At 46.3% G+C, this 142921-nt stretch overlaps 5 protein-coding genes across 5 annotated transcripts; all 5 read left to right on the top strand.

The window, feature by feature from the left end:
* The first annotated feature begins 17932 nt into the window (after window positions 1-17932).
* Window positions 17933-23744, top strand: LOC130482010 (zinc finger protein OZF-like). The gene is made up of 3 exons (XM_056854849.1): window positions 17933-19254; window positions 19675-19946; window positions 23629-23744. Exons 1-3 carry the CDS (start codon window positions 17933-17935, stop codon window positions 23742-23744), a joined length of 1710 nt encoding a protein of 569 aa, XP_056710827.1.
* Window positions 23745-31148: 7404 nt separating this feature from the next.
* On the top strand, window positions 31149-66776 carry LOC130482103 (zinc finger protein 431-like). Its single transcript, XM_056854953.1, has 8 exons — window positions 31149-31195; window positions 31421-31490; window positions 31756-31882; window positions 34358-34444; window positions 51610-52292; window positions 52530-53392; window positions 66308-66377; window positions 66624-66776. Exons 1-8 carry the CDS (start codon window positions 31149-31151, stop codon window positions 66774-66776), a joined length of 2100 nt encoding a protein of 699 aa, XP_056710931.1.
* LOC130490911 (zinc finger protein 624-like) lies at window positions 39605-50372 on the top strand. The gene is made up of 6 exons (XM_056864717.1): window positions 39605-40118; window positions 40371-41096; window positions 46789-46933; window positions 48218-48287; window positions 48554-48680; window positions 50368-50372. Exons 1-6 carry the CDS (start codon window positions 39605-39607, stop codon window positions 50370-50372), a joined length of 1587 nt encoding a protein of 528 aa, XP_056720695.1.
* A 4655-nt stretch (window positions 66777-71431) lies between the features above and the next one.
* LOC130482219 (zinc finger protein 883-like) lies at window positions 71432-84737 on the top strand. The gene is made up of 2 exons (XM_056855005.1): window positions 71432-72847; window positions 84243-84737. Exons 1-2 carry the CDS (start codon window positions 71432-71434, stop codon window positions 84726-84728), a joined length of 1902 nt encoding a protein of 633 aa, XP_056710983.1. The 3' UTR covers window positions 84729-84737.
* A 9898-nt stretch (window positions 84738-94635) lies between these two features.
* LOC130482349 (zinc finger protein 665-like) lies at window positions 94636-104906 on the top strand (the record flags this gene model as incomplete). Its single annotated transcript, XM_056855090.1, has 5 exons — window positions 94636-94650; window positions 95144-95270; window positions 103318-103585; window positions 103670-104745; window positions 104827-104906. Coding segments are annotated over exons 1-5 (1566 nt in total), but the record flags the coding sequence as incomplete, so codon positions are not given.
* Window positions 104907-142921: the final 38015 nt, after the last annotated feature.

The raw sequence follows: 142921 nt of genomic DNA on the forward strand, positions 1-142921 counted from the left end.
TTCTCAAAAGTCCCTGGTGATGGCAGATGCTTTCAAAATAAAGTTTCTAGGGTCACAAAAGTATATTTAAAAAAATGATTCCTGAAATCCCAGAAGCCTGGAGGAATGCGGGACAGGAACAAATTTCTAAAAGGGGACAATGTTCCTGAGGAGCTTAACCTCTTAAGCAAAAGGCTTTTCCATGCAAAGATTTGGTGGTTTTCAACCTTTGCTTTTTATTTTGCTCTTAAGGATTGTTTATTTTATAAAGTGATGTTTGGCATTAGAACTCTTGAGGACCATTTGAATGGAAAAGCAAAAGCAAAGTTCAAACTGGAGAGAAAAAATCTCATGTAGAGCAGAGGGGAATCAAAACTGGCTCTCCGGAGTCGAGTCGCCGCTCTTAACCAGGACGCCACACTGGCTCTCAGGCAAAATGCTAAGGGAACCTCCCAGGAAAAGGCAGATAAATCTTGGGTGCCATTTATCTGCCTCTCCTTGGGAGTATCCTTTTGCATTCGGAGAGCCAGCGTGTTCTTGTGGTTAAGAGCGGCGGACTCTACTCTGGTGAACCGGGTTCGATTCCACACGCAGCCTGCTGGACACCTTGGGCTAGTCACAGTTCTCTCCGAACTCTCTCCGCCTCACCTGCTTCACAATGTCCCCATTGGGGGGAAAGGAAGGCGACTGTAAGCTGCGATTCAATGTTGCCTCCCAGAAGCAGCCTCTGAATTGCCCAGGCTGCTGCTTGAAGGGCTGGGAGGGAATCAGGTGAGTTCAAAGGAGTTGGTTGGTTGGTTGGTTAGTTGGTTAGTTGGTTAGTTAGTTGGTTGGTTAGTTCGTTGGTTAGTTGGGTGGGTGGGTGGGTGGGAAAGCTGTGACCCAAGTCCCACAGCGGAGAGAAAGGAGGGAGGTTGGGAGGAAGGAGGAAAAGGAAATCCCCCCCTCCCCGCAGTCCTCTGTTTTGCATCAGAAAGAACCACGACATCCCTGCAAGGGGTTGAGGAGGTGGCAAAAGCCAAACCCCTAGAGGCACATGGGGGTGGGGGGGCAGGGGGGAAAGCCGCTTCCCACCTCTGCATCTCCCAGGCTGCTGCTGGGTTGGCTGGGACGGAATCTGGTGGGTTCAAAAGGGGCTTTGGGGGGGGGATACGTGGGAGGGGCTGCAAGGCAAAGCCCAATGCTGAGAGAGAGGAGGGGGGGAGAGAGAGAGCCCCCTCCCCCTGTCCATCCCTTCCCCCCCCCGGGGGGGCTCCTTCTCCTGCATCAGAGGCAGCCTTTGTGCGCGGATCCACGCGGTGGAGGCGGCTGAAGTTGGCCCCTTATGCCCAGTTGGTGCAGGAGGCGACCTCGGCGCCTTCGCAGGAGGGACGGGATGCAAGTCGCTCCAGGTTCTTGTGCAGAGGCGCTTTTAGGAACAGGAGTGGGAAGGGCGTGGGGGGCTGGGGGGGTTGAAGGGGGGCGAAGGAGGGAGCAGATGCAGGAGGGGGAAATGAGTGGGGGGGGGCTGAGTCTCCCCGGTTGCCGCTTGGTTGGCTGGGACGGAATCTGGTGCGTCCAAAGGGGCTTCGGAGGGAGGGGGGAGGAGATGTTTGGGAGGGGCTGCAAGGCAAAACCCAAAGCAGAGGATGAGAGAGAGCTCCTTCTTCATACGCACCCCCGTCCTTCGCCTGCATCAGAGGCAGCCTCTGGGTCCCTGTGTACAGATCCACGCGGTCCCTCCCGGTGGCAGAACTGATGGCGGGATCTGAACTCAGCGCCTTAGAAGAATGGAGAGGGATCTGAACTCAGCGCCTTAGAAGAATGGACAGGGATCTGAACTCAGCGCCTTAGAAGAATGGACAGGGATCTGAACTCAGCGCCTTAGAAGAATGGACAGGGATCTGAACTCGGCGCCTTAGAAGAATGGACAGGGATCTGAACTCGGCGCCTTAGAAGAATGGAGAGGGATCTGAACTCGGCGCCTTAGAAGAATGGACAGGGATCTGAACTCAGCGCCTTAGAAGAATGGACAGGGATCTGAACTCAGCGCCTTAGAAGAATGGACAGGGATCTGAACTCAGCGCCTTAGAAGAATGGACAGGGATCTGAACTCAGGGCCTTAGAAGAATGGACAGGGATCTGAACTCACTGCCTTAGAAGAATGGACAGGGATCTGAACTCAGGGCCTTAGAAGAATGGACAGGGATCTGAACTCAGGGCCTTAGAAGAATGGACAGGGATCTGAACTCAGGGCCTTAGAAGAATGGACAGGGATCTGAACTCAGCGCCTTAGAAGAATGGACAGGGATCTGAACTCAGCGCCTTAGAAGAATGGACAGGGATCTGAACTCGGCGCCTTAGAAGAATGGACAGGGATCTGAACTCAGCGCCTTAGAAGAATGGACAGGGATCTGAACTCAGCGCCTTAGAAGAATGGACAGGGATCTGAACTCGGCGCCTTAGAAGAATGGACAGGGATCTGAACTCGGCGCCTTAGAAGAATGGAGAGGGATCTGAACTCGGCGCCTTAGAAGAATGGACAGGGATCTGAACTCAGCGCCTTAGAAGAATGGACAGGGATCTGAACTCAGCGCCTTAGAAGAATGGACAGGGATCTGAACTCAGCGCCTTAGAAGAATGGACAGGGATCTGAACTCAGGGCCTTAGAAGAATGGACAGGGATCTGAACTCACTGCCTTAGAAGAATGGACAGGGATCTGAACTCAGGGCCTTAGAAGAATGGACAGGGATCTGAACTCAGGGCCTTAGAAGAATGGACAGGGATCTGAACTCAGGGCCTTAGAAGAATGGACAGGGATCTGAACTCAGCGCCTTAGAAGAATGGACAGGGATCTGAACTCAGCGCCTTAGAAGAATGGACAGGGATCTGAACTCAGCGCCTTAGAAGAATGGACAGGGGTCTGAACTCAGCGCCTTAGAAGAATGGACAGGGATCTGAATTCAGCGCCTTAGAAGAATGGACAGGGATCTGAACTCAGCGCCTTAGAAGAATGGACAGGGATCTGAACTCAGGGCCTTAGAAGAATGGACAGGGATCTGAACTCAGCGCCTTAGAAGAATGGACAGGGATCAGAACTCAGGGCCTTAGAAGAATGGACAGGGATCTGAACTCAGGGCCTTAGAAGAATGGACAGGGATCTGAACTCAGCGCCTTAGAAGAATGGACAGGGATCTGAACTCAGCGCCTTAGAAGAATGGACAGGGATCTGAACTCAGCGCCTTAGAAGAATGGACAGGGGTCTGAACTCAGCGCCTTAGAAGAATGGACAGGGATCTGAACTCAGCGCCTTAGAAGAATGGACAGGGATCTGAACTCAGCGCCTTAGAAGAATGGACAGGGATCTGAACTCGGCGCCTTAGAAGAATGGACAGGGATCTGAACTCAGCGCCTTAGAAGAATGGACAGGGGTCTGAACTCAGCGCCTTAGAAGAATGGACAGGGATCTGAACTCAGCGCCTTAGAAGAATGGACAGGGGTCTGAACTCGGCGCCTTAGAAGAATGGACAGGGGTCTGAACTCAGCGCCTTAGAAGAATGGACAGGGATCTGAACTCAGCGCTTTAGAAGAATGGACAGGGGTCTGAACTCAGCGCCTTAGAAGAATGGACAGGGATCTGAACTCGGCGCCTTAGAAGAATGGACAGGGATCTGAACTCAGGGCCTTAGAAGAATGGACAGGGATCTGAACTCAGGGCCTTAGAAGAATGGACAGGGATCTGAACTCAGGGCCTTAGAAGAATGGACAGGGATCTGAACTCAGGGCCTTAGAAGAATGGACAGGGATCTGAACTCAGGGCCTTAGAAGAATGGACAGGGATCTGAACTCAGGGCCTTAGAAGAATGGACAGGGATCTGAACTCAGGGCCTTAGAAGAATGGACAGGGGTCTGAACTCAGCGCCTTAGAAGAATGGACAGGGATCTGAACTCAGCGCCTTAGAAGAATGGACAGGGATCTGAACTCAGCGCCTTAGAAGAATGGACAGGGGTCTGAACTCAGCGCCTTAGAAGAATGGACAGGGGTCTGAACTCAGCGCCTTAGAAGAATGGACAGGGATCTGAACTCAGCGCTTTAGAAGAATGGACAGGGGTCTGAACTCAGCGCCTTAGAAGAATGGACAGGGGTTTGAACTCAGCGCCTTAGAAGAATGGACAGGGATCTGAACTCAGCGCCTTAGAAGAATGGACAGGGGTCTGAACTCAGCGCCTTAGAAGAATGGACAGGGATCTGAACTCAGCGCCTTAGAAGAATGGACAGGGATCTGAACTCAGCGCCTTAGAAGAATGGACAGGGATCTGAACTCGGCGCCTTAGAAGAATGGACAGGGATCTGAACTCGGTGCCTTAGAAGAATGGACAGGGATCTGAACTCAGCGCCTTAGAAGAATGGACAGGGATCTGAACTCGGCGCCTTAGAAGAATGGACAGGGATCTGAACTCAGCGCTTTAGAAGAATGGACAGGGGTCTGAACTCAGCGCCTTAGAAGAATGGACAGGGATCTGAACTCAGCGCCTTAGAAGAATGGACAGGGATCTGAACTCAGCGCCTTAGAAGAATGGACAGGGGTCTGAACTCAGCGCCTTAGAAGAATGGACAGGGGTCTGAACTCGGCGCCTTAGAAGAATGGACAGGGGTCTGAACTCAGCGCCTTAGAAGAATGGACAGGGATCTGAACTCAGCGCCTTAGAAGAATGGACAGGGATCTGAACTCAGCGCCTTAGAAGAATGGACAGGGGTCTGAACTCGGCGCCTTAGAAGAATGGACAGGGGTCTGAACTCAGCGCCTTAGAAGAATGGACAGGGATCTGAACTCAGCGCCTTAGAAGAATGGACAGGGGTCTGAACTCAGCGCCTTAGAAGAATGGACAGGGATCTGAACTCGGCGCCTTAGAAGAATGGACAGGGATCTGAACTCAGCGCCTTAGAAGAATGGACAGGGGTCTGAACTCGGCGCCTTAGAAGAATGGACAGGGATCTGAACTCGGCGCCTTAGAAGAATGGACAGGGATCTGAACTCGGCGCCTTAGAAGAATGGACAGGGATCTGAACTCAGCGCCTTAGAAGAATGGACAGGGATCTGAACTCAGGGCCTTAGAAGAATGGACAGGGATCTGAACTCGGCGCCTTAGAAGAATGGACAGGGATCTGAACTCGGTGCCTTAGAAGAATGGACAGGGATCTGAACTCGGCGCCTTAGAAGAATGGACAGGGATCTGAACTCGGCGCCTTAGAAGAATGGACAGGGATCTGAACTCGGCGCCTTAGAAGAATGGACAGGGATCTGAACTCGGCGCCTTAGAAGAATGGACAGGGATCTGAACTCAGGGCCTTAGAAGAATGGACAGGGATCTGAACTCGGCGCCTTAGAAGAATGGACAGGGATCTGAACTCAGCGCCTTAGAAGAATGGACAGGGATCTGAACTCGGTGCCTTAGAAGAATGGACAGGGATCTGAACTCGGCGCCTTAGAAGAATGGACAGGGATCTGAACTCGGCGCCTTAGAAGAATGGACAGGGATCTGAACTCAGCGCCTTAGAAGAATGGACAGGGATCTGAACTCAGCGCCTTAGAAGGATGGACAGAATTCGAGTCGCTTTAGGTTCTTCCGTAGAGGCACTTTTAGGAAGGGAAAATGGCAAAGAAAGGAGTGGGGGGGCTGGGGCAGTTGGGGGGGAGACGAGAGCAGTTGTGGGAAATAAGTGGGGGCTGAGAGGGAGGCGTGGGGTGGTGCCGCAGTGTAAGGGGGTACAGAGGGAAGAGCCAAGGGAGCTGAGGGGTGGGTAGGTGTGGGGCCCGGTCAGCGTGCTTGACCTTTGCAACACCCACACAAAATAGTCAGGAGTTTCTGAGGAGACCTTCCTCCTCAATAAGAAGGCTTTGCCCTTTTTCCTCTTGAAAGCGAATGCAGGCGCTTTAAGCCTTTCCCACACAAGTTATTATCCTGGATTCCATTGTTTTGGGAATCAGGTTTTTTCTTCTTCTCCCCAACACCACAGTAATGCACTGGGGCGCCTCCAGCACTTCTCTGCCTTTTTCCAGTTCCTTCCAAAACTTGTTTTGGGCAATACTGCAGTAAGACCTGGATAGCTGCCCTGTGGGTGGGAAAGCCCACACGACCCACCACCATGACCCTTGCAAGCAGCAACTTCATCACCCTGCATCAGAGGCCACCTCTTTGTTCCAGTGTACAGATCCACATGTACAAATCCGTGCGGTCCCTCCCCGGTAGGATCCGAAGTCATCGCTTTAGAACAGTCATGTCCAAAGTCCGGCCCTGGGGCCAATTGCGGCCCCTGGGCCGGTTTAATACGGCCTGTTTTGCCTGTTTTGCAGAGAGAGAAAAGGGGGCGCGTGGGGGCTGCGCCTGCGCTTTGCATCCCCGACCGAGGGGGCGACGCTTGGGCGGAGGGTCGCCTTTGTTGTTCTGACACATGGAAAAGCAGCAGCAGCTCCTCCCGAGTGGGTCAAGGGGGATCCTGAGGATGGGTTTTGGGGGACTCGAGGGTGGGAAAGGTGGCGGGGGGAAGGGAAATGCAAGGGAGGTCAGAGGCTGGCCCCAATCCGGGAGAGGAAAGACACCCCCCCACAAACACACACACACACCGAAAAGCCTGGGAATGGGGGGGGGGGCTGCTCCGTCTGGCTCTCCTCTTTCTTTTTCTTCCTCTCTGCAGAAGGGTGGGGTGGGGGGGAGATGCAGCCCCTTCCCTGCATTGTGGAGGCCTCCCGAGGGATCCAGATTTGCAGGGTGGGTGGAAGGGAGGAGGGGAGAGACTGGATGGGTCTTGAGTGGGGGGGATTGTGAGTCAAGGAAAGGCAGGGGGGAGAGGGGGCTGGATTTGGGGGCGGGGAGTGTTTGGAGTCAGACCCCCCAGCAGGTTCTCTCCAAGGCAAGTGGCTGCTTCGAAAGAAGGGATGGGGTGGGGGAAATAAATGACTCCTGGCATGTATCGTGTTTGGAAACGAGGCGCGTTCAGACGGGGCCGAGTCTGCAGAGGAGACCCGTGTTCATTCCGGAGGTCAAAGCCCCGAGCAGAGAGCAAAGAGGTCAGAAGGAAAGAAGAAGAGAAGAGTTGGTTTTTATATGCCCACTTTCTCTACCACTTAAGGGTGGCTTACAATTGCCCTTCCCCTCCCCACAACAGATACCCTGTGAGGTAGGTAAGGCTGAGAGAGCTGTGACTAGCCCAAGGTCACCCAGCTGGTGACCTTCGTGTGTAGGAGCGGGAGAAACAAATCCAGCTCACCAGATTAGCCTCCACCGCTCATGTGGAGGAGTGGGGAAATCAGACCCGGTTCTCCAGATCAGACTCCACTGCTCCAAACCACCGCTCTTAACCACTACACCACGCTGGCTCTCATGGGGAGAAAAACTGCACATTCCTCCCTGCACGGAAGATGTCAGAGTGTATGAATCTTGGACTGCATGAGAATGAAAACCAGTTTATTTCCTGGCTCAGATGAGGGAAGGACAGAATACCCCCCCGGCCAGAGAGGCACATGAGCAGGGGGGGAGGAAGAGTTCCTGCTCCCTCCCTACAGAACGAAGGTTGGAGATTTAGAAACTGGGGAGCGTCCGGTGAGCTGAAAGGGGCTTTGGGGAAAGGAAGGAATGTAGCCATGTTTTTTGTTGTGCAGTCTGTGGTTATGGGCATAATAAGTATGCAGTTTGCAATAAACTTTGCATAAAATAGTTAATTTGCATTTAATTAATTTAATTAAGAATGTCAGGCAAAATGGTCGGCCCTCACACATGTTCACTTCATCAAATCTGGCTCTCTTTGAAAAAAGTTTGGACACCCCTGCTTTAGAAGAACTGGCGGGATTCGAGATGCTTCAAAGCCTTCTGTAGAGGCACTTTTAGGAAGAGAAGGGGCAAAGAAAGGTGTGTGTGGGGGGGAGTTGAGAGCAGTTGCAGGAAATGAGTGGGGGCTAAGGGGGAGGTGTGCGGTGGTGCAGCAGTGCAAGAGGGGTGCAGAAGGAAGAGCCAAGAGAGCTGAGAAGGGAGGGTATGTGTGGGTCACAGTGTTGTTGACCCTTGGAACACCCACACAAAATAGTCGGGATTTTCTGATGAGACCTTCCTCCTCGATAAGAAGGCTTTGCCCTTTTTCCTTTTGAAAGCTAATGCAGGTGTGTTATGCCTTTTCCACACGGGTTATTTCCCCCGGATTTCATGCTTTTTCCTCTGCTTCCCCACATCATAGTGGTCCATTTAGGCATCTCCCAGCATTTCCGTGACTTTTCCCTATTCTTTCAAAAACTTGTTTCACTGCAAAGTTTAGGTAATATTGCAGTAATGCCTGGATAGCTGTCCTGTGGGTGGGAAAGCCCACGCAACTGACCGCCATTACCCCTGCCCCACCCCACAGCAGCATCTTCATCAAGCTGCCATGGGGGTTATATATCAGCAAACCTTATAACAGTGAGTGTACCAGCTTCTCTGAATTCTCAGCTTTCATTAAAAAAAACTCTAGCCCCTTTTGTTGCAGAGATAGAAGATGAAAGGCATGCGTTATAATGCTATAACAATATTCTGCTGCAGATCACACCTCCTCTTGGATTTGTCTTCCTGCATCAGGGAGAGCCTCTTGGCTCCTTTGTGCAGAGCCAGGAGGTCCTTGCACAGGCTTCAGTGCAGAATCTCAAACGGGCACCTTGGGAGGTTGGACAGGGACCAAGTAGCTTCAAGTTCCCTAGAGGCATGTGTAGGAAGGAAATGCAGAGAGCGATGGGAAAAAGGAATCTGGGCTTGCCCAGGGAAAGGGGTTGGTGGTGGGTAGGGAAGGCAGGAGGAAAGAGAGAAAGTTGCATGCTCTAAAAGGGTATCCCACCTTTCTTTCCCTCCCAGACAGCAGCGGAAAAACACCTTTGATGCCTTCTCCGCCATCTCCTCCATGCGGTGAAAGGAAAAGAGCCACCATGCAGCCCGCTCAGGTACGTGTGTGTGTGTGTGTGTGTGTGTCATTAGTAAGATGTGCCGTGGAGGGCAGGGATGCTTCCTTCTTTGTTGCAAGGCTGAGAGGATCGGGCTCCTTTCCTTTGGTTCTGGTCCCACCCACTGGGGAGGCAGGGAAATGGTCCCCCCCCCCAACCCACATCTTAGATGGTTTGTGCAGGGAAGCCTATGCAGGGTCTATAAAACAATGGCTCTATTAGGATGGACTCTAAATGAGCACAGGGAGAGTAGGGTTACCAAACTCCAGGTGAGGCCTGGAGTTCTCCTACTCTGTACCACAGAGATCAGGACACGCGCTATGACGGATTATCTCTCTGCTGAGTTCCCTTCCTTTCCCAAACTCCTGCCTTCCTCAAGCAACCCCTCCGGCAAATCTCCAGGAGTTTCCCAAGCTGGAATTGGCAGCTCTTGTGGAGAGCTAGATTTTGAGTCACACATGTTTCTTGGCCTTGCTGAAAAAACAAAACAAGTGGGGTGGCTGATATTGTTAGGTGGCCCAGCAGAAGTCCAGTTTGCACTTCCTGACAGTCTGAAGGTGGTACTTGAGGATACTTGTCCGTACTGAAAACGATCTTGGTTTGTATCAAGGTGTGCTGGGAGAAAGACACAATGGCCATTCTCAAGAGCCCCGTTGTAAGAAACAGAGAACTAGATACAAACATGCTGGTCTCCTGGTTTTGTGATTTTTTCATTTGACATCAAATTTTTGTGTGTGTGTTTGTTAAGTTCTTTTTTTTAAAATAGGTTTTTTTTTAATTGGACCAAACTTGTATGCAAGCTGTATACTTTGTAACATTAGCTTATCTTTCAAACTGGTTCACAGCCAGTTTAAGAACTGTTCACAGAATGGTTAAAACCTGAAGGATTGGATACATCTGAAAATGTTTCCCCAAACCATTAATGTGTGTCCAGGGCCAAAAGCTTTTTGAGAGGAAATGGTGTATGTAAATCTAGCAGCAATAAAGCCTACAAATTTGTCCCTTTCTGTATCCTTGAGCCATATAAAAAATACCCAGCTAGTTTTGAGGGTATTATTAAAATCGGATATCCCCCAGAAGAAAGGCCTAGGGTCAATGATACACAGAATGACCATGGAAGGCAGGGCAGGAAGGAGACGTAGAAATGCCCATGACGGAAACAAAAGGGGGGACATGTTTCTTGATGGGACCAGGGAGATGAAGAAGAAGAAGAGTAGGTTTTTATACCCCTCTTTTCTCTACTTTCAGAAGTCTCAAAGCAGCTTATGATCCCCATCTCTCTCCCCTCCCCTAACAGGTACTTTATGTGGTAGGTGGGTCTGAGAGAGTTCCGAGAGAACTGTGACTGGCCCAAAGTTACCCAGAAGGCTTCATGTGGAGCAGCGGGGAATCGAACCCGGTACTCCAGATTAGAGCCTGCATCTCTTAACCATGACACCACGCTGGCTCACTGTCATATCAAAATCCGTCCAAGACAGTTTGTAATTCCCTGCAGAACTCCGAGCCCCTTTGATTGGAGGGGACCTCAAAGGGACTCAAATGTTCTTCGAGATGAACCACGTGACACCTCTGTCATTACCTCAAAGGCCAATTAGAGAAAGGGCGAGTGATCAGAAATTTAGGCTCTGTGGGAATTTTGGGATGCAACACGGCAGTATGATTTTTGTTGATGATCTTTCCCTAAGAACTGGGAAGAATGTGACGCTGAGCCCTTTGCCTCAACTGATCTGCTACTGTCGCCGCTAGGAAGCCGCTCCTCAGGCCTCTTCTGCTCTCAATGGGAGACAATTGCTTGGTCTTGCTCCCCGTTTGCCAGTTCAAAGTTGGGAGAGCGTTAAAAACCTCCTTGTTTTTCCCCCAGAGAGCAAGTTCTGGCGCTCCTCTCAGCCAGAAGTCAGCATATTTTTGTGTGCTCAGCACGCCTGTCTCTGTATACCACCAGCGTGGTGTAGTAGTTTGGAGCGGTGGACTCTGATCTGGAGAACCGGGTTTTATTCCCTACTCCTACACATGAAGCCAGCTGGGTGATCTTGGGATAGTCACAGCTCTCTTAGATGACTCCCACATGAGCGATGGACGCTAATCTGGTGAACTGGATTTATTTCCCCGCTCCTACACATGAAGCCAGCTGGGTGATCTTGGGATAGTCACAGCTCTCTTAGAGCTCTCTCAGCCCCACCTACCTCACAGGGTATCTGTTGTGGGGAGGGGGAGGGAAGGTGATTGTAAGGTTTGATTCTCCCGTAAGTCGTAGAGAAAGTTGGCATATAAAAACCAACTCTTCTTTTTCTTCTTCTGCTGCTGCTGTTGTTTCTGGGTTCCAAAATAGAGTCCAGAAGAATGAGGAGGAGTTCAAACCATTTCGCTCTAAGGAGCGACTCCCAACAGGTTCATACAACCAAACTGCCTATGAGGGGTCGTGGCTCAGTGGTAGAGCATCTGCTTGGCATGCAGAAGGTCCCAGGTTCAATCCCTGGCATCTCCAGTTAAAGGGACCAGGCAAGTAGGTGATGGGAAAGACCTGTGCCTGAGACCCTGGAGAGCCGCTGCCAGTCTGAGTGGACAATACTGACTTTGATGGACCAAGGGTCTGATTCAGTATCAGGCAGCTTCATGTGCGTTCATGTGAGCATATTAAATGGAAGACCTTAGGGCAGGTCTTCCAGTTAACAACCCTAGACTAACATAAGGGAATATCTTGAAAGTTCTGTCATCACACTCTCCAGAAGGGCTTTCTGCTCAGAGGTGGAACGCACATCTGTGATGGGGGAAGGAGGAGCCCAGTAAGGAAGAAAGGTAGCAGGTACCCCCCTGGGAGTGATGGCCACCCCTCTGGCCCTGAGATGCCCCAAAAGAGAGCTGAGAAGAAAACCTCAGGGCTCTGATCTCCCCCCAGCCCCTTTGTGGCGCTCTTCAAGAACTGTTTTACTGTTTGGATTTTTTATCAGGGACCACTTTCCCACTGATACAAAGAAATGCTTCCTCCTTGCAGGGTGGAGTGTCCTTTGAGGAGGTGGCTGTGTATTTCACCCAGGGGGAGTGGACCCTGCTGCGCCCAGCCCAAAGAGCTCTGTACAAGGAAGTCATGCTGGAGAATTTTGGGAACGTGGCCTCCCTGGGTATGGATCCTTTCCCCTTGGCTCATCCCTTGAAACTGTGAGGACTGACTATGTCTGAGTTCATCTAGACCTGGCAAGGCCTCAGGTTTCTCCATGTGGAGAACGGAGGCCCTGCCTAGCCTGCAGCATCTAAGAGGACATGAGAAGAGGCCGGTGCCAAGGGAGCCTTTATTGGAGAGGGTGGGACAGTGTTTCCCTCCCACCCAGTGAAGTCTGGGGCTTCCTTAACCCATGCTGGGAAGGGGGTTGGAGTGAGGAACGGAAGGTGGAAGGAAGGATTTATGTTGACTGAATGGAGCGGGTGCCGAGAAGAGGATGACCAGGGGCCTGGAGGCCAAGCCCTACGAGGAAAGGCTGAGGGACTTAGGAATTTTCTGTTTGGAGGAGAGGTGGTTGAGGGGGGGACATGATTGCTCTCTTCAAGTATTTTAAAGGCTGTCACTGAGAAGAGGGCAGGGAGCTGTTCCTTTTGGCAGCAGAGGATAGGACTCGCAATAACGGGTGTAAATCACAGGCAGAAAGGTACCTGCTGGACATCAGGGAAATTTTTTTTTAAGGTGGGAGTAGCTCAGCAGAGGAATTGGCTGCCTGGGGAGGTGGTGACTTGAGCTCCTACTCTGGCAGTCTTCAAGCAGTGGTTGGAAAAACACTTGCCAGGGGTGCTTTAGGCTGATCCTACATTGAGCAGAGGGTTGGACTAGATGGTCTAAATGGTCCCTTCCAACTTTTGTTTGTTTCCTCCTGCAAAAGGACCTGTGATTACCAAACCTGACCTCATATCCTGGCTGGAGGAAGAGGAAAAACTGTTTGTCCTTGGCTGTGATGAAGAGAAGGGATTGGCAGGTAGGTCTGTGGAGGGATTCCCCTATATCTTCGGCGCTCTGGGGCCCCTTCCATGGTCTGGTGGATCCCCCTGGCCGAGTCTTAGTAGCTTCAGATTCTGCTCCAGACACTTGCGTTGTCCTTGTGTGGAAATGGTCTCGCAAGCTCCATTTTCAGCCCACAGGGGAATGAGAAAGCTACTCAGACTTCCTGGATCTCTGACCCAGCCAGGCTCTTTCTTCCCTCCTCCTGTACTATTCTGCTCTCTCCCCTTGCTACTGCCACCGTCACTGACTGTGGGTGACAAATGATCTAATCTGAACCCATGCTAAGGATCTGCACCAAACTCTGCTCTGGGAGAGTTGAAGTCTCATTAGCTGAACACATCTGCAGAATCCTCCCTTAGGTCTCTTTAATATAGAGCGGGGACATATAAAAACATCTAATCAAGCAAGATAAGGCCAAGCTAAACCCTTATAAACGGAGATTAATGTAACATGTCTGCAACTGTTTTGATTAATTGTCAAAGATTAATGTAACTTTAAGCATAGAGAGTTCACTGACAGTTCAAAGAACTCATGAACTCTCAGTTAACATGCAAAATCAGCAAGAAGAGAGAGCCTTATACTATTCCACAGGATAACCATCTGGCTTGGAAGCCTGACCACTTTTTATATTTTGTTATTGTTTTTTGCAATCTCAGTATTAGTTAGAGGAGCTAGCAGAAATTCCTGTTGTATCTTGGCAGCTGTATCTTGTTCAGAAACTTTGAAACAGTCTCTGCAGAAACTACAGTCTGTAGAAAAGAACAAAATAAAAATTTCTGAATTGGTCATTGATTGATTTGGGGGTGACATTAACCTGTCCTTGTTTATCTTTTAACTGCTTCAATATAGTTGTGGAGACATATTTGTTTCATTCTAAAAACCAATAATTTGCCAGCCTTTTCTCCTAGCTCCACATGATTTTTTTTTAAACAGGCCAACATAAATTCAGCTTGCACTGAAACCAATTTGTTAATTTAATACCTGAGTTCCCTCATGTTTTTGTAGTTTTCAGAAGTAGGAGCAGAATTAAAATTGATTGTGGCATCCTGTAGTTTAGTTTCGAGTTTATTCAGCTCTTCAACATGTTGATGTCTTTTGTGAAAAGCATGATGAAGTCCCTTGGTGGTGGAAAGTGGCGTCAAGTCACAGTTGACTTATGGCGATCCCATAAGGTTTTCAACGCAAGAGATGTTGAGAGTTGGTTTGACACTGCCTGCCTCCGTGTGGGCTGAGAGAGTTCGGAGAGAAATGTGACTGGCCCAAGGTCATCCAACAGGCTTCAGGTGGAGGAATGAGGAATCGAACCTGGTTCTCCAGATTAGAGTTAGCCACTATCCTGAGCCCACCACCGCAGTCTCGGGACTACCCCAGGCTCAAACAACCCCTTTGGAGGGAAACAAGCGCACCCCAGACAGCAGAGGACAACACCCACCTGGTGAATCCACAGGACTGGGGAGACGGGTGGCTGGGGCAGCCCAAGCAAGCCCCAGAGATGAGACGCCAGCCGGGCCAGCACGGCTGTGACAAGGGCAGTGTGGAGCTGTCCCATGGCCGAAGAAGCCAGCTAGGATGGCGAGGCCGCAATGTGGGCGGCATGGGGCTCACCCACGATCAGAGAAGCCGATCAGGATGGCGTGGCACTGCCAAGGGCAGTGTGGGGCTCTCCTGCGGCCAGAGAAGCAGGCCAGGACAGTGTGGCCATAATGAGGGTGGCGAGGGGCTCCCCCGTGGCTGAAGAAGTAGGCCAGGATGCCGCGGCAAAGGTGGCGCGGGGCTTACCCGCAGATAGAGAGGCTGACTACGGCAACGCAGCCGCAACAAGGGTGGTGCGAAACTCACCCACTGCCACAGGACGCAGCCAGAGGGCCGAGGGAAATGTGCCAGCCATCAAGCATGGCGGTCCAGGCATCAACAAGAGAGGCCTGCCTGTCCAGAGCCCCACCCTGACAGGTCTGCAGGAACGAATAAAGGCTTGGGGGTATTGGCGGGCCAGATGGGGAGGGCGCGGCCACAAGAGAGCGGAGCTTTGCCCTCTGGGGCCTGAATGCCATCTGTAGAGGTGGAGCTGGGGAAGGGGGGTAGAGCAAAGGGTGGAGCTACCCCTATAAATACAGTTCAGGGAGCTGTAGCTGGGGAGGAAGTCAAGCCAAGGGTGACCTGAGCTCTGGCTATAACACCCAAGGCTGCAAGGGGCAGGAGTAAGAACGCCTTGCACCCATATCTCTGTGACTGAGGCCCGGGAAACAGACTCCTGCCAGGGTATCAGGACGGCATGGACCCATCGACACCAGGGGCGCCATGATGACTCCTCACAGCCACTCTTAACCACTAATACCACCCTTTAGGTAGGCCTTAAGAGTCTCCCACAGAATGGGCCAGGTGGCCTCATGTATAACATTGGTAGATACAAAGTCTTTAATATGAAGCTCTGTTCCCTTTTTAAAGGTCTCGTCAAAGAGCAGGGATGTGCTTCACCTCTGAAAGGGAGATTTATTTTCAGCATCTCCCAGGCTAGCAATGAAACAGGAGAGTGGTCAGAAATAACATGGTCCCTATGACCCATTCCAGTCAACAAACTGGCCCCATCGTTCTGTAGCAACTGTAGTCTCCAAACAGTCTTCAAGGGCAGCCCCATGTAGAGACCATTGCAGCAATTGAATCTAGATGTTAGCAGGGCATGCACCACAGTGGCAAGTTCTCTCCCCACCCCAGAAAGGGCCAGCACTGGTGACAGCTGTTTATCCAACGGGAGACTCAGGTCCAGGAGTACCCCCAAGCTATGAAACTGCTCATTTAGATGCAACCCCTTCCAAAACAGGAGGTAACCCATTTTGTGGGTCAAACCTCTTTCCCTCCCCCTGCCAATAGCACCTCGATTTTGCCAGGATTAAGTTTCTGTTAGCCCTCTTACACTATCCCCGGCATCTCCAGTTAAAGGGACTAGGCGAGTAGGTGATGGAAAAGACCTCTGCCTGAGACCCTGGAGAGCCGCTGCCAGTCTGAGTAGACAATACTGACTTTGATGGACCGAGGATCTGATTCAGTATAAGGCAGCTTCATGTGTTCACTAACCACTGCAAAACAGTGGCTCCCAGTCCCAACCCAGAATGGCAGCCCAGGAGGGTACTGTTATCAATGGTATAAAATGCTACTGACTGGTTCCAGAGTATTAACAGAGTCTCACTTCCCCTGTCCATCTCCCAGTTTAGGACATCCACCTAGGTGACCAAGCCATTTCAGTTGTATGACCAGGTATGAAACCAGATTGGAATGGATCCAAACAATCTGCTTCATTCAGGAATCCCTGAAGTTACCTGACCACCAGTCTGTCAATCACCTTGGTCCAGAATGGTACATTTGAGACTGGATGGTAGTTATTCAGCTGTCCTGGGACAGAGTAATTTTTTTAGGAATGGACACACCACTGCCTGCTTCAAGGCAAGGATAATAACTACCCCTCTCTCATGAAGGCATTTATTGTTTCCCGGACTTCCACTCCTCTCCTTTGTCAGCCAGGGGGGCAAGGATGATACAAGCAGGTGGTGGGTCCCAAATGTCCATGTCTACCTCAGACTGGACAACCTAAAAGGTATCCCACAAGATTGGACAAATTGACACCCTGAGACTGTCCCTTCCATTACTGCTAATGTAGAGTCCAGTTTAGAGTGAATGTGAGAAATTTTGTCTGCAGATTGATCACAGCATGCTGCAGACTAGTCCACCTTCTCCTGTAAGCCAGAGAGCAATAGACCCCTGATCACCTAGAAGAGTTCCTCAGGTCCCCACTCCTCCACAAAAGAGGCGGACTCTAATCTGGAGAACTGGGTTTGATTCCCCACTCCTCCACATGAAGCCTGCTAGGTGACCTTGAGCTAGTCACAATTCTCGCCAAACTCGACCCCATCTACCTCACAAAGCGTCTGTTGTGGAGAGAGGAAGGGAAGGCTGGTTTGAGACTCTTTAAAGGGAGAGAAAATCAGGGTATAAATTTCTGTGATACCAGATCCATGTGTGCCCTTGGCCAAGACACTAATCCAATCATCTTCTCCCTCCAGTGACTATGAGATTGGCCTAATCCTGATTTCTCTGTAGGACCCCCCCTCCCGCCTTAATCTGAGGAAAATGGAAGTTACCTCTCTCTTTTTGATCCCTCTGACCCCCCCCCCCCGCTTCCCTGCGTGAGGGTTTCCAGTCTCTAAGACTTGAGGTGCACGAGATGATATTTGATACCCTGAAGAAGCTTGTGTAAAATACGTAGGGATTGGAATAGTCATATTTTTCTTTTTAGCTACAATTGTGTAAAGAATGTTGTCTTCCTTGGATCATTGAATTTTTGCCCATGTTTGTTTGGGGATTTCTGGGCTGAACCTTTCAGGAGACCTTTGATCTTAACGGAAAGGAGGAGAGAGGCTGTAGATTAGGTGGCCAAAGTTCCCAGCTCAATCAGCTGATCTGGGTAGAGACTTACTTTCTCTTCCACATTGTAACAGCTCTTCCAACTTCCACTTCACTTCAGAGAGAAAAAATCTATCCCAATAATGGTCAAAGGGACATGTGACTCCCCTGTTATTTCTATTAACTAAGAATCAGTAGACTGCAGTATGTCACAGGACCGACCAGACTTTTCTAAGGGCTTTGCAGAAACTAAGCCTTTGAATGCTTGCATTCTCTATGGCAGTTAATTTAGTCCATTCTATAATTTCAGGCTTTGTTTTTTCTCTGTGTATTCATGCCAGGTTTTTGTTTCTTTCAGCAGGAGGTATGTGGGAGTCAGTGGATGAAATGAAAGAGCATGTCGTTATCACGGAAGAAGAAATATATTCTGATGTACAAGAGAATGTTGACTATTGTGATCTACTGAGGAAGGAGGGCAGGAAACACACACTTAAAGGGATAAATAATTCCAGTCTTTTACAGGGTAATCATTCTTATGCAATGCCACTATTTCAAAAACTATGCAAAGAAGACAATCGAAATGAGGGAAATGTAAGTGGGGAAAGATTTCCAGAAAAATCAGACATTATGATGCATGAGGAAGAACAAACACATCTTTGTGTTCATCAAAAGTTTCACACAGGGGAAAAACCATACAAATGCCTGGAATGTGGTAAAAGCTTCAATCGAAATTACGTTCTTAAGGTGCATCAAAGAATTCACACAGGGGAAAAACCATATAAATGCCTGGAGTGTGGGAAAAGCTTCAGTAACAGTGGAAGCCTTACTTCCCATCAAAGAACTCACACAGGGGAGAAACCATTTAAATGCCTGGAGTGTGGAAAAGCCTTCAGTTACAGTACAAACCTTACTTCCCATCAAAGAATTCACACAGGGGAGAAACTATATGAATGCCTGGAGTGTGGAAAAAGGTGCAGTCAGCGTGCAAGCCTTACTTCCCATCCAAGAATTCATACAGGGGAGAAACTATATAAATGCCTGGAATGTGATAAAAGCTTCAGTCATAATCACTCTCTTACTTCCCATCGAAGAATTCACACAGGGGAAAAACCATATAAATGCCTCGAGTGTGGAAAAAGCTTCACTCAGCATTCACATCTTCATGTTCATCAAAAGCGTCACACAGGAGAAAAACCATACAAATGCCTGGAATGTGATAAAAGCTTCAGTGGGAGTGGAGGCCTTACTTCCCATCGAAGAATTCACACAGGGGAAAAACCATATAAATGCCTGGAGTGTGGGAAAAGCTTCAGTGACCGTAGTAGCCTTAATTCCCATCGAAGAACTCACACAGGGGAGAAACCATTTAAATGCCTGGAGTGTGGAAAAGCCTTCAGTTACGGTGCAAACCTTACTTCCCATCAAAAAATTCACACAGGGGAGAAACCATATGAATGCCTGGAGTGTGGAAAAAGGTGCAGTCAGCGTGCAAGCCTTACTTCCCATCAAAGAATTCATACAGGGGAGAAACTGTATAAATGCTTGGAATGTGGTAAAAGCTTCAGTCATAATCACTCTCTTACTTCCCATCGAAGAATTCACACAGGGGAAAAACCATATAAATGCCTTGAGTGTGGAAAAAGCTTCACTCAGCATTCACATCTTCGTGTTCATCAAAAGCGTCACACAGGAGAAAAACCATACAAATGCCTGGAATGTGATAAAAGCTTCAGTGGGAGTGGAGGCCTTACTTTCCATCGAAGAATTCACACAGGGGAAAAACCATATAAATGCGTGGAGTGTGGAAAAAGCTTCCATCGAAATTACATTCTTACGGTGCATCAAAGAAGTCACACAGATGAGAAACCATATAAATGCCTGGAGTGTGGGAAAAGCTTCAGTGAGAGAGGAAAACTTACTTCCCATCGAAGAACTCACACAGGGGAGAAACCATTTAAATGCCTGGAGTGTGGGAAAAGCTTCAGTGGAAGTGGAAGCCTTACTTCCCATCAAAGAATTCACAAAGGGGAGAAGCCGTATGAATGCCTGGAGTGTGGAAAAAGGTGCCGTCAGCGTGCACACCTTACTTCCCACCAAAGGACACACACAGGGGAGAAGAAATATAAATGCCTGGAGTGTGGGAAAAGCTTCAAATGGAGTAATCAGCTTACTTACCACCAAAAAATTCACACAGGGGAGAAACCATTTAAATGCCTGGAGTGTGGAAAAGCTTTCCGCGAGATTAGAAGCCTTACTGCCCATCAAAGAACTCATGCAGGGAACAAACCACACAAATGCCTAGAATGTAAAAAAAGCTTCAGTTCGAGTTTTAAGCTTACTTCCCACCAAAGAATTCACACAGGGGAAAAAACATATAACTGCCTGGCATGTGGAAAAAACTTCAGTCGGAGTAACTCTCTTACTTGCCATCAAAGAATTCACACAGGGGAAAAACCTTATAAATGCCTCGAGTGTGGTAAAAGATTTGCTCGGAGTTCACAGCTTACTTCCCACCGAACAACACACACAGGGGAGAAACCATTTAAATGCCTAGAGTGTGGAAAAAGCTTCAGTCACAGAGGAAGCCTTATTTCCCACCAAAGAATTCACACAGGGGAAAAACCTTATAAATGCCTCGAGTGTGGTACAAGATTCGCTCGGAATTCACTGCTTACTTTCCACCAAAGAATTCACACAGGGGAGAAACCATATAAATGCCTGAAGTGTGGAAAAAGCTTCAGGAAAAATGGACACCTTACTGTCCATCAAAGAATTCATACGAGAGAAGCTATATAAATGCCTGTAGTGTGGAAGAAATTTCCATGAGAAAAGAAGACTTACTTCCCATCAAAGATTTCACACTGAGCAGCAATCATATAAAAGCTTGGAGTAAGGAAAAAGTTTCAGTCAGGGTTCACAGCTTAACTGCCAGTCAAAGAATTCACACAAGGGAGAAAATGTATTGTTGCCTGAAGTGTGGAGAAAAAATGAGTAATCTCTCATCAAAGAATTCACACAGGGAATAACTCAAATAAATGCCTGTAGTATGGAAAAACCATCAGTCACAGAAGAAACTTTACTCCCCATCAAAGAATTCACAAAGGGGATAAAACATATAAATGCCTGGAGTGTGGGAAAAGGTTCGGCCAGAGTGCACACCTTACTTCTCACACATGGGGGAAGCCATGTAAATGCCTGGAGAGTAGAAAAACCTTCAGTCACAGTGGAAGTTTTAATTCCCATCAAATAATTCACACAGGGTAGAAACCATATAAACATCTACATTGGGGAGGGGGGATTTTGCCAGGGAACTCACCTTATTGTTCATGGAAGAATTCACACAGGGAATAAACTATATAAATGCCTTGTGTGAAAGAAGAGTAGAAATTCAGTTAGAGTAGAAATTTTACTTCACATCGAAGAACTCATGAAGGGGAAAGAAACAAATAGTTTCGGGAGTGTGAATAGTAATTGCATCAAAGCAAATTGAATTATAATGCATACAATACATAATGCAGCAAAAGGCTCTGTAAAAATATTCAGAGATTTTGTAAAACTGTGTAAAAGGTTCTGAAGCCCTATTCCCTTTGCAAAACTGCCCTCTTGCACCATTCCATTTTACACATTATGTGGAATGATAAAATTGTGGGAAGCTTCCTGACATCATCAAGCAGGCCATTCCACCAACTAGGAGCCATAAGAGAGAATGCTTCCATTTTGGCAGCTGTTGATCTCCTTGGCTTTGCCAATACAAGCAAAATTGTTGCAGTGGAACAGATCGAGTGAGGCTGTCCTGTAAGCCTTGGGAGCTGTTATTATATCCACTTTTTTTCTGCTCAAAATGATTCTGCCATTTTTTCATTTTAACCTGAGCCATCATGGCTCTTTTATTAACTGTATTCAAAGGAGAACCAAGTGTTACACTTCAATAAACTATAGTTTCAGTAGAAGTATGGAGTCTGAATTCATAATTGTTTCAGTGTTGGCCAGTAGAGCAAAATGGGACCTAGATTTACAGACATCAGCCCCTGATCCCTCAAATCTTCCCTGAGTGGCCATGGCTCTTCAGGGAAAGAATTTTCTCAGGCTAAGGCTTTCCTGGTGCCTCATACCACAGGATGCTGCAACTAGGTCTGGGATGTTTTGCATACAAAGACTGCTCAACCACTGAGCAACTCTCCCCCCCCCCATTTTTTTCTGGCCCAAGTTTTTTCAGTGCCCTGAGTAAAATTCCCCTTCCCATCTCATTCTGTTCAGAGAAAAATAAGAATTCAAGAATAAACTACTTTTACTTAGCATTCAGAATGAACAGTGTAAAAAGGAGATTTTTTTATTTATCTATCATAGAATCATAGAATAGAATCATAGAGTTGGAAGGGACCACCAGGGTCATCAAGTCCAACCCCCTGCACAATGCAGGAAATTCACAACTACCTCCCCCCCACACCTAGTGACCAGAAGATGGCCAAGATGCCCTCCCTCTTATCATCTGCCTAAGGTCACAGAATCAGCATTGCTGACAGATGGCCAGCTAACCTCTTCTTAAAAACCTCTAGAGAAGGAGAGCTTACCACCTCCTGAGGAAGCCTGTCCCACTGAGGAACCGCTCTAACGGTTAGAAAATTCTTCCTAATGTCTAGACGGAAACTCTTTTGATTTAATTTCAACCTGTTGGTTCTAGTCCGACCTTCTTGGGCAACAGAAAACAACTCGGCACCATCCTCAATATGACAGCCCCTCAAGTACTTGAACATGGTTATCATATCCCTGACAATAATAGAGGATTTTACCTCAAGCGTGTCTATACCCATGATATAGCAGAAGCGCACACAAAGTAAGGTGCAAACCAGTGCTTCTTTATTTTAATATCAAAACAATAAACCGACAGAGTTCTTAGCCTTGTGAGCATCAACCCTACTGAGTTAAACTTATCATATACACACTTCTTATATACATATATACATCCAATCACAATACAGACTCAGTTAATGCTTGCATCAGCTCAGTACAGCTGCTCTTAATTGAATAATTGGCAGCTGCCCTTAATCAACACTCTACAGCATTTGTCAGCTGTCAGACTAGATCACTAAGATCTGAACATATGATCCTGAGCACAAACATTCTCTACATGACACTCCTAATGTTGGTGAAGGATCATTTTTGTCAAAACATTTGGTAAATAAATCTTCTGCATTTTCAGTTGAAGTACACTTTACAATTGTTATCAGTTTTCTTTGAATTGCATCCATCACATTATTGTACCTAATTGCTTTGTGTTTACTTTTACTACTAAAACAGTTTTCATTACTACAATGTGTAGCAGCTGCATTGTCACATTTCACAGTTACAGGTTCAGTTACAGGCATATACAGTTCTTCTAGTAGAAAACAGAACCATTCAATCTGAGTAGAGACATTGCTGATAGCAGCATATTCAGCTTCACATGTTGACAATGACACAAATTTCTGTTTTACAGCTTTCCGATGTATTGGTGCATTTCCATAGTAAACTACATATCCCGTGGTGGATCTTGCAAATTCTCTATCCCCACAACTGGCATCTGCGTAAGTTTACCATCGTCTGCATCTAGCCTTAGCTCAAAATTTACTGCACCTTTAAGATACCTGAACACGTGTTTGGCAGCCCTCCAATCTCTTTCTTTTGGTTCCACATTTTGTTTACTCAACATATGGACTGCCAAGGTTATATCGGGCCTAGTCCATTTTGAGATATACAGTAAACTTCCAACTAAAGATTGGTATAATTGTTTATGTTGAAACTCTGACCCCTCAGGTTCTTTTGCATATTGTGGTGTCATAGGACTGCTAACTACATTTGCTTCAGTCATTTTAAACTTTTGTAACAGTTGTGTTATTTTTGCCTTTTGCGTTAAAGAATATACACCATTTTCAGACCTTGTTACTTCTAAACCCAAGTAACCTTTGACAGGACCTAATTGTTTTAGTTTGAATCTGTTGCCCAGCTTTTGCTGAAACCATGCAACCTCTGATTCATCCTGTACCATGAGACACAGATCATCAACAAAAACTACAAGTACAGACAGTTTGTTGCCATCGTGTTTCACCTACAAACAAGTATCTGCTTTGGTTTGAACAAAACCTATTTCTTTTATTGCCTTATCAAGACATTCATTCCAATTATGGGCACTTTGATGGAGACCATAAAGAGCACGTTGTAGTTTGAGTACTTTACTTGGATCTTTTAAAGGAAACCCTGGTATTTGGTTCATAAACAGATTTTCTTTGAGAGGTGCATTTGGGTAAGCTGTTTCTACATCATAGTGATATGCTTTCAATTTTTTCAAGCTAGCAATGGCAAATGCAAGTTTTACAGTTTCATCTTTGACTGTTGGTGCAAAGATTTCATTGTAATTGATATCTTTCTTCTGATCAAAACCTCTACATACCAGGACTTCCGGTGATGAGCTAACTCCAAGCAGACGTCCCTTGAGAGGGCTCTCTCAAGGGAATCCAAGTTACGCTGAAATCCTACAACAGCCGTGCTCTGCAGCTGTTCTAGATATGGCCCTGTAAATCCCTGAGCAACTCTGCCATCAGAAGCCTCAGTGCCTCTGAGTTTGGGTGCCATCCTGAACAAAATGGAGCCCAGTTATTGAAAGATCATGCCCCTTGTATAGCTTTTTTCTGTCAGAAACTTCTGAAAAGACGGTGGAGAAAATGAGCCATGGTAGTCATTCTTTGCAGCCAGGAACCTCTCCCCAAAATATTCTGAACAGGATGGAAGAATCAGCAACTTGTAAATCATTGAGAAGAGTTTTTGCTCAGAGGTGGGTATTTTCAAAATGCAGTTTTAGAACAAACAACGCCCTCCAAACTTTCTCAGACATATTTAATCCCACAAGGTACTGTGCATAAAGAAGCAGACATTACTGGATGTCCATTCTAAGTGCTTTTGGAAATGATTTGTAGGAAGTGAAGAGATCCTGTAGATCCCAAAATACGATTGCTGGGCTGAGTCTGGCAGTTGGTGGGAGTGTTGGGGGCAGGGGCGTGGGTAGGTGGGTGGGTTCGATGACGTGAATATGATGATGTCACTTCCAAGGAAAACCCAGAAGTGATGGCAGGTCGGACTAGAGCCAACAGGATGAAATCAAATCAAATGCATTTTCTGCAAAACTTTAGGAAGAACTTCCTGTCAGTGGTTCCTTGGCGGAACAGCCTTCCTCAGATTTATTTATTTAGAAAGTGTTTGTGCTACTTTCCCGAGACCTGCTGAAGGTGACTTGGGGGGGTCCTCACCCTTGCTGAACTTGTGACAATTTTGAGAACGTTGAATGGGAGTCACCCCAAAATGACTACCATGGCAGGTGACAGGCATCATAGACCCCAGTACAGGGAGGAGGCAGACAGGAAACAGAGATGGAAGGGACCTCCAGTGTCATTTAATCCAGCCCCCTGCACAATGCAAGAAATTTACAAATACCTTTACCCCACTCCCACAGTGACACCTGCTCTATGCCCAGAGGAAGGCAAGAAAAAAAAAAACCCAACCCTCCAGGACCCCTGGGCATTCTGTCCTGGAGAAAAATCCCTCCCTGACCTCAAAGTGGTGAGCTACATTAACCCGGCCATGTAATAAAGGGCCAGGAGAGCCGAGCCCTGATTCATCTCTTCCTGCCCTCCCTCTCACAATCTGCCTAAATTCAAAGAATCAGCATTGCTCTTGGATGGCCATCTAGCCTCTGCTTATAACCCCCAAGGAAGGTCAGCCCACCACCTCCCGAAGAAGCCTGTTCCCCTGAGGAACAAGTTACAGTTTTCCCAAGCCAAAGCACTCCAAAATCTTGCTAACCCCGTCAATTCATGGTGTCCACTCTGTATTTCCCAGAAATTTTTTTCATGACCTTTTATTTCCCCTCCCCATTGGTTAAAATCTATCTTGCTTCAAGATGGGAGTCCATGTCAGCCTAGACATTTCCAGTCTCTTGAGACAGAATTACCATGTTGCCTGGGCAACATTAGCAGGCTCCAGATTAAAAATTTCGGGAGGGAGGGAAAATCTTTCCATCCTCCTGTCTGTGCTGCCCTTCTCCCACTGCGGACCAGAGTAGCTCACAATGTTCTCCTGGACCCCTATTTTACCCTCACAACAACAACCCTGTGGGCTAGGCTAGGCTGAGAGTGAGTGACTATCCCAAGACCTCCCAGCTAGAAATGCTCTAACCACCACACACAGACAATAAATCCTAGGAGGTGGACCGATATCCTCCAACATGGTCTTCATGGGTACCATAGTGATAAGCCTGTCTTATTGTATCAATATTCAATCACAATAAAACAGTAGGAAGTTGAAGATTCAAAGCAGTTTGTTTTATTGGCCTGAGGCAGCAGACCTGTAAGAGTTAAAAATTGAGAAATATTATTAAAAAGCTCCAAAATCATAGGGCCTCTGGAGGAATATATTTAGAAGTAAAAAACAGACAGTAAAAGGAGCCAAAAAGAGATTACTGTTGAAACCAGACAGTGTTGTTTGTTGGGCTCAAGGTTGACTAGGGTTAGAATGAACAAGAAGGGCGCCTTTCTGTCGGGAATGTCAAGGGAGTAAAAGATTAATTGTAACTAGATAAAAATACCAGGTGCACTAACAATAGCTTTAAACAAGTATTATTTAAACCAATGGAATTATTCTTATATTTCTGAAAACCAATGATTTTCCTTATTTTTGTAACCAATGAAAGTTATTCTGATTTGTATTATAAGCCAATGGAATCATTCCCTAGAACTCTGAGCCAATGACAAGTTACTATGTAATATGCGTAGTTAGAATATTATAATGAGCTAATTAAAAGGTTATATAAGTCTGAACACACTTATGTTCAGGGCTCCAACTCCATTTTGAAAGCCTCTGAAGGGCAGAGTCTGGAGACTCAAATAGCTATTTGAAATAATAAATCTGATTCTTCCAAGGCTGTCTTTGAGTCTTTGTGTTTGAAAATCTAGCTCCTGAAGTCTGCTACAACAGGCCAATACACAAAACGCCTGGTGAAAATTGCCTTAAGCGCATGACAATTCACACCAACATCAAAGGGTTACAAGCATGAATATAGACTTCGATAATGGGTGGTTACATAGGCGTAATACACACGTAAGACACAATTGCCCAATACTTGGGACCCCTAAATTAGAATAACCTATAACAGCACTGAAGGCGTTGCAGAGAAAGTGGTGATCTAATGCTCTCTAATGAGCAGAGAAGACCCATCAGTGTCAGGTGCTTCTCTGTTTGATCCTAAGTTTCTGCAATTCTTCTTATCTTGGACTCTGCCAGCTGCTAGAACTTAATTAAGGGAGTTTTCCTAGCTGGCCCCTATGTGTGTGTGTGTGTGGGGGGGCAGCTTATGAACCCACACTGGGGTTTTCTATGGATTCTCTAATTAGTTTCTAACTAGCAAAGCTGGGCCTCTCTATACTCAAGGCCTTTAACATATATGTGCTTGGTGTGACTTTAATCATAGATGCCAACTCTTATATACTGAGTATGGCATATTCATAAGTGCAGATTATATTGTATTGATTACAAAGAATATATTTCAATCAAAAAATAAATTTCTAATACATTTCCCATAGCAAATAATGATTTCAGGCATTACAATAGCACCCACAGATATTTGATCTTCAAGCCTCTTTGTAGGCGTTTCCCTGCTGGGGGGAAGGGGCAGAGAGCTGGCCGGGGTCTCCTCCAGATGTTGCCCTCCCTTTCCTGCCTGCAGTGTTTGTGTTCTGCTTCCCTCCTCCTCCTTGGTTAGGAGCCGCTGCTGGAGCGGCAGGTGCGCCCAGGTATTGCTTGAGTTTGGAAACTCTTTATTTTAAAGCAGTCATGTCCAAAGTCCGGCCCGGGGGCCAATTGCGGCCCCTCGGCCGGTTTAATATGCCCCCCCCAGCCTGTTTTGTAGAGAGAGAAAAGGGGGCTTGTGGGGGCTGCGCTTGTGCTTTGCATCCCTGACCGAGGGGGCGACGCTTGGCTGTCTTAGCTCGATTGGCTGTCTTAGCCGCACCCCCCAAAATGAAGGCCAGCGAGTCTGAAACCCTATAGAGGCCACTTCCTTCTTAGCCAGAGCCCGCGCGTGGAGACGCGGCCTTTGTTGTTCTGATGCATGGAATAGCAGCAGCACCTCCTCCTGAGTGGGTCAAGGGGGATCCTGAGGATGGGTTGGGGGGCACTCGAGGGTGGGAAAGGTGGCAGGGGGGTGGGGAAGGGAAATGCAAGGGAGGTCAGAGGCTGGCCCCAATCTGGGAGAGGAAAGACCCCCCCCCATACACACACACAAACACCGAAAAGCCTGGGAGTGGGGGGGCTGCTCCGTCTGGCTCTCCTCTTTTCTCTCTGCAGAAGTATGGGGTGGGGGGAGATGCAGCCCCTTCCCTGCATTTCAGAGGCCTCGCGAGGGATCCAGATTTGCAGGGTGGGTGGGAGGGAGGAGAGGAGACACTGGATGGGTCTTGAGTGGGGGGATTGTGAGTCAAGGAAAGGCAGGGGGGAGAGGGGGCAGGATTTGGGGGCGGGGAGTGTTTGGAGTCAGACCCCCCCAGCAGGTTCTCTCCAAGGCAAGTGGCTGCTTCGAAAGAAGGGATGGGGTGGGGGAAATAAATGACTCCTGGCATGTATCGTGTTTGGAAATGAGGCGCGTTCAGACGGGGCCGAGTCTGCAGAGGAGACCCGTGTTCATTCCGGAGGTCAAAGCCCCGAGCAGAGAGCAAAGAGGTCAGAAGGAAAGAAGAAGAGTTGGTTTTTATATGCCCACTTTCTCTACCACTTAAGGGTGGCTTACAATTGCCTTCCCCTCCCCACAACAGATACCCTGTGAGGTAGGTAAGGCTAAGAGAGCTGTGACTAGCCCAAGGTCACCCAGCTGGCTTCCTGTGTAGGAGCGGGAGAAACAAATCCAGCTCACCAGATTAGCCTCCACCGCTCATGTGGAGGAGTGGGGGAATCAGACCCGGTTCTCCAGATCAGACCCCACCGCTCCAAACCACCGCTTTTAACCACTACACCATGCTGGCTCTCATGGGGAGAAAAACTCCACATTCCTCCCTGCACGGAAGATGTCAGAGTGTTTGAATCTTGGACTCCATGAGAATGAAAACCAGTTTATTTCCTGGCTCAGATGAGGGAAGGACAGAATACCCCCGGCCAGAGAGGCACATGAGTGGGGGGGACAGGGGGGGAATGGTTCCTGCTCCCTCCCTACAGAAGGAAGGTTGGAGATTTAGAAGCTGGGGGGCGTCCGGTGAGCTGAAAGGGGCTTTGGGGAAAGGAAGGAATGTAGCCATGGTTTGTGTGGTGCAGCCTGTGGTTATGGGCATCATAAGTATGCCGTTTGCAATAAACTTTGCATAAAATAGTTAATTTGCATTTAATTAATTTAATTAAAAATTCACTTCATCAAATCTGGCTCTCTTTGAAAAAAGTTTGGACACCCCTGCTTTAAAGGTAGCCAAACTTCTAGCCAGCAAACGCGGACCGCTTCCTTCCTCCCCTGCGCAAGGCTGCGCTGCTCGCAGGAGAGAGGGGAAACCTTTGCGCATCATTGTCTCTATAGGCGTTTCCCTGCTGGGGGGAAGGGGCGGAGAGCTGGCCGGGGACGCCCCCAGATGTTGCCCTCCCTTTCCTGCCTGCTAGATTTGTGGTCAGTTTCCCTCCTCCTCCTCGGGTAGGAGCGGCTGCTGGAGCGGCAGGTGCGCCCAGGTATTGCTTGGGTTTGCAAACGAAGGTGGGGGGAGGTCGCAAAGCCTGGGGAGACCATTGCTGCCATTTCCCCAAGAAGCGCGGACTCCTTCCTTCCTTCCTTCCCGGCTCCTGGAGAGAGGGTGAGGATGCATCTCAATGGGGTTTTGCAGGCATTGGGTGCGGGGCAGGAGGGGAAGGGGGGGGCTGTTTCCCAGGCCAAGAAGGGGGGCCCGGGCTGTTTCCCAGGCCGAGAGGAACCGGCTGCAAACGTGGGTTGCCCCTTGCTGGATCCGAGTGAGCTCCTTGCAGCAAGTGGGGCGCCACGGGCGAGTCGCGACCCACGCGTGGGTCAAGGCGCCACTGAAGGATTCCTTGCAAATGAAATCGGGGGGGGGGGTGTTTGCCCACCCTCTCCCTCCAGGACCCCTTTCTTGGCAGTGGCAATGCATGGGGAGGGGGTGCCCAACCTCCAGCTGGGGCCTGGAGATCTCCGGGAATTACATCAGATCTCCAGATTGGGTTGACAGATGCTGGTTGAGAAACTCCTCGAGGTTTGGGGGTGGAGGCTCTCCTTCAGCGTGCAGAACTTTATCTAAACAGGTAATGCTGATCTAGACAGAAGAGGGGGGGGGCACGCTCTGCTCCAAGCAGTAAACAGCCCAGAGTCCTGCCATCCTAGAATCATAGAGTTGGAAGGGACCACCATCACTTTACACTTACTCACATTGAATCTCATTTGCCATTTTAATGCCCATTCTTCCAGTATGCAGAGATCCTTCTGGAGCTCTTCACAGTCCGATTTTGTTTTAACCACCCTAAATAATTTAGTGTCATCTGCAAACTTGGCTACTTCACTGTTTAACCCCAACTCCAGGTCATTGATTTACCTGCTTTACATCTGCCAGATCCAGGTTGGGAAACTCCTGGAGGTTTGGGGATGGAGCCTGGGGAGGACAGTGGGGTGCGATGCCATGAAGTCCCCACTCCAAAGCATCCGTTTTCTCCAGGGGAACTGGTCTCTGTAGACTGGAGGTGAGCTTTAGTTCGGGGAGGGAGGTCCCACCTGGAGGCTGGCATCCCTGTAGGTATGGCAGAGGTCAGTTGCCCGGAGGAAGCGAAGCGGGGTCAGCCCGGGTTAGTATAGGGATGGGCGACCTCCAAGGAATACCGGAGTTGTGATGCGGAGGCGGGCAGTGGCAAACCATGTCTGTTGGTCTCTGCCCTGACCTGGATGGCCCAGGCTAGCCCGATCTCATCAGATCTCAGAAGCTAAGCAGGGCTGGCCCTAGTTAGTACTTGGAAGGAAGTCCAGGTTTGCTATGCAGAGGCAGGCCATCTCTGAACGTCTCTTGCCTTGCAAACTCTATGGGGCCGCCGCCGCCGCCACCACATTGCAGAAACAAAGACTTTTACTCTGCTTACTGGCTTTCCCCCCTCAGCATGCAGAACTTAATCTAAACAGGTAATGCTGGTCTAGACAGAAGAGGGGGCACACTCTGAAAAGTCCCTGGCAGGGTCGGCTCCAAGTGGTAAACAAGGCCAGAGTCCTGCCATCCTGAAAGAACAGCAGTTAGCAGGAACCAAGTGGGAGTTTCGGGAACAAAAAGGGAAGTTGACATAAATGGGGAGTTTGGGGAACTGGGGTGGGGTGGGGGAGGCTGTTTCCAGCAAACAGAAGCATCATACGACATGTATTTGTGGCACAAACAGGATGGTCTTTCTGCCATTTTATGCTGGCTTCTGCCCTTTTCTGCTGAATGGATCTAGCTGAAAACCTCCCAGCTGAGCTCATTCACTTTCTTCCGTTGCCCACACCAGTGGATTTTATTCTGAACCTCCGTTGTGTGACGTGTTATGCTGGTATTCTTGGAAAGATACTTTTTACGAGTGTCTCTTTTGCTGAACTGAGGCCTGGGTTCCGTCTTAGAGATGTACCCTGTGTCCATTTATGGAGCCGGGGTGGTGGTTTAGAGCGGCAGACTAGGATCTGGGAGAAGCAGTTTTCAGTCCCCACTCTGCCACGGAAGCTCACTGGGGAGACCTTGGGCCTGTCACTCACACTCAGTCCAGCCTCCTCCACAGACCTTTTGTGAGCATACAAGGGAGAATTACATCAGCCACATTGGGTTCCCAGTAAATGAATGCAGGAGACAAAGGCCAGATCCTGGAAGACAGTCGAATTTGGTAATTATTTTGGTTTATCTTAAGAAGCAAGTCAGTAGTTCCTTTAGTAGCCATGTGTGGATCCTTCCCTGCTTGTTTCCTCTTTCCAAAGGGTTTGAAAAGTCCTCAGGGATTCATCCAGGCTTGGGGTTTGGAGCTGAATCTCAAAAATTCCATGATTGTTACTGCAAAAAATAGTTCCTGTTGATATCTCCCCCCCTTTCTTTATTTCCTTCCTCTTCACAGGCTGAAGAACAGCATCCCGTGTAACGTCCTCTGTGCCAAAATGGAAAGAGCAACCATGAAGCCAGCTCAGGTAAGTGGGGGGTCATTAGGAGAGGCAGGGGGCAGCTTGGGTGTCTCTTGCTGTGTTAAGAGGCTTGGAGGGAGGAGGCCTGATTCTGGTGGCATTACAGATTGTCTGAGGTTTTCGCTAGGGAGGCCGTGAAATCAGCTAATTCCATTGCATGAAATATCTAATCCCTTGTGGGGGAAAGCACCCTACCTTCATGTTAAGAACCACTATTTCTCTGTTTGGGGGGGTTATTTGTGTGACTGATTTCCCCCCTCCCCTTTTGCAGTCCCTGGTTTCGTTTGAGGACGTAGCGGTACATTTTACGCTGGAGGAATGGGCTTTGCTGAATCCTGATCAAAGGGCTCTGTACAAGGATGTCATGCTGGAGAATTATGAGAATGTGACCTCTCTAGGTAAGGATTCTTTCGCCTTCAGTTGGTAGATGCTACATTGCTGTTTATCAGTCTGGTGGTAGAAAATGCCATCGAGTTACAGCTGATTTATGGCGACCCAGTTGGGTTTTCAAGGCAAGAGACTTCCAAAGGCGGTTTGCGATCACCTACCTCTTTGTAGCAACCCTGGACTTCCTTGGTGGTCTCCCATCCAAGTACCAACCAGGGCCGATCCTGCTTAGCTTCTGAGATATGATGAAATTGAGCTTGCCTGGGCATCCAAGTCAGGGTAAGGATGTGGAATTCTGATATGGTTACTCAGCTGGGAAGTTTTTTTATTTCAAAAGACGAAGCTCAGACAAAGTCCTGATGGCAGAAAGGGAGTAACATAGATTGATATGTTTCTGAGTTGTTTATGGTTGTGAATTTTAATTATTTTGTGTTTTTATTTGTAGTTTTCATTATTTTGTGAACTTTTGGGGCAAGTCTCTGAAGATGCAGCATATATATGTGTTATTAATTAATAAATAATAAAACACCTTTAACCCCCACCCTTAAATTCCAAACCCCGTGGCCCTATAGGACCTCCTAAGAACCTCTCAGAATGGTGTGCTGATCTTATTCTATGAGGTGGGAGCTGCTGTTAAAAACTGGTCCATTCCAAGTGGGGTACCTAGAATCATAGAATAGAATCATAGAGTTGGAAGGTACCTCAGGTTCATCTAGTCCAACCCCCTGCATAATGAAGGAAAATCACAACTACCGTTCCCCACTTCCAGTGACCCTTACTCCATGCCCAGAAGATGGCCAAAATGCCCTCCCTCTCATGATCTGCCTAAGGGCATATAATCAGCATTGCTGATAGATGGCTATCTAGCCCATTCTAAAAAAACCTCCATGGAAGGAGAGCTCACCACCTCCCAAGGAAGCCTGTAACACTGAGGAACTGTTCTGTTAGAAAGTTCTTCCTAATGTTTAACATAAGAACATAAGTAAAGCCATGCTGGGTCAGACCATGGCCCGTCAAGTCCAGCTGTTTGTTCACACAGTGGTCAACCAAGTGCCTCTAGGAAGCCCACAAGCAAGACGGCTGCAGCAGAATTATCCTGCCTGTGTTCTACAGCACCTAATACATTTAGTATGCTCCTCTGATCATGGAGAGAATAGGTATGCATCACGACTAGTATCCATTTTAACTAGTAGCCATAAATAACCCTCACGTCCATGAACATGTCCACTCCCCTCTTAAAGCCATCCAAGTTGGCAGCCATCTCCACATCCTGGGGCAGATAGTTCCACAATTTTACTGTAAGTTGTGTGAGAAAATACTTCCTTTCATCAGTTTTTAATTTCTCACTCTCCAGCTTCAGCAGATGACCCCTAGTATTATGAGAGAGGGAGAAAACTTCTCCCTGTCCACTTTTTCCAAACCATGCATAATTTTATAGACCTCTATTATGTCTCCCGTTAACCGTCTTCTTTCCAAGCTAAACAGCCCTAAGCGTCTTAACCGCTCCTCATAGGGCAGTTGCTGTAGTCCCCTAATCATTTTGGTTGCTCTTTTCTGCACCTTCTCAAACTCTGAAATATCCTTTTTTAGGTGTGGTGACCAAAACAGTATTCCAAGTGTGGTCTCACTGTAGATTTGTACAAGGACAGTATGATATCAGCAGTTTTATTCTGTATTCCTCATCTAATGATGGCCAGGATGGGATTTGCCTTTTTTACAGCAGCTGCACACTGGGTTGTCATCTTCATTGAGTGATCCACTACCACAACAAGATCCTTTTCTTGGTCTGTTGCTGCCCGCACAGAGTTTAGACGGAAACTCTTTTAATTTAATTTCAACCCATTGGTTCTGGTCCAACCTTCTGGTCTGACCTTAAACCTCTGGTTGACCTTAAGCAGAGAAACAACGAGGAGACGACTAGAAAACTGTCATTGGTGCACAGGGACATAGGGGAAGGGATGGTCCTTCAGAGATGTAAGTGTTACTTAAGAGAAGGTCATAACCAGGACTGTGAAATGAACTCAGAAACAAGCAGGCAGCTGACATAGCTGCTTTAAAATAGGTGGGTTGTGTTCCCATCATCTAGACTGACAATAACTGGGCTGCTGTCTTCTGAACCAGGTGGAGTTTCCAGCTTGTCTTCAAGGGCAGCCCAATATAGTGTGCATTACAGTAATCCAACCATGTGGTGGCGAGAGCATGGGTTAGCACAGCCACATTGTCTAAGGAGGGGGACAGCTGATGAATGAAATGCATCTGATAGAAAGCATGTTTGGCCACTGGACAGATCTGGCTCTCCCCCAAGGCTGTCAGTTAAAAGCCCACGTCCTTCTCTGCTCATGGTCCCAGGACTGCTTGTCTTTTGGAGGTTACAGATGCTTCCAACCTTCCTCTGATCTTTCAGAAAGCAGGACAACAACTGTGTTTCTTGGAACTCCTAAATATTTTGTTGCCAGAAGTAACTTGGCTATTTGTCTCCTCCAAAGGATTTCCCAAACCTGACTATCTCTCTTACCTGGAAGAAGGTGAAGATCTATTTGCCTTGGATTCAGAGGAAGAGGAGAGATCAGCAGGTAGGTGCTTAGATGGGCCCCTTTGTTACCTTGGAGTAGAGGGATGGGACTGTGGCTCAGTGAAAAAGCCTCTGCTTTGCATGAAGAAGGTCCTAGGTTCATTCCCCACCATCTGCAGTTGCAGAGAACCAGGAAGTAGAAGAAGAAGAGTTGGTTTTTATATGCCAACTTTCCTTTTTAAAAGGAGAATCAAACTGGCTTACAATCTCCTTAAAGATGCCCAAAGGCACATGCCAGGCAAGTCGAAAGAGAGAAACAGTGTGGAGGTGTTTCTATGCTAATGCTAGAAGCCTCCAAGCAAAAATGGGGGAATTAGAGTGCATGGTTTTAAGAGAAAACATAGATATAGTGAGCATTATGGAAACATGGTGGAGGGGAGAGAACCAGTGGGATACAGTCATCCCTGGTTACAAACTGTATAGAAATGGCAGGTAAGGGCATATTGGAGGGGGTGTTGCTATGTATATCAAGGAAGGCATAGAGTCTAATAAGCTAGAGACCATAAAAAGGGCAGACTCATCCACAGAATCCTTATGGGTGACAATTCCGGGCCCCAAAGGAGATTTAGTACTGGGAACATTCTATCGCCTCCCTGACCAAATGGCTCAGGGTGATCTAGAGATGGAGAATGAAATAAGGGAAGCATATAAAGGTAATGAAGTAGTAATAATGGGAGACTTCAACTTCCCTCATATTGATTGGATAATTGTATTCTCCAGTCAAGCCAAAGAGATAAAATTTTTAGACATCCTAAATGACTTTGCCCTCGAACAGTTGGTCATAGACCCAACCAGAGGGGAGGCGATCCTGGATTTAAGACTCTGTGGTGCTGCCAGTGCCTTAGTGTGGGATGTGGATGTAGTTGAGCCAGTTGGCAATAGTGATCACAATGGCATCATATTTAATTTATATGTAAGTGGGAAAGTGACTGGGAAATCTCACACAATTACCTTTGACTTTAAAAGAGGGAACTTCTCTAAAATGAGAAAACTGGTAAAGAGGAAGTTGAAAGGAACAGTTAGGAGGGTTAAATCTCTTGAAAAGGCTTGGGGGTTTCTCAAGTCCACATTACTAGAGGCTCATCTAGCTTGTATACTGCAGGTCAGGAAAGGTAGTAATAAGTCCAAGACGTCACCACCATGGCTAATGGGTAAGGTGAAGGAAGCAATTAGAGAAAAGAAGTCTTCCTTCAGAGACTGGAAGGTTTGCCCAAATGAGGCGAACAGAAGCAAACACAAACTTGCACAAAGGAAATGCAAGCAGATGATTAGAGATGCAAAAAAAGATTTTGAGGGGCATTAAGAAATTCTTTCAGTATATTAGGAGTAGGAAACCAGCTAGGGAAGCGGTTGGACCACTGGATGACAATGGGAGTAAAGGAACTCCAAGGGAGGATAAAGCGATTGCTGAAAAACTAAATGAATTCTTCTCATCTGTCTTCACTGTTGAAGATACAGGACAGATTCCTTCTCCTGAACAGAGATTTTGGAGAGGGGAGAATGAGGAACTGAGGCAAATAGTGGTAACAAGGCAGGAAGTCCTAGATCGTCTAGACAAACTGCAAACTAACAAGTCACAGGGAACAGATGATATTCATCCTAGAGTTCTTCAAGAAGTCAAATGGGAAATTGCTGAACTTCTAACAAAGATATGTAATATGTCCCTTCGATCAGCCTCTGTACCAGAGGACTGGAGAATGGCCAATTTATAAAAATGGTTCCAGGGGGGACCCAGGAAATTACAGGCCAGTTAGCTTAACGTCTGTTTCGGGTAAATTGGTGGAAAGCATTATTAAAGATAGAATTGTCAAGCATATAGAAGGGCAAGGTCTGCTGGGCAAAACCCAACATGGCTTCTGTATGGGTAGGTCCTGTCTCACTAACCTATTAGAGTTTTTTGAAAGCGTCACTAAGCATGTGGACAGGAATGAGCCTGTGGATATTGTGCATTAGGATTTCCAAAAAGCTTTTGACAAAGTCCCCCACCAAAGACTGCTAAGCAAACTTCATAGTCATGGGATAAGAGGACAAGTCCTCTTATGGATTGAGAGCTGGCTGAAAAATAGGAAGCAGGGAGTAGGAATCAATGGTCAGTTCTTTAATGGCGGGATGTGAGCAGTGGGGTGCCTCAGGGATCTGTGTTGGGACCGGTGCTTTTCAACCTGTTCATCAGTGACCTGGAGTTAGGGTGAAACAGTGAAGTAGCCAAGTTTGCAGTTGACACGAAATTATTTAGTGTGGTCAAAACAAAATCGAACTGTGAAGAGCTCCAGAAGGATCTCTACATACTGGAAGAATGGGCATTAAAGTGGCAAATGAGATTCAATGTGAGTAAGTGTAAAGTGATGCATATTGGGGCAAAAAAATCCCAACTTCACATATACACTGATGGGATCTGTGCTGGCAGCGACAGACCAAGAAAGGGATCTTGGGGTGGTGGTGGATAGCTCAGTGAAGATGTCAACCCAGTGTGCGGCTGCTGTAAAAAAGGGAAATTCCATGCTGGCCATGATTAGACAAGGAATAGAGAATAAAACTGCTGCTATCATACTGCCCTTGTACAAATCTATGGTGAGACCACACTTGGAATACTGTGTACAGTTCTGGTCACCGCACCTAAAAAAGGATATTACAGAGCTTGAGAAGGTGCAGAAAAAAGCAACCAAAATGATTAGGGGACTAGAGCAACTCTCCTATGAGGAGCGGTTAAGACGCTTAGGGCTGTTTAGCTTGGAAAGAAGACGGCTAAGGGGAGACATGATAGAGGTCTATAAAATTATGCATGGTTTGGAGAGAGTGGACAGGGAGAAGTTTTTTTCCCTCTCCCATAATACTAGAACACGGGGTCATCTGCTAAAGCTGGAGGGTGAGAGATTCAAAACTGATAAAAGGAAGTATTTTTTAACACAACACATAGTTAATTTGTGGAACTCCCTGCCCCAGGATGTGGTGATGGCTGCCAGTTTGGAGGGCTTTAAGAGGGGAGTGGACATGTTCATGGAGGAAAGGGGTGTTCATGGCTATTAGTTAGAATGGATACTAGTCATGCTGCATACCTATTCTCTCTAGTATCAGAGGAGCATGCCTATTATTTTGGGTGCAGTGGAACACAGGCAGGATGGTGCTGCTGCAGTCGTCTTGTTTGTGGCTTTCTAGAGGCACTTGGTTGGCCACTGTGTGAACAGACTGCTGTACTTGATGGGCCTTGTTCTGATCCAGCAGGGCCTTTCTTATGTTCTTCTTCTCCCCACAACAGACACCTTGTGAGGTAGGTGGGGCTGAGGGAGTGCAGAGAGTAATGTGACTAGCCCAAGGTCACCCACCTGGCTTCATGTGGAGGAGCGGGGAAACCAACTGGGTTCACCAGATTAGAGTGCGCCGCTCATGTGGAGGAATGAGGAAACAAACCCTGTTCTCCAGATTAGAGTCCACCACTCTTAACTATTACATGCTGATATAGTGGTTAAAAGCGGCAGAGTCTAATCTGGAGAACTGGGTTTGATTCCCCACTCCTCCAAATGAAGTGTGCTGGGTGATGTTGGGCTAGTCACAGTACTTTCCCAACTCTTTCAGCCCCACCTACCTCACAAGATGCCGGTTGTGGGAAGAAGGGATTGTGATCATAAGCCGCTTTGAGGCTCCTTACAGTAGGAAAAAACTCTTCTTCTGTTACATCAGTAACTTTAGTGTATGTGGGTAAAGTGCCATCAAGTCATAGCCGACTTACAGTGACCCCATAGGGTTTTCAAGGCATTAGATGCTCAGAGGTGGTTTATCATAGCCGGTGGCGCAGAGTGTTAAGCTTCAGTACTGCAGTCAAAAGCTCTGCTCACGACCTGAGTTCGATCCCAATGGAAGTTGGTTTCAGGTAGCTCAAGGTTGACTCAGCCTTCAATCCTTCCGAGGTCAGTGAAATGAGTACCCAGCTTGCTGGGGGTAAAGGGAAGATGACTGGGGAAGGCACTGGCAAACCACCCCGCAAACAAAGTCTGCCTATAAAACGTCGGGATGTGACGTCTCCCCATGGGTCAGGAATGACCTGGTGCTTGCACAGGGGACCTTTACCTTTTTTTTTACCTCTGTATAGTGACCCTGGTATTCCTTGGTGGTCTCCCATCCAAGAACTAACCAGGGCTGACCCTACTTAGCTTCTTAGATCTGATTAAATGGGCCGGGGGGTGGGGGTGGAGAAGGGCTATTGATTGCTAATTTAAGAAAAAAACTTGGAAAAGCCTTGAAAAAAGAAGAGGGAGGGAAATAGCTGGCCTAGAGACTGGGGTAGGAAAGGCGTGGGGAACCCCTCCATGTGGAAGTCCCATTGCATCAGAAAAAGGGAAACAATTGAACACTCATCACTGCATGGGAAACACCTGGGTCAGAATGAGGAATGGCCAGAGAGCATTCCCTTGATGCAAGGGAGATAGGCCAGTAGAGAGAGATTATGATGGGAACCCCCCCCCCCACAGTAGTCTTTGGTAGCAAAAATACAAGCAGGATGTTAGAGAATAACCCCCATGCACTAAAGAAGAGGGCTTTGGTCTAGTGAAGCTTATGCTAAAGAAGACTGTGGTATTCTGGAATACTAGGCCTTGTCAGGAAGATGGTGCTCCAAAGGATGCACGTAGAATAGATCCACTCTTTGGTGCTTGCTGGCAAAGAACCCCACTAATGGTTCCTCTGTGGCACTGTCTCTTGCAACAAACCTCCACCATGTTGAGCTTTGGCCAGGCAACGCATTCATAACTGTTCATCTACTCTTTGAACTTGAGTCTTCTTTTCATTCTGAAGCGAGCTTTCCCCAATCCAGCTGCTGTTTTTTCCGATGCTGGCCATTCCAAGATGCCTACCATTATCAGGCCAAGAGGGAAATTGAAACAGACTGAGAGACAATGTTTATATTTATTCTGAAAAAGCACTAATTTTTTGGCCACTGAATAATGGAGGCATTCTTCCATCGCACTCCTAACCAATATTCTGATTCTCTGTCTCTATTGTAGCAGGTGACTGGGATGATGTAGAATATTACAGGGATCTCTCTTGCGTGTCACTGGAAACAACTATTCATGGAACAGAGGAGGAGGCCTTTGGGGCTCAAGAGGAATCAAAGAGGAAGAGGGTGAGAGATAAATCCATAACTGGGCAGAGAGGTGAGATCCATCAAATGCGAATCATACAAGAGCATCCCGAAGGAAAGAGAGGGAATAATTGCTCTTTGGCTGAGAAAACATTCCAGTGTGAATCCACCCTTCATCCCCCTTGCAAAATCCAAGGAGGAGAGAAAGCATTCAAGTGCTGGGAGTGTGGAAAGAACTTTGCTAACAGTCTCAGCCTTAAGGTGCATCAGAAATCCCACGTAGCAGAGAAGCTCTATAAATGCTCAGACTGTAGCAACAGTTTTTCTAACCAGTTGAGTCTTACTGAGCATCAGCAAATTCACACAGGGGAGAAGCCACTTGAACCACTGGAATGTGGAAAGCATTCCAGTTACAGGGAAAAGCTTGCCAAATATCAATTCATTCACTCAACCCAGAAACTATATAAAACTGAGGAAGAAGGAAAGTGCTTCAGACAGCACAAGCAACTTGCATCACAACCAAGCAGCTGCACAGGGAAAAAACCATATAAATGTACGGAATGTGGAAAGGACTTCAGATGCAGCAGTTCACTGTCTCTACATAAACGAATCCATTCAGAAGAGAGACCATACCAATGCTCAGACTGCAGCTGGAGTTTTTCTGATCGATCAACGTATGTTAGACACCTGAGAATCCACACAGGGGAAAAACCATATAAATGTTTAGACTGCAAAAAGACCTTCCATTTGATTTCACATCTCAGCATACACCGAAGAACCCACAGAGGGACTAAACCACACAAGTGCCTGGAGTGTGGGGAAAGTTTCACTACTGGTGTGGGCCTTATTTCACATCACAGAATCCACACAGGAGAGAAACCATATAAATGCCTGGAGTGCGGAAAGAGTTTTAGACACAGCAATGGCCTTGCTTCCCATCGAAGACTCCACTCAGGGGAGAAACCATATAAATGCCTGGAGTGTGGAAAGAGCTTTACTCAGAGATGTAGCTTAACCTTTCATCAAAGAATCCACACGGGGGAGAAACCATATAAGTGCTTGGAATGTGGGAAAAGTTTCAATCATAATTCACACTTTGCTTCACATCGAAGGATCCACACAGGTGAGAAACCGTATAAATGTGCCGAGTGTGGAAAGGGCTTCAGCCAGAGCTCACATCGCAATATACATCAAAAACGGCATAAAGAGGAGAAACCATATGAATGCTCGGAGTGTGGAAGGAGCTTCACATTGAGCGAGTACTTAACCAACCATCAGAGAATACACACTGAGGAGAAGCCACACAAATGCTCAGAGTGTGGAAGGACCTTCAGACACAGCATGAGTCTAAAGGCACATGAAAGAATCCACACAGGAGAGAAGCCATATAAATGCCTAGAGTGTGGAAAGAGCTTCAGGCAGGCCTCACACCTTAGTCAACACCGAAGAATTCACACAGGGGAGAAGCCTTATACCTGCTTGGAATGTGGGAAGAGCTTCCGTGTGAGTTCAGGCCTTGCAAGTCATCAAAGAACCCATACAGGAGAGAAACCTTATCAGTGCTTGGAGTGTCAAAAATGTTTCCATTGTCATAAAAGTCTTGTTGCACATCGAAAAGTCCACACTGGGGAGAAACCAGTGAATCTAAGGCCTCATGTCCAGACTAAATCTTACAATAAGTCGAACATTGTTTGAAACAAGTATTCTTGGGAAAAGGACATTCAGTGTTCATAAGTGTCTACATCACACCTTCACAGGAGATGAATTAAATAGTTCTAATAATTACGTAAGGTTCACATAGTTGGACATATATCTTTATATAATCCCACACCCTAAATCCCCTGAATTTCTCAGATCTGGGTTGTGGTGAGATCGTGCTTTGACGAGAATCTTAGAAATCGTATTATGTAAAAAAATTAAGATATTGTAAAAGAATAACATATGCTTTTTATTTTTTTAATTTCATTGACATATCCTAATATTTTTGTAACATTGTGTTTGAAAATTGATCATTTAAAAAGTGATCAGACTGCTTTTAAATAAAAACAACAACCTTAAAGCATTGAGTGATCTTTGGCTGGGATACAAGGACCTGCCTTCAGTCAGAGGGCTAATCACCTGTAAGAGATTAGCTACTGGAGAGACTATAAACAGAACTATGTTCTGACCTGGATTGCCCAGGCTAACCTGCTCTCATCAGATCTTGGAAGCTAAACAGGGTCGGCTCTGGTTAGTGCTCGCTGGATGGGAGGCCATCATTGCTACACAGAGGCAGAACCACCTCTTAATGTCACTTGCCTTGAAAACCTGTCACCATAAATTGGCTGCAATTGGACAGCACTTTAGTGCTTTGGTGGTTAATGCATTGCTTTGGATTGGATCAGACAAAGAGACTCTTGGTTTCCACATGCCTATTTGGAAAGTAATGCTTTCTCCATGGGTGGGATAATGCTCTGTTACAGCGCAGCTAAACATATGCACTCCAAGATCAGTTGCAATTCAGGAGGAGCACAGCCTGGAGGTAGAAGATGTAATTTTCCCTTTACGAACAAGGATGGTGCCAAAGAAGGGACAGCATCTCTCACTCCCTACCTTACTGAAATGTTCTCTCTTGGGATCAGATAGATGAGTGAGGTACTGGTAAAGATAACGTGAGAGCATCTTTGGGGGTTTGTGTTGCAACACAATGCCATGAATAGTGGGAGTGGGGCAAAGGTATATAGATCTGAGATTTGCCTCTCTCGAGGTGCTCTGGGGACAGTCCTCCACAGCAGAGAGGGCTTCCTCTGGTGCTAGGGGCTTCTAGCCAGCATGGTGTCATAGTTAAGAGCAGCAGACACTAATCTGGTTAACCAGGTTTGTTTCCCCACTCCTACACATGAAGCCTGCTGAATGACCTTGGGTCAGTCACAGTTCTCTTTGAACTCTCTCAGGCCAACCTTCCTCACAAGGTGTCTGTTGTGGGGAGAGGAAAGTAAGGAGGTTGTAAGCCAGTTTGAGACTCCTTAAAAGTACAGAAAAGTGGGGTATGAAAACCAACTCTTCTTCCGTTTGCACAATTCCAATGTTTTTCAAGGAGCCACAAGACACCAAACACCAGAAGAATGCACCTCACAGCAGAGGACTGCCTCAGCCACACCCAAAGAAAAGGTACAGGATCTGAGCCACTATTCAAAACCTCCTAATTTTATAGTACTTTAGCAGACCATTCCCACGCAGTGGTTATATGATGGTGATGGAAAGTGCCATCTAGTCACAGCTGACTTGTGGTGACCCTGGAGGGTTTTCAAGGCAAGAAACATTTGGAGGTGGTTTGCCATTGCCTGTCTCCATGTGAGAACTGACTGGCCCAATATGTGGAGGTGGGTAATCGAACCCAGTTCTCCAGATTAGAGTCCACTGCTCTTAACCATTACACCAGCTGGCTCACAGAAAAATTCAAATTCTGCAGTTTATTTATTTATCTGCCGTCAAGTCGTAGCTGACTCATGGTGACCCCGTGGGGTTTTCAAGACGAGATTTTCAGAGGCGGTTTGCCATTGCTTGCCTCCATGTCACACCCCTGAAATTCCTTCGAGGTCACCCATCCAAATGCTTGCCAGGGCCAAGGCTGAGTGTGTGTGACCGGCCCTAGGTTCCCCAGCAGGTTTTCATAGCAGAGTGGGGATTTGAACCTGGGTTTCACTGATCCTAGTCCGACATCATAACCACTATGCCACACTGGCACAAATGGTTATATAGATCTTAGAAAACAATTTAAAATGTATTTTCCCTTTAAGGACTCAGCTGTTCTCAGCTGATACATCCATTACACAGCTGTAATGGATGTATCCTTAAAATACAAGACATTCCTCAGCATCACCTGATTCCGATCCCTCTGCTCCATTTTTCATCCGTTCTTTAGTAGTATTTTCCACCACCTATATGCCATGCTTGGGGGTTGAAGGTAGGAATCATACCAACACAATGGTATTCTGTCACACTAGGATTTTTTTTATTAGTTATATTTTTTATTATTATTTAATAATAGAAACAGAGAAATAATATTGAAAACAGAAAATATAATACAAAAAAAAGATACAGAATAACATACAAATGTCAAATACCAATAACCTAACGGAGTTTCCTGCAAAATTTGCTTTTAACCTAAAATATTAAACTTACTTTCATACATTCTTTTATTCTAACCTTTGCATAACTTAGCATTGTTCTCTGCATGTTTTAAGTTTTATATTTTTTTAAAAATGATACCTTATATATTCTGTCTTTCTATGTTTAATCCTATATATTAATAAATTCTAAATATTTCAACTTTATGGAATCTTATTCAAGATATTGTAAACAAAAACATTTAGATTTGATTAGTCATGTAATTATAACTCAATCAATTTGATTATCTCATAATTATACTGGTTAACATCTAACCTCTACATAAAACATTATTCTTGATTAAGTGTATTCTTATTTACTCTGAGATTTTGACATACAAAATCATATTATCACAATACTGATGCACCCTCACACCAGATTTTGAGAAGTATATAAGAAATATAATTTCGATTTGTCTTTAAATCCTTTGCTTGGCCTTGGGCATTCTGTCCTGGAGGGAAATTCCTTCCTGACCTCAAATTGGTGATCTACATTAATTTGGCCATGTAATAAAGGACCAGGAGAGCTGAGTTCTGACTCATCTGCCTAAATTCAAAGAATCAGCATTGCTCTCAGATGGCCATCTAGCCTCTGCTTTAAAACCTCCAAAGAAGGACAGCCCACCACCTCCCAAGGAAGCCTGAGAAACAAGTTAGTTTTCCCAAGCCAAAGTCTATCTTGCTTCAAGGTGGATTCCATCTCAGCCTAGACATTTCCAATCTCTTGAGACAGAATTACCATGTTGCCTGGGCAACATTAGCAGGCTCCAGATTAAAACATCTGTGGGTGCTATGGTACCCATGAAGACCATGTTGGAGGACATCAGGAACTGTCTTTGTGCGGCGGTTAGAGCGTTTCCAGCTGGGAGGTCTTGGGAAAGTCACTCTCAGCCTAGCCTACCCCGCCGGATTGTTGTTGTGACGGTAAAATGGGGTACAGGAGAACATTGTGAGCTGCTCTGATCCACAGTGGGGGAAGGGCAGCACAAACAGGAAGGTGGAAAATATCTCCTCTTCTACAAAACAAGAAGGGGGTTAAAGAATCAGCCTGAATTGGCACAGTGCTGCCTAGTGCTCAGAGTGTCAGTCTAGATTCTTGGGGACCCGTATTCAGACCACACCTCTGCATGGCGGCTTGCTGGGCGACCTTATTCCGGTCGCATGTTCCCAGCATGACCTACCTCGCAGGGTTGTTGTGACCTTCAAACAGAGCAGAGGAGAATAACAAACCTCTTGAGGTTCCCATTGGCAAGAAAGGCAGGGCATGACATTTATTATACATTAGACATCAGACATTTATTATTATTTAGACATTAGACATTAGACAATGACATTAGACATTTATCTAATGTCGGCTACCATTTACACAAAAAAAGTCACTCGCTCTAGCTTTTGCTTTATCCGTGCTGCTGCAACTCTTTTGGCAGGAGACTGAACTGCTCAGATAGTTTGCACCCGGTGTAGACTGCGCTAGCATCCGTGCATGGTGTGTTTTGCATTAATCTATCGATCACATTTGGAAGGGTGGGGAGCATCCCCAGGTTTATTAGAAAAGTACTTCATGCTGATATACCATTAAAGCAATACATTGATATCTCAATTACCAATCCCCCTCCCCCAAAGTCAACCCCCTTCCTGGTGGAGGAGGAAGGCTGGCCACCAGGAGAGAATTATTCTGATGCGGGCAGGGCTGGGAAGATGTAGGGTTACCGACCCGTATGGAAGCCGTCCCCAAAAGTCTCTTTAAGAGGCAGAAATGCCCCGACCTGGTTAGCCCGATCTCATCAGATCTCGGAAAGGAAGCAAGGCCGGCTCTGGCTAGTATTTGGGTGGGATGCCATGGGATCGTTTTCAGAGCCGGATCCACCCCAGGGGATTTGGGGGTGGGGTGGGGCGCCTGCTAGGGTTGCCAGCTCCGGGTTGGGAAATTCCTGGAGATTAGGTGGTGGTGGTGGGGGTGTGCAGTCTGGGCATGGCAGGGTTTGCGGGGGGGGGGGAGAGACTTTAAGAGGTGATAATGTAAGGGAGACCACTTTCCAATGCGCCCACTTTCTCCAGGGGAAATGATCTTTGTCGCCTGGGGAAAAGTTGCAATCCTAGGAGATCTGCAGCCGCCACCGGGAGGTTGGCAACCCTGCGAGGAAACCGGCCCCCTGCGCAAGGCTGGGCTCCTTTCAGGAGGGAGCGGAAACCTTTGCGCATCATTGTCTCTATAGGCGTTTCCCTGCTGGGGGGAAGGGGCGGAGAGCCGGCCGGGGACGCCCCCCAGATGTTGCCCTCCCTTTCCTGCCTGCAGTGTTCGTGTCCTGCTTCCCGCCTCCTCCTTGGGTAGGAGCGGCTGCTGGAGCGGCAGGTGCGCCCAGGTATTGCTTGAGGTTGGAAACGAAGGGGTGGGGGCGTGGGGGACCTTCTGCATGCCAAGCAGATGCTCTGCCACTGAGTTACGGCCCTTCCCCCGGTGGAGATGGGGAGAACAATGTTGCCAGCTGCTTTGAGAGAAGGGGAGGATAAATATCTAAATCAATAGAAGGAGGCTCTTAAAATTCTGGGGCTCAATAGATAATACTGCAAAGGATGGTTATATAACATATATATATATATATAATACTGCATTATATATATATATATATATATATATATATATATATATATATATATAAATACTGCAAAGGATGGTTATATAACATATATATAATACTGCATTATATATATATATATATAAAATACTGCAAAGGATGGTTATATAACATATATATAATACTGCATTATATATATATATATATAAAATACTGCAAAGGATGGTTATATAACATATATATATATAATACTGCATTATATATATATATAAAATACTGCAAAGGATGGTTATATAACATATATATATATATATATATATATATAATACTGCATTATATATATATAAAATACTGCAAAGGATGGTTATATAACATATATATATATAATACTGCAAAGGATGTGTGTGTGTGTGTGTGTGTATATATATATATATATATCAAAACCTGGGGAGACCATTCCTGCCATTTCCCCAAGAAGCGCGGACTCCTTCCTTCCTTCCCGGCTCCTGGAGAGCCGGTGAGGATGCATCTCAATGGGGTTTTGCAGGCATTGGATGCGGGGCAGGAGGGGAAGGGGGGGCTGGCCGGCGAAGGGCCCGGGCTGTTTCCCAGGCCGAGAGGAACCGGCTGCAAATGTCAGCTGCCCCTTCCTGGATCCGAGTGAGCACCTTGCAGCAAATGGGGCGCCACAGGCGAGTTGTGACCCACGCGTGGGAAGGCGCCACTGCTGCTTGAAGGATTCCTTGCAAATGAAATGGGGGGGGGGTTTCCCCACCCTCTCCCTCCAGAACCCCTTTCTTGGCAGTGGCAATGAATGGGGAGGGGGTGCCCAACCTCCAGCTGGGGCCTGGAGATCTCCGGGAATTACATCTGAACTCCAGATAGGGTTGCCAGATCCAGGTTAGGAAACTCCTGGAGATTTGGGGGTGGAGCCTGGGGAGCACAGGGGCCTCAGTGGGGTACAATGCCATAGAGGCCACACCCCAAAACATCCATTTTCTCCAGGGGAACTGATCTAAACTAATTCTGGGAGATCCCCAGGTCCCACCTGGAGGCTGGCATCCCTGTATGACAGAGGTTAGTTACCTGGTGGATAAGGGCAGCTGAGGTTCTGAAACAAAAAGGGAAGTTGGTAACTGGTCAAACCATCTCCCACATGAGGAGTTTGGGGAACTGGGGTTGGGGGGAGGCTGTTTCCATCCAATACAAGCATCACACAACATGTATTAGTGGCCCAAACAGGATGGTTTTTGTGCCGTTTTATGCTGGGTTCTCCCCTTTTCTGCTGAGTGGATCTTGCTGGAAACCTCCCAGCTGAGCGAATTCGCTTTCTCCTGTTGCCCACACCAGTGGATTTGATTCTGAACCTCGGATGTGTGACATGTTACGTTGGTATTCTTGAAATGACACTTTTTACGAGAGTCTCTTTTGCTGAACTAAGGCCTGGGTTCCGTCTTAGAGATGTACCCTGTGTCCATTTATGGGTGGTGGTTTAGAGTGGCAGACTAGGATCTGGGAGAAGCAGTTTTCAATCCCCACTCTGCCACGGAAGCTCACTGGGGAGACCTTGGGCCTGTCACTCACACTCAGTCTAGCCCCCTCCACAGACCTTTTGTGAGCATACAATGGAGAATTACATCAGCCACATTGGGTTCCCATTGGGGTGAAAGGTGGGGTATACGTGAAGTACATGAGTAAATGAATGCAGGAGACAAAGGCCAGGACCTAGAAGACTGTCGAATTTGGTAATTATTTTGGTTTATCTTAAGAAGCAAGTCAGTAGTTCCTTTAGTAGCCATATGTAGATCCTTCCCTGCTTGTTTCCTCTCTCCAAAAGGTTTGAAAAGTCCTCAGGGATTCATCCAGGCTTGGGGTTTGGAACTGAATCTCAAACATTCCATGATTGTTAATGCAAAAAATAGTTCCTGTTGATATCTCCCCCCCCCCCCCTTCCTTTATTTCCTTTTTCTTCACAGGCTGAAGAACAGCATCCCATGTAACGTCCTCTGTGCCAAAATGAAAAGAGCAACCATGAAGCCAGCTCAGGTAAGTGGGGGGTCATAAGGAGGAGAGGCAGGGGGCAGCTTGGATGTCTCTTGCTGTGTTAAGAGGCTTGGAGGGAGGAGGCCTGATTCTGGCATTACAGATTGTCTGAGGTATTCGCTAGGGAGGACGCGAAATCCACTGATTCCATTGCATGAAGCTTCTAATCCCTTGGGGGGGGGGAAAGCCCCCACCTTCATGTTATGAACAACTATTTGTATGTTTGGAGGGTTATTTGTGTGACTGATTTCCCCCCTCCCCTTTTGCAGTCCCTGGTTTCGTTTGAGGACGTAGTGGTACATTTTACAGTGGAGGAATGGGCTTTGCTGAATCTGGACCAAAGGGCTCTGTACAAGGATGTCATGCTGGAGAATTACGAAAACGTGACCTCTCTAGGTAAGGATCCTTTCGCCTTCAGTTGGTGGATGCTACATTGCTGTTTATCACACCAGTGGTGGAAAGTGCTATCAAACCACAGCTGATTTATGGCAACCCAGTAGGATTTTCAAGGCAAGAGGCTTCCAGAGGAGGTTTGCAATTGCCTGCCTCTGTGTAGCAACCCTGGACTTCCTTGGTGGTCTCCCATCCAAGTTCCAACCATGGTTGACCCTGCTTAACTTCTGAGGTATGATGAGACTGGGCTTGCCTGGGCCATCCAAGTCGGGGTACGGTTGTGGAATTCTGATATGGTTACTCAGCTGGGAGGGTTTTTTTTATCCCAAAAGACCAAGCTCAGACAAAGTCCTGATTGCAGAAATGGCATAACATAGATCGATATGTTTCTGGGTTGTTTATGGTTGTGAATTTTAATTATTTTGTGTTTTAATTATTTTGTGAACTTTTTGGGCAAGTCTCTGAAGAAGCAGGATATAAATGTTTTAATTATAAATACTAAAACCGCATTAACCACCATCCTTAAATTCCAAACCTCATGGCCTTATAGGACCTCCAAGAACCTCTCAGAGTGGTGTGCTGATCCCATTCTTTGAGGTTGGAGCTGCTGTTAAAAACTGGCCCATTCCGAGTGGGCTACCTTAAGCGGAGAAACAACAAGGAGATGGGTAGAAAACTGTAATTGGTGCACAGGGAGGTAGGGGAAGAGAGGGTCCTTCAGAGATGTGAGTTTTAGTTAATGGAAGGTCATAACCAGGTCTGTGAAATGAACTCAGAAACAAGCAGACAGCTGAAATAGATGGGATGTGTTCCCATCATCTAGACTCTGACAATAACTGGGCTGCTGCCTTCTGAACCAGCTGGAGTTTCCAGGATGTCTTCAAGAGCAGCCCTATTTAGAGTGCATTACAGTAATCCAACCGGGAGGTGGTGAGAGCATGGGTTAGCACAGCCACATTGTCTATGGAGGGGGAGAGCTGGTAAACATAGTGCATCTGATAGGAAGTACACTTGGCCACTGGACAGGTGTGGCTCTCCTCCAGGGAGAGCCATCCTTAGGCAGGACTGCTTGTCTGTTAGAGGTTACAAATGCTTCCATCCTTCTCTGATTTTCCAAGAAGCAGGACAGCAACTGAGTTTCTTCGGAAAGCCTAAATACTTTGTTGCTAAAAGCAGCTGGACTATTTTTTCCTCCAAAGGATTTCCCAAACCTGACTATCTATCTTACCTGGAAGAAGGTGAAGATCCATTTGCCTTGGATTCAGAGGAAGAGGAGAGATCAGCAGGTAGGTGCTTAGGTGTAGGGTGGGTCCCTGTGTTGCCTCGGAGTAGAGGGTGGGACTGTGGCTCAGTGAAAAATCCTGTTTTGCATGAAGAAGGTCCCAGGTTCATTCCCCACCATCTCCAGTTAAAGAGGATCAGGAAGGAGAAAAGTGGAAGAGTGGGGAAACAAACCCGGTTCACCAGATTAGAGTCCACTGCTCATAACCACTACGTTACACCGGGTCTCTATTTTTCAGCTTCATGGGACTGCATCCAAAGAAAAGTTTAAGGTCTTACCGTGCAGACCCAACAGTGGGAGCTGTGGGAGATATAGGCAGGGTGATCTCTACCTACAGATATCTGTTTTAGTGCACCTTCTGAGATCTACCTGGCTTTTCTCTGATTTTTCCAAACCTTGCTTTCTCAGTATAGCCAGGATGGGTATATGACCTTGGGCTAGCCAATCATAGGTGCTTTGAGACTCCTTAAGGTAGTGAAAAACTCTTCTTCTTCTGTTACATCAGTATGTTGATTGTCTGTATGTAAAGTGCTGTCAAGTCATAGCAGACTTATGGCAACCCCCCAGGGTTTTCAAGACAACAGATGCTCAGAGGTGGTTAGTCATAGCCTACCTCTGCATAGTGACCCTGGTATTCCTTGGTGTTCTCCCATCCAAGAACTAACCAGGGCTGACCCTACTTAGCTTCCTAGGTGTGATGAAATGGGCTGGGGGAGGGGGGGACCTCCTGAGCCATTCACTTCAGGGCATATGTTGATTACTATTTTAAAAAAACTTGTAAAAGCCTTGAAAAAAGTGAAGGGAGGGCATCTTGGCCATCTTCTGGTCACTAGGTGTGTGTGTGTGGGAGATGTTGTGAATTTCCTGCATTGTGCAGGGGGTTGGATTTGATGACTCTGGTAGGTCCCTTCCAAGTCTATGATTCTATGAAATGGCTGGCATAGAGACTGGGGCAGGGAAGGTGTGGGGAACCCTTCCATTGCATCAGAAACAGAGAAACCACTGAACATCCATCACCGTGTGGGAAACACCTGGGTCAGAATGAGGAGTGGCCAGAGAGCTTTTCCTTAATGCAAGGGAGATAGTCCAGTGGAGAGACATTAACATGGGATAACCCCCACTAGTCTTTGGTAGGAAAAAAAACAAGCAGGAGGTTGTTAGAGGATCCCCCCTCATGCATCTAAGAAAGAGGTTGTTGGTCTAGTGAAGCTTATGCTAAAGGAGACTGTGGTATTCTGGAATACTAGGCCTTGTCAGGAAGATGCTGCTCCAAAGGATGCAGGTAGAATAGATTCGCTCTTTGGTGCTTGCTAGCAATGGACCCCACTGGTGGCTCCTCTGTGGCACTGTCTCTTGCAACAAACTTCCACCACGTTGAGGTTTGGCCAGGCAACGCTTTCATAACTGTCCATCTACTCTTTCAACTCTGGTCTTCTTTTCATTCTGAAGCAGGCTTTCCCTGCTGCTGTTTTTTCCTACATGGCCATTCCAAGTTGCCTAGCATTATCCGGTCAGAAGGGAGATTGAAACAGAGTGAGATACGATGTTTATATTTATTCTGAACAAGTGCTAACCTATTGGGCCACTGAATAAAGGAGGCATTCTTCCACTGCACTCCTAACTAAGATTCTGATTTTCTCTCTATTCCAGCAGGTGATTGGGATCATGTTGAATATTACAGGGAGCTCTCTGGGATGTCACTGGAAACAACCATCCATGGAACAGAGGAAGAGGCCTTTGGGGCTCAAGAGGAATCAAGGAGGAAGAGGGGGAGAGATGAATCCGTAGTTGGACAGAGTGGTGAGATCCATGAAATACCAATCGAACAAGAGCGTCATAAAGGAAAGAGAGGGAATAATTGCTCTTTGGCTGAGGAAACATTCCACTGTGAATCCATCCTTCATCCCCCTTGCAAAAGCCAAGGAGGAGAGAAAGCATTCAAGTGCTGGGAGTGTGGAAAGAACTTTGCTAACAGTCTCAGCCTTAAGGTGCATCAGAGATCCCACATAGCAGAGAAGCTCTATAAATGCTCAGGCTGTAGCAACAGTTTTTCTAACCAGTTGAGTCTTACTGAGCATCAGCAAATTCACACAGGGGAGAAGCCACTTGAACCACTGGAATGTGGAAAGCATTCCAGTTACAGGGAAAAGCTTGCCAAATATCAATTCATTCACTCAACCCAGAAACCATATAACGTTGAGGAAGAAGGAAAGTGCTTCAGACAGCACAAGCAACTTCCATCACAACCAAGCAACTGCACAGGGGAAAAGCCATATAAATGTATGGAATGTGGAAAGGACTTCAGATGCCGCAGTTCACTGACTCTACATGGAATAATCCATTCAGGAAAGAGACCATACCAATGCTCAGACTGCAGCAGGAGTTTTTCTGATAAATCAACATTCATTAAACACCTAAAAAACCACACAGGGGAAAAACCATATAAAAGTTTAGACTGCAAAAAGAGCTTCCGTTTGAGTTCAGTGCTCCAGGCACACCAAAGGCAACCATACAAGTGCCTGGAGTGTGGGGAAAGTTTCACTAGTGGTGGGGGCTTTATTTCCCATCACAGAATTCACACAGGAGAGAAACCGTATAAATGCCTGGAGTGCGGAAAGAGTTTTAGAAACCGCGGTGGCCTTTCTTCTCATCAGAGAATCCACACAGGGGAAAAAAGATACAAATGCTCAGTGTGTGATAAGAGCTTCCGATGGAGCACAGTTCTCTCTTGTCATCAAAGAATCCACACAGGAGAGAAACCGTATAAATGCCTGAAGTGCGGAAAGAGTTTTAGTTACAGCACTGGCCTTGCTTCTCATCAGAGAATCCACACAGAGGAAAAAAGATACAAATGCTCAGTGTGTGAGAAGAGCTTCCGATGGAGCACATCTTTCACTTCCCATCAAAGAATGCACACACAGGAGAAACCATATAAATGTGCTGAGTGTAGAAAGTGCTTCAGCCAGAGATCACATCTCAATACACATCAAAGGATCCACACAGGGGAGAAACCATATGTATGCACAGAGTGTGGAAAGAGCTTCACATTGGGCCAGTCCTTAACCAGCCATCACAGAATACACACTGGGGAGAAGCCACACAAGTGCTCAGAGTGTGGAAGGACCTTCAGCCACAGCATGAGTCTAAAGGCACATGAAAGAACCCACACAGGAGAGAAGCCGTATAAATGCCTAGAGTGTGGAAAGAGCTTCAGGCAGGCCTCACACCTTCGTCTACACCGAAGAATTCACACAGGGGAGAAGCCTTATACCTGCTTGGAATGTGGGAAGAGATTCCGTGTGAGGTCAAGCCTTACAAGTCATCAAAGAACCCATATAAGAGGGAAACCCTATCAGTGCTTGGAGTGTCTAAAATGTTTCCGTAATCGTGGATATCTTGTTGTACATCAGAAAGTCCACATTGGGGAGAAATCATATAGTGTGGTGTAGTGGTTAGCCAGCATGGCTAAGAGAGGTGATTTGGAGTGGTGGACTCTGATCTGGAGAACCGGGTTTGATTTCCCACTCCTCCATATGAGCGGTGAAGGCTAATCTGGTGAACTGGGTTGGTTTCCCCACTTCTACACATGAAGCCAGCTGGGTGACCTTGGGCTAGTCACACACTCTCAGCACCACCTATCTTACAGGGTGTCTGTTGTGGGGAAGGGAAGGTGATCATAAGCTGGTTTGATAAGTGGTAGAGAAAGTCGGTATATAAAAACGAACTCTTCTTCTTAATATCCTGAATGTGGAAAGAGCTTCAAACACTGCAGAAGCCTTACTTATAATAAAAGCATTCACCTAAGGAAGAAATCCATATAAAAGACTTGAATGTGTAGAGACCCATGCTAACAGAGTCAATCTTAAGAAACATGTAGTGTCCACTTTGAAGAAACTTTATAAATGTGTGGAGTGTCCCATCAGGGAAAAGCTGCATCTGAGAAATAGCATACCTGGAGTGTGGGGGAAGTTTCAACAGTAATTTAAGATCCACCAAAGAATCAGCACAACAGTTCTCAATAATGTTTAAGTCATGCCATCATTATGTTACCAATGAGAATTAACTTCCAAATAGTTTCTCAAAACAATAAAGATACATCACCTTGAAAAATTACAGTGAAGAATATGAAATTGCTAGATATGACACTTAAGTATAAAAGGCAGGTACAACAGATCAGAATTCTAAAGTGAAGTAGAAATTAGCAATTGGAAGTTTCTAGTTTAAAGAAATAAATTTGAATAGAATAGTTATTTATCTGGTAAAAGCTGAATCAAATGTACATATTAGGAAAAAAGTAGTTGTAGTCAAAGTGAAATTGTTTAACTTTTAAAAATTGCAAACACTGGATCTTTTTGAGTCCAGCAACAACTCAAAAGGCAGGAAGTGCCATTATGGCCCCAAATAATCTAATTCATCAAATTTCTTAAACTGTGTCGCGTTGCCTATGCAATGCACTTATAGCAACTTAAGCCCAAAGTTAATTGAGTTGCAACTCTAGTCTTTGATTTCAGGCCTTCATTTTAGGGCTGCCTTTTTGTTTGCATCTCCTTTTTCTGCTGGTGTTGGAAGAAGTCGCACGTTAACCTGGACGTAGAACTACTCAGCACCATTGTACCAGGTAGGGAATCCAGTGTGGTGAGATTTCTGTTAGAGTCACCAGTTTAAAACTGTTCCCATTTTGGAGAGCAAAGAACACAATTGCATGGTCTCAGTTTTGTTAATGGAATAGGTTCTTGAACAATAGACCTGAGAATTTGCTTTTTATCATTTCAGCAATGTTTTCACTGTTCCACCCTTAAGAAACAGATAGTTGGTGAATAATTGGCCTTATGCCCATACTAAATCTTACAATAAGTAAAACATAGTTTGAAACAATTATTCTTGGAAAAATGACATTCAATGCTCATTCAGAGGAGATGAATTAAATAGTTTTAATAGTTACATGAGATTACAAAATTGGACATACATCCTAAACCCCCTGAATTTCTGAGATCTGGGTTGTGGTGAGATCTTATCTTTTCTGAAAGTGCTTTGATGAGAATCTTGAAATTTATTATTTTAAAAAATTTAAGATAGTATAAGAGTAACATGTATACCTTTTATTTTTTAAGTTCATTAACGTGCAAATACTTTTTTTTATCATTGTGATTGTTTGACATTTGATCATTTAAAAAGTGTTCAGACTGCTTTCAATTTTTTTTAAAAAAAAATCTTAAAACATTGATCTTTGTCTGGGACACAAGGTTTTAAGTTGACACCTAGAATAAATAAACTTTGACCTGTCGTCAATCAGAGGGCTAATTACTTGACAGAGCATAGCTATTAGAGAGAATATAAGCAGAAGTATGTTTTGACCTGGATTGCCCAAGCTAACTTGCTCTCATCAGATCTTGGAAGCTAAGCAGGATTGGCTCTGGTTAGTACTAGGATGGGAGGCCACCAGGGAACTCCAGGGTTGCTACCCAGAGACAAAACACGTCTGAATATCACTTGCTTGAAAACCCTACAGACTCACCATAGGTTGGCTGCAACTTGACAGCACTTTGCTTCAGTGATTAATACATTGCTTCAGATCAGATACACATGAAGCTGCCTTCTACTGAATCAGACCCTTGGTCCATCAAAGTCAGTATTGTCTACTCAGACCGGCAGCGGCTCTCCAGATAAAGAGACTCTTGGTTTCCACATGCGTATTCGGAAAGTAATGTTTTCGCCATGGGTGGGATGATACTCCATTACAGAGCATATAAACATCTGCACTCTGAGATCAGCCACAATTCATGAGGGATACAGACTGGAGGGAGATGTAATTTTTCCTTGACAAATGAGGAGAGTGCCAAAGAAGGGACAGCATCTCTCACTCCCCACCTTCCCTTACACCGTCTTGCCTACCTGATGTTCCCTCCTCTCTCGTCCACTGATTCAGCAAAGTAGGGGCGAGAAACAATTGTCTGTGGAAAGCAAGCTGTATCAGAAAACCATAGGGCTGGAAGGAACCTCCAGAGTCATTTAGTCCAATCCCCTGCACAATGCCGGAAATTGACAATTACCTCCCCCCCCCACACACAGTGACCCCTACTCCATGCCCAGAAGAAGGCTTTATCGTTTCCTTTGTACCCTTCTCCTAGGTGGCCGTTGCACATTTTTCCAGGTTTACACCCTGGCTTGGAGGTCCCATTGGGTGCATTTTTAAAAAATCTGTGGGGGAGGAGGACAAAATACTATGATATATAGGTTAAAAATTGTCCCTTTCGTGACATGCTTTGCAGTGTAATGGACCCAACCCTGCCTAGCATGTTCCTACAATACCAGAGGTTTCCCAGCATTTACCTTCTGCTCATAGGGGGATCCTTGCTGTCATTGTACAGCTGCTTTTATAAATTTCAACCTCTCTGCGAACCAATAGAGGAGTGAGGTCCCGGGTATAGGCAGCTTGAGAGCGTCTTTTGGGGTTTGTGTCCCAACACAACGCCTTGAACACTAGTGGGGTTTGCTGGGTGACCTTGTGCCAGACACATATTCTCAGCATGACCTAACTCGCAGGGTTGGTGTGACATTAAAATGGAGCAGAGGAGAATAACAAGCTTCTTGAGGTTTCCATTGGCAAGAAAGGCAGGGCCTGACATTTATTATAAATCTAATGCTGGCCACCATTCACAAAGAAAGGATGATCGCTCTCGCTGTTGCTTCATCCAGTGCTGCTGCAACTCTTTTGACACTCAGGAGTACTGCTTATACGCAAACGTATGTACTGGTAAGATACTTCTTCACTTTACCTTACTTGTTAGAACTGGTACACTATGTTATGTATGTATATGAAATCAGTGGCAATGTGATTTAATTTTTAGCAACAAGATGTTATCAAGCTAACAGGCTGATGAAGTAGAAAAGGGCAAGAGTCCAGTAGCACCTTAAAGACTAACAAAAATATTTTCTGGTAGGGTATGAGCTTTCGTGAGCCACAGCTCACTTCTTCAGATACCAATGATGAAGTCTACCTGGATGAAACGGTTTAAAGTACTCCCGATGAAGCGTACCTGCTTCTGCTGCTCTAATTGATGTTTTGTTGTCTCCGTTTGGCTGTGCTGATTCCTGTCATTTTAATTGATGTGATGTTACCTCTACTCGGTTGTACCAATTGTCTTTCTGTTGTTGATACTGGGTATTTTCCTGAACATTGCCTTCCAATTACAATCAAGGTAGTTGCCACTTCTGTTCTGCCTCATCAGCGTTTACACATAGTGAATCTGATCTACTTTTGTTTTATACTTTATGAAGTCCATTTAGCAGTTGTTGTAGCTGCAACTCTTTTGGCAGGAGACTGAACTGCTCAAATAGTTTGCACCTGGTATAGACTGCACTGGCATTAGTGTATGGTGTGTTTTGCATTAATCTATCAACCACATTGGGGGGGGGCACCCCCAGGTTTATTAAACAAGTACTTGACACACAGATATACCATTAAAGCAATATATTGATATCTCAATTACCAAGTCTGCCCCCACCCCCAAACGTCAACCCCCTTCCTGGTGGAGGAGGAAGACTGGCCACCAGGAGAAAATTCTGATGCGGGCAGGACTGGGAAGATGTAGTATTACCGACCCATATGGAAGCTGTCCCCAAAAGTCTCTTAAGAGACAGAAATGCCCCCACCTGTGGTTAACACTGGCTAGCCGGATCTCATCAGATCTCGGAAACGAAGAAAGGTTGGCCCTGGTTAGTATCTGGATGGGATGCCTTGGAGTAGTTTTCAGAGTTGGATCCACCCCAGGGGATTGGGGGGGGGCGCCTGCTAGGGTTGCCAGCTCCAGGTTGGGAAATTCCTGGAGATTGGGTGTGGGATGTGGAGTCTGGGCATGGCAGGATTTGCGGGGGGGGGGAGAGAGAGACTTCAAGAGGTGATAATGTAAGGGAGACTACTTTCCAAAGCGCCCGTTTTCTCCAGGGGAACAGATCTTTGTCGCCTGGAGAGAAGTTGCAATCCCAGGAGATCTGCAGCCACCACCGGGAGGTTGGCAACCCTGCGAGGAAACCGGCCCCCTGCGCAAGGTTGTGCTTCTTTCAGGAGGGAGCGGAAACCTTTGCGCAACTTTGTCTCTATAGGCGTTTCCCTGCTGGGGGGAAGGGGCGGAGAGCTGGCCGGGGACGCCCCCAGATGTTGCCCTCCCTTTCCTGCCTGCTAGATTTGTGGTCAGTTTCCCTCCTCCTCCTTGGGTAGGAGCGGCTGCTGGAGCGGCAGGTGCGCCCAGGTATTGCTTGAGTTTGGAAACTTTTATTGGGGTGGGGTTAGAGGGGAAGGTAGCAAAACCAGGGGAGACCGTTCCTGCCATCTACCCCGGAAACGCGGACCACTTCTTTTCTTGCCGGCTTCTGGAGAGCGGGTGAGGATGCATCTCAATGGGGTTTTGCAGGCATTGGATGTGTGAGCGCCTTGCAGCAAATGGGGCGGCACAGGCGAGTCGCGACCCACGCGTGGGTCAAGGCGCGCTGACGCCTTGCAAATGTAATCGGGGGGCGGGGGGAGGTTGCCCACCCTCTCCCTCCAGGACCCCTTTCTTGGCAGTCGCAATGAATGGAGAGGGGGTCCCCGACCTCCAGCTGGGGCCTGGCGATCTCCCGGAATTACATCTGGAATTACGTCTCCTGGATTATATCTACATAAGACAGGCCCTGCTGGATCAGACCAAGGCCCATCAAGTCCAGCAGTCTGTTCACACAGGGGCCGACCAGGTGCCTCTAGAAAGCCACTAAAAAGTGCAGCAGCACCATCCTGCCTGTGTTCCACCGCACCCAAAATAATAGGCATGCTCCTCTGATACTAGAGAGAATAGGTATGCAGCACGACTAATATCTATTCTAACTAACAGCCATGAATACCCCTCTCCTCCATGAACATGTCCACTCCCCTCTTAAAGCCCTCCAAGCTGGCAGCCATCACCACATCCTAGGGCAGGGAGTTCCACAATTTAACTATGCGTTGGGTGAAAAAATACTTCCTTTTATCTGTTTTGAATCTCTCGCCCTCCAGCTTTAGCAGATGACCCTGTGTTCTAGTATTATGAGAGAGGGAGAAAAGCTTCTCCCTGTCCACTCTCTCCAAACCATGCATAATTTTATAGACCTCTATCATGTCTCCCCTCAGCCGCCTTCTTTCCAAGCTAAACAGCCCTAAGCGTCTTAACCGCTCCCCATAGGACAGTTGCTCTAGTCCCCTAATCATTTTGGTTGCTCTTTTCTTCACCTTCTCAAGCTCTGTCATATCCTTTTTTAGGTGTGGTGACCAGAACTGTACACAGTATTCCAAGTGTAGTCTAACTTAGATTTGTACAAGGGCAGTATGATATCAGCAGTTTTATTCTCTATTCCTCATCTAATTATGGCCACCATGGAATTTGCCTTTTTTACAGCAGCCGCACTCTGGGTTGACATCTTCATTGAGCTATCCACTACCACCCCAAGATCCCTTTCTTGGTCTGTCGCTGCCAGCACAGATCCCATCAGTGTATATGTGAAGTTGGGATTTTTTGCCCCAGTATGCATCACTTTACACTTACATTGAATCTCATTTGCCATTTTAATGCCCATTCTTCCAGTATGCAGAGATCCTTCTGGAGCTCTTCACAGTTCGAATTTGTTTTAACCACCCTAAATAATTTGGTGTCATCTGAAAACATGGCTACTTCACTGTTTAACCCCAACTCCAGGTCATTGATTTACCTGATTAACATCTGCCAGATCCAGGTTGGGAAACTCCTGGAGGTTTGGGGATGGAGCCTGGGGAGGAAAGTGGGGTGCAATGCCATAAAGTCCACACTCCAAAGCAGCCATTTTCTCCAGGGGAACTGGTCTCTGTAGACTGGAGATGAGCTTTAATTCTCGGGGGGGGGGGTCAGTTGCCTGGAGGAAGCTAAGTGGGGTCAGCCCTGGTTAGTATAGGGATGGGCGACCTCCAAGGAATACAAGAGTTGTGATGTACCCTGTGTCCATTTATGGAGCCGGGGTGGTGGTTTAGAGCGGCAGACTAGGATATGGGAGAAGCAGTTTTCAATCCCCACTCTGCCACGGAAGCTCACTGGGGAGACCTTGGGCCTGTCACTCACACTCAGTCCAGCCTCCTCCACAGACCTTTTGTGAGCATACAATGGAGAATTACATCAGCCACATTGGGTTCCAATTGGGGTGAAAAGTGGGGTATATATGAAGTACATAAATAAATGAATGCAGGAGACAATGGCCAGATCCTGGAAGACAGCTGTGAGAGATCCCCCTCTCTGAGTTTGCTTCTCCAAATCAGTTGCTCAGACGTTGATACAGAAACAATAGATTTATTGAAGCCTTCAGGAGATGAGACAGGCACAGGTAGAAAGTTGCAAGTGAGGGGCTATACGGGTTTACAGAATATATTGACTCCAGGGCACTGGGGCACTGGGGTTCACACTTATTGTTATGGGAAGTTACAAGCTTGGCATAATACAAAACATCAGACGGATCCCAGGAAGTCTGGTGCGGCTATCACACTTCCAAGGCCGCACCGGCCTGAGGGAGTACTGGCAGGAAGAACAGCGGGGGGGAAGATACATGGGCCATCAGGCCTGGCGCCTGAGACCAGAAGGTGTGAACTGCTTTTACGAGTTCACTGATAACACCGCAGGTGATGGAAAGCAGAGACACAAAGACAGAGACCCTCACATTCTGCCCCCCTTAAGGCCCCCCTCCGAGAGGACGAGGCTTATCGGGATAAGCGAGGTGGAATTCTCGGACCAAGCGAGGAGCTGCCATGTGGGGTGCGGCCACCCATTCGTCATGAGCGGAGCCAAGGTTTTTCCAGCGAACAAAGTAAAACAGTTTCCCTTTCTTCCATTTGGAATCTAAAACCTTGGATATTTCCAAATGGGTATCCCCTCCTACTACGGTAGGAATCTCATGAGCGGGAGGGGGGTGGAACTGGGGAGCTGCTACATAAGGTTTGAGGAGGCTTATATGGAAGACTGGATGAACTCCCTTGAGAGTCTTAGGGAGACTCAGTTCCACGGTAACCTCGTTGATTACTCTGGTAATGGGGAAAGGTCCTACATAACGGTCGCTCAGTTTTTTGCAGGGGCGAAGAGAGCGGAGGTTTTTGGTGGACAGATAGACTTGCTCCCCCACCTTGAGTTCCCATCCCGGAGACCGGTGTTTGTCTGCTTGTTCCTTGTACTTGCTTTTTGCCCTTTCCAGATTTTTGAGCAACCATGGCCAGGTGGATTTAACCACCTGAATCCACTCCTGGAGATCAGGGGTAGACTGGAGCTCTGGCGAGACGGGGGCAGAACCGAAAGGGCCAAAATCCGTCCCGTATATAACTTGGAAGGGACTAAAGCCGGTAGAGGAATGAGGCGCATTGTTGTACGCATATTCGGCAAATGGCAGCAGGTCGACCCAGTCGTCCTGGTGGAAATTTACATAGCAACGCAAATAACATTCTACTACCGCATTTACTCGTTCCGTTTGACCATCCGTTTGGGGGTGATAGGCGGAAGAAAGGCCCTGTTCCTCCACTCCCATTAACTTTAGGAAAGCCCGCCAGAATTTGGCAACAAACTGGACCCCCCGGTCGGAGAGGACCTTCCTCGGGATCGAGTGTAGCCTGAGGACGTGCGTGATGAACAGTTTAGCTAAGCCCTGGGCTGAAGGAAGACCTGCACATGGAACGAAATGAACCTGTTTGGAAAAGAGGTCTGTGATAACCCAGAGAACCGTTTTCCCCCGACTTGGAGGTAGGTCGGTGATAAAATCCATGGCGATGACTTCCCAGGGACGGGAGGGGTTCTCAAGCGGTTTGAGAAGCCCCGGGGGTTTTCCCATCCGTTTCTTGGCTGTGGCGCAGGTGGGGCAGCTGCGCACATACAACTCTACATCAGATCTCATACCGGGCCACCAGAATTGCCTTCGAACCAGGTGAAGCGTTTTTATGAAACCAAAATGACCCGCTAGCCTGGCCCCATGTACAAGTCCCAATACTTCTTTGCGAAGGGAAGATGGGACATATAGTTTCCCCCCTTGCACCCACCAAGTGTTGGTTCGTTCCAAGCCAGTGGGGAGGAGATGGTGCTCCTCCTCCTGTAAGGAGGCGTCCCGGAGTCGCTGTTGGAATGCTTCCGGGATACCTTTGAGCGTAGGGGGGGTCTCCGGTTGGCGGGCTTGGGATCGGGTGGTGACGGCCAAGCCAGGGACTTCCCCTCGCTGTTCGGGAGTGAACAGGGAGTCGACGGGGCGATCGAAATCGTTGCGATACTGGGGAAGTCGTGACAAAGCATCAGCTAGGGCATTTTCTTTGCCAGGGACATGTTTGAGGGTGAACCGGAATTTTGCAAAAAATTGGGCCCACCGAATTTGTTTGGCATTGAGTTTTCTAGCTCCCTTGAGAGCCTCAAGATTCTTGTGATCTGTGCACACTTCGAACGGCAGCTCGGCCCCCTCCAAGAAGTGTCTCCATATGGTAAGGGCATGTTTGACCGCTGCTGCCTCCTTCTCCCAAATGGCCCAGTTGATTTCGGACTGGGAAAACTTCTTGGAGAAGTAGGCGCATGGCCTCAACCGTCCCCCCTCATCCCTCTGCAATAGGGCCCCGCCCATGGCTACATCCGAGGCATCCACCTGCACCACGAAGGGCTTGGTGCAATCCGGGTGAGCCAAAACGGGTTCGGATGAAAAAAGTAGCTTTAAACGTTCAAAAGCTTGCTGGCACTGGGGAGACCATTGCAGACGGGCTGAGGGGAGTGCGGCGCTAGCCCCCCTGTCCTTGGTACGCAACAGGGCAGTGAGGGGAAGCGCAACTTGGGCAAAGTTGGGAATGAAATTCCGGTAAAAGTTGGCAAACCCCAAAAACTGTTGAAGTTGGCGGCGGGTAGTGGGGGTTTCCCAGTCCCGCACCGCCTGGACCTTGGCGGGGTCCATTTCCAACCCTTGGTGGGAAATCACATACCCCAGAAATGTAATAGAAGGTTGGTGGAATTCACACTTGGACACCTTAGCATACAGTTTGTGCTCCCGCAGCCGCTGGAGCACTTCTCGCACTAGGCGCACATGTTCTTCCATGGTCTCAGAGTAAATAAGAATGTCATCGAGAAATACCACCACCCCCCGAAACAGTAAATCATGCAAAACTTCATTAATTAATTGCATAAAGACACTCGGAGCCCCCGAAAGTCCGAACGGCATGACCAGGTACTCAAACATCCCAAAACAACTGGAAAAGGCCGTTTTGGGTTCGTCTCCTTCTTTGATGCGAATGCGGTGGTAGGCTTCTACCAAGTCCAGTTTGGTGAAGATTCGGCCCTCCTTTAATTGTGCTAGAAGGTCAGGAATAAGAGGGAGGGGGTAAGCATTAGACTGGGTGACTGCGTTCAGTCTGCGAAAGTCAATACACAGTCTTAAATCTCCCGTCTTTTTCTTTACAAAGAAAGCTGGGGCTGAATAAGGAGCCTTGGAGGGGCGTATAAAACCCCTCGCCAGATTGACATCCAGATAGTCTCGCAATACAGTCTTTTCACTAGGGCTCATGGGGTAAACCTTTCCCTTAGACAGTTTGCCTTCCCCTACAATCTCGATGGCACAGTCCGTTTCTCTGTGGGGAGGCAGTTCGTCGCACTCTCTAACATCGAAAACATCAGTAAACTGCGAGTACTCAGAGGGTAATTGAGGAGAGACTGGGGCGGGGGACCCTACCAGTGCGGCGGCTGGAGTTCTGAGTACCCGTTCCTTGTCATGCAACCCACAGGGGTTTTCGGGGAAGGAAAGCACCCGTTTAACCCAATCAATGGAGGGATTGTGTCCCCTTAACCAGTTCATCCCTAACACCACAGGGGTTACAATAGGGGCGATGGTGAAATACAACCGTTCCCAATGTTCCCCCACGGACATAATCACGGCTGCAGTTCTGTGGGTCACAGGGCCCCGTTTAAAGTCACTCCCGTCCATTTGGGAAAAACGGAGGGGTCCCGGAAGCCGCTTGCGCCGGACACCCAACTTCTTGGCAGTTTCCTCATTTATCATGGTGCGGGCACACCCCGAGTCGACCAACGCGAGGACCTCTAACGGGGGACCCCCTTTGGGTAGGGACAGATGAACACGCACAAATACATTGTCCTCTTGGGCGCTTACCATCGGTGGAGCTCCTTGCACAACGATAGGGACGGTCTGCTGCGGAGCCCCCTCTACAGCAGACCGACGGCGTTTTTTGCCGGCTGTTCCCACTCTTCCTCCTCGCTGGAAGAGGGGGACGGGGTGGTGGCTTCCGGGGAGCCGTCCGAATCAAAGACGGTATTTGTAATCCGGGACCCCGATGGGACCGTAGAGTCGGATGCCCCATCCTGGGGGCGCGCGTGGAGAGCGGAGGGTGCGCCGGAGCGCCGGCTCAGTGGTCCACTTCTGCGGCGAGGCTGGCTGTCGGCGGCCGGTTTCGTCGGCTCGGCCTGGGTTTGGCGGGGGGGGGTCGGACGGCCTGAGCGAGAGGGGCATTGCGATGCAAAGTGACCCTTTCCCCCGCAGATCAGGCAGACGCCGGCCTCGAACCGCTTGCGGCGTTCCGCGGCCGAGAGACCCCCGCCACCCCCTTGCCGGAGTTCCCGGCCACGGTCACCTCGGGGCCTGGGGTCTCGCCCAAGCCGTTGCTTGGACAAATTCAGGAGTTGTTTGCGATTCTCGATGTCAGCAGCATGGCGAACCCAACCTTCCACATCCGGGGGGTTCCCTTGCATGAAGGCCCAATGTTGGAGGTCTGGGTTGAGACCCTCCCTGAAACATTGTACCAAGGTAGCTTCACTCCAGTCCAGAATTCGGCTAGCCAGTGACTGGAACTCACTTGCATACTGCGCCACCGACTTAGTCCCTTGGCGCAGTTGCATCAGGGAGGCTTTAGCCCGCTCACCCAGAGTCGGGTCCTCAAAACGGTTTCGGAGTGCTACCATGAACTCGTCCAGGGTTCGCAGCACCGGCGAGCGGAGTTCATACTGCAACACCATCCAGGCAGCCGCCTCCCCTTGCAGTAAGGAAGCCACGTACTGCACCCGGGACTCCTCAGAAACGAAGGTTCGGCCTTGTTCCCGCATAAAAATGTCTACTTGGACCATAAAAAAGGTCAACTGGTCTCCCGACCCGTCATACGTGACTTTCAGGTCCCGACGGGCCGGGGGGGCAGGGGTTGCGGGCGGAACTACCGGCGCCCCGTCTGGGGGAGCACCGGCTGGAGGTTGCAACTTCAGCGCATCTAGGGTCGTGGCCATCTCACCCATTACGCGTTGCATGATCTCCATCTGCTCCTGCATAGCCCGGCGGTCTTCCTGCCACTGCTTTCGTTCTTCCTCCATGAGGGCCTCTTTGCGGGCCGGATCCCCTTCGAGTCCCGTGCTGGGGAAGGCCAACCGGCGATCCTTCGCCGCAGTCCGCGAGAGCGACCAGCCCTTGGGAGAGTCCAGCCAATAAGTAAGCCCCCGGGGACGTCCGTCCCGATCTTGGTCGGGGGCGCGATCCTTCGGTTTCTTTGGCTTGGCTCCCTCCTCCTTCGGGTCCGGCTTCTCCGGCTCGTCCGGTTCCTTGGGGGCATCGGGGTTAGGGGTGGTGTCCTCGTCGGCTGACATTCTGTCCAAAGCGGTACAGCTGCAGTCCGAGAGGCAAGGACTTGCAACTTAATGTGAGAGATCCCCCTCTCTGAGTTTGCTTCTCCAAATCAGTTGCTCAGACGTTGATACAGAAACAATAGATTTATTGAAGCCTTCAGGAGATGAGACAGGCACAGGTAGAAAGTTGCAAGTGAGGGGCTATACGGGTTTACAGAATATATTGACTCCAGGGCACTGGGGCACTGGGGTTCACACTTATTGTTATGGGAAGTTACAAGCTTGGCATAATACAAAACATCAGACGGATCCCAGGAAGTCTGGTGCGGCTATCACACTTCCAAGGCCGCACCGGCCTGAGGGAGTACTGGCAGGAAGAACAGCGGGGGGGAAGATACATGGGCCATCAGGCCTGGCGCCTGAGACCAGAAGGTGTGAACTGCTTTTACGAGTTCACTGATAACACCGCAGGTGATGGAAAGCAGAGACACAAAGACAGAGACCCTCACAACAGCTGAATTTGGTAATAATTTTGTTTATTTTAAGAAGCAAGCCAATAGTTCCTTTAGTAGCCATGTCTGGATCCTTCCCTGCATGTTTCATCTTTCTCTCCACAGGGTTTGAAAAGTCCTCAGGGGTTCATCCAGGCTTGGGGTTTGGAACTGAATCTCAAAAATTCCATGATTGTTAATGCAAAAAGTAGTTCCCGTTGATATCATTCCTCCCTTCCTTTATTTCCTTCCTCTTCACAGGCTGAAGAACAGCATCCCGTGTCACGTCCTCTGTGGGGAAATGGAAAGAACAACTACGAAGCCAGCTCAGGTAAGTGGGGGGTCATTAGGAGGAGAGGCAGGGGGCAGCTTGGATGTCTCTTGCTGTGTTAAGAGACTTGGAGGGAGGAGGCCTGATTCTGGTGACATTGCAGATTGTCTGAGGTATTCGCTAGGGAGGACGTGAAATCCACTGATTCCATTGCATGAAGCTTCTAATCCCGGGGAGGTTGGGGAAGCAACTATATGTTTGGGGGGGATTATTTATGTGACTGATTTCCCCCCTCCCTTTTTCCAGTCCCTGGTTTCCTTTGAGGACATAGTGGTGCATTTTACAATGGAGGAATGGGCTTTGCTGAATCCCGATCAGAGGGCTCTGTACAAGGACGTCATGCTGGAGAATTACGAGAATGTGACCTGTCTAGGTAAAGTTCTTTTTGCCTTCAGTTGATCGATGCTGCATTGCTGTTTATCAGTCCGGTGGTGGAAACTGCCATCAAGTCATAGTTGTTTTATGGTGACCCAGTAGGGTTTTCAAGGCAAGAGACTTCCAGAGGCGGTTTGCGATCGCCTACCTCTTTGTAGCAACCCTGGACTTCCTTGGTGGTCTTCCATCCAAGTACCAACCAGGGCCGACCCTGCTTAGCTTCTGAGATACAATGAGATTGGGCTTGCCTGGGCCATCCAAGTCAGGGTAATGATGTGGAATTATGATATGGTTACTCAGCTGAGAAGTTTTGTATCCCAAAAGACCAAGCTCAGACAAAGTCCTCATGACAGAAATTGAGCAACATAGATTGATATGTTTCTGGGTTGTTTATTGTTGTGACTGTTAATTATTTTGTGTTTTTATTTTTTGTGTTTTAATTGTTTTGTGAACGTTTGGGGCAAGTCTCTAAAGATGCATCATGTAAATGTTTTAATTATGAATAATAAAACTACATTAACCACCACCCTTAAATTCCAAACCTCATGGCCTTATAGGACCTCCAAGAACCTCTCAGAATGGTGTGCCAATCCCATTCTTTGAGGCTGGAGCTGCTGTTAAAAACTGGCCCATTCTGAGTGGGCTACCTTAAGTGAAGAAACAAAAAGGAGATGGGTAGAAAACTGTAATTGGTGCACAGGGAGGTAGGGGAAAAGAGGGTCCTTCAGAGATGGGAGTTTTAGGACTGTGAAATGAACTCAGAAACAAGCAGGCAGCCGACACAGATGATGTTCCCATCATCTACACTGACAATAACTGGGCTGCTGCCTTCTGAACCAGCTGGAGTTTCCAGCATGCCTTCAAGTGCAGCCCAATATAGAGTGCATTATAGTAATCCAACCGGGAGGTGGCGTGAGCATGGGTTAGCACAGCCACATTGTCTAAGGAGGGGGAGAGCTGGTAAACATAATGCATCTGATAGAAAGTACGCTTGGCCACTGGACAGGTGTGGCTCTCCTCCAGGGAGGGCCATCCTTAGGCAGGACTGCTTGTCTGTTAGAGGTTACAAATGCTTCCATCCTTCTCTGATCTTCCAAGAAGCAGGACAACAACTGAGTTTCTTTGGAATGCCTAAATATTTTGTTGCTAGAAGTAACTGAACTATTTGTTTCCTCCAAAGGATTTCCTGAACCTGACTATCTATCTTACCTGGAAGAAGGTGAAGATCCATTTGCCTTGGATTCAGAGGAAGAGGAGAGATTAGCAGGTAGGTGCTTAGGTGGGCGTACACCTTTGTTGCCTTGGAGTAGAGGGATGGACTGTGGCTCAGTGAAAAAGACTCTGCTTTGCATGCAGAAGGTACCAGTCTCATTCAACGCCATCTCCAGTTAAACATGACCAGGAAGTAGAAGAGTGGGGAAACAAACCCTGTTCTCCAGATTAGAGTCCTACATTCATATGGAGAAGTGGGGAATAAAATCCGGTTCACCAGATTAGAGTCCTCCATTCATATGGAGAAGTGGGGAATAAAACCCGGTTCACCAGATTAGAGTCCGCTGCTCTTAACTACTACATTACACTGGGTCGCTATGTAAGTGGAGCAATAAAGGGGCCAGCACTCCCCTGATGTACTCCCTTCTGTAGGGAAATTATGTCGGAAAGTTATCCGTATAACCCGTAGCAGACTTGTGCAGTGGGATTAGAATACAGAATCTTAATCGGAGCCAAAAATATTTTTCCTTTCTGGAAATTCCTATTTTACTGGAGCAGGGAAAGAGAAGTCATGATTCTCCCCCCGCCCCAAGGGGAAAGTACAGTGAGGAGACAGGAACAGATTTTTCAGCTTCATGGGACTGCATTCGAAGAGAAGTTTAAGGTCTTAACCTGAGGACCCAACAGTGGGAGCTGAGGGATGTATAGGTAGGGTGATCTCTGACGCAGGTGCCAGCAGATTATGCAGTTGGTCCAGGAAAACACCACCAGAACTCCTTGCTACTAGAAAAGCAGTGCTCGTTTATTTTACAGTGCACAGATATAACACAAATCCTTATACACTCCTCCGCTTATAGCATCCCAACACATGGGCTTGATTCCCATTCAGTTATATTCACAATGCCGTCTCAGGCACCAATCACAGTAGTTTGCTATGTCATACTGAGTTGCTAATACATTGCATCAGTCTCCTGGCCATAACCAGTTCTGGCCAGCTCCCTCAGGCTCTCCAGGGAGTTTCCAGACCTGTTGCATCATTCCAGATCCACTTGATCTAAATGCTTGTCAAACTAATCTGACAGCCTTGCAACTCTGACACTCCTTCTCAAGGGTATTAGATTAGTTTGGTTAAATGCATAAACCTGCTACAATCCACAATCTTAGTAAACAGATCAGCCACATTACCAGTACTTGTACATTTCATAATATATACTAGATTTTTATTTACAGCATCAGCCACGTTTTCATACCTTATTCTGATATGCTTGCTTTTCCCTTTAAAGCATTGCTCATTGGCAAGCTGCCTTGTGGCCTGATTGTCAGTATATATTTTCACTGGTATGGTTACAGCCACATTTAGTTCATTCAGGAGATATACAAACCATTCCACCTGGTTAATACACTCACTTACAGCACTATATTCCGCTTCACATGAACTCATGGCTACAAATGATTGTTTTAATGATTTCCAGTGTATGGGTGCTTTGCCAAGATATACCACATAATCGGTGGTTGATTTGGCACCTCTCTGATCTGCCCAAGATGCGTCTGCATAGGCAGTCAGTTCCCCATTATCTGCTTCCAGGCATAGCTGCTTATGCACAGATCCCTTCAGGTATCTGAGTACACGCTTCGCTGCCTTGGCAAGAGCTTTTCTGTCCCGGTCTCTCTCAACTGCGGTAACAGGCGCTTGCTCTACGGCCCCCCACTGGGCCTCCCGCTTGAGATATTGCTCTAGCCTCACTGACCAAACATGGTAATTTTCCCGAGGTGAGCTTCTCAATGGGAATCAGAGACTGAGCCATTACTCACACAGTCTCTTGCTGCTTCCATAGCTTCTGGACTCCTGGACGCTGCTATGCTATCACCACACGTAACTTGCGCGGCGTAGCGGATCTGGGCCCATAGCCCTGACGCTGGTGCCAGCGGATTATGCAGTTGGTCCAGGAAAACACCACCAGAACTCCTTGCTACTAGAAAAGCAGTGCTCGTTTATTTTACAGTGCACAGATATAACACAAATCCTTATACACTCCACTTATAGCATCCCAACACATGGGCTTGATTCCCATTCAGTTATATTCACAATGCCGTCTCAGGCACCAATCACAGTAGTTTGCTATGTCATACTGAGTTGCTAATACATTGCATCAGTCTCCTGGCCATAACCAGTTCTGGCCAGCTCCCTCAGGCTCTCCAGGGAGTTTCCAGACCTGTTGCATCATTCCAGATCCACTTGATATAAATGCTTGTCAAACTAATCTGACATGTCTGTATATAAAGTGCTGTTAAGTCATAGATGCCTTGAAAACCCTGGGGGGTCGCCGTAAGCCAACAGGTGCTCAGAGGTGGTTTGTCATACCCTGCCTTTGCATAGTGACCCTGGTATTCCTTGGTGGTCTCCCATCGAAGCACTAACCAGGGCTGACCCTACTTAGCTTCCTAGATCTGATGAGATGGGCTGGGGAAGGGGGGACTGCCTGAGCCATTCAGGTCAGGGCATATGTTGATTTCTATTTTTTAAAAAACTTGAAAAAGCCTTGAAAAAAGAGGAGGGAGGGAAATGGCTGGCATAGAGACTGGGGCATGGAAGGTGTGGGGAACCCTTCCACGTTGAAGTCCCATTGCATCAGAAACAGAGAAACCACTGAACATCCATCACTGTGTGGGAAACACCTGGGTTAGAATGAGGAATGGCCAGAGAACATTCCCTCAATGCAAGGGAGGTAGTCCAGTGGAGAGAAATTAGTATGGGATAACCCCCCAGTAGTCTTTGATAGCAAAAAACAACAACCAAGCAGGAGGTTGATAAAGATCCTCCCCATATATCTAAAGAAAAGGACTCTGGTCCAGTGAAGCTTATGCTAAAGCAGACTGTGGTATTCTGGAATACTAGGCCTTGTCAGGAAGATGCTGCTCCAAAGGATACAGGTAGAATAGATCCGCTCTTTGGTGTTCACTGGCAAAGAACCCCACTGATAGCTCCTCTGTGGCAGTGTCTCTTGCAACAAACTTCCACCCCATTGAGCTTCGGCCAGGCAATGCTTTCATAACTGTCCATCTACTCTTTCAACCCTGGTCGTCTTTTCATTCTGAAGCAGGCTTTTCCTGGTTCAGCTGCTGTTTTTTCCTACATCACCATTCTAAGTTGCCTAGCATTATCAGGTCAGGAGGGAGATTAAAATAGACTGAGAGATGATGTTTATGTTTATTCTGAACAAGCGCTAATTTTTTTGGCCACTGACTAAAGGAGGCATTCTTCCACTGCACCCCTAACCAAGATTCGGACTCTCTTTATTCCAGCAGGTGATTGGGATCATGTGGAATATTACAGGGAGCTCTCTGGGATGTCACTGGAAACACCCATTCACAGAACAGAAGAAGAAGACTTTGAGGTTCAAGAAGAATCAAGGAGAAAGAGGGGGAGAGATAAATCCATAGCTGGACAGAGTGGTGAGATCCATAAAATGCCAATCGAACAAGAGTATCCCAAAGGAAGGAGAGGGAATAAGAGCTCTTTGGGTGAGAGAACGTTCCGCTGTGAATCCATCCTTAATCCACTTTGCAAAATCCAAGGAGGAGAGAAAGCATTCAAGTGCTGGGAGTGTGGAAAGAACTTTGCTAACAGCCTCAGCCTTAAGGCGCATCAGAGATCCCACATAGCAGAGAAGCTCTATAAATGCTCAGGCTGTAGCAACAGTTTTTCTAACCAGTTGAGTCTTATTGAGCACCAGCAAATTCACATAGGGGAGAAACCACATCAACCACTGGAATGTGGAAAACATTCCAGTAAGAGGGAAAAGCTTGCCAAACATCAATCCATTCACTCAACCAAGAAACCAAATAAAGTTGAGGAAGAAGGAAAGTGCTTCAGGGAGCGCAAGCAACTTGCATCACAACCAAGCAGCTGCACAGGGGGAAAGCCATATAAATGTACGGAATGTGGAAAGGACTTCAAATGCAGCAGTTCGCTGTCTCTACATAGACGAATCCATTCAGGAGAGAGACCATACCAATGCTCAGACTGCAGCTGGAGTTTTTCTGATCAATCAACATATGTTAGACACCTGAGAATCCACACAGGAGAAAAACCATATAAATGTTTAGACTGCAAAAAGACCTTCCGTTTGAGTTCACATCTCAGCATACACCAAAGAACCCACAGAGGGACTAAACCATACAAGTGCCTGGAGTGTGGGAAAAGTTTCACTAGTGGCTCAGGCCTTATTTACCATCACAGAATTCACACAGGAGAGAAATCGTATAAATGCCTGGAATGTGGAAAGAGTTTCAGAAACAGCACTGGCCTTGCATCTCATCAGAGAATCCACACAGGGGAAAAAAGATTCAAATGCTCAGTGTGTGATAAGAGCTTCCGATGGAGCACAGCTCTCACTTACCATCAAAGAATCCACACAGGGGAGAAACCATATAAGTGCTTGGAATGTGGGAAAGGTTTCAATCATAATTCACACTTTGCTTCACATCGAAGGAGCCACACTGGTGAGAAACCGTATAAATGTGCCGAGTGTGGAAAGGGCTTCAGCCAGAGCTCACATCTCAATGAACATCGAAAACGGCACAAAGGAGAGAAACCATATAAATGCTCTGTGTGTGGAAAGAGCTTTACATTGTGCGGGTACTTAACCAACCATAAGAGAATACACACTGAGGAGAAGCCACACAAGTGCTCAGAGTGTGGAAGGACCTTCAGACTCAGCATGAGTCTAAAGGCACATGAAAGAACCCACTCAGGAGAGAAGCCATATAAATGCCTGGAGTGTGGAAAGAGCTTCAGGCAGGCCTCACACCTTAGTCAACACCGAAGAATTCACACAGGGGAGAAGCCTTATACCTGCTTGGAATGTGGGAAGAGCTTCTGTGTGAGCTCAGGCCTTGCAAGTCATCAAAGAACCCATACAGGAGAGAAACCTTATCAGTGCTTGGAGTGCCTAAAATGTTTCCGTAGTCGTAGCCATCTTGCTGTACATCAAAAAGTCCACACTGGAGACAAACCAAGCATGGTGTAGTGGCTAAGAGCGGTGGTTTGGAGTGGTGGACTCTGATCTGGAGAACTGGGTTTGATTTCCCACTCCTCCATATGAGCAGTGGAGGCTAATCTGGGGAACTGGGTCGGTTTCCCCACTCCTACACATGAAGCCAGCTGCGTGACCTTGGGCTGGTCACATTCTCTCAGCCCCACCTACCTTACAGGGTGTCTGTTGTGGGGAAGGGAAGGTGATTGTAAGCCAGTTTGAATCTCCCTTAAATTATTTATTACTACATTTCTACCCCACTCTCCCCAATTCGAAGGTCGGGCTCAGAGTGGCTTAAGTGGTAGAGAAAGTCAGCATATAAAAACCAACTCTTCTTCTAAATGTCCCAAATATGGAAAGAGCTACAAACACTACAGAAGCCTTATCATAAAAGAACTCACCTAAGGAAGAAATCCATATAAAAGACATGACTCCATGCTAACGGAGTCAATCTTAAGAAACATGTAGTGTCCACTTTGAAGGAACTTTATAAATGTGTGGAGTGTGAAAAAAAATGCTTTAGGTGGAACAAACAGCTTATTTCCCATCAGGGAATCTGCATCTGAGAAATAGCATACCTGGAGCATGGGAAGAGTTTCAACAGTAATTCAAGATCCACCAAAGAATCACCACAACAGTTCTCAATACTGCTTAAGTCATGCCATCGTTATGTTACCAATGAGAATTAACCCCCAAATAATTTCTCAAAACAATAATCATACATCACCTTAAAAAATTACACTGAAAAACATGAAATTAGTAGATATGACACTTAGGTGTAAAAGGCAGATATAATAGATCAGAATTCTAAAGTGAAGTAGAAATTAGCAGTTGGAAATTTCTAGTTTAAAGAAATAAATTTGAAATAATTGTGGTTTATCTGGGCAAAGCTGAATCAAATATACGTATTAGGGGGGGAAATAGTTGTAGTCAAAGAGTAATTGTTTAACTTTTAAAAATTCCAAACGCTGGGTCTTTTTTTCGTCCAAAAACAATGCAAAAGGCAGGAAGTGACATTATGGCCCCAAATAATCTAATTCATCAAATTTCTTAGAAACTCTGCAAAGTGTGAATTATGAGTGAAATTTTATCCACATTCCAAGCCTATGCAATGCACTTACAGGAAGTTAAGCTCAAAGTTAATTGAGTTGCAACTCTAGTCTTTGATTTCAGGCCTTCTTCATTTTAGGGCTGCCTTTCTGTTTGCATCTCCTTTTTCTGCTGGTATGGGAGAGAGTCACACATTAACCTAGACCCAGAATTTCTCAGCACCATTGTACCAGGTAGGGAATCCAGTGTGGTGAGATTTCTGTTAGGGTCACCAGTTTAAATCTGTTCCCATTTGGAGAGCAAAGAACACCATTGCATGGTCTCAGTCTTGTTAATGGAATAGGTTCTTGAACAGTAGACCTGAGAATTTGCTTTTTAACATTTCAGCAGTGTTTTCACTGTTCCACCCTTGAGAAACAGATAGTTGGTGAATAAATGGCCTTATGCCCATACTAAATCTTACAATAATTAGAACATAGTTTGAAATAATTATTATTGGGAAAATGACATTCAGTGCCCATTCAGAGGAAATGAATTAAATAGTTTTAATAGTTACATGAGGTTACATAATTCGACATACATCCTAAATCCTGAATTTCTGAGATCTGGGTTGTGGTGAGATCTTATCTTTTCTGAAAGTGCTTTGATGAGAATCTTAGAAATTGTATTATTTTAAAAAATTTATAAGAGAAACATGTATGCTTTATATTTTTTAATTTCATTGACATGCTAACATTTTTGTATCATTGTGATTGTTTGATATTTGATCATTTCAAAAGTGATCAGACTGTTTTCAAATAAAAAAATCTTAAAACATTGATCTTTGTCTGGGACACAAGGTTTTCAGTTGACACCTAGAATAAATAAACTTCTGACCTGTCGTCTGTCAGAGGGCTAATTACTTGTATGAGATTAGCTATTAGAGAGAATATAAGCAGAATTATGTTCTGACCTGGATTACCCAGGCTAGCCTGCTCTCGTCAGATCTTGGAAGCTAAGCAGGGTTGGCTCTGGTTAGTACTAGGATGGGAGGCCACCAGGGTTGCTACCCAGAGACAGAATACCTCTGAATGTCACTTGCCTTGAAAACCCTACACACTCGCCATAAGTTGGCTGCAACTTGACAGCATTTTCCCTGTGCTTCAGTGATTAATACATTGATTCGGATCAGACAAAAAGACTCTTGGTTTCCACAGGCGTATTTGGACAGTAATGTTTTCGCCATGGGTGGGATGATGCTCCATTACAGCAAAGCTAACCATCTGCACTCTGAGATCAGTCGCAATTCATGAGGGGCACAGACAGGAGGTAGATGTAATTTCCCCTTGACGAACGAGGAGAGTGTCAAAAAAGGGACAGCATCTCTGACTCCCCACCTTCCCTCACACCTTCTTGCCTACCTGATGTTCCCTCCTCTCTCGTCGACTGACTCAGCAAAGTAGGGGCGAGAAACAATTGTCTGTGGAAAGCAAGCTGCATCAGAGAATCATAGAGTTGGAAGTAACCTCCAGGGTCATCTAGTCCAACCCCCTTCACAATGCAGGAAATTCACAACTACCCCCCCTCACAGTGACAACCCTACTCCACGCGCAGAAGAAGACTTTATCATTTCCTTTGTACCTACTCCTAAGTGGCCGTTGCCACCCCATCCCCATTTTTGTACAACATATTTGGTTGCTACAAACCTGCACATTTTTCCAGGTTTACACCCTGGCCTAGAGGTCCTGTTGGGTGCTTTTAAAAAAAAATAATCTGTGGGGGTAGGAGGGCAAAATACTGTTAGATATATAGGTTACAACAGTCCCTTTCATGATATGTTTTGCAGTGTAATGGACCCAACACTGCCTATCGTGTTCCTACAATAGCAGAGGCTTCCCAGCATTCACCTTCACACAGTGATGGATGTTCAGTGGTTTCTCTGTTTCTGATGCAGTGGGACTTCAACGTTCCCCACACATTCCATGCCCCAGTCTCTATGCCAGCCATTTCCCTCCCTCCTCTTTTTTAAAGGCTTTTTCAAGTTTTTTTAAAAAAATAGTAATCAACATATGCCCTGACCTGAATGGCTCAGGCAGTCCCCCCTTCCCCAGCCCATCTCATCAGATCTAGGAAGCTAAGTAGGGTCAGCCCTGGTTAGTGCTTGGATGGGAGACCATTCTGGGCTGCCATTCAGGATTGGGACTGGGAACCACTTTTGCAGTGGTTAGGGTAAGAGGACTAGCGAACTGAAACTTAAGCCTGGCAAAATCGAGATGCTACCGGAAAGTGGGGGGGGGGGAGATAGAAGAGGTGTGAACCAGAAAATGGGATATCTCCTGTTCTGGAAGGGGTTGCACCTAAAGGAGCAGGTTCAGAGCTTAGGGGTACTTCTGGACCTGAGGCTATCTCAAAGTTTCTGAGCAACATACAGCTGCCAGCTTGGAACAAGCTACAACAGGAATTGTTGGAAACTCCTCTAAAAGATACTGAGATTGCAAAAACAATAACAAAATATGAAAAGTGGTAAGACTTCTGGGCCAGATGGGTATAAGGCTCTCACCAGTGAACTGGTACTTTACTTGGTTCAGACCGCAGGAGATGCACAAGATTCTGGTGTTTTGCCAAAGTCAATGTATGAAGCATCCATTACAGTTCTGCCTAAGCCAGGGAAAGATTCACTTCTGGGTTCTAACTACAGGCCAATACCCCTCCTAAACACCGATGGGGAAAAAAATCCTTTTAACAGGCAATACACTTTACAATACAATACCCTTGCAATACACTTTACAAACACTGATGGGGGGGGGGGAAATCCTCTCAACAGCCCAGGGCAATAAATGAGTATCACCCGTGTTGCTCCATCCAAATCAAGTAGGTTTTTGTCCCAAGGAGATAAAGTGCTAATCATCTCAGACACCTGATGGATATTATTGCTGCTATAGAAACCAGCTAAGATCCTTTGCTGGATTAACTGGGTAAAGATACTTTATAAGGAGTATTTACTAATAGGTTCCATTCAGAGATCTTTCCTGTTGCTCGTGGCATATGCCAAGGTTGCCCTCTTTCACCTCTACTAGAGCCCTTGTCATGTGCCATTGTCATGTGGCAATCAGTTGGCCACTAAAGGTATCAAAGTAGGGGACCCTGAACTCAAGCTGCTGTTGCATACAGACAATGCTCTGCTTCTGTTGTCTAGAATCACAGAGTTGGAAGGGACCACCAGGGTCATCTAGTCCAACCCTCTGCACAATGCAGGAAATCCACAACTATCTCCCCCCCCCCCACACACACACGCAGTGACCCCTACTCCATGCCCAGAAGATGGCCAAGATGCCCTCCCTCTCATGAACTGCCTAAGGTTATAGAATCAGCACTGCTGACAGATGGCTGTCCAACCTCTTCATAAAAATCTCCAGAGAAGGAGCGCTTACCACCTCTCGAGGAAGCCTGTTCCACTGAGAAACCGCTCTAACGGTTAGAAAATTCTTCTTAATGTTGAGACAGAAATTCTTTTGATTTAATTTCAACCCATTGGTTCTGGTCCGACCTTCTGGGGAAACAGAAAAAAACTCAGCACCCTCCTCTATATGACAGCCCTTCAAGTACTTGAAGATGGTTATCATATCCCCTCTCAGCCTTCTCCTCTCCAGGCTAAACATACCCAGCTCCTTCAACCTTTCCTCACAGGACTTGGTGTCCAGACCCCTCACCATCTTTGATGTCCTCCTTTGGACACGTTCCAGCTTGTCTACATCTTTCTTAAATTGTGGTGCCCAAAATTGAACATAATACTCTAGGTGAGGTCTAACCAGAGCAACCCTATGGGCAATCACGCATTCCCTATGGGCAATCATGCATTGCCTAAGGGCAATCTCTGCCCTTAGTTTTAGTACATCCCGTACCAACCGGAATCTGACCACCCTAGCTAGGGTTGCCAGGTCCTCCCTAGCCACAGGCAGGGGATGGGGGCATAGGGGTTGCCAGATCTAGGTTGGGAATCTCCTGGAGATTTGAGGATGGATCCTGGGGAGGGCAAGGATCTCAGTGGGGTGCAATGCCATAGCGTGCATCTCCTCCAAATCATCCATTTCTCCAGGGGAGCTGATCTCTGTAGTCTGGATGAGCCCTAATTCCAGGGGATCCCCAGGTCCCACCTAGGGAGTGGCATCCCTAAGTTAGCAGCCGGAATGAAGACATGCAGCTCATTCATTTATCATTCGCCAAGCAGCTAAGTGCCCTGACCTGGATGGCCCAGGCTAGCCTGATCTCTTCATATCTCAGAAGCTAAGCTGGGTCAGCCCTGGTTAGTATTTGGATGGGAGACCACCAAGGAAGTCCAGGGTTGCTGTGCAGAGGAAGGCACTGGCAAACCACCTCTGTTAGTCTCTTGCCATGAAAACCCCAAAAGGGGTCGCCATAAGTCGGCTGCAACTTGACAGCACTTTACACACACACAGGCAGCTAAGTAGCCCTTATTGAACTATCCGTGTTTGTTGTGCTGCTTTCTGGGAAGGGTTTGCTAGACTCGCGGTGCTGCAACAGTTAAACCAACAGAGTTCCTGTTCCTGGAGGAGGGGGGGGGAAATGAAGGATGGGGGGTGTCAATACCGGTTGCACCTTCCTGTTTCACATTTTTCTCTCTCTCTCCCCCCCCCCTTTTGTCTTGCAAAATGGGCTTTTGGACTTTCCTGCCCCGGTGCAATGCAGAGCCGTGTGCGACAGGTGCATGCAAAGGTCAGTGGGGAGGAGGGGGATCTGGGGAAAGGGAGAATGGACATGGTTGGGTGGGTGGGGGGGGGGCAGGAGACCCAGAGAGACCCCCTCCTTTCCCCAAACTCGCTCTCTTTGCAGCCTAGGGCAGGCTCGGTGTGTTGGTGTGACTTGCAAGGATCTTCCCAGCTCCAGTTCAGGATCGCTCCAGATCAGCCGAAGGAGCCACCAGGAGATCACCAAAGCACCTGTAGCTGGAATAAAGGTGTGTGCGGGGAGGGAAGGATCACAGTGACAGTGATGGGACAGAAAGGAAGCCAGCCTCGCCGCTGACTTTGGAGGGCTTGTCAACTGGAGGGCGAATTTCACCCCGTGCAACTTCTCTCTTAGTTTGTTGCCTACAACCTGGACTTTAAAAAAAAAATTTATTAAATTTTTAAACAAAAAGAAAAACAATGCAAACGACAACAAATAGAAAAGAAAAAAGTACAACAATATAGAGAACGACATAATAAGGATGATATAGCTATGTAAAATAAAAGAAAGGTTCAAAATACAATCATTACATGCTTATTGCAATCAACTTACCCATTTTGTTCCCACCTCCCTCCACCATGTTGAACTTCCGGAGAAGTGTCTGAACAGTTTATTAATAGATTATTTAACAATAATTTGTATTACCGAATTGTATCTGCAACTTGTTCACTATATCAATAAAATTCATTTTTGCCAGCCTTATGCAAAGGCTTTTAACCACATAATTTGAAATTCTTCCACATCCTTCCCGTGCAGGGAGTCTGTTAATTTTGCCATCCGCATGGACTTATAAAAAGAATGCCCTGCCTCTTTAAAAGGGTGAAGGGGAGTCCCCTGCGCAAGCACCAGGTCGTTATTAGGGTGGCCAGGTCCCTCTTCGCCACCTGCGGGAGGTTTTTGGGGTGGAGCCTGAGGAGGGTGGGGTTTGGGGAGGGGCTTCAATGCCATAGAGTCCAATGGCCAAAGTGGCTATTTTCTCCAGGTGAACTGATCTCTATCGGCTGGAGGTCAGCGGTAATAGCAGGAGATCTCCAGCTCGCACCTGGAGGTTGGGGGAGAAAACAGGCACCTCTATACTAATACCAAAGGTTAGGAAAATAGTATAGGAGCGAAGAACATTTACAAACAAGGTGCAATTTATATAAACTATGAGATACCTATATACATATATATATATATATACATATATATATATATATATATATATATATATACACACACACACACACACACACACACACACACACACACACATAACAAACACAAGTAACCACGCTATAACCAACACACAGTATGTACAAAATATACAATCTCTGTAAGTATGTTTTATTCATTTAACTTTGTATCTTGAATAGCTGTAATCTAGAGTATATGGCTATGTACTGCCATTTTAAAATACAGGAAGGACTGAAGAAGGATTCTTCATTATTGTGAATTTGAAACGGCCGTATCCTATTGAAGATTGTGGCTTCTCATTCATCTTGAATATTGAACTTGAACTCATTACTTACTTGGTATTCTGCTGAGACCTTTGAAAGACTTTTTGCCCTTTGATTGTATATTTTGTACATACTGTGTGTTGGTTATAGTGTGGTTACTTGTGCTTGTACTTTGTATGTATATAGGTATCTCAGCAGCTTATATAAATTGTACCTTGTTTGTAAATGTTCTAAGCACCTGGAGGTTGGCAACCCTAATTATTGACCTATGGGGTGACATCATATCATGATGTTTACTAGGCAGACTACATGTGCTTTACCCCCAGCAAGCTGGGTACTCATTTTACCAACCTCAGAAGGATGGAAGGCTGAGTCAACCTTGAGCCGGCTACCTGAAACCGACTTCTGTCGGGATCAAACTCAGGGTGTGAGCAGAGCTTCTGACTGCAGTATTGCAGCTTACCACGAATGTGTGGAAACAGGCAGCTGAAGCTTTTAATGACACGGTGGTCAATAATATCACCTGAAAAATAATATATCACCAACCCTCTGTTAAAGGCACAAGGACATTTCTCCCCCAAGACCTGTTGGCAACCATATGCTTCAGACTGAAGCTGGGGGATGCCTTTTGGAAATGTCTGCTCCTGTGTAAAAGTTTCCCTTCAAACATATAAGGGAGAAATAGACTAGCACAGCCTGCTTCTTGTTCTGCTAGTTCTCTGAGGGGAGTTTTGCCACATATGGAGAACACTTAAAAAATGGCATCTACTGTCTGCAGTCTGGAGTACTCCTCCTGTGTAAATGATGCCAAAATCCCCACCTATGGAATTTCTCAAGGGATTCAAGTATGGCCCCCTCCTTCTCCCCTCCCCCTGTTTTCTAGCAGAAAAGTTGCTGGCTGCAGAACAGCCCATTTTTTGGCTAGAACAGGGGTCCCCAACGAAGTGCCCATAGATGCCAGGGCACCCGCCAACACCTTTTCTGGTGCTTGCTAAGTGTTTTTAGGAAGTGGGGCCAGGTAGGTCTGATTGACTATTGGAGATTTAACTGGCTGTTTGGTTTACTAAAAAAATGTTGCTTTGGCAGCTGTCACCACTAAAGTTAAACCGTGGCGACCATTTTGTGGCTGGTTCTACCTCCTGTGACAGCTGTTTTGTGGCAGCCCTTTTGGTGCTGCACCTGCCCTGCTGTGTCAGAACTCCAAATGTGCCTGCAGTCTCAAAAAGGTTAGGGACCCGTGGGCTAGAAACTTCACGCAGAATTGCAGCATTTCTTTGCATCTCCCTTCCAGGGTCGGCATTCTCTCAGCAGTGGTAGAAAACCGTCAGCTTCAATACCACCCTAACTTTGGGCCAGATTCATCTCATTAAGAAAGTTCCCCCTTTGGGTTGATGTAGTTGAAGGCACTACACTAGCAGGTGGACCCCCACCCCCACCCCTCCCCATTCACAAAAGAGGACAGAGGACTGAACAAAGAACATTTCCTGTGTGCGGAAATGGCTGCAGGGCAGCAGAGAAATTCCCTGGCCCAGGATCTCCACCTTCCAGCTGTGCTGGATGAACCCACAAAGTCAGAAATGAAACTGGAGCTGGAGGAGCCGGTGAGTCTCAAAACAAGGATTGTATTGGAAGGTGCAGGAGATGCCTCGCCTGGAGCCTGCAGGGGAACCACCATACAGCCTCCCAGTTGGGCAGAGCCACAACGCATTAAACAGGAGCCGGAAGAGGGGCTGTCGTCACAGAAGTGGGAAGCTCAGTGGCAGGAATTCCTCAAAGCTGTGCAGTCTCCTCACCCTGGGGCAGAGATCCCACAACTGCCAGAGGCTACACCATGGCCTGTTACAAATACTTCTTTGGCCCCCTTTGAAAGAGCTGCGGCTGCCAGCCAGTGGACTAGAGAAGAAGAGGAGACCAGATTCCTACCTGCGTTTAATGGGATAGTCCCGCAAGCTGGTAACAGCCTGGATGCCATGGGTGGGGAAGAGTGCGGGCAGGTGCAAGCCGTCAAGACAGAAGACCGTGTTGGCTCTGAACAGCAACGCCTGCGCTTCAGGCAGCTCCGCTACCAGGAGGCCAAGGGGCCTCGAGAAGTTTACAGCCGACTCTGTGATCTCTGTCACCGGTGGCTGAAGCCGGAGACACACACCAAGGAGCAGATCCTGGACTTGGTGATCCTGGAGCAGTTCTTGGCCGTTCTGCCTCTGGGAATGAGGAACTGGGTGATGGAACGGGGGTCGGAGAGCTGCTTCCATGCTGTGGCCATAGCAGAGGATTTCCTTGTGCACCACCAGGAGTGTGAGAAACCAGAACACCAGGTAAGAGCGTATGCTGCTGGTGGTCAGAGTCCTTTAGGCAGACCTAGGTGATTGCTTAGGTAGCCAGAGGATGGGGAGGGTGCCAAGAGAGACTTGGAAGCAGCAGTCCCAGTGCTGCTGCCGCTTGGGTGCATGGTGTGATCAGTGGCGGCACTGTTTGCCGAGGCCTGCTGGCCTGGTCTGCCTTCCCTTACCCCCACCCCACCTCTGTGAATGAGGGAAGTAGAGCAGGCAATTGTCGAGGTCCTCCACTGTTGCCACGGTTTGGGCCCACTTGGTATGTGGGACTGTAGCAGCTCCTTGCTGGCCCATTTCTGCACATACCCAGCCAGGGGCAGCAGGATGGCACCCGGCTAGTCGCTGGCCTAGGGCCAGAAGCCCTTCGACTGCCCTTGGAAGTCGTTGCTAGACAGTTGCTGCGTGCTGAATGATGTGTCATGGAACAAAACTCTTGCCCTGCCTTGACTGGAACATTTGCTGGTGTTTTAGGATCCAGGGCAGTTCCAGGAAGAAGGGGTGACTTTCGTGGGGAAAGAAGGGGCGTTGCTGGAGGCTGCCCAGAGGGAGCTCAGCAGCAAGGTCAAACAGGAGAACAAAAGAGATGTCCATGTGCTAGGTAAGAAATGGGAGCGGCCTACCTTGATACGGCCCCTTACCTTGATAGGCTGATCTGGCTGCCTGGATCTCTGCCAAAGTAACAACGAGACTAGACTACTGTAACTGGAATCATAGAGTTGGAAGGGGCAATAGAGGCCATCTAGCCCAACCCCCTGCTCAATGCAGAATCAGCCTAGAGCATCCCTGATAAATTTTTGTCCAGCCGCTGCTTGAAGACTGCCAGTGAGGGGGAGTTTGCGACCTCCCTAGGAAGCCGATTCCACTGCTGAACGACTCTGACTGTGAATTTTTCCCCCTAATGTCAGCCAGTACCTTTCCTATTAGTCTCCTCTCAAAATCAACTCAGAAACTCCAGCTGGTGCAGAATGCCATGGCTCGGCCATTATCATGGGCTTGAAGGGCCGTTCATATTATTTTTAATTGGTGAGATGTTTTCGTGTTGTTGTTTTGTGTGCGCTACCTTGGGGACTCCAATGGGGTGGAAAGGTGGCATTCATTAGTTTGCAGAACGACGGAAGCAAGTAAATAAAATTATTCATCTGTAGCATCCATATAAGCAGCTGAAATATCTTTCTTTAAAAATAAAAGCGATAAAAAAACTGTCGCTCTACTCTGTCCTTTTCCAAACACTTAGTAAATTGAATGGACTTGATTTTTGCAGTGTGTTCTTGCTGATTTTCTTTCTCTATCCCAACAGGAGATGGAGGGCAGAGAGGGAACAACAGGGAGTCCCATTGGGTCTCCTCAGGAAGAGCACCCCGTCAGGATTTGGCTGGCAGTATCAGAAACCAAACTGGGCCTGAGAAGCTTGAGGGCCACGATGTGGAGAAGTGGAGGGATACATTTATCTCCTGTCAGGATGAAGACGGAACAATTTCGATCCAGCAAGGAATACTCAAGAGGAAGAGGCGGAGCAAGGGGGCCGGGCGTGAGAAGTTTTTCCGAGATGAGTTCAGTGTTAATAGGACACATGTGGGAGAGAAGCCGCATGAATGCTCCGTCTGCGGAAAAATATTCCGGCGGCGCTCAGACCTCAACAGTCACCAGAGAACCCACACTGGGGAGAAGCCTTATTCATGTGCAAACTGTGGGAAGCGGTTCAATCGGAGCACCAACCTCATCTCCCATCAGAGGATTCACACAGGGGAGAAACCATACAAGTGTGCAGACTGTGGGAAAAACTTTTGTCACAAGTCTGGCCTGATCAGGCACAGGAGAACCCACACGGGTGAGAAACCGTACACATGTTCTGAGTGCGGGAAGAGCTTCAGCCAGAGGCAGCACCTCATCACGCACCAGAGGAACCACACGGGAGAGAAGCCGTTCACCTGCTCTGAGTGTGGGAAAAGCTTCAACCAGAGCCAACACCTGATAACTCACCAGAGGAACCACACAGGAGAGAAACCGTTTGAGTGTCCCCAGTGCAGCAAATCTTTTTGTGACAAGTCCACTCTGATTAGACATCAGAGGAGCCACATCGGAAAGAAACCCTTCAGATGTTCCAAGTGTGACGAAAGTTTCTATCGGAGCAAACATCTCATCAGACATCAAAGAATTCACATCCAACCATCTGTGGTCTAATTTCATGGGTTCCCCTCCCCCCAAATCATGTACAATGTACATGATGTACATTGTACATAAATAATACTTGTTTGGGTGGGGATTGCTGACCTTTAATTATGGTGAGAAGGGAAAGGTTGGGAGAAGTTCTTTTGCCATAACCAGCGCGGATTGTTTGCCACATAGGTGGCAGATGGTATGGTATGAGGGTCCTACAAGCCTGTTCCCCCACTCCATGAAACACAGCACTTAAGGATGGGAGTTTGCCATGATTTGAAACTGTGGGGAAGCCTCAGGCAGGCGTACTTGTTCCTCTTGGTGCTGCAGTCTGCTTAAAGACTTCCTCTTTCGTGGAAGCTGTGGCAGAATGGTCCTGCTCAGATCTCAGGCCCTATTCCACTCCTGCCCTCTCCCAGGGATTCTCAACCTCTCCTGGAAGCGGTTGCCTTCTTCTCCTTTCCGGTAATTGCTGCCACCACCTGACCGTTGTAGGACTTGCCCACTGGGGTGGGGGTCAGGATCCCCCAGTGTCCCTCTCAAACCATGAGGCCTTGCCTCGGTGTCTCCCGCTTACCCCACTTCTGGGCCCCACAGGGACAAGATACTGCCTGCGGGGGCCACTGGAGAAATAGCTGCTTGCCAAATGCCAGCCTCCCTCCCTCCTAGGGCCCTCCTGTTTTCCAATAGCTTGTTCCAAGCTGGTGGAGGACTATGTGGTACAGAGAACTATGGTCAGCATTCAAAGTTTAAAAGTATTTATTAAAAATACAACATTTCCAGGGATACTTCTAGCACAGCAACAGATTGAGCAAGGGATTCAAAAGAACTTGGAGAAACGCAACTCCTCTGTCCCTCTCTCTATACATGCCCTATCAGATGTTGGAATATAGGACAGGCTCTTAAGCTTAGGGTACTATACGTCTCTCTCTAGATTCCATTATCTGGAAGGTTTCATCAGTGTTTTGGGGGGCAGCACATTGTCAAAAATGGCTGCCTCCTCCAGGCCTCAGATAAGCTCTCTATTCCCTGAGTGTCCCAGCCAAAAGAGGGGCTCTCTCCTCCCTCTCAGCAGTTTTAATCCTTTTCTGACTAGGTCAACCTGGGTCAAAGAAGTTTTTCCTGAAACCTCCAGAAACTTTCTTCTTGGAGCCCCATCTAGCATTTTAAAATCTCCACGTCTCTGATACCTGCTTGGAGGAGGGGGGGGGGGGTAAAGGTTTCCCTGTAAACCTCAAGGGAGAAGAAGCCCATTTCTTCAGAGAAGCCATAGATATGAGGTCCATGACCAACCACAAAATGATTGCTGCAAGAGGTGGAGCCAACCACAAAATGTCAGAGAGTGAGGTCATGCATAACTCTAATGGTAGCTCTTCAGCATTTCAGGCAGAATTTCTGTTTTAGTAGGATGCCTTTTAAAATGAACACATTGTTGAAAATAACATTTTCTGACACACATACAGCTTACCGTCAGTCATTCAGTGAAGATCTTTGTGCTGTGGGGGCAGCTGCTGCACAGTCAGATCTCCAGTGGCTGATCAGAAACTCTGCTGGGCAAAATCCCCACCAGGCTTTGCCCACCTTCTAAAAACATTTGGTGGGTACTAGGAGAGGAGTTGATGTGTGCCATGGGCATCATGTGGGGGACCCTGCCGGAGATTGTTACATCTGCCTAAACTATGGTTTTCTGTCTTCCCTTCAAATCAGGATTCCTTTTGAAGGGAAGAGAGTGGGCCCTAGTTTGAGATTTGGACCTGACAAGCCTTTAAGCCAATGCTTGCAGCAAGTGGGCGGCAGGGCTGCTGTAGCTCGGTGACAAAGCATCTGCTCAGCATGCAGAAGGTCCCAGGTTCAATCTCTGGCATCTCCAGTGAAAAGGATCCAGGTAGCAAGTGAAGTAAAAGACCTCCACCTGGGATCCTGGAAAGCTGCTGCCAGTTGAACAGACAAGACTGCCCTTGAGAGACCAATGGACTTATTTTGCAGAGGGCAGCTTTGAGGGAGGAGCTGTGTACAAAGGGAAGAAGTGAGTGCATAAACCCAAGGATCCCCCATTGTTTGTGTACTGTCAAGCCATGACTTGATATATGTCTGACTAGAAGCTAAGCAGGGTCAGCCCTGGTTAGTATTTGGATGGGAGACCACCAAGGATTACCAGGGTTGCTGTGCAGAGGAAGGCACTGGCAAACCACCTCTGTTAGTCTCTTGCCATGAAAACCCCCAAAAAGGAGTCGCCATAAGTCGGCTGCGACTTGACTGCCCTTTACACACACACAGTACTGTATTTAAGGGATGAGGGTGTGGGTAAGCATCTACTTGGCACTAGGGTTCCCAACTGCCCAATGATGGAGGGCAATTGCCATCACCAGGCTGCCCACTGCTTTTCAGTTGGCCGATGGGCGAAAGTACACTGGCTGAAGGGGGGCAGCAAGATGCTGTCCCTTCCGGGTTTACCTGGGAAGTGCCGGTAATGTTCTAGCACTCTCCCCCAAAACTCTATGGTTTCCGTAGAGTTTTTGGAGGAAATTGCTAGAGCATCCAGCACAATGCCGGCGTTCAGAAGTGATGCTATCTCACCCCACGCATAGATTGCTCCAACAGCCCTGCAATGAAGAAACTCCCACTGGTGGCCAGGTAGGACCTGGCGACCCTACTTGGCACGCAGAAGGTCCCAAGTTCAGTCCCAAATATCTCCGCAGCATCTACAGGCAATGCGATAGACCTCGACCAGAGACCTTGAAAAGCCCCTGGAATTCATAGTAGGCAGGCTGATTTTAATAGCTCAGCAGAAGGCAGTTTCATCTGATAATTGTTTGTATTCAGTGACACCGCACAAAGCCAGAGTTTGCTTGCTCTGTATTCAGTGCCTTTTATTATGAAGCAAACTGTCACCTCGTCCCAATTCTGCATTTCCAAGCCTGATAAATGTTCAGAGGAATGACTTTTGTCCAAGGTCTACTTCATTGTTTGTTGGTCATTTAAGAAGTCTTTATTGATTTAATTGGGTGAGCTTTAATTAAATTTGCGTGAAAAGAAGAGTTGGTTTTAAACCCTACTTTTTCTCTTCCTCTAAGGAGTTTCAAAGCGGCTTACAATCTCCTTCCATTCCTCTTCAGGTTTGGGGCCCAAGGATGTGGACAAGATACTTGGAGAGGTGGGACTTACCACATGTGTGTTTGACTCTTGCCCTTCTGGCTGGTAAAAGCTGCTGGGAGGGACTGGCTGAGTGAGTAAGGGGAGTGGCAAATGCTTCCTTGAGGGCAGGAGTTCTATTTGGGAGGTGGTCAGTCCCAGAAGATGGTGTTGGGAGAGTCCTGCTCTGCCCCACTGCTGTTGGCCTATGGGGTTCTGCAGGGTCTAAACTTATCTTCCATGCTAATTAATTTCTATGTGAAGATGCTGGGAGAGGTCAGAAGGTTTGGAATTCAGGGTCACCAATATGCGGGTGACACCCAGATCTACCTTTCTTTTCCCACCTAATTTCGAGAGTGTGGGTGATGTTCTGAAACAATGCTTGGAGTCAGTGATGAGTTGACGATGGAGAACAAACAGAAACTTAATCCTGAAAAGACAGAGGTTTTCTAGATTAGTAGAAAGACCAGGGACTTCATATCTCTCCTGTCTTAGATGGGGATATATTCCCCTTGAAAAGCCAAATTCACTGCTTAGGAGTACTACTCAAGAAGAAGAGTTGGTTTTTATATGTTGACTTCCTCTACCACTTAAGGCAAAATCAAACTGCCTTACAATCACCTTCCCTTCCCCTCCCCACAACAGACACCCTGTGAGATAGGTGAGGCTGAGAGAGCATGACTTGCCCAAGGTCACCCAGCTGGCTTTGTGTGTAGGAGTGGGGAAACAAATCCAGTTCACCAGATTAGCCTCCGCCACTCATATGGAGGAGTGGGGAATCAAACCTGATTCTCCAGATCAGACTCCACCGCTCCAAACCACTGCTCTTAACCACCACACCACGCTGGCTTTCAACACAGCAGTCACCTTAGAAAACCAGGTGGTGATGGTGGCTCAGAGTGCTTTTGTTCAGCTTCAGCTGATGCTTCCGTTCCTGGTTCGGCCAGATCTAGCCACTGTGATCCATGCCTTATAGTGCATTCCTAAGGAGAGTTACTCCCGTCTAAGCCCATTGAAATGAATGGGCTTAGATTGGAGTAATTCTTAGAAATGCACTGTTAGTTACATCTAGACTGAATTATTGCAATGTGCTCTACTTCAGGCTCCACCAAAAGGGAGACTGCAACCAAGTAATCAAAAGGAGACTGAGACAGGGAAAGGCAGCCACGAAGGAGCTAGAAAAGATTCTTAAGTGTAAGGATGTGTCACTGGCAACCAAGATGAAGATAATTCATGCCATCGTATTCCCCATTACTATGTATGGGTGTGGAAGTTGGACAATGAAGAAAGCTGACAGGAAGAAAGTTGATTCATTTGAAATGTGGAGTTGGAGGAAAGTTTTACAGGTAACACAGACTGCTTAAAAGACAAATCAGTGGGTTATAGATCAAGCCAGAACTGACCCTAGTAGTAATATGACTAAACGGAGGCTGTCGTACTTTGGTCACATTATGAGAAGACAGAAGAAGAGCTGGTTTTTTATATGCCAACTTTCTCTACCACTTAAGGAAGACTCAAACCAGCTTACAACGACCTTCCCTTCCCCTCCCCACAACAGACACCCTGTGAGGTAGGTGGGGCTGAGAGAGTGTGACTAGCCCAAGATCACCCAGCTGGCTTCATGTGTAGGAGTGGGGGAACAAATCCAGTTCATCAGATTAGCCTCTGTCACTCATGTGGAGGAGTGGGGAATCAAACCCGGTTCTCCAGTTCAGAGTCCACCGCTCCAAACCACCACTCTTAACCACTACACCACATTGGCTCTCCAGTGACGAAGAGTCACTGGAAAAGATTATAATGCTAGGAAATGTTGGAGGCAGCAGGACTGAGATGGTTTGACTCAATCAAGGAAGCCATGGCCTTCAGTTAGCAAGACTTGAGCAAGGTGGTTAAAGATACATTTTGAAGAACACTGATTCATAGGGTCACCATAAACTGGAAGCAAGCTGACAGCACTTCACACGTACACATTACTTGGGGCCACCCTTGAAGAGTGTTTGGAGGCTGCAGCTAGTGCAGAAAGCTGAGGCTAGACTGCTGGTTGGGGGTCAGCTATCGGGAGCATGTAACTTTGATATTACAGCGATTATGCTGGCTACCACTCCATCCCTGAGCAGAATGAGGGAGGAGAAGGCGGCTGGTGGGGGGGAAACCATCTATGGCATTTTCCACCAGGGGAAAGGCTTTTGTGATGCCCCCATTGCTGCTGCCGTGCACATACAATCCGGGTCCTGATGAGTCCAGGCCGGCCTGGGCCATCCAGGTCAGGGTCGGCAGGAGCTCCCTTCTGCCAAAGGAGAGTTTGCCAGTCCCTTCCAAACCCAGGAGGTTATTAGGCTAGAGAGCTGCATGGTTCATGAACACTGAGGAAGGCTCTGACTTGATAGGCCGTCCCTCATCTTTGCTTCAGGAAGGGAAAGGAGTTTGGAGGTGGGGACTGAGAGTACCAGATCTAATGGTGCTAATTGTATTTCCCTCTGTTACAGTAAGGTAACTTTTGCTTTAACCAGCATGTGCATGCAGAAGGGGTGGGGGCTTTCAGAGCTGCTCTGAGCTCGACTTCATTGGGAACAGCAGGAAAAAATTGAACAAAGAAGGGGAAATGTCACCTACATATCTAACTCTTTTAGCTGGGGCAAGTATTTCTTTTTAAGTTTTTATTCCTCACCATGGTTGTCAAACGACACTTTAAAACGCCTCCTAAAATCCCAGAAGCTGCAGGGGATTGAAAACAGGATTGTGTTCCAGGGGAGACCAACTCAGCACTGCAATGCTGAAGTGAAAGTCTCAGACGTCTTGTGTTTCAACACTGGCTTTTTAATTTGCTCATAGGGTTGCCAGCTCCGGGCTGGAAAATACCTGGCGTTTTTTGGGGGCAGAGCCTGAGGAGGGTGGGGTTTGGGGAGGGACTTCAATGCCATAGTGTTCAATTGCCAAAGCGGCCATTTTCTCCAGATGAACTGATTTATATCGGCTGGAGATCAGTTGTAATAGCAGGAAATCTTCAGCTAATACCTGGAGGTTGGCAACCCTGTTTGGTCATCTGTATTGCACTTTTTAAGGTGACATCCTTATTACCATGTATAGGTGTGAAAGCTGGACATTGAAGAAAGCTGATAGGAAGAAAGTAGATTCCTTTGAACTGTGGTGTTGGAGGAGAGTGTTACTGATACCATGGATGGCCAAAAAAAAAATCAGTGGGTTCTCGATCATATCAAGCCTGAACTGACCCTAGAAGCTAACATGTCCAAACTGAGGCTGTTGTACTTTGGTCACATTATGAGACAACAAGAGTCACTGGAAAAGACAGTCATGCTAGGAAAAGTTGAGGGCAGCAGGAAAAGAGGAAGACCCAACAAGAGATGGGTTGACTCAATGAAGGAAGCCACAGCCTTCAATTTGCAAGATCTGAGCAAGGCTGTCAAAGACAGGACATTTTGGAGGACTTTCGTTCATAGGGTCGCCATGAGTCGGAAGCGACTTGACGGCACTTCACACACACAAAGCCTGACCCTTGATTGTGGGAGATCTTCTCTGTTGCTGTGATGTTGGGTGTTAACATTTACTGCCCTTCCCTCATAGATGCTCTGACTGCCTTGTCTCGCCCAGGGTCCCTTGAACTAGCGAAAGGATCTCTAAGGGTTAAAGAGAGAGAGAGATTTTGACTGGGTGGAGTCCTAAAGGATCTGGGGAAGTTATTAACTGTCCCGGTCCCTTGTAAGAGCCGCTTTTGTGTTTTCCTGGATGCTGCTTGGAGGGATCTGGTGAGCTTGAAGGGGCTTTTTTGGGGGGGGGGCAGCTTTTAGGTTGGGGCTGCAATGCAAGAGAAAAGAGGGGAGAAGAAGCCTCCCCACCCCAGATCCCACCCTGCTTCCCTCCTCCTGCACCAGAGAGAGGGAGAAAGAGTGTGTCCCTTGGCCCCCTTGTGCAGAGCCACGAGGTCCCTGCAAGGGCCGGAGGGCAGGATCTGAACTCGGCCCCTTTGCACATCGGATGGGTCACAGGGCTGGAGGTTGCAGAGACACTTTTAGGAAGGAGGCAGAGGGGGAAAAAGTTGTGGGGGTGATGGTGAGATTTGGGGTGGAGGGAAGGAAAGGGGAGAGGAAGGGGAGACTGTGGGGTGGGAGGAGTAGGGGGCTGAGAGGGAAAACCTGTGCTAGATCGTTTACAGTTTGCTCTGGGTGTGATGGTTTTGGGAAGTGTCCCTTTCCCCCTACTTCCCCATAGCATTGTGGACTGGAGGTTTCCTCCGATTTTCTCCTCTCTTTCCCAAACAGGCTTTGTTGTGGTGCTGAATTTTGCAACCAAGCCACATGGCTGCATCTTCAAATTCCACCGGCCCTGCCCAGATGCCAGACATTTCCTCTCTCCCACCCTGCCCCGTCCCAAAAAGATATGGGAGAAGTATTTTTTTTTGTTTTCTGATCAGTAGTTGAATTTTTTTTTAATCGTTCTTAATCTGCATTGTATGTTGTATTGGTGCTATCAGCTTGTGTGTGTGGATTTAAGTGCTACAAGGTTGCTCCTGATTCTGGTGACCCTATAATAGAGTCATCGAGTTGGAAGGGCTCATAGAGGCCATTTAGTCCACCCTCCTTCTCAATGCAGGATCAACCGAAAGCATTCCTGACAAGTGTTTGTCCAGCTGCTGCTTGAAGACTATAAGCAAGAAGTGCACTGAAGTCAGATTGGGGGAAATTCCCATTCAGGAAAATGAATTATCCGTGCACAGCCACTAATGACACTATTTACATTAGAGTTACTACTTCAAATTTATATTGCATTTATAACGTATCAACGTAAGACAAGTAGTTACAATAAATCAATTAACACAACAAGCACAACGAAACTCTTACACTCAAGAACTGCCCTGCATTAAAGTCTGTGTAGCAGACGTTTAGATGGTAAAATAATCATCCAGACCTTGAAATTCTTCTGTAACTTGTTAATACACCAGGAAAATTAGCAATGACTTATCCTGCAGTATAAATCTTCTGTGCAGAAGATAGAAGATGTTTCTGTGGTCAGCTGATGATCGCTGGCCAATCCTGAGCTAATGCTTGAGTTCCTTGCTGTTGTGTTCAGCTAGCATACACACGCTGCTGGCTGAAGCTATGCACTCAGTGCACACAGAAGGTTGCTGGGAAAAGCTATGCGTTTAACCACATAGATAGTAACAAGATTCCGGTCTCATCTTGTTTCGCGTTGAAAAATACGTTGGCTTCCTCAGACTGTATATTTTTTACATCTACAACAACAACAAAACATAATAATGCACTTATTCTAATAAATCACCAACCTTAAAGCCCAATTGTGTTCATAAGGCATATGCTTACCCGACTGCAAATTTTTCAGTTCATGAGAATGGCTTTGTAATCCCTTAGTTAATGTTCTACTACTAAGCATTCTAATATAACTCTGTTAATTTCCAGGTGTAACTGGTAAAGGTTCCTTATACCATATGGTAATAATCCTTAATAAACGTATAGCCCTATAATTTCAGTTGCTATTTTTTAGCTGGTAAGTATTCTTAATATACTTATATTTACTTCCACTTTTATAAGTGTTAACATCATTACATTTACTTATTTATACAGGCAATGACAACATGATCCCTACGTAAACGGTAAGTTAATTTGGAACAAAAAAACATCTTTCGTTTCCAAAATTTCCACCTGTGATTTGCACAATAACAATATGTACAACATCAAGCAGTTCCAACATTGATCATAAATAACAGGTCAAGTCTAACTCAGAATTCAATCCATGGGGATGTACAGATTTAAATAGGTGGATAAATCATGCCTCCTGCTGGCAAAGTACCCTCTCTGCATCAGTATAGACTGCCAGAGACAGGGAGCCTACCATTTATCATTAGCAGCCTTGCTCAGGTCTTGCCAACTGCATCAGATTTTTATAAACCAAATAAGAAAGCCCTAGGAGCATGTTAGAAAGCCATGGCCACTGCTGGGAGTCTGGGGCATGAAGAAGGTGGGGAAACCTGACATTTGGAAGGTGTCTTGCTGCTGGAGGGTATGTGCACAGCAGAAGTGAAGGGGGCATCACAAAAGCCTTTCCCCTAGTGGAAAGCGCCTTAGATAGTACCCACCCACCCACTCGCCTTCTCTCCTTCTCCCTTGTTCTCTAATTTGGGGGCTGTTTTCCCACTTCGATGGGCATGGGTTAAGGGGAGTTTTCCTACTAAGCCCATATAGCTTATTAACCACCAAGTCGTTCTTCAGGGTCAAGTATATTCCACTCTAGGGGACAGAGTCTTTTAGGTCGCAGGAACACATTTTCCCTTGGTTAGAGTCTCCCTGCCACAGAAAAGCATCATGGGGCAAAACAGACAGAGAGGGCAGGAACTGTTTCCTTGGAGGGCTACTTTTCTCTGTGCAGGGAGATTTCCATTCCTAGCTGGCATCTCCCATCTGCGGCCCTGAGTCAGGCGGTCCATCCCATCAGCTCAGGGCTCTACCACCCCATTCCCAGCACATTCTCCTAGTTGTGTGGGGCAAGCCGGAGGGTCTTCGCTTCTCTCAGAGGGGAGGAAGGAACAGTGTGGCTTAAGGCAGGGTCAGGGATTCATCCCCCCGGGTGAATCAAATCTAGTATCTTACATTGTGTCCCAAATCCAACCTGGAGAGATATTCCCTGAAGGGACTGGCACAGAAGATGTGTCGGTAGAAGAAAGGGTTCCCCACCCTCTTTCTTTCTCTCCCTCCCAGGCAGCAGTTGAAAGACACTCTGGATGCTTTCTCAGCCATCTCCTCTGTGTGGTGAAGGGACCAGAGGCGCCATGCAGCCAACTCAGGTAAGGGGGTCTCACTGGGGAGAGGTGCAGCGGAGAACAGGAATGCTTCCTTCTCTGTGGGAAGGCTCAGAGAATCGGGGTCCTGGCCCTTGGTTCTGGCACAGCTATAGCAAGGCTGTCTCCGGGGGAGGCAGGAAAGTGCCCCCCCATCTAGGATGGTATCTGCAGAGAAGCCCACTCAGGGACTGTGGAAACAATAGTAGCCCAGGAGTATCCCACAGGAAACAACTTTGCCCTTTACCCTATAGACATCTCTGGTCTCATACCCACAAGACTGATATCCCCCTGCTACTGAGGACAGCTCCTCTGGCTCCAAGATGTTCCCAAGGAACACTGGAAGGAGGGAACCAAATTTCCCCTTTCCCCTCCTCTTTGTGCCGCTCTCCATTTTTGGCTACTCCCATTTTTGGCGTTAACTCCCAGCTTTTGGCTCCCCCCACCCATGGACCAGCTTTCCAGTGACATAAATAAATGCTTTCTTCTTTTCTTGCAGGGAGGGGTGTCCTTTGAGGAGGTGGCTGTGTATTTCACCCAGGGAGAGTGGGCCCTGCTGTGCCCAGCCCAAAGAGCTCTGTACAATGAAGTCATGCTGGAGAATTTTGGGAACGTGGCTTCCCTGGGTAAGGATCCTTTTCTCCTGGGCTGTTTCCTTCTTGCTGTGAGGAGTGACAGTAAAGAAGCTGCCGATGCGGAAGGTGGTGGTCAGGGTGTCTGCCTTGGGTCCAGTGGCTGATCTCTGCCCCCACCCTTCCTCTGATGTGTGGGAGGGGTTCTGGGCTCTCCTTGAGAAGAGGGAGCCCCTACCTGGCAATCTTGTGTCTGGGCCACCTATGAGAGCATCAGAAGAGGGGCCAAGGAGTGCCTGATACGGAAAAGGTGGGGCAGCCTAAGCCGGGCTTTCCCTCCCATCTGGACCTTGCCTTACCCAGGCTGGGGGGTGGTTGTGGAGGGAACTCTGCTGGCTTCTCTGCCCCTTTATTGACTTCTCAGTGGGCATGTCCATCTCCACTTGGGAGGGAGTAGGCAGAGAACTGCCAGTCACAGATGAACGATTCTGACCCTTTAATGTACTCCACCTTTGAGTGTTTCAGAAAATGCATTTAAATTTTTTGTTTTAAGTTTATTGCGATCACAGAACACAGCTTCCTGGGGAGGTGGGTGGGGGGAGGCTGAGTTAATGAAATAGTTACATGGGAAGTTTTATATTGTTAGTTTCAAACGTGTGCAGACATCTGGTATGTCTCAAGTTAATTAAGAGGTAAGCCAAAGCGAGAGAATATTTGGAAACTAGTTTCGTCCAGTTCTCCTGTTCTTCAACATTATTTATCACTGTTGTGTGATTTGCCAGCTGGGCTCTTATAGCTGCCAGCTCAGAATAAGCCATAAACTGGAGTCAGTCTTGCAGACTTTTTCTTCGTCAAGTTATCTAGCTGGTCACCTCCTACCTTATTAGTTGTCTGTTGTGTATTTCTGAATAGAGGTATAATTTTGTGGTGGTGATTTCCATGATAAATAGGACTTAAGGTTGCCAAATCTGACCTCGTATCCTGGCTGGAAGAGCAGGAAGAGCTGTTCCTCCGGATCTCTGAAGAAGAAGAAGGATTGACAAGTAGGTGGATCAGTTTGTCTGGAGACTTCGTGTGGTCTTCCCTTTCTTCCAAGGGTGGGTGGATTTCTATGGCCTTGTTTCTCCTCATAGTTTGAGTTTCACCTCCAAAGAGCTTTGCTTAGTTGTGGATACTGAAATGGTGACTGTAGAACTTGAATTTAGGAAAATAGATAACTTCCTTCTCCCAAGCCAGCATGGTGTAGTTGTTAAGAGTGGTGGTTTGGAGTGGTGGACTCTGGTGTGGAGAACCGGTTTTGATTCCCCACTCCTCCACATGAGCGGCGGATGCTAATCTGGTGAACTGGATTTGTTTCTCCACTCCTACACATGAAGCCTGCTGGGTGACCTTGGGCTAGTTGCTGCTCTTAGAGCTCTCTCAGCCTCACCTACCTCACAGGGTGTCTGTTGTGGGGAGGGGAAGGGAAGGAGATTGTAAGCTGGTTTGATTCTGCTTTAAGTGGTAGAGAAAGTCGCCAAATAAAAACCAACTCTTCTTCTTATGGTCCTTATGCCAAGTCTAGCCAAGTATTGTCCACTCTGCGAGGCAGAGTCTTTCAAGCAAGGGAGAAGGGGTGTCGTCCCGTCCCCCCCGCACAAGCCCCAACAGATTGTTAACCACAGTTTCAGGAAATCATCAGGGTCACCAGGGAAGAGATATTGTCCCTGTCTGGCATGTGTTTAAATGTGAGTCTCAGGCCTGGTCCACGTATCCAGGAGGAAGGAAGAGCTAGCAGAGACCTGAGGGTGTGGAGCGGATGGCGTGAATTCTGGCACTTTTCTCCTGCTTTTTCCATGCATGGATTCAAGGGAGCTTCACTTGAGACTGCGGGTGGAGGGACACATTTTCCTCTCTGGTAAAATGTCTCTGCCACATAAAAGCATCCTCGCCAGCACAGGCAGAGAGGGCAGGAATTGCTTCTGTGCAGGGCTAGTTTTCTCTGTGCAGGGAGATTATCATTAATAGCTTGCATCTCCCATCGTCAGGCAGTCCATCCAGTCAGCTAAGGGTTCTGCCGCCACATTCCCAGCCACATTCTTCTTTGTTGTGTGGGGCAGGCAAGTGGGTCGGCTTCCGTGAGCAGGGGAGGAGAGAGTGGTTTGGCTTCAGGCAGGGTCAGGGACATCACCCAGGAATGGATTTGGTGAGGTGGGGAGGAAGTATTTCAAGGAGGGGAGGGGTTTCCCATCCTCTTTCTTCCTCTCCCTCCCAGGCAGCAGTGGAAAGACACCCTGGATGCTTTCTCCGCCATCTCTTCTGTGCAGTGAAGGGAGAAGTGCCATGCAGCAAGCCCAGGTAAGGGGGTGTCACTGGGGAGAGGTGAAGCGGATGGCAGGAATGCTTCCTTCTCTGTTTCAAGGCTCCCAGGATTGGGTTCCTTGCCCTCTGTTCGGGTGCTGCAGGATGTCGAGTCTGCCCACTGGGGAGTCAGGAAAGTGCCCCCCCATCTAGGATGGCATCTGCAGAGACGCCCAAGCAGGGATTATGGAAACTATACTGGGCCATGCATTTCTCACAGAAAAAATGTTGTATTTTCCATGTGGACATCTGTGGCATCTTCCCCACAAGGCTGCTGGCCCTGCCTGCACAACCTCAGTGGCCTCAAGATGCCCCTTGGAGCATTGGAAGGAGAAAGCCAAGTGTCCCTATAGGACTCTTCTCACTTCCTCTATTTGCTGCTCTTACAGTATTAATTTGCTGTCTCTTGCTTTTCGGCCTCCCCCACTCTTGGACCAACTTTCCACTGATGTAAAGAAATTCTTCCTTCTTCTTCCAGGCTTGGGTGTCCTTTGAAGAGGTAGCTGTGTATTTCACCCAGGAAGAATGGGCCCTGCTGAGTCCAGCCCGCAGAGCTCTGTACAAGGAAGTCATGCTGGAGAATACTGGGAACGTGGCCTCTCTGGGTGAGGATCCTTTTCCCCTGGGCTGTTTCCTTCTTGCCAGGAGGAAGTCCCTTAAGTGGAAGGATGTGGTCAGCCCTGGGCCCAGTGGCTAATCTCTGCCACCCTCCATGACCCTTCCTCTCATGGGGGAGGGGTTCTGGACACTCCTTGCAGAGAGTGGGGCCCTGCCTGGCAATCCTGTGTCTGGACCACCTGACAGATGGTCATGAGAGGGAGGGCATCTTGGTCATCTTCTGGGCATGGAGTAGGGGTCACTGTGTGTGTGTGTGTGGGGAGGTAGTTGTGAATTTCCTGCATTGTGCAGAGGGTTGGACTTGATGACCTTGGTGTTCCCTTCCAATTCTGTGGATTCTATGGATGAGGTGCCAAGGGAAGACGGGGCAAAGTAAGCAGGGGCTTCCCTGCAGCCTGAGCCTTGCCTTACCTGGGCTGAAGATGCAGCTGTGGAGGGAACTCTGGTGGTTGCTCTGCCACCTTTTTGTTCTTAACTGGCATTTCACTCTGACCTGAGCAAGGAGTCATGGTGGTGTCATGGTTAACAGCAGCAGACTCTAATCTGGAGAACTGGGTGTGATTCCCCACTCCTCCACATGAAGCTAGTTGGGTGACCTTGGGCCAGTCACAGTTCCCTCCGAACTCACAGCCCCACCTGCCTCACAAGATGTCTGTGGGGAGGGGAAGGGAAGGTGATTGTAAGCCACTTTGAAAGTGCTTAAAGGTTAAAAAAAAGCAAGGAATAAAAACCAGCTTTTCTTCTTGTAATCAGAGAACTGCCAGTGCCAGATGAACAGTTCTTGGCCACATACAGTGCGAGTATTTTCCACTTGGAGAGGCAGAAGCTTTCAGGGCAGTGTGATTTCCAGCCTTGTTTCTCCTGGGATCCCTTTCACTAGATGTACCTGGCCTTGATGCTGGGACGCTGTGCCTTCAAAGCAAAGCAAAGCTGTGGCGAAGACCAGCCACTGTCTTATCCTCTTTTTTTCTTTTCACTGCCACCACCCTAGATGAAATCAGCCCTTCATGCCTGTCTTACTTTAACATGCAAGATAGCAAAAGGAGGTGGATGAGGAAACGTGCAGACTCTCTTAATAACTTTATTTCTATAAGGCACAAACTCAGGATACTAGGTGCACTAAGCAAAATAAAAGAAAGGTTACTATCGTGGCACTTGCCACCTGTGACATATCTGGTCTTTGTTGGTTGCATGAAGCCTCCTGCAAACATCTTTATGATCATTCCACTCTGTCATCCTTCATTGCAACCGCACGATCAAGTGTGCTGCTGTCAGTAATCAAAAAGCAGCAAGCATCACAAACAAAGGGATACCTCCCCTTTTTGGACCCTTCCCCACATGGACTCCTGGGTCCTTAGGCAGTCTGGGTGCCAACTCCTGGGGCTGTAGACCCCCAGAACATGAATCTGCTCATCAGTAAGTGTTAGCAACACAACCAAGTCTTGGAGTGTTTTCCCTTTTGGCTGTAAATGGCACTGTCTGTGTGGAGAAGACCACCTTCCTCACATTCCCTCAGTCATAGAAACACCAATGTGTTCTTCTGTCACCATAACTGCATCTCTTACCCCTTTGCCTCTTATCCACTACTACAAGGTGCAGAGGCGTGACCCAAAGGAACTCCAGACAGCTCTTATGTTATCACATACTTTATCACCTCCCCCAGCACAGAGCAGTGTTCCAAGTGATTCTAAAGGGTTTGGCGCATATAGTGGGGCAATGTAAAATCCAACCTCTTGCAGAGGAAATCCTGGCTTTCCCCACACATTTGAAATCCCAGCCAGAATCATAGAGTTGGAAGGGGCCATACAGGCCATCTAGTCCAACCCTCAGCTTAATGCAGGATCAGCTTAGAGAATCCCTGACCAGTGATTGTCCTGCTTCTGCTTAAAGACTGCCAGTGAGAGGGAGTTTACCACCTCCCTAGGTAGCTGATTCCACTGTCAAACAACTCTTACTATCCAGCCAGTACCTTTCCGCCCACAATTTAAACCTATTATTGCGAGCTATCTTCTGCTGCCAACAGGAACAGCTCCCTGCCATCCTCTAAGTGGCAGTCCTTCAGATACAAGAGAGCAATCATGTCCCCCCTCAACCACCTCTTCTCCAGACGAAACATTCCCAACTCCCTCAGCCTTTCCTCATAGGGCTTGGCCTCCAAGTCCCTGATCATCCTCGTCGCTCTCCTCTGCAGCTGCTCGATTCTGTCCACATCCTTTTTGAAGTGAGGCCTCCAGAACTGCACACAACACTCCAGGTGTGGCCTGACAAATGCAGTGTACAGCAGAACTATGACATCTTGCGATTTAGATGTTATGCCTCTGTTGGTGCACCCCAATATCACATTAGCATTTTTTTATCGCTGTATTGCACCGGCTGCTCATATTTAACTTACGGTCCACCCGTACCCCAAGATCTTGTTCACGCACAGTGCTACCCATAAATGTATCCCCCATCCAGTATGTACATCCCTCATTTTTGTACCTAGATGTAGAACTCGGCACTTATCCTTGTTGAGTTGCATCTTGTTCTCATCCGCCCACTTTTCCAGTGTGTTCAGTTCTCGATGAATTCTTCTGGTATCTTCACTGCCAGGATTTGTCCCTTCTGATTAACATCTGATTTCTTGTTGTCTAGATCAGCCACTTAGGAAGCTGAGTTTGTACCCCAAGAAACTTGCAGAAGGGGTCTTAGTGGGAGGGAGGGCTCCCAGGCAGACCCTCCCATAGGGGCAGGGGATGATGGGAACAGAGCAGTCACAGTCCAGAGGGTTGGCCAGGGTGGCCGAGGGCTGAATGGGATGTGCTGCAGACTCCCAGGTATGCTTTTTGTGAGAGGCAGGAGTGCTTCTCCCTTCCGCAAGAATGGATGAGTGACAGCTGCCACTCTTTGAGGGAATTAAGGTGAACTTAGAGTGAAATCATGTTCCTGGTTGGGTTCTGTTGTTGAACGTAAATTTGATGCTTTATTTTTTCCAGTCCACCTTTCCTCCCATATCATGCTGGAAGAGGGGATGTATGTTACATTCCCAAATTGTAGGGTGTCCTTCTTAGGACAGGAGGAAAGGTCATTCCAGTTCTGGTGGGAGGAAGTGTAGTAAAACTACCCTGCAGGTCCTGTTTTTGCCACTGGGAAAGGGGTTTTATACTTCTGGCATTGGTATCAAGTTGCTAGACCTCAGCAAGGTGATCACCTCTTTCCAGGATTGCAGGTCAGCTTAAAGTAATTCCAGTTAGCTTCTTTATCTGGCCAGTCATCTCTCATCGGGTTTGTATCCTTCCATAAATTCCAGAGCAGGAAATGCCTTAAGCAGTCAGAACACTGTGATCTGTGTAGGCTCTTCTGCCCATCGCTGTCCCAGTGAAATGCTGTCCATCTATTTGTCACAAGCTGCAGATTCTGCAAGGCCACCCAGTCTGTCACATGATCAGACTCCCAAACAAGACACTGGAAAATGTGTCCAAGCCTATGAATTCTTACCTCCTGTATAACAGTTGATTTGGTTCATGTCCTAGGCTCCTTTTTTGCTGTTTGTTTGTGCTGTGTATGGTAAAAGGATCTCATTGTTTTGAGTAGGGGGGATGAAATCTGCCTGTCCTGATCTTGAGTTTCTAGACCACAATGAGGAATTGACCTCTTTCCAGCCTTTCCCCTCCCCTTTCTTTTTTCAGCTGGGGTTAGTCTCTGCTGCCCCCACCTGCATTCATTAAGAATTGCAGTCTGTTGGCTGGCAACCAGAGTCTTAGTAAAAGTATTAGCCCACACAGGGTGGCCAATCCATGAGGTGGCCGTAGACAAATTGTCTAAGGGGCCAGTGGCAGGGAGGGGGGGCACCAATCATTTCTATCACCCTCTCAATGTCTTCTAAGCCACCCCAGCCATCCACTAGGACATCTCAACACAGAGAAAATCAAAAAGAGGAAAATACATCCCTTGTTCCCGAGATCTAAAACTTACCACTGTGATGGTAAACAAAAATAACTGTTGTTTCATCCTTTCTTGTTAGATTACCTTCTCTCCATCTGGCAGGACACCTCTCTTCAGACCCTCTGCTATATGTGTGTTAAAGCACAAATGGCTGCCTCTTTCTTAAAGGGTGACCTTCCTCGCCCCACAGCCCCACCCCTAAACACTCCCCCCTGTAATTTCACCCAGACAGGAAAATAGACACTTAAAATGATTGGGTTACTTTGAGGTAGAAGGTTGCCAGTGTATATTTTTTCCTCTTTTGCCCTCTTTGGCTACATTTATTATTGTACAAATGGTGACTCTGCCAACATACTCAGCTTGGAATTTTGAAGGAATAAAGAATGCAAGGGGGAGAACTCTCAAAAGACTGTCTGAACTGAACCCCTGAACACTTGCAAAATGCAACCACAACCATTACAAAGCAAAACAAATATCTTCCGCAGATATCTGGGCAAAGTATCCTAGAATCACACCAGGTTTCTCTTTCTTTCAGGAGGAGCTGTGTGGGAGTCAGTGAAGGAAACAAAAGAACATCCAGTGATGGAGAAAGAAGATACATATTCAGATATGAAAGACAAGGGTGCTGCACTGAGAAAGCAGGAGGGAGTACAGCCACCTAAAGGGAGGAATAATTCCAGTCTTTTACTGGCAGGAGAATCTGTATTGCAAAAAATATACCAAGGAGACAATAAGAATGAGTGCATTGCAAGCAGGGGGGAAATGCCTGAAAAATCAGCTCTTAACATTCAAGAAAATACCTCTCATCAAAAGAAGCTATATAAATGGGTGGAGCGTGGAAAAGACTTTGGGCAGAAACATAACCTAATTTCCCATGAAAGAATTATCACAAATGAGAAGCCATATAAATGCCTATCATGCGGGGAAAGCTTTTCTCAGAGTGATTGTCTTACTTCTCATCAGAGGAGACACACAGGAGAGAAGTTCCTGGAGTGTGGAAAAAACTTCAGTCACAGTTCAAACCTTACTTCCCAAAAAAGAATTCACACAAGGGAGAAATCATATAAATGCCTGGAGTGTGGAAAAAGCTTCAGTGTGAGTGGAAGCCTTACTTCCCATCAAAGAATTCACACAGGGGAGAAACCATATGAATGCATGGAGTGTGGAAAAAGCTTCCGTCAGCATTCACATATTACTTCCCATCAACGAACTCACTCAGGGGAGAAACCATATGAATGCCTGGTGTGTGAGAAAAGGTTCAGTCAAAGAGGAAACCTTACTACCCATCAAAGGATTCACACAGGGGAGAAACCATATAAATGCCTGGAGTGTGGGAAGAGCTTCAATGTCAGTAAAACGTTTACTGTCCATCAAAGAATTCACACAGGGGAGAAACCATATACGTGTCTGGAGTGTGGGAAAAGTTTCAGTGAGAGTGGAAGCCTTACTTCCCATCAAAGAATTCACACAGGGGAGAAACCATATGAATGCCTGGAGTGTGGAAAAAGCTTCCGTAAGCATTCACATTTTACTTCCCATCAACGAACTCACACAGGGGAAAAACCATATACATGCCTGGAGTGTGGGAAAAGTTTCAGGCAAAGAGGAAACCTTACTACCCATCAAAGGATTCACACAGGGGAAAAACCATATAAATGCCTGGAGTGTGGAAAAAGTTTCAGTGAGAGTGGAAGCCTTACTTCCCATCAAAGAATTCACACAGGGGAGAAACCATATGAATGCCTGGAGTGTGGAAAAAGCTTCCGTAAGCATTCACATTTTACTTCCCATCAACGAACTCACATAGGGGAGAAACCATATACATGCCTGGAGTGTGGGAAAAGTTTCAGTCAAAGAGGAAACCTTACTACCCATCAAAGGATTCACACAGGGGAGAAACCATATAAATGCCTGGAGTGTGGGAAGAGCTTCAATGACAGTCAAACGTTTACTGTCCATCAAAGAATTCACACAGGGGAGAAACCATATACATGCCTGGAGTGTGGGAAAAGCTTCCGTAAGCGTTCACATATTACTTCCCATCAACGAACTCACATAGGGGAGAAACCATATACATGCCTGGAGTGTGGGAAAAGTTTCAGTCAAAGAGGAAACCTTACTACCCATCAAAGGATTCACACAGGGGAGAAACCATATAAATGCCTGGAGTGTGGGAAGAGCTTCAATGACAGTAAAACGTTTACTGTCCATCAAAGAATTCACACAGGGGAGAAACCATATACATGCCTGGAGTGTGGGAAAAACTTCAGTCGGAATCACAGTCTTACTTCCCATCAAAGGATACACACAGGAGAGAAACCATATAAATGCCTGGAGTGTGGGAAAAGCTTCAAAAGCAGTGGATACCTTACTACCCATCAAAGGATTCATACAGGGGAGAAACCATATAAATGTCTGGTGTGTGGAAAGAGCTTCAGTGAGCGTCGAAGCCTTACTGTCCATCAAAGAATTCACACAGGGGAGAAACCATATAAATGCCTGGAGTGTGGAAAAAGCTTCAGTAAGAGTGGAAACCTTACTTCTCACCAACGAACTCACACAGGGGAGAAGCCATATCAGTGTTTGGAATGTGGGAAAAGCTTCAGTGACAATGGAAGCCTTACTTCTCATCAAAGGATTCACACAGGAAGAAACCATATAAATGCCTGGAGTCTGGGAAAAGCTTCAGTCGGAGCTCAAACCTTAAGCTACATGAAAGAGTCCACACGGGAAAAGCCATATAAATGCCTGGAGTGTGGGAAAAGCTTCAGTGGGAGTAGAGACCTTACTTCTCATCAAAGAATTCACAATTCCATATAAATGCTTGGAGTGCGGAAAAAGATTCAGACACAGAGGAGGCCTTACTTCCCATCAAAGAATTCACAAGGAGGACAAACCATATAAATGCTTGGAGTGTGGAAAAAGTTTCAGACACAGAGGAAGCCTTACTGTCCATCAAAGCATTCACATGGGAGAAACCATATAAATGTCTGGAGTGTGGGAAAAGCTTCAGTCAGAATGGACAACTAACTTACCATGTAAGAATTCACTCAGGAGATAAACCATATAAATGCCTGGAGTGTGAGAAAAGCTTCAGTGGGAGTGGAGGCCTTACTTCCCATCAAAGAAGTCACACAGGGGAGAAACCATATAAATGCATGGAGTGTGGGAAAAGCTTCCGTTGGAGTTAAGGCCTTACTGTCCATCAAAGAATTCACACAGGGGAGAAACTATATAAATTCCTGGAGTGTGGAAAAAGATTCAGTCGGAGTGGAGGCCTTACTTCCCATCAAAGAATTCACAAGGAGGACAAACCATATAAATACTTGGTGTGTGGAAAAAGTTTCAGACACAGAGGAAGCTTTACTGTCCATCAAAGTATTCACACAGGGGAGAAACCATGTCAGTGCATGGAGTGTGGGAAAAGCTTCAGTCAGAGTTATAGCCTTTTCCCATGAAATAATTCACACAGGAGAGAAGTCATATAAATGCCTGGAATGTGGAAATAGTTTCAATCAGCATAGATATTTTATTAACCATCAAAGAATTCACAAAGAGGAGAAACAATAGAAATGTTTTGAGTGTAGAAAGATGTTAAATTGGCTAATAACATTACAAAGCTATTTAATAGTATAGTATAAAAAAATTTGTTTCTGGGAAGAATTTCCATCATTAAGATGAATGTACCGCCAAGACTGAACTGTTTGTTTCAAATGCTACCATTTGAGTTGGAGGGACTCTGGATAGATGGCAAAGCCAAATAAATTTATTTGGATTAGGAAAATACCCAGTATTAGATTTAAAAATTTTCAAGATGAAAAAACAGAGGTGGTTTGGCCTTATCAAATTTGAAACTGTATTACCAAGCAGCTGGTTTGGTATGGATCATGGGCTGGATCAAAAATCCTGATTTGAATTTAGCAAAATTGGAAAAAGACATGAAGGTAGACATGAAGGTACTACCTTTGGAAAGCAACAAAATATCAGAACACGGGAACCCAGCATGTAATAAAAGATAACCTGCTTAAATTTTGGATAAAAATCAAAAGATTAAGCCCATCACCACCTTTATTAATGTCCCCCAACAGAGGCGTATTATACCACCTTAGAAAAAAGTCAATGGACTACATTACGTATCAAGATATGGTCACCTCAAATGGCCAAATAAACACATGGGATGAAATTAAGACTGAGAAAAATAAATTAGGATGACTGTCCTATTGCATCTAGTATCAAGGATAATGAAAGAGTGTATGGAAGAAGGTACCTTCAGGGGCCTAACCGTTTGAAAAATAATAAAGAAAGACAAAGACCATCTCTTGGGAAGAATATATAAACTTTTATTGAAATTTGATGCAGAAATGGAACAGATTAAATCTTGCATGATTAATGGATGCAAAATCTGGGACATGAAATAGACTTGCAGGACTGGGAATACCTTTGGTCGAAAGCAATAAAATCCACGAGTAGCCTGAGAAAAAAATGGTACAAGTTGTTTTACTGATGGTGTTTCACACCTAAAGACATTAGTAAAATAAGTAAGAATACTGATGGTCGTTGCTGGAAATGCAAAGATGTCGATGGCACTTTTTTTCACTATTGGTGGTCCTGCAAGAAAATAAAGAAATTTTGGATTGAGATACACCAAGAAATGCAAAAAATAATGAACATCAATTTCCCTTTAGATCCAAAAATAAAGTTGTTAGGAATCTCGCCATCGGCTATTGACTAAAGAAAGGCAGGATTATTCAGATATATAATAACAGCAGCAAGAGTGACCATTGCCTTCAATTGGAAACAAGAAAGAACTCTACATAACTGGCTAGAGAAACTAGCAGATTATGCCATGATTGTCAGGCTGACAAATATTGTGGAAAAAAGACCCAGGGAAGAATTTCTGAAGAATTGGAAATTGTACTATGATTACATGACCGAATACTATAAGCTGTATAAAATAATATGAAGTGTAACAGTAGCCATAAATTGTATATGATATTATGGGAATAGGCCTTTTATGGTTTTAAACTAGTACATTAGCTATAATTGTTTAGTTCAGTTATAATTGTTTAGAATTATAAGGGCATTACATGGTATAACTATTTGAATAGGTTAAAGCATTTATTACTAGATCTATAAAATATATAGTATAATTATACATTGCTAATCATTCCTTAGATAGGTTGCTTGAAAGGCATATACAGAAGGAATTATATAATGTATCCAGCAAGGGTATGAGAATATGCTTAGAACCCTCCTTTCAAGATTTGTCTATATTTTATATTTCAGATTTATAAATAATTTGTTAGAATACTCGAAGATATAGACTGATATAGGGTAGCTCTAAATAACGTGTAACATGTGTGTATGTTGTATGTGTTTTATGTATTTTTGAAAATAAAAAATTACTTAAAAAATAGTACAGTGTAATAGATTCCTCTGCCCCCAAATTAGTATCATGACATAAAATGTAAGATAGTGTGGTGTAATGGTTAAGAGTGGTGGACTGTAATCTGGAGAACCAGGTTCGATTCCCCACTCCTTCACATGCAGCCTTGGGCCAGTCACAGTTCTCTCAGAACTCAGCCCATAGGGAGGCAGGTGATAGCAAACCACTTCCAAATGTCTCTTGCTTTGAAAAGAACCGAAATGATCAGGGGGCTAATGCAACTGCCTCATGAGGAGCAGTTAACACTTAGGGCTGTTTAGCTTGTAAAGAAGGCGGTTAAGGGGAGACATGATAGAGATATATAAAAGTATGGATGGTATGGAGATAGTGGACAGGCAGAAGCTTTTCTCCCTCTCTCATAGAACTAGAATGCAGGGTCATCTGCTGAAAGTGGAGGATGAGAGATTCAGAACAGATAAAAGGAACTAATTCTTCACACAACACATAGTTAAATTGTGGAACTCCCTGCCCCAGGATGTGGTTATGGCTGCCAACTTGGAAGGCTTTAAGAGGGGAGTGGACATGTTCATGGGGGATAGGACGATCCATGGCTACTAGACAAAATGAATACTAGTCATGATGCATACCTATTCTCTCCAGGGTCAGAGGAGCATGCCTATTATATTAGGTGCCAGGGAGCACAGGCAGGATAATGCTGCTGCAGTTGTCTTGTTTGTGGGCTTCGTGGAGGCACGTGACTGGCCACTGCGTGAACAAACTGCTGGACATGATGGGCCTTGGTCTGATCTAGCATGACTTTCCCTACGTTCATATGGTGCATTGCCATTAGGCAATGTTTCCCCCCCTGTAAGGAATATGGAAACAAAGAACACACTTTGTTTTTTTTTATAATAATTTTATTGGTTTTTATAATACAAATTTTCCATGATAGTAAACAACAATAAAAGCATTATGAAATTCAAACTTCTAACTCTATGTTGTTATAGTTTCTTGAATTCATAACAAAAAAAAAAAAACAAATTGGAGGAAAATTTATGACTTCCCCATCCCCTCTCTCTGCCTCTTAATGAAGTATTCATCCCATCGTAATTGGTCTGATCTTAACTATCATAAATTCATTTAACTTTCATGAAACATCTTCTATTAATATAAATGATTATAACTCTTAATATTAATTGTGTCCTCTAGATCAGATTAATAAGTATTCTTCCATTTTCCCCAGTTTTAATTCATATTCACAATATTTCATCCAATCCTCCCATTCCCCTAAAAATCGAACATTGTCTTTTTCATTTAAAATGGCTGTAAGTTTTGCCATTTCCACCATTTCAAACATTTTCCCAATCCAGTCTTTTTTCTCGGGAATTTCTGCCCCTTTCCATTTTGCTGCATAAAGCAGTCTCGCAGCTGTTGTAGCATAGATCAAAAAAGTTCTTTGTATTAGCAAGTCGTCAGGTATCATACTTAATAGCATCATTTCTGGTGTTTTGGGTATTTTTTTTGTACTATTAGTCTCAGTTCATTGTAAATCATATCCCAAAAATCTTTAGCTTTATCACAAGTCCACCACATATGATAAAAGGAACCAATTTCCTTATTACATTTCCAACACTTAGGGGATGTCACTTTATATATCTTTGCAATCTTCTTAGGTGTTAAATGCCATTTATACATCATTTTACAAATATTTTCTCGAATTGATTGCGCATTTATTCCTTTCAAGTCTTTTGACCATAGTCTTTCCCATTTGTTTAAAGCAATATAATGTCCCATGTTTTGAGCCCAGTCGATCATAGTTGGTTTAATTGTCTCCTGCTCACAATATATTGTTAAAAGTAGATTGTACATTTTCGAGATCAATTTCAAATTATTATCTAATAACATCTTATGGAAAGGGGACTTTTCTTTAGAAAATCCATTTTTCATATCTTGTACAAAAACTGATTTAATCTGACAGTATTGCAACCATTGTAAATCCTCTTTGAAAAATTGGAATTCTTTTAATAAACATTTTTTCCCCTCCCATTTAATTAATTCCTGGTAAATTATAAATTTGTCCGGTCTAAGTGGACGTAGTGTTAACATTTCTTGCGGTGAAATCCACATCGGCGTTACTGGTTCCAAAATATGTTTATATTTCATCCAAATACGCAATAAAGAGGACCTGATTATATGATTCCTGAATGATGCTTGTATCTTAATTTTGTCATACCATAAATAGCCATGCCATCCACTAATATTATTAAAGCCTTCAAGCTCCAGTAAACGTGTATTTGATAAGGTTATCCAGTCTTTTAGCCATGTTAAGGCTACCGCTTCAGCGTAAAGTTGAAAGTTTGGTAATGCTAAACCTCCTCTAACTTTAAGGTCCACCAAATATTTATAAGCAATCCTCGGGTTTTTCCCTTGCCAGATGAAGTTTAAAATGTCCTTCCTCCAAGTATCAAAGTATTTAACATGTGATATTATAGGCAAATTTTGGAATAAGAAGAGCATCCTTGGTAACACATTCATTTGGATTGTTGAAATACGTCCCAGTAGTGACAACTTTTTATTTGACCAAATAATCATATCAGTTTTTATTTTACCCCATAGTTTAAAGTAGTTGTTGGTTAACAATTCTTTGTTCTTCGCTGAGATCCAGATTCCCAGATATTTAACCTTGTTGGCCTTCTCCCAACCTGTAAACGAAATAAATTCCTGTTGCTCTATTTCTGATAAATTCTTGAATATTGTCTTTGTTTTTTCTTGATTAACTTTAAATCCCGATATTTCCCCAAAGTCGTCCAGTGTCTTTTGTAGTATCTTCATTGATTGTGTTGGGTTTTCCAGAATTAACAGGAGGTCATCCGCGAATGCTCTGTTTAAATTCATGTTTTTTAATTTTTAAACCGCGAATGTCCTCCATGCTCCTTAGTTTACAACATAATGTTTCCAACACCAACAAAAATAATAACGGAGACAAAGGACAGCCTTGTCTAGTTCCTTTCTTAATTTGACAATTTTCCGACATTGATTCATTCACCAAAATTTTCGCTTGTTGGGATGTATAAATAGCCGATATACCTTTCAAAAAACGGTCTCCAAAATTTAATTTTTCCAATGTTTTTTCCATAAAGTCCCATGAGACCATATCAAAGGCTTTTTCCGCATCCAAAAATACAAAGGCGGCTGATCGTTGAATATTCTGATCATAATATTCTAATGAGTCCAATAAAATTCTTATATTGTCTTTAATTTGCCTTCCTGGAACAAAGCCCGCCTGATCTTCATGTATAAGGTCTTTAATAAATTTTCTTATCCTATTCGATAAGACCGAGGCATAAATCTTATAGTCCACATTTAGCAACGAAATAGGTCTATAGTTTGATGTTTTTTCTGGATCTCTTCCTTCCTTGGGTATCAACGATATGTATGCATGCGACCAGGTTTCTGGGGCTACTCCCTTATCCAAAATTGTATTGCAAAGTAATACAAAAAAGTCTGCTAAGTTGTCACTAAATGTTCTATAAAATAGTGCAGTAATTCCATCTGGTCCAGGTGTCTTATCCGATTTTTGTTTCATTATTGCTTCTTGTATTTCTTCCCTTGTAATTGGAGCATCTATCCATTCTCGTTGGTCTATTGAAAGAATATTCATCTGTATTGAACTTAAAAACTTATCTATTTTCTGTTTTGAAATATTTTCTTTCTGATACAGCTTAGTGTAAAATGAAACAAATTCTTTTTGTATATCTGTAGTTGAATGAACTGGTCCTTTAACAGTTTGAATTTTTGTTATAATCTTCTTCTGAAATGAGTCTTTCAGTTGTGTTGCTAAAAATTTCCCAGGTTTATTAGCATGTTCAAAATATTTTTGTTTGGCAAATTTTAAGTTTTTGTTCATTTCCTCCATTATAACCAAATTTAATTGATGTTTAGATACAGAAATCTTCATTTGTATTTCGTTTTTCTCATCTTCTTGTAACGCCATAACAAGTTTTTGTTCCAAATTTTGTAAATCCCAAAGTATATTATTGGTAAATTGTAGTTGAGTTTTCCTCCACGCTGCATGTTTCTGTATCATAAATCCTCTTAGAACTGCTTTAAACGCATCCCACACTGTATTCAGCGTAGTTTCTCCATTAAGATTAACTTCAAAAAAGTCTTTAATCAGATCATATCATTCTTTTTGAATCTTCTTTTCCTTTAAAAGTTTATCATTCAATCGCCATCTAAATGCTTGTTTATTGTTCCACTCAAATGTAACCGGATTGTGATCAGAAAAAGTTCTTGGTAAAATATGTATTTTGCATAGTTGCGTAAAAATTGATTTACTAGACCAAATCATGTCTATTCTGGAGTGTGAGTCATGTCTCGCTGAATAAAAGGTATATTCTTTGGCTGTAGTATTCATTGTTCTCCAGATGTCTTGTAATTCCAATTCTGTAGCCATGGTGAAGAAAGTTTTGGGTAAACATCCTTCATTTTCGTCTTTTGCTTTTGATTTTTTATCCAAAATTGGGAGAATAACGCCATTTAAGTCACCCATCAATAAAATCTGGTCATTGGCATACTGAGAGATCAGTTCATGCAATTGTCCATAAAATTTTGTTTTTCCTTCATTGGGAGCATATATTCCTACCACAATCGTCTTTTGCCCCAATATTTTGGTTTTTATAATTACAATTCTCCCTTCATTGTCTTTATATAGTAGTTCAGGACTAAGGCTAGAATGAGCATATATTACTACTCCCTTAGTTTTTGTTTTAGCCGATGCCACAAATGCTTGTCCAAGCATTTGCCTATCCATATATTTTTTGTGTTTTTTTGCTATATGAGTCTCTTGTAAACAAATTAGGGAGTATTTGTATTTCTGTAGATATTTGAAAATTCTAGCCCTTTTAGTTTTTTCATTCAAACCATTCACATTCCAAGAAATTACTTTTGCCATGGTACAATGATTATTGAAGCAAAATATACAGTCTATACTTTAGTTCCTCCTGCTGCTCCCTGTGATTCTTCTTCTTCTTCTTGTTCTTCTTCCTCTTCCTTTTGATCCCCAGTTAATCCTTTAAGATCTGATTTACATTTCCTCAGAAATTTTCCCACATCTGCTGTAGATGTAATTGTCATTTTCATTTCTTTGTAGGTAAAAGCCAAGCCTTGTGGCATAATCCAGCGATATTTGATACCATTAGCTTTCAAAACAGACACAAATTCTTTGTAATTATTCCTCTGTGAGAGTAAATGTCTTGGTATGTCCTTTAATAAAATTAGAGGAATGTCTCCTGCTGACACCGGATTGTCATAGTGAATCTTCATGATCTTATCCTTAATCCTCGCGTCATAGAACACTATCATCAGGTCTCTTGGCTTAGATCTTTTCATTCTAGCAGGTAATGGTATTCTGTATACTCTGTTAATAGCTTGGTTCAATTCTTGTTCATCCAACTGAAACAGATAAGCCAGGTTTGGAACTACAGTTTCTTTGTTATCTCCCATCATATCTGGAAGATTGCGTAGACGAAGGTTGGTCTCTCTCACTCTCATCTCCATCATGGCTATTTGATCTTTTACAGCAGACTGATTTAATTGTATTGTTTCAATCTGTTTTTCTTGGCTTGCTAATTTTTTCTTTGTATCCTTATGCTCTTCCATCACTTTCTTTATTGATGAATCCATTGCTTGCATATCTGACTGCATGGTACTCATTTGAATTTTTACTTCTTTAAGATCTCCTGTTACTCCATCCAATTTGTGATTAATAGCTTGAGATGCTTGACCTAGATTTGTCATCATAGAAGTTAACTGTGCCATCTGTGTAGACATCTGTGTAGACATCTGTTCAAGCTGCTTGTTTGTTGCCTCTGTTTGTTTGGCTAACATATCCTGTAATTTCTTATCCATAGCTGTAACTTGTGCTGAGTCCTTCAGTTTAGTATAGGCAGGGCTATGCAGTGAGCCATACAAAGAACACACTTTGTGAAGGAAAATAAGGTATGTAGTCTAAAGTAGGTTACACCCTGACCTAGATGGCTCAGGCTAGCCTGATCTCATCAGATGCTGGAAGCTAAAAAGGGTCAGCCCTCCTTAGTAGTTGGATGGGAGACCACCAAGAAAATCCAGAGTTGCTACAGAGGGAGGCAATGGAAAACCACCTCTGAACATCCTTTGCCTTTGAGAGGTCACCATGAGTAGACTGTGATTTGATGATGCTTTTCTCCACCACCAAAGTAGTCTAGAGAAGAAAATCACATTTAAAGAAGAGTCTGTGCAGGAGAATAATATACTGACATCTGGTTCTTGTAGGTTATTCGGGCTGTGTAACCGTGGTCTTGGAATTTTCTTTCCTGACGTTTCGCCAGCAACTGTGGCAGGCATCTTCAGAGTAGTAACACTGAAGGACAGTGTCTCTCAGTGTCAAGGGTGTAGAAAGAGTAATATATAGTCAGAAAGGGGTTGGGTTTGAGCTGAGTATTGTCCTGCAAAAGTAAACACCAATTAAAAAGTAACGACACAGTTGTTTTTTCTCACCAACGATGATGGCATCATCCCGGAGCAGCATTTTTGAAACACCTGTTTTAGAGCAATGAAGTGTGATAAAACGTGGCTACTCATTGCTACCTTGGTGTTCTTTCTGTAATCCTCAGGTAGACATCATGCCAGAATGATGGTGCCTTTTGGCGTAGATTTACAATGGGCTGTTCGGGACTATTCCTCTTGAAAGTAGATACTACATGGCATTCTAAGAAAGGAAAGTTGTGTAACCGCTTTCATAATAACCGTGGAGATATGAGAAACTTCCAGTCATCACAATGTACAGCATTGCTCACTGAATTAAACATAATTCACAGTGGGTAGCCTGTCTGCAGTAGTAGAAAAGAGCAAGAGTCCAGTAGCACCTTAAAGACTAACAAGAATATTTTCTGGCAGGGTATAAGCTTTCGTGAGCCACAGCTCACAAGTGAGCTGTGGCTCACGAAAGCTCATCCCCTGCCAGAAAATATTCTTGTTAGTCTTTAAGGTGCTACTGGACTCTTGAATTAAACATATATTGATTCTTGTAGGTTATCCGGGCTGCGTGACCGTGGTCTTGGTATTTTCTTTCCTGACGTTTCGCCAGCTGTGGCCGGCATCTTCAGAGGAGTAACACTGAAGGACAGGGTCTCTCAGTGTCAAGTGTGTAGGAAGAGTAATATATAGTCAGAAATATATAGTCAGTAATATATAGTCAGAAAGGGGTTGTCAGAAAATTCCAAGACCACGGTCACACAGCCCGGATAACCTACGAGAACCAATGAACTCTGACCGTGAAAGCCTTCGACAATATTTTAAACATATATTGCTATTACACAGTCTTCATTAACTGTGCTCAAATGTGTTTATTTTAATCGTTTATTTCGAGTAGCGCATCTCACATAGGTGACTAGTGTTGTTCTCCTTGCTTAGTGCTGGCTTCTCTTTCTGTCCTGTGCTCTTGGTACCTACTTAATTATTAACACATCCTCATCCTATTAAACTTTAGGCCCAATACAGCCTGACTCTTTGGCTGGGGGAGATGGTCTCTGTTTCTATGATGGCGGGTAACATTTGCCGGCCCCTTTCCTCCTAGAGCACTGGTTCCCAACCGGGGGTCCACGGACCCCCAGGGGTCCGCGAGAACTAAATTAAAGTCCGCGAAACAAAGTTATAAACCCATAATAAATTAATATTTTCAATTAAAAATTATCTATTATAAAAATATATATTCAAACATTATTCTAAGTTTAATGTTTAACTAACAGTTATGATTAAAGTTTATTTTCAAATTCTCGGAATTTATATTTTGGGGTCCCTGCACCGAACAAAAAAGTCCTAGTGGTCCCTGGTCAAAAAAAGGTTGGGAACCAGGACCTAGAGGCGAAAGTCTCTGTAAGGGTTAAAGGGAGAGAGAGTGGAGTCCTAGACAAGCACTGGGGAAAGCCACTTCCGGTCCCTCCCCCTTCCTTGCAGGAGCCGCCTGTGGCTTTTCCGGGCTGTTGCTGCGTGCATTGCCTTGCAGGGATCTGGTGAGCTGGAAGGGGCTTTTTATGGGGGGGGGGGGTATTATGGGTTGGGGTCTGCAGTGCAGGACCTCAGACGGAGAGAAAAGGGAGAAGAAGCCCCCCTCCCCAGCTCCAGACCCCGCCCGGCCTCCCTCCTGCTGCACCAGGGAGAGTTGCTTGGCCCCCTTGTGCAGAGCCACGTGGTCCCTGCCAGGGCCGGAAGGCAGGATCTGAACCCGGGCCCTTTGCACGGCGCGCGGGTCAAACGGCTGGAGGTTGCACTTTGGGGCGCTTTTAAGAAGGGGAGGGAGGAAAGCTGTGCGGGGCTGGGGGGCAGATTTGGGGTGGTGGGGGGAAAGAGTGGGAGACTTGTGTGGGGAGGGAGCAGATGCAGGAGAGAGAAGGGTTGGACCAGGACCCAGCATGCACCCCCTTGGAGGGCACAGTTCCCTGCATGTGGGGGTGCTTGATATATGGGGGCCCACACTTTATTTTCGGGTTCAGAGCTTTTAAATTGTCCCTCCATATCGTTTAGGAGCTATGAAAAGTAAACAAGGAGCTGGAAACTGGGAAAGAACTAGGAGGCTGACGTTAGTTCCCAGTTTGTTCCCAGTTCCTTATTCACATTTCCTAGTTCCTGAATGATATGGAGGAGAATTTAAAAGCTCAGCAGCCCCCCCCCCAAATGTTTTGAATACCACATATCATACCCCCCACATTCAGGGGGCTGTGTCCTCCAGGGGGATGCATGCTGGGTCCTGGTCCAGAGTCTGGTTCTTGTGCCAGCTCCTCTCAAGTGGGGTGCCCCTAGGACCAATGCACATGCAGACACTGGGGAACCAGTGTCCAATCTTTGGACCACCCCACATTACACATCCCAACACTACAGAGACTGCCCCCTGTTGGGGTGTATGATGTGCGGTGGTCCAGTCATTGTTTTGGGATGCAGAGGGCACAGAAGTGTTCCAGTTCCTTATTCAGCTCTTAATTAAAATACAGGTCTCTTGGTGTGGACCCAAAAAGAAGCCAGTGGTGTCAAAACCAGTGTTTGGACTTGGCACCACTGCATGCATTCTTGCAGGGGACAGCCTCCGTAGTGTTGGGATATGTAATATGGGGTGATCCAAAGATTGTTTTGGGGTGCAGCTGGGCTCCAGTGTCTACATGTGCATTGGTCCTGGGGGCACCTCACTTGGAAGGAACCGGTCCAAGAACCGGTCTTTGGACCTGGACCCTGCATGCATCTCCTTGGAGGGCACAGTCCCCTGAACGTGTGAATGAACTGGGGACTGGGAACCAACTTCAGCCTCCTTCTATCAGGTTGTGTGTGTGTGTTAAGTGCCGCTAAGTTGCTTCTTGCTTTAGGCAACCCTATTATAGATTCATAGAGTTTGAAGGGGCATCTAGTTGAACCCCCTGTCCAATGGAGGATCAGCCTAAAGCATCCCTGACCAGTGTTTGTCCAGCCGCTGCTTCAAGACTGCCAGGGAGGGGGAGCCCACCACTGCCCTATCAAACGTCTTATCATTAGCAGCCTTGCTCAAGTCTTGCCAACTGAATCTGGGTATACTGATACAATAATATTCAGTTGCTGATTTTTAATAAACCAAATTAAATTAAATCAAAAGAGTTTCCGTCGAGACATTAGGAAGAATTTTCTAACAGAGCGGTTTCTCAGTGGAACAGGCTTCCTCTGGAGGTGGTAAGCACTCCTCTGGAGGTTTTTAAGAAGAGGTTAGATGTCAGCAATGCTGATTCTATAACCTTAAGCAGATGATGAGAGGGAACATGTCTTGGTCATCTGGGCATGTAATGGGGGTCCCTGGGTGTGTGTGTGTGGGAAGTAGCTGTAAATTCCCTTCGTTGTGCAGGGGGTAGGACTAAATGTCCCTGGTGGTCCCTTCTAACTTTATGATTCTACAAACAAAATTTCCCAGTATCATGTTGTAAGGGGCAGGGTGGCCACTGCTGGAAATCTGGGGAAGGAAGAAGGTGAAGGAAACCTGACATTTGGAAGCTCCCTTGCCCCTGAAAGTATCTGCAGAACAGCAGCAATGGGGTATCATGCAAACTTTACCCCGATGGAAAACGCCTTAGATGGTCCCCCCACTTTCTCTCCTTCTCCTTAATTCTGCTCAGTCTCCTCTAGTTAGGGGGCTGTTTTTCCACTTTGCTGGGCATGTGGGAAGGGTAGTTTTCCTACCAAGCCCCTATAGCTTATTAACCATGGGTCCTTCGTCAAGGTCAGCAGGAAACAGACACTGTCCTAGTCTGACACGTATATAACTCTCTGAGCCTCAGGCCTGGTCTATGTATCTAGGAAGAAGAGCTGTGAGAGGCCTGAGGTGGTGGAGCAGATGGCATGAATTTTGGCACTTTTCTCCTGCTTTTTCCATGTTTAGATTCAAGGGAGCTTCACTTGAGACTGTGGGTACAGAAACATATTTTTCCTCAGTTAAAATCTCCCTGCCACTGAAAAGCATCTTCATCTCAGGCAGGGACTGTTCTCTTGGAGGGCTAGTTTTGTCTGTGCAGGGAGATTTCCATTACTACCTAACATCTCCTGTCTGCAACCCTGAGTCAGACAGTCCATCCCATCAGCTCAGGGCTCTACCACCCCATTCTCAGCACATTCTCCCAGTTGTGTGGGGAAAGCCGGAGGGTTTTGGCTTCCCTCAGAGGGGAGGAAGGAACAGTGTGGCTTCAGGCAGAGTCAGGGATTCACCACCACCACCCTGGATGAATCAAATCTAGTATCTTACATTGTGCCCAAAATCCAAGTGGGAGAGATATTACCTGAAGGGACTGGCACAGAAAATGTCTCTGTAGAAGAAAGGGGTTCCCAACCTCTTTCTTTTTTTCCCCTCCCAGGCAGCAGCAGAAAGACACCCTGGATGCTTTCTCGACCATCTCCTCTATGTGGTGAAGGGACAAGAGGCGCCATGCAGCCAGCTGAGATAAGGGGGTCTCACTGGGGAGAGGTGCAGTGAAGGGCAGGAATGCTTCCTTCTCTGTGGGAAGGATCAGAGGGTCGGGGTCCTAGCCCTTGGTTCTGGTACTGCTAGGTGTCAAGGATGCCCCCTGGGGAGGCAGGGAAGTGGTCTCCCCCAGTCTAGGATGGTATCTGCAGAGAAGCCCAACTCTAGGCCTCCTTTTCAGCATCTAAATAAAACGAATGCTGCCTTTTTCTCCTTTTTCCACAAATTCTATTGCGTCAGTCACAAATTGTACATAGTCTTTCATAAACCTCTTTGGTACAAAATCAGTCTGATCTATATGAATTAATTTTGCAGTACATCTTCTTAATCTCTCTGCCATTATTGAGGTAAAACATTTCTAACCCACATTGAATGGTGAAATAGATATGTAAGATTGTGGTAATGTTGGATTGTTGCCTTCTTTGTGTATCAATATTATATGTGCTTCTTTCCCCCGTGGACCAGCTTTCAAGTGACATAAAGAAATTCTTTTTCTTTTCTTGCAGGGAGGGATGTCCTTTGAAGAGGTGGCTGTGTGTTTTACCTGGGAGGAGTGGGCCCTGTTGAGTCCAGCCCAGAGAGCTCTGTACAAGGAAGTCATGCTGGAGAACTTTGGGAATGTGGCCTCTCTGGGTGAGGACCCTTTTCTCCTGCACTGTCTTTTTCTTGCTGTGAGGAGTGACAGTAAAGAAGATGCGGAAGGTGGTGGTCTGGGTGTCTGCCTTGGTTCCAAAGGCTGATCTCTGCCACCATGCTTTCTCTGATGGGGGAGTGGTTCTGCCTTGGCAGTCTTGTGTCTGGATCACATGAGAGGGCATCACAGGAGGTACAAGGAATGCCAGGTATGAAGAAGGTGGGGCAGCCTAAGCAGGGCCATCCCTCCAGTCTGGGCCTTGCCTTACCCAGGCTGGGAGGCGGCTGTGGAGGGAACTCTGCTGGCTTCTCTGCCTCCTTTATTGACTTCTCAGAGGGCATTTCCATCTCTGCTTGGGAATGAGGCGGCACAGAACTGCCAGTCACATATGAACGATTCTTACCCTGCAGTGTAATCCACCTTAGTTTGTAGAAGAAAGTGAATTTAAAATGTTTAAGTTTATTGCGATCGCAGAAGACAGCTTCCCTGGGTGGGCAGAGGGGCTGGCTTAACTAAACTGTTACTTGCAAAAAATATTGTCGAAGGCTTTCACGGTCAGAGTTCATTGGTTCTTGTAGGTTATCTGGGCTGTGTGACCGTGGTCTTGGTATTTTCTTTCCTGATGTTTCGCCAGCAGTTGTGGCAGGCATCTTCAGAGGAGTAACACTGAAGGACATTGTCTCTCAGTGTCAAGTGTGTAGGAAGAGTAATATATAATCAGAAAGGGGTTGGGTTTGAGCTGAGTCATTGTCCTTCAAAAAGTATCAAAGGTAATGTGCTAATCGTTAACAGATCACTTCAGGATACAATGGTTCCATATTAACATACTCACCCTCATTAGCACATTATCTTGATACTTACAGGACAATGATTTGCACATTACCTTTGATACTTTTTGCAGAACAATGACTCAGCTCAAACCCAACCCCGTTCTGGCTATATATTACTCTTCCTACACACTTGACACTGAGAGACACTGTCCTTCAGTGTTACTCCTCTGAAGATGCCTGCCACAGCTGCTGGCGAAACGTCAGGAAAGAAAATACCAAGACCACAGTCACACAGCCCGGATAACCTACCAGAACCAATGTTACTTGCAAAGTTTTAAAGTGTTAGTTTCACACCTGTGCAGACATCTGCTATGTCTCCAGTTAATTAAGAGATAAGCGAAAGCAAGGCAATCTTCTGAAACTAGCTTTATCCAGTTCTTCAACCTGGAAATTCTCCTGTATTAACTTCAACATGATTTATCACAGTTGCATGATTTGCCAGCTGGGCTGTTATGGCTGCCAGCTCAAAATTAACTACAAAATGGAGTCAGCCTTGCAGCCTTTTTCTTCGTCAAATAGCCTGGCTGGTCACCTCCTCTCTTATTAGTTGTCTATTGTGTATTTCTGGAGGGACAGTCAGCCTCACTTAGAACTGCTGAATTGATGTGTTCACAGAAGAGGTATAATTTTGTGGGTTTTCTCCCCCTGATGAATAGGACCTAAGATGGACAAATCTGATCTCGTATCGTGGCTGGAAGAGCAGGAAGTGCTGTTCCTCCAGATCTCTGAAGAAGAAAGATTGGCAAGTAGGTGAATCAGTTTGTCCAGGGACTCTGTATGGTCAGCTCTTTCTTACAAGAGTGGGTGGATTTCTGTTGCCATGTTTCTCCACACAGTTTGAGTTTCACCTCCAAAGAGCTTTGCTGAGTTGTCATTGCTGAAATGGTGGCTGTAGAACTTGAACTAAGGAAAATAGGTAACTTCCTTCTCCCAAGTCCTTATGCCAAGTCTAGACAAGTATTGTCCACTCTGAGAGGCAGAGTCATACAGGCAAGGGTGAAGGGGAGTCTCCCCCCCCCCCCAAGTCCCAATAGATTGTTAACCACATTTTCAGGAAATTGTCAGGGTCAGCAGGGAAGAGACATTGTCCCGGTCTGGCATGTGTTTATGGGCGAAAACACATGGTCGCATTAGCGTCCTTTATTCCCTGTTTCAGCCAGGATTCAACCAGGATCGAACACAGTTTGGCGAAAACGCATGTGTTCGATCCTGGCTGAATCCTGGCTGAAACAGGGAATAAAGGACGCTAAAGCGACCATGCGTTTTCGCCGAGTCTCAGGCCTGGTCCACATATCCAGGAAGGAGGAAGAGCTAGTAGAGATCTGAGATGGTGGAGTGAACAGCATGAATTCTGGCACTTTTCTCCTGCTTTTTCCATGTGTGGTTTGATGGCAGCTTCACTTGAAACTGCGGGTGGAAGAACACATTTCCCCTCATCTAGTGAATTGTCCCTGCCACAGAAAAGCGTCATGGCCAGCACAGGCAGAGAGGGCAGGAACTGTTTCCATGGAGGGCTAGTTTTCCCTGTGCAGGGAGCTTTCCATTCCTAGCTGGCATCTCCCATCTTCAGCCCTGAATCATGCAGTCCATCCAGTCAGCTAAGGACTCTGCCACCACATTTTCAGCGTGTTCTTGTTGTGTAGGGCAGGTGAGTGGGTCTTGGCTTCCCTCAGCGGGGTAGAGGGAGTGGAGTGGCTTTAGGTAGGATCAGAATAGATTTGGTGAGGTTGGGGAGAAGTATTTCAAGGGGGGAGGACCCCTCCCTCCATAATATGGGACTTACTCCTCCATACAAAATGGCTGTCTGAGCAGAGAGCATAAGAAAGGCCATGCTGGATCAGGCCAAGGTCCACCAAGTTCAGCAGCCTGTTCACACACTGGCCAACCAGGTGCCTCCAGAAAACCCACAGACAAGACAATTGCATCCACATGGTCCTGCATGTGTTCTAATGCACGTAATATAATAGGCCTGCTCCTCTCATCCTGGAGAGAAAAGGCATGCATAATGATCAGCATCCATCTCTACTAATAGCCGTGAATAGTCCTCTCCTCTATGAACATGTCCACTCCCCTCTTAAAGCCTTCCAAGTTGGCAGCCATCACCACATCCTGGGGCAGGGAGTTCCACAGTTTAACTATGTGTTGTGTGAAGAAATTCTTCTTTTTATCAGTTTTGAATCTCTTACCTTCCAATTTCAGCAGATGACCCCCACGTTCTAGTATTATGACAGGGAGAAAAGCTCCCTGTCAACTCTCTCCATACCATGCATAATCTTATAGACCTCTATTATGTCTCCCCTGAGCCGTCTTCTTTCCAAGCTAAACAGCCCTAAGCATCTTAACCACTCCTCGTAGGTCAGTTGCTCTAGTCCCCTGATCATTTTGGTTGCTTTTTTCTGCACCTTCTCAAGCTTTCAATATCCTTTTTTAGATGGGGTGACGAGAACTGTACGCAATATTCCAAATGTGGTCTCACCATAGATTTGTACAAGGGCAGTATGATATCTATCCTGCTTTACTTTACCATCCCCTTTCATGTCTACCCCATTCCCATGTGGTGGACAATCAGAAGAAATTTTCCCTTTATCCATTTGCTTTGAGTCTGGCCGAACCGGATGCTTCTCAGCTCCTGTCGGCTTTCCCCCTGGGTTCAGTTTAAAAGCTGTGCCAGCAGTCTGGTTCCATTCTGGTTCAAGTGGAGCCCATCTCTTCTGTATAGGCCCGGCTTGTCCCAAAATGTCGCCCAGTTCCTAACAAATCTAAAGCCCTCCTCCCTACACTACCATCTTATCCACACATTGAGACTCCTCAACTGTGCCTGCCTAGCTGGTCCTGCACATGGAACAGGTAGCATTTCTGAGAAAGCTACCTTGGAGGTCCTGGCTTTTACTCTCCTGCCTAGCAACCTAAATTTGGATTCCAAGACCTCCGGACTACATTTCCCCATGTCGTTGGTGCCAATGTGCACCGCAACCACTGGCTTCTCCCCAGTACTATCTACCAGACTACCTGTATGATGGGTAATGTCCACAACCCTCGCACCAGGCAGGCAAGTCACCATGCGGTCCATGTACCCTCCAGAAACCCAGCTATCTACATTCCTAAGGACTGAATCCCCCACTACAAGAGGCCCCCCTCCCCTCTGAGGCATATACTATCGGTACGAGAGGATAGCTGTTCATCCACCAAGGAAGGCGTCCCTTCTAAGGTACCACATCCCCTTACCCCAGAGAGATGACCTCCTTCCCCAAGGGCTCCCATCATCCGTGACCAGCAGAGACCAATCACCCTGGGACTGGGATGTGACTATTTCATCCCTGGTGTCCCTACCCACCTCTCTTTCTGCCTGGCTCAGCTCTTCTGATTGAGCTACCTTGGTCTCAAGGAAGTGAATGCACTCCCTGAGAGCCAGGAACTCCCTGCACTGAGCACACACCCATAACTTTTGTCCTGCAGGCAGATAGACATACCTGTGACACTCTATGCAGCACAATGGATAGCCCGGCGACCCCTGCTGCCTTCCTATCATCATAACTGGCATTTTAATTATTTATTTTTGGTGTTTTAAGCCTGGAAATCAAAGTGTTCTGCCCTCTATACCCTGCACTCTTCCTGTACTGAATAAAAACTGAGTGCCCTGGTTTCCTTGCCCTACTACTAACTCACACCGATGCTTAACTCATTCGGTATTCCTAAAGGACACACAGATCTACTCTGCCCTGATAACAGGATTCTTTCCCCACCCTATAGGGTCCCCAGGCTAAGAGCCACAGTGCAAGAGCCCTCACCTGGCAAAGAGGGGCATATACAATTTAAATGCTCACAGCTCCCACTTCTCACATACTAGCTCTGCCCAGCACCAATCAAAAACCCCTCTTTAGAAGGCTGCAAACAGGCTACAAGCGCCCGCTTTCCCTCAATCACAGTCCTCTCCCAGCAACCTCAATTAATTTAAGGCTCCCCAACAGTTTTAGAAAAGGCAAAAACTCACCTCCCCTTAGCAGCACCTCTGTCACCCGGTCCAGCTGATTCACATGCAGCCTCTTTTTACAAAAGAGGGAGCTCTTGGGTCAAACACTCAGGCCTTCGTTTATTGAATCCAGAATCTTGACTTGTGCCCTGAGTCCAATCTGGAGAAAGGTTCATTCCAGGGACTGGCACAAAAACTTCGTCTGAAAGAGTCCGTCCCCCCCTCTTTCTTCCTCTCCCTCCTAGGCAGCAGTGGAAAGACACCCTGGATGCTTTCTCCACCATCTCTTCTGTGCAGTGAAGGAACAAGAGGCGCCATGCAGCCAGCCCAGGTAAGGGGGTGTCACTGGGGAGAGGTGAAGCGGAGGGCGGGAATGCTTCCTTCTCTGTTGCAAGGCTCACAGGATCAGGCCTCTTGTCCTTCATTCTGGTGCCACAGGATGTCGAGTCTGCCCACTGGGGAGGCACGGACTTGGTCACCCTCCGTCTAGGATGGCAACCGCAGAGAAGACCAAGCAGGGACTGTGGAAACAATACTGGAAAATAAATTTCTCAGAGAAAGCAATGTTATATTTTCCATGTGGACATCTGCAGCATCTTACCCATAAGGCTGCTTGCCCCCTGCCAATGAGATCAACCCCAGTGGCCTCAAGATGCCCCGTGGAGCATTGGAAAGAGAAAGCCAATTATCCCTATGGGGGTCTTCTTGCTGCCTCTTTGTGCTGCTCTTCCAGTATCAATTTGCTGTCTCTTGCTTTTCGGCCTCCCCCCATCCCTGGACCAGCTTTCCGCTAGAAATGCTTCCTTCCTCTTCCAGGCTTGGGTGTCCTTTGAAGAGGTAGCTGTGTATTTCACCCAGGAAGAATGGGCCCTGCTGAGTCCAGCCCAGAGAGCTCTGTACAAGGAAGTCATGCTGGAGAATACTGGGAACGTGGCCTCTCTGGGTGAGGATCCTTTTCCCCTGGGCTGTTTCCTTCTTGCTAGGAGGAAGTCCCTTAACCGGAAGGAAGTGGTCAGCCCTGGGCCCAGTGGCTAATCTCTGCCACCCTCCATGACCCTTCCTCTGATGGGGGAGGGGTTCTGGACACTCCTTGCAGAGTGGAGGCCCTTACCTGGCAGTCCTGTGTCTGGAACACATGAGAGGGCATTGGATGGGGTGCCAAGGGAAGTTGGGCAGTCTAAGCAGGGGCTTCCCTGCAGTCTGAGCCTTGCCTTACCTGAAGATACAGCTGAAGATACAGCTGTGGAGGGAACTCTGGTGGCTGTTCTGCCACCTTTTCGTTCTTAGCTGGCATTTTACTCCATCCTGAGTAAGGAGCCAGTATGGTGTAGTGGTTAAGAACTCAGCTGTACCTACCTCACAAGATGTCTGTTGTGGGGGCGGGTGAAGGGAATGAGTAGTGGTTAAGAACTCGGCTGTACCTACCTCACAAGATGTCTGTTGTGGGGACGGGTGAAGGGAGTGTGTAGTGGTTAAGAACTCAGCTGTACCTAGCTCACAAGATGTCTGTTGTGGGTGCAAGGGGGGGGAGGGAATGTGTAGTGGTTAAGAACTCTGTACCTACCTCACAAGATGACTGTTGTGGGGGCGGGTGAAGGGAATGTGATTGAAAGCCGCTGTGACTCTTTAAAGGCGGGGTATGAAAACCAAGTTTTCTTATTCTAATCAGAAATCCCAGTGCCGGATGAACAGTTCTTGGCCCCATACGGTAAGTATTCTGTGTTTTGCATTTCTGGAGGGAGAATGTTTATTTAATAAGGTATAATAAAGTAAAATATATATTTTAAAATTTTTATCTGGAGAGCCAGCATGGTATAGTGGTGAAGAGTGGTGGACTGTAATCTGGAGAACCGGGTTTGATTCCCCACTCCTCCACATGAGCAGCAGACTCTAATCTGGTGAACCAGGTTGGTTTCCCACTCCTACACATGAAGCCAGGATCAGAGGAGCATGCCGAATATATTAGGTGTTGTGGAACACAGGCAGGATGGTGCTGCTGCAGTTGTCCTGTTTGTGGGCTTCCTAGAGGCACCTGGCTGGGCACTCTGTGAACAGACTGCTGGACTTGATGGGCCTGGGTCTGATCCAGCATGGCTTTTCTTATGTTCTATGTGACTTGGGCTAGTCACAGTTCTCTTAGAGCTCTCTTAGCCTCACTTACGTCACAAGGTGTCTGTTGTGGGGAGAGGAAGGGAAGGAGATAGTAATCCGATTTGATTCTCCTTAAAAGGTAGAGAAAATTAGCATATAATGATACGATATAAAGTTTATTGTCTGCGGCCGAAGGCCATCACAGTCCACCATACAAAACATTAAAATAACATAAAATAACATTGAAATAACTTTAAAACAGTCTGGGCCCCAAGAAGCTAGTATTTAAATATGTTAAGTTCCCTGATTAAAAACAGCTTTAGCTCAGATTTTCTTGGCTGCTAAAGCAAAAAGTGACACTTTATAGAAAACATCAAGATTGGTGTCTGATAGGAAAAAGAGCAGCTTCTCTGGATCTGGAAAAAGATTTAGGCCCTTTAGAAACACTCCGAGAAATTTAAGTCTGGGCTCTGTGAAAAGAGGACAGAATAAGGTGTAATGAGTTAGGTCCTCTGGAGAGGCCCCACAAATACATAGGTGAGAGGCCCATGGTGTTCAGGAGTAACGACCAGCTGAAACCAGAGGGAGATAAAAGCTATTCTGAGGTTATGGAAGGGGATACTGACCAGGTATGAAGCTCTGACATAATCTCTTTTACACTGTTTAAACGAGGGGTATCCAGTCTTTTGGCTTCCATGGGCCTCATTGCAAGAAGAATTGTCTTGGGCCACACATAAAATACACTAATACTAACAATAGCTGATTCATAATGTTTTAAGTAAGTTTACGATTTTGTGTTGGGCCACATTCATAGCCGTCCTGGGTCGCTTGTGGCCTGGGGGAAGCAGGTTGGACAAGCCTGGTTTAAACCATGGTGAGAATTGGACTGGGAGATTGATTGCCTGTCTGATGCAGCATCACATTTGAACACCCAATCCTGAATGTTGGTGCCTGCTGTGGGGACAGCCTGGGTGTCATCTGATACGGAGTAGCAATGCAGGATGTTGTTATAGCAACACTGCCTGTGATGTAAATTGGTGGTGTCACTGCTTTGCTTTCTCCAAGATCTTAAGAGGGCTAAGTGAACACAAGCCCTGATTGAGGTCAGGGGTGCCTCTGGGTAAGGCAAGAATTCTCGCCAAGAAGTGATTTTGGATAGATTCCAGCTTTGTGACCAGACTATCCTTCCAACCCCAAACCTCTATGCCATACAAAAGTTGGGGAACTGCCTTACTTTGATATAGTTTCAGAACTGGGTCAATCAAGAATCCCCCTTTTGTATAATAAAATTTCAGAATAGCCCCTATGGATCTTAAGACTGTGGCGCTGGTAATTGCCAAATGAGCCCTCCAGTTTAAAGTTTCATTGAACGTTATCCCAAGATATTTGAAGGTGCTGCAGTGCTCTATAAGGGTTCTGCCTATTGACTACTTAAACTTGCGAGGCTTTTCCCTAAAGACCATCACTTTGGTCTTGGCATAGTTGATACTTAAGGCCTCTTCTTTACAGTAGTCACCTAGTATATGCAACAACCTTCTTAGGCCTACACGTGTAAGAGAGACCATGATCAGTGTATAAGAGGACTGATACTTCTGAGAGCCTAATGAGGGAGAAACGAACGCAGAGCCAGATAGCTTTGGGATGATGTCATTTAGATATAAATTAAACAGCAGGGGGGGCCAAGACACACTCCTGCTTTACTCCTCTGATGATTTTGATTTCCTCTGTTAAAGAAACTGAGGTACCTACCCTCAGTTAGGTGTGTAGTTCCTACCCTCAGTTAGGTGTGTAGTTCCTGTAGCAGAAATAGTATGCGTTTATCTTTGTGCTAGCCAACTTCATCCAAAGGCGTTCTCTATCTGTAGAGTCAAAGGTAGCTGTTAGATCTACAAAGTAGGGCTGCTGAAAAAAATATGTTAAAATTCGGGTGTGGGTTTATTGGCCATTTTTTTCCGAGAAAACTCGAATGCCGAATTTCCCATACCGGTAAAGGTAGGAATCCAGCTTTAAATTCGGTTTCCCCCAAAATTTGGCCGTTTAAACCCTATGGGAGCGTTTCGCTGCTTTCCACAGCTCCTGGAGGGGGCATTTTTGCAGGTAGAGGTCCCAAATTTTCAGGGTAGCTAGAAGGGACTCTCCTTGCAAGAACCCCCAAGTTTGGTAGATTGGGTCAGGGGGTCTGAAATTATGGGGTCTGGAAGGGGTTGCCCCTATCCTCCATTGAAATGGATTGGCAAAGTGGCTGAGTTCACATTGTATCTCTATGGAGGAGCGGGGTGAACATTTAAGCTCGCCTTCTCCACTGAGATGCATAGCAAAGATCACTCTAAAGAATCTGAACACAGCCACTTTGCCAATGCATTTCAATGGAGGATAAGGGCGACCCCTTCCAGACCCCATAACTCTGGACCCCCTTATCCAATCTTTACAAAACTTGGGGGTTCTTGCAAGGAGAGTCCCTTCTAGCTACCCTAAAAATTTGGGACCTCTACCTGCAAAAATGCCTCCCCAGGAGTCGTGGAAAGATGTTCCCGAAAAAGCCGGATTTATATCTGACTTTTTTAGGAATGGCAAATCTGGCTTTGCCAACCTCCTGGATTTTGCAGACTCAGTAAACCCAAACCCAAATTTACATTTATTTGGTATTTTTCTGGTTCAGTTTTTACCGAATCAACAGCCCTACTACAAAGACCACATATAAAGATTTAGTCAGGCCCTTGATACTTTGAAAGGCTAGTTGGTTAAGAATTTGACAGTGGTCGATAGTACATTGCCCTTTTCAATTAGCATATAAAAACCACCTCTTCCACTTATTCGTCTAATTGAATAAAATAATAATTAATAAATCTGGTTTGAAATTGCTTAATTTCTGTGCACGAAGATTTATAATTTTTTTCCCTCTTGATACTAGGACCTCTGATTGCTAAACGTGATCTATCCTACCTGGAAGAAGAGGATAAAAGAATTCACACAGAGGAGAAACCATACAAATGCTTGGAGTGTGAAAAAAGCTTCAGACATAGTGGATACCTTATTTCTCATCAAAGGATACACAGAGAGGAGAAGAAATACAAATGTGTGGAGTGTGGAAAGTGCTTCAGCTACATTCAAAGCCTTACTTCTCATCAGAGGATTCATACAGAGGAGAAACCTTATAAATGCCTGGAGTGTGGAAAAAGCTTCAGTTACAGTTCAAAGCTTAGTTCCCATCAATTAATTCACACAGGGGAGAAACCATATAGATGCTCAAAGTGTGGAAAAACCTTCAGTCAGAATGCAAGCCTCACTTCCCATCAAAGAATTCACACAGGTGAGAAACCATATAAATGCCTGGAGTGCGGGAAAAGTTTCACTCAGAATGGAAACCTTACTTCTCATCAAAAGATTCACAGAGGGGAGAAGAAATACAAATGCGTGGAGTGTGGAAAGTGCTTCAGCTACATTCAAAGACTTACTTCACATCAGAGGATTCATAAAGGGGAGAAACCTAATAAATGCCCGGAGGGTGGAAAAAGCTTCAGTTACAGTTCACACCTTACTATCCATCAAAGAATTCATACAACAGAGAAACCATGCTCAACCCTGGAGAGTGGGAAATGCTTCAGTCAGAGTGGAAACCTTACTTCTCATCAAAGTCTTCACAGAGAGGAGAAGAAATATGAATGTGTGGTGTGCGGAAAAAGCTTCAGTCAGAGGTCACACCTTACTACTCATCAACGAACACACACAGGGGAGAAACCATATAAATGCCTGGAGTGTGGGAGGAGCTTCAGTCAGAGTGGAAGTCTTACTTCCCATCAAAGGATTCACACAGGGGAGAAACCATACAAATGCCTGAAGTGTGGGAAAAGCTTCAGTGGTAGTGGAAAACTTACTGTCCATCAAAGAATTCACACAGGGGAAAAACCATATAAATGCCTGGAGTGTGGAAAAAGCTTCAATCAGAGTGGAAACCTTACTTCCCATCAAAGGATTCATACAGGGGAGGAACCATATAAATGCCTCGAGTGTGGGAGGAGCTTCATTGACAGGGGAAAACTTACTTCCCATCAAAGGATTCACACAGGGGAGAAGAAATACAAATGTGCGGAGTGTGGAAAAAGCTTCAGTCAGAGTGGAAACCTTACTTCCCATCAACGAACTCACACAGGGGAGAAACCATATAAATGCTTAGAGTGTGGGAGGAGCTTCAGTCAGAGTGGACTGCTTATTTCACATCAAAGGATTCACACAGGCGAGAAACCTTATAAATGCCTGGAGTGTGGAAAAAGCTTCAGTTCCAGGTCACACTTTACTGTCCATCAAAGAATTCACACAGGGGAGAAACCATTTAAGTGCATGGAGTGTGGGAAAAGCTTCACTCATAGTGGAAGCCTTATTTCTCATCAAAGGATTCACACAGAGGAGAAGAAATACAAATGCTTGGAGTGTGGAAAGTGCTTCAGGTATATTCAATGCCTTACTTCTCATCAGAGGATTCACACAGGGGAGAAACCATATAAATGCCTGGAGTGTGGGAAAAGCTTCAGTGATCGTGGAAACCTTACTTCTCATTGCAGGATTCACACAGGGGAGAAACCATATAAATGCCTGGAGTGTGGGAAAACCTTCAGTCACAGTAAAAGCTTGTCTTCCCATCAAAGAATTCACAGAGGAGAAACCGTATAAATGCCTGGAATTTGGAAAAAGTTTCAGATGCAGTGGAAACCTTACTTCGCATCAAAGGATTCACGGAGGAGAAACCGTATAAATGCCTGTGAGGAAAGCTTTAATGATCATGGAAGCCTTACTTCTCATCAAAGTATTCACAGAGAAGAGAATTCAAATAAGATGGTGATGAGCTTTTTTTTTGTTTTTTTTAATAATAATTTTTATTGTTTTTCGAAATATATAAACGAACAGTTCAACAATTAATAAAGATCATCAAAGATAATAAAAACCAATGAATTATTGTTGAAAATACAAACATATTATAGTAAAATATAAAGACTTCCCCTTCATCTCCCTCTATCTCGTTATAAATTTATGTACTCTTGTATAAAATTCTAATCCTGATATTATGGTGTGTGTGTGTGTGTGTGTGTGTGTGTGTGTGTGTATAGTAATTCTTTATCGAAAACCAAATAAAATATAAGTTCATATTATTTCAATCATACATGATCATTACCTTTTTTCAAATCAACCTTGTTATAATCTATTTTAATTATAAAAGCATCTCTAATAATAGTAAAAAAATGTATTAGATCAATGAATAACCCTTAAGTTCCCCCGTTTGAAGTTCATTTTCACTGTAGATTCTCCATGCCTCCCATTCACCCATAAATTACACATTGTCTTTTTGATTTACCAATGCCGTAAGTTTTGCCATTTCCACCAGTTGGGATCCCGACATTTACACTATAAATAATATTTGAAAGGTTTGATAGGTTTCCAATACCTTAATCCTGTGGTATAAGGAGTTCAAGTCAGTGTATATTGCATTTTCGCCACAGTAGATAGTGTCAAATGCGTCAAATTGATATAAAAATTGGGTTTTTAGTTTTAAAATGTGTGTGTGTTAAGTGCCGTCAAGTCGCTTCCGACTCATGGCGACCCTATGAATGAAAGTCCTCCAAAATGTCCTATCTTTGACAGCCTTGCTCAGATCTTGCACATTGAAGGCTGTGGCTTCCTTTATTGAGTCAATCCATCTCTTGTTGGGTCTTCCTCTTTTCCTGCTGCCCTCAACTTTTCCTGTCATGACTGTCTTTTCTTTTTTTTTCTTTTCTTTTTTTAATAAATTTTATTGATTTTTTAAAACTATAAATTCTCCATAATTTTGACAACAGTGTAAAAATAGTATCACAATCACAATTATATTGATTGTTGTCTTAATTACCATTAAACATAAAAATATAACAACTTCCCCATCACCTCCATCTACCTCTTAATAAAGTATTATTATCCTTCGTTAACATGTACTGATCCTAGCATTAATTTCATTCTAAAGTTTCATGTTTTATAAAGTTTTACATTCTGGATCAGAATAAAAAGTAACCTTCCATTATTCCCAGATCTTGTATATTATCACAATGATTCCTTCAATTCTCCCCTTTTCCCTAGTTTCTCCAACTCCACCAGTTCTAACATTAGAATGATTTAATCCCTTTATTCTGAAACCTTTGTCCCTTTCCATTTGGCTGCATCAAATTGCAGCCATTATAACATAAATTTAATCATACTAAACAACATTCTCTCCAGTATTTTGGGGATATTTCCTGTTTAATCAATCTTATTTCAGTGTAAATCATATCCCAGATCCATATCAAAAGTCCACCCATTCCAGTATACCTTTATATCAATCAATAATCTATATTAGGAGGACTTATTTATATAATCCAAAAGTGATGTCTTAATCTTAATTCCACTACTTCATTAATAGCCATGCCACCCGTCCACACTGTCAAAGCCTTCCAATCCAGCAATCATATTTAAGTCAATCCTTTAACCATGGTCTAATACTTCCTTCTGTAACTGAAATAAGCCAGTCAGGTATGGGAACAGGATTTCTTTGTTCTCTCTCATTTCCTCAGGCAAGGTGCCTATCCAAAAATGATTCTTTCTGGGCTTCATCTTCATCGTGGCTTCAATCTGTGTTCCTTGACCTGCTCTCTTCTTCCTTATATCCACACGTCCTTCCATGACTTTTTTAGATGAAAAGTCAATTTCTTGTATGTCTGATCTCTTTGTCGCCGGCTGGTTACTTTCTTGAACTTCTGTCTTCTTCTTTATATCCTTGTGTTCTTCCATAACTTTTTGGGCAGAAGAGTCCATTGCTTGTATGTCTGTATTTGTAGTCATCGTTTGAATTTTCAAGACTTTTATGTCTTCTGTAACCAGATTCAACTTCTGATTACATACCTGTGATGATTGGTCAAGAGTCATCATCATTGAAATCAATTGAGCCATCTGTGTTGAAATCTGTTTTAATTGTTTAATTGTCGCCTCAGAATGTTTAGCAAGCATGTCCTGTACTTTTTTTTCCATGGTTGAATTCTGTAAAATTCCCTTTGATTTCATAAGAGCAGGGCTATATATTTAGCCAGATCAGGGAGAGGTTCCAGAATATATAACTTAATTAAATTTGATGGTCATCTGGCAGGAGTCCATTGCATGTAGTTGATAGAGAATGCTTCATTGACCAACTTAATATCTTTTTCGGGTTGCAAAAATAAGTATTTAAACTTAAAAAAAACTTTTTTTTTTTAAATTGAAAATACCAACGAGTTTTACCAGACGCTCTAGATCGGCTGAGCCAGGAAGTATTCCAGGGGTTGCCTCATCGTGGACCTTCTATCGTCTCTTCTCTATGGTTATTACCTTCAGGAATGGTTTTGGTGTAACACGAGTAAGACGAATTTCCGGTCTTACGACCTTCTTCCTGTTGATTTTGTAGAGCAGTGGAGAGGTAAAGCACAGAGTCTTCCGGTCAAAGAGTCCTCTTTGTTGCAAAACGTGACTGGAGGATCTTTTTTACCTCATGCAAATTCTCAGAGATTTCTCCCTCCCCTTCCTTTAAGAACGCGTCGGATTGGCAGATCTTATGTCAATCATTCAAGCTCGTTGTTTTAGTTTAAGTTGATCAGATTGATAAGGCTCCTGCTGCTTTGTCTGATGGATCTCATGCAGCAAAATCATCCAGTTCAATTAAGGGAGAAAGAGGGTTACCAGGAATGTTTTCTTCAACCCCCTGTTATTCGATAATGCCAGTGAAAAACGAAGGTTTCTTATCTACTCACTTGGGCGCCCGGAGGTGAGGTTTTAATCTTAATGTAGTCCTTATGATGTTTATAAGGTGCTGGAGGGTAGAGTCTAAAGCCGAAGTTGCGCGCTGGCGATTTCAATCCCTTCGTGCCCACGGGACCAAACGTCTGAAACTCCGGGGGACTTGGTAGAGCTCCCTCGGAGTATTCAGGAGGTCAAACCGCATATATGGCTGCAGGTAATTCCTGCCTCTCAGCCCACTTGCAAGGGCTGGAGTGGGGTGCGATAAAACACCCCAAATTACACGCAAACTTGGATACTCCCCAGGAGCCCCTGGGAAGACGTAGCACTCAGCCCAGCTCAGCACCGGAAGTCCTGTCATGACTGTCTTTTCCAGTGACTCTTGGCGTCTCAATAGAAAAGGTCTTCTCAGGAGTCGGGTGCCTTCCGCAGTGGAAAACAACACCTTCCTCTGTCCCCGCTGGCCCTGAGCACTTACTGTGGGCTGCTCAAGGGCAGACTGCGGGGCGCAGGATCCCGCCTAAAGGGGTGCACAACTCTGAGCGAACTTCCCCCTGTGCTGCCAGGTAGCATGCAGGTGTGACCCCTTTGCCCAGGTACACGGTAGCAGCACCTTTCCAGGGTGGCCGCCTCCTGCCTTAATCCCTTCTGTTTTGGGACAGCCCTCAAGATCCAGGGAAAAAGTTACCTTTTTTGCTTCCCCCTTAATGTGGCTAAGTCAGGGCTGCAAAAGTGCGCACTTCCTGCGCCACAAGGTGAGCACATGCAGCCGATTTCCTCTTGTTTTCCTGTACTCATTCAGCAGAGGGAGAGGCTCAGGTGCTTGGCCACGGCTGCACATGGCACAGCCAGGCTGCTGCTGCTCCCCACGCTGCCGTCTCTCTGAGGCCGTCCTCTCTCTTGCCCCTAGCAAAGTCTGCAGCCTGGATGTGCGGGGGGAGGGGGCTGCCTCAGCTGGTTTGTGGGCTGGATAACAGAGCTCAAGGGACCTGATCCAGCCCGCCAGCCTTATGTTTGACACCCCTGTGCTAAAGCCAAAAGAGAACGTCGGGGCCAAATGCTTGGGTCAGCCAAGGCCACTACCTGTCCGCAGGCCTTGCTCCTTCTGAGCCCATCGAGGAAATCTAGGTGCACTGGCGGCGGCGGGCCAGCCCAACCCACAGCCTTTCCAGAAGCTGAGCGTGCGGGCTGGAGAGGGCCTCCCCTTGCCACTGCCCAACCCCGGGGAGCTGCGCCCTCGGCTCTCTCACCTTGGAAGCGGTGGCCAAAGGAACAGTTGCGGAGCATCCATGGGTAGAAGTTGAGTGGGTCGTGGGGATGTGGGCCGATGAAGGGGGTGCACTGAGTGCAGGAGGGTGCAAGGCGGCTAGCTAGGGTGGGTGGATGGCCAGTGGCAGGTGGCTCACAGCCTCCAGGAAGAGCAGCTCTGGGTTGCCACAGAGGAGCACCCAGCAGCTGCAACGGCGGCTTTTTTGCAACCCCCACATTCAATTATGTGACCCCATATGGGGTTGCGACTCACAGTTTAAGAAGCTCTGGTCTGAAGGAGGCTACATCCTTACCTGGATGGCTCAGGCTAGCCTGATCTCATCAGATGTTGGAACCCTGAAGGATGACAGCTGATGCTGTTACCCTAATTAGATAGTCTCCCCTTTTGATTCGGGAATTAGCTGGGGAGACTATATTTTGCAAGAGACCCGGGCAACCAGGATCTTTCCCCTTTGTATACAAAGGTCAAATCCCAGTGGAAAACTCTTAATAAAGATGAGATTTGTTTTAAGAATTAATTGGTTTTTATTGTAAAAATAATCTTTTAAACTTACACAGCAAAACACACGCAAAACCCAATACATACAGAACTAGGAAATAAAAGGTATGAGGAGGTGGACACAGGGATAAGAGGTTCCCAAGGGAAGTACGTTTACCATTCTGGGAAACGAGGTCCAGATAGAGGCAGCTGCATGTAGACGAGGAACAACCAACACTACTCTCGAGGAAAGGAAAACTACACGGAAGTACAGTGGCTCACATTTTGGATCCAGGAAAAAAGCTAGCAATTTGCTATGGCAGTGTCTGCCTGTGTCTCACAAAATCTCATACCCTGCCAGAAATTTTGTTACAGGTGCTACAGGACCCTTGCTCTTTTCTACTGCTATTGACAAGCTAACATGGCTACCCATCGGATATATATAAGTAGTAATCCCTATATAGGGATGCTGTCCACCCTGCTATTACCCTGTGGGAGGCACACAGCTTGTGTAGAACTGCTAAATTACAGAGAGTTGTTCTGGCCTTGGAGCTACCTGATTGACAGCTGAGGAATTGTGGGAGTGACGGCTGGAACTAACAGGTTAGAATTTGGACAGTGAGCTAAGTGTCAGTTAAGCACAGACAGCTTGAAACAGCTAGGTAAAGCTAGTAGAAAAGGGCAAGAGTCCAGTAGCACCTTAAAGACTAACAAAAATATTTTCTGGTAGGGTATGAGCTAGGTAAAGCTGTGAGCTGTCTGGAGAGGATTTTCTCAGGGGTTTAAATCAAAGGAACACTGTTTGAGTTGTCTGATCAAGCTAGAGTCAGCAGCTGGTTATTAACAAGGAGAGGAGCTCCAAGCATGGAGACTGAGGGGCTTCCCGCACTTGTATTTCCAGCAATGTATTAAGAGTTTGAAACTGTTATAAAAAATACTGTTCGCACTTTGTTTGGCCCCTTTAGCTGTGAAGACGTCTTCCAACCATTTATAAAAAGGGTATCCAAAAACCCTTTTAAAGCGATGTTTTTTATAACATTTTCAAACTCTTAATACATTGCTGGGAATACAAAGTGCGGTAACCCCCTGAGTCATAATAGTTAAAGTGGGAAACAGTTCTGAAGGAAAGAGTAATCTCAAAACTAGAGAGGGAAGTCACTTGGGTGAAGTGAATGATCGCTGAAGAGATTAGGAGAAATATCCCTGGAGTCAAGAGCGATCCCAGTCCAGTTTAAGGAGTAAACTGGTGAAGTGGTCTTAACCAGCATGGTGTAGTGGTTAAGAGCGGTGGTTTGGAGTGGTGGACTCTGATCTGGAGAACTGGGTTTGATTCCCCCCACTCCTCCACACGAAGCCAGCTGGGTGACCTTGGGCAAGTCACTCTCAGCCGCACCTGCCTCACAGGATGTCTGTTGTGGGGAGGGAAAGGGAAGGTGATTGTAAGCCAGTTTAATTCTTCCTTAAATGGTAGAGAAAGGCGGCATATAAAAACCAACTCTTCTTCTTTTACAGTTCCTAACTCCTAAAAACTGAAGAAACATTGTGTTTAAGTAAAGTTTAAGTGAAAACCAACCAGAAACTGTCAAACAAAAAAAAGCTTCCTTAGTGTGAAACCAAGTGTCAAACAGTTATAAGTGAGACTTCGTAGTACCATCTTGTCAGGCTTCAGCAAATACATGGCTTCTCAGGCAATAAAACTCAAATCCAGACAGAGCAGCGATTCAAGGATTTATTCCGAAAGTCAGTGATTTCAGTAAGGAGACGAGCAAGGCTGGAATAAATGACTGGGGGAGTGTGGATACATATATAGGGTTGATACAATAGGGTTACAGTAACAAAAAGACAATGTAGTCGTTTCCTGCCGGTAACGACTTAAGTTAAACTAAAACAGAAACAATTGTGAGCAATCAGTGGAGGAGATGGCCGAGCTCTCGGCTTTGTGTGCGGGACCCGGTATCAGATCGGAGATTTACACGGGTCCCAATACAATTGTAATACAATTGTAAATCCCTGGCCGGAGCTCGTGTGCAAAACGGGGGGTGGGAGGAGTGCACGGAGATTTTGTTCGCGGGGAAACCATCTTGTTTGGGGATGGAGCTGTCAGAAGCCCTATCTGACACATCTGAAACAACAAAATATCAGATAGATAGATAGATAGATAGATAGATAGATAGATAGATAGAGTTGGAAGGGACCACCAGGGTCATCTGGTTATAATCAGTCAGCATGGTGTAGTGAAGAGCGTGGTTTGGAGCGGTGGACTCTGATCTGAAGAGCCAGGTTTGATTCCCGACTCCTCCACATCAGCAGTGGAGGCTAATCTGGTGAATTGGATTTGTTTTCCCGCTCGTAGACACAAAGCCAGCTGGGTGACCTTGGGCAAGCTACAGCTCTGTTAGAGCTCTCGGCCCTACCTACCTCACAGGGTGTCTGTTGTGGGGAGGGGAAAGGAAGGTGATTGTAAGCCTGTTTGAGTCTCCCTTAAATGGTAGAGAAAGTAGGCATATAAAAACCAACTCTCCTCCTCCTCGCTAACCATACCCAGCTTCTTCAACCTTTCCTTGTAGGACTTCTTGAATAAGCAAGAAAGGATAGTAATCTATGTGCTTGATGAGTCTTCCTACCCTTTCTCTCTTCTAGACATTAGGAAGAATTTTCTAACAGAGCGGTTCCTCAGTGGAACAGGCTTCCTCAGGATGTGGTGAGCTCTCCTTCCCTGGAGGTTTTTAAGAAGAGGTTAGATGGCCATCTGTCAGCAATGCTGATTCTATGACCTTAGGCAGATGATGAGAGGGAGGGCTTCTTAGCCATCTTCTGGGCATGGAGTGGGGGTCACTGGGGGTGTAGGGGGGAGGTAGTTGTGAGTTTCCTTCATCGTGCAGGGGGTTGGATTGGATGACCCCGGTGGTCCCTTCCAACTCTAGGATTCTATGATTCTAAAAGAGGACCATGTTCCAAAGAAGACCAACTGTATACTGCAGTCCTTAAGCGAAAGGCTTTTTAACAAGTTTCAACACTTGCTGTCTAATGTGCTCTTAAGGATTGTTTCTTTTCAAAGTGACATTTTCCTTTGGTGTCAGGAGACTTGGGGTGTCCTTTGAATGGAAAGGCAAAGACGAAGATCAAACTGGGGGGGGGGGAAGGAGAAAAGAATAAAGAAAGCCGAGTCTTGCCTTTCTGCTCAAGCTGCCAGCAAGGAAGCTGACAGGCTCCAAAACCAGGACTTTAATCTATCTACCCTCAGGCAACTCCACACCCCAGGACTCTCGGAGAGGTTGTTGATATTTCTCATTTTACGCCGTCCCTTTAAAATAGGCCCCCAAGAGCCTGCCCCTTTGCTGTGGGAAATGGTCATGGGTTTGACGTTGGGGGTCACTTTCCTCTGGCCTTTCCTCAGCTGTCCTGTTTGCATTTTCTCTCCCAGGCCCCTGGAACTGGGGAGAGGCTCTCTGGGGAGCAGAGAGGGGGAGACAGCCACGGCCCTAGAGAGGCAGGGGTGGGGAGGGGACGGACGACCCCCGGGCAAGCCATTTCCTGTCCCTAGAGAGGCAGGTGTGGGGAGGGGTCGACCCCCGGGCGAGCCATTTCCTGTCCCTGCCCTCCAAGCAGGCATTTCCCGGGCTTCTGCTGCGATGGCCGGGCGGGAAGCGGCTGAGCTCAAAGGCAGCTTTCCCCCACAGGTGAGACTCTCAAATCTCCTGCCCCCAAAGTCTTGTGGGTCTCTAAGGTGCCCCCAGCCTCAAATCTGGAAGGTGAGCTCATGGGGGCTTTGGGGGGGGGGGAATGCAAGAGAGCAAGGAGGGGGATGCATGCAGCACGAGGCTGGGTGAAAGAGGGCCCCCTCCCAATCTCCCTGCCCCCCCCCCCCGTGCATCACTGAGAGACCCTTGGCCCCTTAGTGCAGAGCCAGGAGGTCCCTGCAGTGGGGCTGCATGCAAGACCCGAACCCGGCACCTTTGGAGGTTGGATGGGGCTAAAGTGGACTGGGCTGCAGGTTCCAGAGGCGCCTTTAGGGGACAGGGTAAAAGCCGGAACGGCCCGGGACAGGCATTAAACAAAGAATAGTCCCGCAGAAAACAGTGGCATGCCTTGCAGACACTCCAGAACATTATTTTTGAAATCAAAATGCGGAGGGAGCATGCATTTATTAACCTTTTCCGGGCCAAAATGCCTCCCGAACACCACGGAACGGCCCGGGACAGGCATTAAACAAATTATAGTTCTGCAAAAAACAGTGGCATGCCTTGCAGACACTCCAGAACAATATTTTAGAAATCAAAACACAGGGAGAGTGAGCATTTATTAACCCTTTCCAGGCCAAAATGCCTCCCGGAACAGCCCAGAACGGGCATTAAATTATAGTTCTGCAAAAAAACAGTGGCAGGCCTTACAGATACTCCAGAACTTAAGTGATGTCGGAGTACTTCAGTGATGCAGGAGGTCACGAGCCTGAGAACACATTCCTGGGAGTAAGCCTCACTGAATAAAATGGGACTTCTGAGTAGATCTGCTTAGCATTTCTCCCAGACATGTCCACACACAGTATTTGGCCCATGCTTGGTGCTGTTGGGGAGTGTTTTTTCCCCCTGCTTCCCCATTGCATTTTTGTGCATCTGTGCACCTCCTGGGGTTTCCCCTGCTTGACTCTAATTTTTCCCAAATCTACTTTGCTGAAAATTAGTGAGAAAGATCTCAGCAAACTCTGGATGGCTGTCATGTGAGTAGGAAAGTTTGGGTTTTGCCAGGCCACTCACACAACAGCCATCTTACTTTCCCCTGTCCCTGGAAGCAGAAGTTCACTCCCTCTGGCACCATGACTTTTTATCAGCACATCATTATATCAATCTTAGGTTATAACAATGTATCTTGCAGATTGTATCTTGCAGATGGGACTCACTGCCCCAGAATGGATTTGCAGAGGTTGAGAGGAGGCATTTCGGGGGGGGGGGGGAACACAGATGAATAAGGAAGGTGGGAGAGGCCCCCCCCCCATATAGAATGGTTGGGAGAGAGACTGGGCCAAACACTTCTGAGCCATCCAAGATCAAATGGAGTATCTTGAATTGTACCCTCAGTCTAATCCGGAAAGATGTTCCCTGAAGTGACTGGTGCAGAAAATGTGTGTACCAAAAAGGGTTTCCCACCCTCTTTCTTTCTCTCCCTCCTAGGCAGCAGTGAAAAGACACCATGAAAACTGAAAAGGGGCACCATGAAGCCAGCTCAGGTACACGGGAAAGGGGTGTGTGTTCATTGGAGAGGTGTGTGGAGGATGGCAACGATGATTCCTTCTCTGTTGCAAGGCTCAGAGGATCGGGCCCCTTGCCCTTTGTTCAGGCACTATAAGATTTGAGGCTGCCCCCTGGGGAGCTAGGAAAATGGTCACCCCCTGCCTAAGATGGGGTGTGCAGAGAAGCCCAGCTTCCGTAACTTGAGTGTGGGAAAGAATCTGGCTGAGTTCCAGAGAGAGACAAGCAAGCAAGAAGACTGAGGCTGGCTAAGGAGGGAGCTGACAGCCTGCAAGCCCTGGACTTAGTGAGGTCAGTGAGGCAAGTAAAGGAGGCAAGTAGGAAGGGGCTGAGCTCATTGGGGCACTGCCCCCTTTAACCCTAATTGAGGAGCTGCCCCTGCTTGGTTGGTTCAGTCCCATGGACCAGCTTTCCAGTGATGTAAAGAAAAGGACACCCCACCCTGGAAGTAAGAGGTGGCCGTGTATTTCACCCAGGGGGAGTGTGGACCCTGCTTTTCCCAGCCCAAAGAGTTCTGTACAAGGAAATCATGCTGGAGAATTTCAGGAATGTGGCCTCTATGGGTGAGGATCCTTTTCTCCTGAGCTGTCTCCTGTTTGCTGTAAGAGTGACTGTAAGGAAATCTGTGATGTGGAAGGACATGGGCAGGTTGTCTACCCTGGGCCCAGTGGCTGATCTCTACCACCCTCCATGATCCTTCCCCTGACATGGGAGGGGTTCTGGGTTCTCTTTGCATAGAGGAAGCCCCAGCCTGGCAGTCCTGTGTCTGGACCACCTGAGAGGGCATCAGAAGAGGTGTGCAGGGACACCTTGTCTGTAGAAGGTGGGGCGGTCTAAACCAGGGCTTCCCTCCAATCTGGGCCTTGCCTTACCGGGGCTGAGAGGCAGGTGTGGAGGGAACTCTGCTGGCTTCTCTGCCCCTTTGCTCAGTTGTCAGCTGGCATTTCCTTCTCAGTTGGACAGGAAACAGGCAGATAACTGCCAATGGCTGTACACCCTATTGTTTTCTAGGGCCTCAGGCTGCTCCAGAAAATAGAAAAAGGGCAGCCGAATGCCCCCCTCCCCCCCCACAACCCTCGCTTTCATTCCTAGAGAAGAAATGCCCAAAAGGCCTAAGGGGAAGAAGCATCCTGATGAGACTCAAGGGGGGGAAATGGCCAAAACTATTTAAAATGCAAAATGAGCTGTTCTGCTTCCTGAGTTAATTGTAAAGTGGGGAAAATAACCACCTGCATCCTAACACATCTGTACGCTAATGTTCAGTTGTTGTTCTGAGAGAATCTCAGACCACAGCATTGTTCCAAACAGATACAGGAAAAGGAAATAAGTTTCTTGAATCCTGAAGCTAGCAAATAAGAAAAGGTATTTTGATTCCACTCACACAGGACAACCCCCACCCCCCAAATATAAGAAATTTAGTTTATAAGGTCTGGGACTCAGCCAAACACTTCAGGTCAGGTTCTTCCATCTAATTTGCCGCTGTCTCTAAGGTGCCTCTAAGCTCAGGCTCTTTAGGATTAGCAGCTATGATCCATTTCCTTTTTTCTTTCTTAATCTCTCCCTCTTTCTCTCACTATGGCCCATGGTCCCCACACTCTTTCTCCCCATTGCTCTGACACCGCTCCTGGTTCCTTCCAGGGAGTCTCCCAATGTCCCTCTCCAGCTCCCCTGGTTCCCTGGTTCCTGTCTGCCCCCTTTTTCTCCATGTCTCCAGCATAATTCTCCCCGTCCCCCTCCTCAGATCCCCAGGCCTCCTCCCTGCATGCTCTTTCATTCTCTTTCCCTCTCTCGCCTAACTTTCCTTCTCTCGTGTGCTTCAGGGAGATGCACACAACCCCACAACTCTCTCATGGACTAGCCACGAGAGAGACATATTTGGGCATCTTAATCATCAAACGTCTTAGTAATGGTTGAATTTGGAACTGCCCAAATAGATATGTATGTGTGTGTTAAGTGCCGTCAAGTCGCCTCCGACTTATGGCGACCCTATGAATCAATGTCCTCCAAAACATACTATCTTTAACAGCCTTGCTCAGGTCTTGCAAATTAAGGGCTTTCTTTATAGAGTCAATCCATCTCTTGTTGGGTCTTCCTCTTTTCCTGCTGCCTTCAACTTTTCCTAGCATGATTGTCTTTTCCAGGGATTCTTG

This window comes from Euleptes europaea, chromosome 1, assembly GCF_029931775.1.
Source record: "Euleptes europaea isolate rEulEur1 chromosome 1, rEulEur1.hap1, whole genome shotgun sequence".
Taxonomy (NCBI): Eukaryota; Metazoa; Chordata; class Lepidosauria; order Squamata; family Sphaerodactylidae; genus Euleptes; species Euleptes europaea.

Excerpts from the sequence above, each read along its gene's own strand:
- LOC130490911 (XM_056864717.1), top strand. The coding sequence starts at position 39,605 with ATGCGAATCATACAAGAGCATCCCGAAGGAAAGAGAGGGAATAATTGC. Across the intron at positions 41,097-46,788 it reads GTGCTTGGAGTGTCAAAAAT|GCATTGGATGCGGGGCAGGA; the intron begins GTTTCCATTGTC and ends GGGGTTTTGCAG. Across the intron at positions 48,288-48,553 it reads CAACCATGAAGCCAGCTCAG|TCCCTGGTTTCGTTTGAGGA; the intron begins GTAAGTGGGGGG and ends CCCCTTTTGCAG.
- LOC130482010 (XM_056854849.1), top strand. The coding sequence starts at position 17,933 with ATGCATGAGGAAGAACAAACACATCTTTGTGTTCATCAAAAGTTTCAC. Across the intron at positions 19,255-19,674 it reads ACTCACACAGGGGAGAAACC|ATATAACTGCCTGGCATGTG; the intron begins ATTTAAATGCCT and ends AGGGGAAAAAAC. Across the intron at positions 19,947-23,628 it reads TTATAAATGCCTCGAGTGTG|CTAGCAATGGCAAATGCAAG; the intron begins GTACAAGATTCG and ends AATTTTTTCAAG.
- LOC130482103 (XM_056854953.1), top strand. The coding sequence starts at position 31,149 with ATGAATGCAGGAGACAAAGGCCAGATCCTGGAAGACAGTCGAATTTG. Across the intron at positions 53,393-66,307 it reads GTCCACATTGGGGAGAAATC|GCTGAAGAACAGCATCCCGT; the intron begins ATATAGTGTGGT and ends TCCTCTTCACAG. Across the intron at positions 66,378-66,623 it reads CAACTACGAAGCCAGCTCAG|TCCCTGGTTTCCTTTGAGGA; the intron begins GTAAGTGGGGGG and ends CCCTTTTTCCAG.
- LOC130482219 (XM_056855005.1), top strand. The coding sequence starts at position 71,432 with ATGCCAATCGAACAAGAGTATCCCAAAGGAAGGAGAGGGAATAAGAGC. Across the intron at positions 72,848-84,242 it reads AATGTGGGAAGAGCTTCTGT|CGGTTCAATCGGAGCACCAA; the intron begins GTGAGCTCAGGC and ends AACTGTGGGAAG.